We start from the raw sequence: 144179 nt of genomic DNA on the forward strand, positions 1-144179 counted from the left end.
CATTCCTCTCTCTCTCCCTCCATCACATCTCCCATTCCTCTCTCTCCCTCCACATCTCCCATTCCTCTCTCTGTCCCTCCATCACATCTCCCATTCCTCTCTCTCTCTCTCTCTCCCTCCACCACATCTCCCATTCCTCTCTCTCTCCATCACATCTCCCATTCCTCTCTCTCTCCATCACTTCTCCCATTCTCCTCTCCCTCCGCCACATCTCCCATTCCTCTCTCCCTCCCTCCACCATTTCTCCCATGCTTCTCTCTCTCTCCATCACTTCTCACATTCCCTTCTCCCTCCATCACATCTCCCATTCCTCTCTCTCCCAACATCACATCTCCCATTCCTCTCTCTCTCCCTCCATCACATTTCCCAATCCTCTCTCTGTCTCCATCACTTCTTCCATTCCTCTCCCTCTCCCTCTACCACATCTCCCATTCCTCTCTCTCCCTCCACCACATCTCCGGACCCCTCTCTCCCTCCACATCTCCCATTCCTCTCTCTCTCTCTCTCCATCACATCTCCCATTCTGCTCTCCCTCCATATATCTCCCATTCCTCTCTCTCTCCCCATCATTCTCCCATTCCTCTCGCTTTCCCTCCACATCTCCCATTCCTCTCTCTCCATCACATCTCCTCTTCCTCTCTCTCCCTCCGCCAAATCTCCCATTCCTCTCTCTCCCTCCACATCTCCCATTCCTCTCTCTCCCTCCGCCACATCTCCCATTCCTCTCTCTCCCTCCACATCTCCCATTCCACTCTCCCACCCTCCACCACATCTCCCATTCCTCTCTCTCCCTCCACATCTCCCATTCCACTCTCCCACCCTCCACATCTCCCATTCCTCTCTCTTTCTCCACCATATCTCTCATTTCTCTCTCCCACCCTCCGCCATATCTCCCATTCCACTCTCCCTCCCTCCACCACATCTCCCATTCCCCTCTCCCACCCTCCGCCACATCTCCCATTCCCCTCTCCCACCCTCCGCAACATCTCCCATTCCTCTCTCCCTCCCTCCACATCTCCCATTCTTCTGTCCCTCCAATACATCTCCCATTCTTCTCTCTCTCTCTCTCTCTCCCCCCATCACTTCTCCCATTCCTCTCTCTCCCTCCATCACGTCTCCCATTCCCCTCTCTCTCCCTGCACTACATCTCCTATTCCTCTCTCTCCTTCCATCACATCTCCCATTCCTCTCTCTCCATCACTTTTCCCATTCCTCTCTCCCTCCACATTTCCCATTCCTCTCTCTCCCTCCAGCCACATCTCCCATTCCCCTCTCTCCCTCCACATCTCCAATTCCTCACTCTCTTCCTCCATCACATCTCCCATTCCTCTCTCTCCCTCCACATCTCCCATTCCTCTCTCTCCCTCCATCACATCTTCCATTCCTCTCTCTCCCTCCATCACATCTCCCATTCCTCTCTCTCTCCATCACTTCTCCCATTCCTCTCTCTCTCCATCACTTCTCCCATTCCTCTCTCTCTCCATCACTTCTCCCATTTCTCTCACTCCACCACATCTCCCATTCCTCTCCCTCTCCCTCCACATCTCCCATTCCTCTCTCCCTCGACCACAGCTCCGATCCCCCTCTCTCCCTCCACATCTCCCATTTCTCTCTCTCCCCATCACTTCTCCCATTCCCCTCTCGCTCCATCACATCTCCTATTCCTCTCTCTCTCCCTCCATTACATCTCCCATTCCTCTCTCTCCATCACTTCTCCCATTCCTCCCTCACTCTCGATCACATCTCCCATTCCTCTCTCTCCCTCCATTACATTTCCCTTCCTCCCTCTTGCCCTCCACTACATCTCCCATTCGTCCCTCTCTCCCTCCACCACATCTCCCATTCCTCTCTCTCTCCATCACTTCTCCCATTCCTCTCTCCATCACTTTTCCCATTCCTCTCTCCATCACTCCATCCCATCTCCTATTCATATCCATCTCTCCATCAAATCTCCCATTCCTCTCTCTCTCTCCCTCCACCACATCTCCCATTTCACTCTCTCCCTCCATCACATCTCCTATTCCTCTCTCTTCCTCCGCCACATCTCCCATTCCCCTTTCCCACCCTCCGCCACATCTCCCATTCCTCTCTCCCTCCACATCTCCCATTCTTCTCTCTCTCTCCATCACTTCTCACATTCCCTTCTCCCTCCATCACCTCTCCCATTCCTATCTCTCCCTCCATCCCATCTCCTATTCCATCTATCTCTCCATCACATCTCCCATTCCCCACTCCCTCCATCATATCTCCCATTCCTCTCTCTCCCTCCATCCCGTCTCCTATTCTTATCTATCTCTCCATCACTTTTCCCATTCCTCTCTCTCTCCCTCCATCACTTTTCCCATTCCTCTCTCTCCCTCCCTCCACATCTCCCATTCCTCTCTCCCTCCCTCCACATCTCCCATTCTTCTCTCCCTCACTCCGCCACATCTCCCATTCCGCTCTCCCTCCCTCCACATTTCCCATTCTTTTCTCTCTCTCTCCATCACTTCTCACATTCCCTTCTTCCTCCATCACATCTCCCATTTCTCTCTCTCCCAACTTCAAATCTCCCATTTTTTTCTCTCTCTCTCTCTCTCCCTCCATCACATTTCCCAATCCCCTCTCTCTCCCTCCACCACATCTCCCAATCCCCTCTCTCTCCCTCCACCACATCTCCCAATCCCCTCTCTCTCCCTCCACCACATCTCCCAATCCCCTCTCTCTCCCTCCACATCTCCCAATCCCCTCTCTCTCCCTCCACATCTCCCAATCCCCTCTCTCTCCCTCCACATCTCCTATAATTCTCTCTCCTTCCATCACGTCTCCCATTCCTCTCTCCCCCTCCACATCTCCCATTCCTCTTTCTCTCCCTCTACCACATCTCCCACTTCTCTCTCTTCATCCAACACATCTCCCATTCCTGTCTCTCTCTTTCCACCATATCTCCCATTCCTCTCTCCCTCCATCACATCTCCCATTCCTCTCTCCCTTCATTACATCTCCAATTCCCCTCTCTCCCTCCTCATCTCCCATTCCTCTCGCTCTCCCTCCATCACATCTCCCAAATCCCCTCTCTCCCTCCATATCTCCTATTCCCCTCTCTCCTTCCACCACATCTCCCATTCCTCTCTCTCTCCATCACTTCTCCTATTTCTCTCCCTCCACCACATCTCCCCCTCTCCCTCCCTCCATCACATCTTCTATCTCTCTATGTCCTGCCCCTTTCTCTGTGGCCCTAAGAGACCGCCCTTCTCCTTATACAGTTGAAGGATCCTGGAGTAATTTCGAGGTTCTGTATTATTTTTGGGGATTGGGGGTATTACCTGGAGAGCTCTAATTGGCTGTTCCCCTGGGCTCTGAGGCCTTTATTCCCTACTAAGTGCCTCACTCCCTCTGTCTCTATCTTGCCGGTGCCATGTCCCAAGGCCACGGGGCCCAGGCTGGAGCTGAGCGGCTCTAAAAGGCGACAGATTCCCGGGAGAGTGTTCTCCGCCCCCTGTCCGCGGGGCCGGAACCCAAGAGAGGACCCTGAACGATCCTCCGGAGCTGCTTTACCGGCGGACACCGACCGGAACCTGAAAGCGTGTGACGACCGGAAATCAGGGCCTGAGGTGGGAGCGCGAGCGGAGCAATACCCCATAGCAACCGCAGAGACCCCCCAACAACCAGGAATCCCCATAGCAACCGCAGAGACCCCCCAACAACCAGGAATCCCCATAGCAACCGCAGAGACCCCCCAACAACCAGGAATCCCCATAGCAACCGCAGAGACCCCCCAACAACCAGGAATCCCCATAGCAACCGCAGAGACCCCCCCCAACAACCGGGAATCCCCATAGCAATTAGAAAGACCCTGTTAACAACTCGGAATTCCAATAGCAATGACAGAGACCCCCTTAAGGGCCAGGAATCCCCATAGCAACCATAGAGACCTCCTTAAATGGAATTCCCTTCAGCAACTTCAGAAACCCCCTTAACAATTGGCAACCCTTATAGCAACCATACATACCTGCATAACAACTAGGAATCCCCATAGCAACTGCAGAGACCCCCTAAACAACCGGGAATCCCCATAGCAACTGCAGAGACCCCGTTACCAACCAGGAATCCCCATAGCAACTGCAGAGACCCCGTTACCAACCAGGAATCCCCATAGCAACTGCAGAGACCCCATTAATGACCGGGAATTCCCATAGCAACTGCGGAGACCCACCTAACAACAGGGAATCTCCATAGCAACTGCAGAGACCTGCTTAACACATGGGAATCCCTATAGCCACTCGAAAGACCCTGTTAACAACTCAGAATTCTAATAGCAATGACAGAGACCCCCTTAAGGGCCAGGAATCCCCATAGCAACCGTAGAGACCCCCTTAAATGGAATTCCCTATAGCAACTGCACAAACCCCCTTAACAATTGGCAACCCTTAAAGCAACCATACATACCTGCATAACAACTAGGAATCCCCATAGCAACTGCAGAGACCCCCTTAACAACCAAAATCCCCATAGCAACAGCAGAGACCCCCTTAACTGTGAATTCCCACAGCAACTAATGTGACCTCCTTAGCAGCTGGGGATCTCCATAGCAACTGGAGAGACCCTTTTAACAGCTGGAGAGATCCCCTTATCAATCAGGGAGTCTCCCTAGCAACCAGACAGCCCATTTGGAGCTGAGGAATCCCTTCGCAACCAAAATGGCCCCCTTAGCAACTGGAGAGACCTTTTAGCAAATGAACAACCCACCTATCAACCAGGGTGATCCCTTCCCCACACCTGGCAACCTGTCTCACCCCATTAGCAACCGGGTGAAATCCCCCTGAGCAAACTAGGGTGGGCCTACCCTACACGCGGCAAACTGTCAACTTGTTAACCACCAGGGAAATCCCCTTTACCAGAGAGACCTGTGAACTACTGGGAGAATCGCGAAGGAAACCTTCGAGACTCCAGGGAATCTATTGCAAACAGACAAACCACTTTAGAAACTGTGAGAATTGCAGAGAGATCCCCTTTGTTCCTGGGGAACCCCCATAGCAACCAGGCAGACCTACATAATAGCTGGCTGGATGCTCAAAACAACCAGAGAGATCCCCCTCCTCAATTGGAGAGATTCCTTTTGCAACCAGATAATCTCGCTTAGCAACTGGAGAGACTCCCTTAAAAGCTGGAGAGATCCCCTTAACAACCAGGGAATCACCCTTAGCAACTGCCTTGGAGCGGCATGATGGCTCAGTGGTTAGCACTGTGCCCTCACAGCACCAGGGACCCGGGGTCAATTTCTGTTTGTCTGTGTGGAGTTTGCACATTATCCTGTGTCTGCGTGGTTTTCCTCCAGGTGCTCCAGTTTCCTCCCACAGTCCAAAGATGTGCAGGTTAGGTTAATTGACCGTGCTAAATTACTCATACTGTTCAGGGATGTCTAGGTTAAGTGCATTAGTCGGGGTATACGTACAGTAGTAGGGTAGGGGAATGGGTATGGGTGGGTTACTGTTTGAAGGGTCGGTGTGGACTTGTTGGGCCAAATGGCCTGTTTCCACCCTGTAGGGATTCTGTGAGAATCAGAGAAATGTTCTTGACAACTATGGTAATCCCTTCTTGACCAGAGAGCCCATCTGCAACTGAGCAATTCCTGAGCAGCTGGAGTGTCCCATAGCAACAGAATAACCAGGGTGGTGCCCCACTCCCAGCAACCTGTCAGAAAAATATAGAATTCCTCCAGAGAACAAGGAGGCCATTTTGCCCATTGAGTCAGCACATCCTTGGCCTCAGCACTGCCACAAACTCGATTCACCAGCTGCTGCCTCAGGCTGACTCAGTCTGTTGGAGCCCAAGCTGGTGAGTCGATGTAAAAAAAAATTCCACAGCACTATTTTCCATAAGAGGAATGTTGTGCACGGTGCCCTGTTTGATATTTGTCCCTCATTCACCATCATGAAAACAGATCGTCTGGACCTTATCTTCTAGTTGTTTGAAGGACTTGCAGTGTGAGAATTGCCTGTGGTGTTTCCTGCATGACAACATGATGTCCTCTCAGTGAAAGTACTTGATTGTGAAGCACTTTAAGACTTGTAGTGATAAAAAGTGCTATATAAATGCAAGTCTTCCATTGATACTGGCCCTTGTTATGTTAAACCATGTTCCCTTATGCCACACACATGAATGTAGACAATCATATGGGACTACTTGAAAAATGATATTCAAGTCAACATCAAACTGAAATCAGATCATTACATTATTAATTTGTGTTTTATTTCTGGATTCCCATTGCATGCAAATTGTCTAACCCATTTGCTTCACTAACAATAATGTGTTCCTGACGTAATGTTCTTGGCTGCTAAGCACCTTGGAAGACCCTGAACATAAAATGACCCATTTTAACACACATTTTTCTGTTTTCTATGAAAGCTTATCTTCAATAGATGTGTCCAGCCACAAATGGTGCACTTATGGCCCTGAGACCCAAGATCCAAATTGAATGATTTCATCCTGTTCCTCTGAACACAGTAAAATATCCTTTATCTTGGTGTACTGCATAAGCAATACTTGTTGCCTGTGTGACAGGCTGCAGGAGGTCCTGTTGTTAAGAACACTCCTTAAGAAAGATCCCTTGTTCTTTAGCTGTTGTTTATTGCAGAGTAAACACACAACTGCTGATCCATTCAGTTTTCAAAGTCTGGAAAATAAACTTAGTGTTAACCAGTGTAGAGACCAATTTTAGTAGATTTTCATGACGAGGATTTTAGGAAACCTTGCCATGAAAATCTACTGGGTGCAAAAAAGCTGTACTTCAGTTGGATTATCATCGCACAAAGGAAACTTTTTCCAATCTATGGAATCAATAGACAATAGGTGCAGGAGTAGGCCATTCTGCCCTTTGAGCCAGCACCACCATTCAATATGATAATGGCTGATCATCCTTAATCAGTATCCTGTTCCTGCCTTATCCCCATAACCCTTGATTCCACTATCCTTGAGAGCTCTATCCAACTCTTTCTTAAATGAATCCAGAGACTGGGCCTCCACTGCCCTCTGGGGCAGAGCATTCCACACAGCCACCACTCTTTGGGTGAAGAGGTTTCTCCTCATCTCTGTCCTAAATGGTCTACCCTGAATCAGATCCTTGTGTTTGGCATTCATCTGTTCTTTGGGGCGGCATGATGGCTCAGTGGTTAGCACTGCTGCCTCACAGCACCAGGGAACCGGGTTCAATTTCTGCCTCGGGCAACTGTCTGTGGAGTTTGCACATTCTCCCTGTGTCTGTGTGGGTTTCCTCCAGGTGCTCCAGTTTCCTCCTACAAACCAAAGACGTGCAGGTCAGGTGAATTGGCCATGCTAAATTGCCCATAGTGTTAAGTGCATTAGTCAGGGGTAAATGTAGGGGAATGGGTGTTGGGGGGGTTACTCTTCAGAGGGTCAGTGTGGAGTTGTTGGGCCAAATGGCCTGTTTCCATACTGTAGGGAATCTAAACATTTATAAGCAAAGGTTCAACATTTGAAAGTCTTTCACTTTTTGGATTTTCTTGCAAGTAAAATGGAATCATTTAATCCCCTATTCCATTTTGTAATTCAGAGCCATTTTCTGCCATACCTCTGTTAAATTTTATGCTTGATAGAAGTCAGGTCCTAATTAACTTCCACAGTGAGATGTAATATCAATGATGAACGTGTGGAAAAATGGATAGTGGATTGCAGACTGGTCACTGCATATTGTTTTCAGTGCGTGCCATAAACTGTTCCTTCATCACCAACTGTATCTCTCAATCTAGCTACTCTTTGATGCTGTTTGTGACTTGGTCTCCTGTTTGGCCTTGATGAGTATCCAACAACAATATCCTCTATGTAGCCAGGACCACCTATTTTCACCCTCATACCATCGTCTAGTTCCATCCCTGGCTCATGCCTGATTTCAATTATAGTTGTAAACCTTGTCTAGACCTTAATTCCTCCAGGCTTTAACATTTCCAGTGCTAGATTGTCCACCTTCAAAGTTCCATAAATTTGAAATTATTCCAAAACTGTTGCCCATATCCTGGATTGTACAAAGTCCCATTCACTAATTACCCCGTGCTCACTGATGGGCACTACCACTGATTTGACACAACTTCATTTCTACAATTTTCCTTCAGGTATTCTTCTCTGATGGTGACTCTCTACATTCCTGTAACTACCTGTAGTCCTGCAATCCTCAAAGAACTTTTCACTTCTCCTTTTCTAGCCTCTTGTTCAGTCCTGATTTTAGACACTCCAGCAGTGGTAGATTGGAACCTGTCCTAAATTTTTTTGTGGTTTGATATCAAATTGTCTTTGAAATGCAGTGGGATATTTCACTAGAGTGATGCAGCTATGTAATTGTAGGTTGTTGGCCTGAAGCCTGAACTCAAGTTCTTTTTTCTTTTCAGTGTGTTATGGCAGTGAAGAAGTGAGATTTACAAGAATCATGGCAGACAAAAGACAACGGGCAAGGGTGCAAGGTGCATGGGCAAACCACAGTAAGACCACAGTAAGATCACTTCAAGGTACAGAACTTTAAAACTAATCATCATCTATTTTAGAGATGATGGGTTTATTTCTGATGCAAAATTACCACAGTCATGGGGAAATCTAAAAATGTGTTTACATCTTTAGAATAAAATACCTATGGTTTACCAACATAAACTGGAGAGTGCAAGTTTTACCTAGTGTTTTGCTTGTTTCAATGGCAAAAAGAAAATTTGCCCAGAGGGTAGTGAGCCTGTGGAATTCTCTGCCACAGAAAGCAGTTGAGGCAACAACATTGAATGTTTTCAAGAAGAAGTTAAATATGGTTCTTTGGCCTAAAGTGATCAAGAGACATGGGGAGAAAGTGGGAGCAGGTACTGACTTGGGTGATCATATTGAAGGTGGAGCAGGCTCAAAGGTCCAAATGGCCTATTGTTGATCCTGTTTTCTGTTTTCTATGTTTATGAAACCACCCCATCCCACTGTTCTTATCTGCTCATATACTCCATGAGATGGTGTTTCGTCAGTTCATTTTAATGTTTTAAAATGACAGATATGGAACAATAATAATAATATACGTTTTGAGCTGCTGCTTTGGAAACTTAGGTTCACAGTGCTTGAGGATTGTGATACAGCTGTTTACTGTGGGTTATGCAGCCTGGCAGTACAGTGCTAGTGTAACAAATTCTGAATTAGATCATCCAAAATTGCATCTCATTGTCAAATAGCATTGGAATTGTGCTTTATCGATTGAGTTTACTAGTCTTGCTTGGATCACCAGAGAAACAGGAGTCCACTTCCTTTCCACTTCTCTCCACAATTCTCTCTTTGCTTGAGGGCAGAACTTGCTCAGAATGATTGAGGCATTGATGTGTCACAATATGCACAGGATGGAACATACAGCCTTCCTGATCAAAGATAAAAGATAAGAACTGAGGGGGCGAAAGAATAACTGAAGCAAATTTGCGACTAAAATTCCCAATTTATGACAAGTGATGGGACCTTTCCCTTGCACAAGTTGCTCAGAAAACGTACTGTATATACTCAAGTAATAGTTAAATTCTTTTGACTACTTTTTAAGGTTAAATTTATGGGGTCAACTATTACATGGATATTACTTTTGAGGGGCTGAAATTCATGCCTGTCAAAATGCATACCATATTATTAGCACAGCCCAACTGATCTCTTTAAAAAACAATGAATTGTGGTAATTCTGAACACCCAGAGTGGAACACAACAGCCAGCGGACTGGAAGACTGGGTGTAGAGCAGAATAACTGGCAGACTGGCAGACTGGAAAGCTGGAATGGAACATGACGGCCAGCACACTGACTCATAAGTATTGATCTGTTATCTGTGAAGAACTAGGGTCAACGTTTACACAATTTCAGATTGTTTAGCCAAAATTAGGGTGTTGACTATTCCTCTAGTATGTATGGTATATAGAGTCATAGAGACGTACGGCACGGGAACAGACCCTTCGGTCCAACCTGTCCATGTCGACAAGATATCCCAACCCAATCTAGTCCCACCTGCCAGCACCTGGCCCATATCCCTCCAAACTCTTCCTATTCATATATCCATCCAAATGCCTCTTAAATGTTGCAATTGTACCAGCCTCCATCACTTCCTTTGGCAGCTCATTCCATACACATACCACCCCCTATGTGAAAAAGTTTCCCCTTAGATCTCTTTTATATGTTTTGATGGGTTTTATTACTCAAATAATTAATGATTTTACCAAAGTTTTGATATTAGTATCATTTTACATGGTTTGTACTGTCGCAACTAGTTTTTTTGTTGCTTTTTGGACCATATAAATGCTATCAAATGTCTTGTTTCGCGAAAATTGACATGAAAGCAGCATTCACAGGTCCAAATGACACATCAACAAATCTCCTGCAGAGTCAATAGAATTTCTGCAACATAAGGAAAATAGAACATTTTATCAAAAGAGTATACTTAGTTTCTCAATTTTCAAGCATGCTTGAAATTATTCAGCACAACAATTGTATGTCAAATCATCGTGTTTTGAAGATTTTGTTTCCCTCTTTCTTGAGCCTCCCACAAAAGTGATCTTTTCCAGCTCTCTGACAGAATGTAGTCTGGAATAAATCACTTTTAATTTTTCCATAGAGAGATAGTTGACCATAGTTTTGTATTCTTTCTCCCATTTAAGTTTGGTATTGGAAATGTGAACATTTATCCTGTAGTTTCAAGGTTTTTTTTTCATTCGTTGACAGGGTGTGAGTGTTGCTGGAAAAAGCGAGCATTTATTGTCAATTCCAAATTGCCCTTAAGAAGGTGTTGGTGAGCCACCTTCTTGAACTACTGCAGTTCATGTGGTGAAAGTGCACCCAGAGTGCTGTTAGAGAGGGAGTTCCAGTATTTTGACCCAGTGACAATGAAAGTTCAGTGATACGCTTCCAAGTTAAGATGGTGTGTGGCTTGGAAATGAACTTACAGGAGGTGGTGTTCCTGTGTATCTGCTGCCCTTGTGGACATATTGGGTAATTTTCAACATTTCTGGGTAGATGCCTGTGCTGTAGCTATTACTAGAACAGCTTGGCTAAGGGAATGGCTAGTTGTGAAGTACAGTCTGCGGTACTATTGTCAAAATGTTGTCAGGATTCCAGCTTTTACACCTAGATCAAGTATCCAGTGCCTTCTGCCTTTTAACGTGGTATGAATTGAATTGGCTGAAGCATGGCTCCTTTAATGCTGGGGTTGGATTGTTTACTTGGCATCTCTGGCTGAAGGCAGGACTTTGTCTCCCAAGGAATGTGCAGTGGTCACTGCTACTAGTGCTGTTATACTTCAAGCCTTTTACACTATGACAGTCCCAGTCAGTATTTGGAAAATTAAAACCCCTACGATAACAACCCTATTATTTTTAAATATTTGCTCCTCAATTTCTCTCTGGCTATTGGGGGACCTGTAGTACAATCCCATCAAGGTGATCATCCCTTTCTTGTTTCTAACTTTTACTACCTATATAATTTCACCAGATGATCCCTCAGAAATATTCTTTTTAATTACAGTAGTAATGTTTTCCTTATTCAAAAACGCCACTCCCCTCCTCTTTAGCAGCCTTTTCTATCCTTCCTATAGCAACTACAACGTGGTGCTGGTGACATAATGGTAACCTCCCTGAGTGAGTAACCTAGAGACCCAGGCTAATGGATCACAGGCCAATAGGGAAATGTGAAATTCAGTTAATAAATCTTGAAAGGCATGTTGGTGATGATGATACCATTATCTATTCTGGTCTGGTTCACTGATGTATTTTAGAAAGGAGAATCTGCCATCCTCACCTTCCACCTTGAATCCAACACCACAGCAATGTGGTTGATTCTTAACTGTTTTCTGAAGTGGTCCACCAAAACACGAACCACCTAATCATCACAAGATCTGTGAAAAGGAATGATAGCGGATGGATCATCAATCATCTACCTAGGCATTGGAAAAAGCAATGGCACACTCAATTCTGTTGACCTGGGGCAGTACAGTAACTCCGTGGTTAGCACTGCTCCCTCACAGAGACAGGAACCTAGGTTTGACTCCACCCTCAGGCAACTGTCTGTGTGGAGTTTGCACATTCTCCTCCTATCTGCCTGGGTTTTCACCGGCTGCTCTGGTCTTCTCCCAAAATCCACAGTTATGCACAGTTAAGTGGATTGGCCATGCTGAAATAATCAATAGTGTTTTGTGATGTCTAGGCAAGGTGGATTAGCTATGGTAAATGTTGGGTGACTGGATATGGCAGAGAACTGGGTCTGGGTGGAGTGCTCCTTGGAAGGTTGGAATGGCCTCTTTCTGCATTGTAAGGATTCTATGACACTGCAAAGACCTCCCTCAACATCTGGGGGCTTGTGCCAAAATTGGGAGTGCTGTCTCACAAAAGCTTGACATAACCATACTTGTGGAGGCATACATTACAATGTCCTAGACACCATGAACACCATCCGTAGGTATTTCCAGTCCCACTGTTAGGACAGATCCACCAGAGGTAGCAGCATACTGGTTTACAGTTAACAGGGAGTTGTCTTGGGAGCCCTCAACATTGGCTGAGAAGTCCATAAAGTCTAATGGTATCAGGTCAAACATGGGCAAGGAAACCTCCTGCTAAATGCATCAATTCTCCTCACCACTTTGTGAAAACACTGAAGATGACCAGACTGCAGAATATACTCTGGGTGAAGGACTTTAGTATCCATCATCATGAGCAGTTGGAAGACCAAGCTGGCAAGACCTAGACATTGCTTTTGGACAGGGTCTGCAGTTGGTAGTGAAGGAACCAACAAGAGGGAAAAATGTTTTAGACCACATCCTCATTAATCTGAGTTTGTTAAATGTGTTCAAGAAAATTTTCTTTATCAATATGTAAAGCTGCAACATTAAAAAGACATTTGGATAATACATGAATATCCAATGCCTAGGATATGGACCAAATGCAGACAAGTGGGACTAGTTTAGTTTGGGAAGATGATCGGCGTGGACTATTTGGACTGAAAGATCTGTTTCCATGCTGTATGATTCTATGATGCTTCCATCTCAGACCATAAGATGTTGCAGCAGAAGGTGCCATTCAATGAGACCATGGCTAATCTGATAATCTTCAACTCCACTTTAACATAACCCTTAAATCCCTTCTTAAAAATCTGTCTATCTCAACCTTGTATGTCCTTTCTGACAGCCTCTACTGCTCTGTGTGGTAAGGAATTCCACAAGTTGACCATACTGTGAAAGAAGAAATTCCTCCTTATCTCTGTCTTAAATGGGTGACTCCTTACTTTGAGATTATGGCCTCTAGTCCTAGACTCTTTCATGAAGAAAAACCTTTCAACATCTATTCTGTCAAGCTTTCTAATAATGTTGTGCATTCTGATAATAGCGCTTCTCATTCTTCCAAACTCCAGTGAGTACAGGCCCAACCTTCTCAAGCTGTCTTCTCTGGAGTGCCTCTAATGACAGTATATCTTTCCTTGAGTATTGCACTGATCCCTTTGGCACTCCTTTAGTCACAAGTTGACAATCTGAAAATGACCCCTTTCTCACAACTGTCTGTCTTCTAATCATTAACCAATCCTCAATACAATATATTTTCCCTAAGATATTTGGCTCTTATTATATAACTGAATATGTGGAACCTTTATCAGATATCTTCCAAAAATCCAAATATATTACATCCCCTGCTTCCCTTTTATCTCTCCTGCTTGTTACATCCTCAAACTTTCTAATACATTTGTAAAGCATGATTTCCCTTTCAATAATCCATGCTGACTGTGCTTGACTATAATATGTATTGCTAAATGCTTTGCCATTAATCTTTTATAATAGACTCTAGCAACTTCCCAGAATCTAAATATTCTTGGAGATTACTATCAGTGCATCCACTGTCTCTGTAGCTAATTTATTTACTATCCTAGGATGCATCAGGTCGAGAGGACATGTTGGTCTTTAGCCAGATTAGTTTCCCTAATACCTTTTCCACTAGTGGTAGTTTTATTTCTTTGCTCCATTTTGCCTTTGATCTTTTAGTACTTTAGAAGGCACCTGTGTTTTCTACTATAAGGTCTGAGGCAAAGTATTTATTCAACTCCTCTGCCATTTCCTGGTTCCCCATTATTATTTACCCAGCCTCATTTTCTAATGTTTACTTTGGCCTTTTTTTTTTCATCCATTTAAAGAAGCTCTTGTTGTCCATTTTGATCTTATTTTATTTTCTCCCTCTTGTTTAGGCCTTCTTCCATGGATTTTGAAAAAATTCCCAAATCGTCTGGCTTATCATTAATTTGTGCCATATTTTTAAAAATATTTTAATTTGATGTTATAATTAACTTCCCTGATAAATCATGGTTGGCTTATTCCTTACCTAGAATCCTTCTTTCTCACAGAGATAGAACTTTGCTATGGGTCATCAAGTATTTTCTTAAATGTCTGCCATTGTTCCTCAACTTGGCTGCTAAACTCCTTCCCAATAACCTCCAGCCAGCTCTGCCCTCATCCTTTGAAATTACCTTTAATTATTTTTAGGGCAGTTGTTTCTGACCCAAGTTTCTCCTGCTCAAATTGAATGCAAATTCTACCATGTTGTGGTCATTGTTTGCTAGGGGGTACTTTAACCTGAGATAATTTATTGAAACCTGCCTCATTGCACACAACCAGATCTAAATTAGCCTGATCCACAGTGTAATGTTTTTAGGAATGTTGTTCCATCTTGCCCAATCACTCAACCATTTGCTAGCAATATTTTATCAGTTCGGACAATGTCTAAGGCTGAATTTCTGACCCATCACTTCAGGTGGTGATGAACATGCTGTATATTTTCAACATTATGTTTCACGTATCCTACTTCCAGTTTTGAAATTTCAGCTATTTTGTGATTTTGTTTTGTGTCAATGTTAAGTATTTGAAAAACTAAAAGTTGCAATACATATTCTACTATAGCTTGTGAGTATGTGCTTATATTATTTAACAGAATCATAAAAGGTCAACTACTTATGAGGTAGATCATCAGCTGACACAGCATTATGTGATGTTTCTTCTGTTAGTGTGGGACTTTCATAAAACATATGTTTTGATTTTAAAAGGCACTATATAATTGCGAACTGTCATTTATTCAAGGCTCGTTTAAGAAAGAGAAAATGATGCATTAATTACTTGTTTCTTTCTAGAACCTATAATAATCCCTGTACCATCTTGGTGGTCGCAGTGATTAAAGCTATAAATGTTCCTCATATTTACTCCGTTGCATGGTTACAATACATGCCCAGATGAGGGCGCCAAGTCCTTAGCAACACCAATGACAGACTTGGCAAATCAAATTTTTGGAACAGTTGTTGCTGCTCATTGTTTGTGTCTACGAACCAAACACCATTGTGTCTGAAACAGTCATTTTTGCTTTGATTCATGAATTAGTGTCAGGAGTTGCGAGATCTGACATCCTATCCAAAGAAGCACACATTTCTTTTGTCGCTTTTTGAGAGAATTATCTTTTTTTAAAAAAAATGTTTTCTTTCCTCAGTGGATTTGGTGGTGTGGATGGTTTGTGGGTAAGAGGTCACTTGAGGAAGATGTCACAAAATTATTTTGACTGATTATGTTCTGCTACAGAAGAAGTAGTTGAATATGTCTATTGAGATAAGAACAAGTTATTGATATCAAAATAGTTGGCTTGATGCCCTTTTTGAAGAAAAATATTCATGTTAGAAACTTTAATATGAGACTGGGTGAAAATAGATCAATTTCCTAAATGGAAATGTAATCTTGTTAGAACATACATCTTCTTGGGTGAGTATGTGCAAACATTTGATATTTGATATGTTGCATTGATGTGACTCCCTTGTATCTTTGGTGTACTTAGAATAGACAATGCTGATTTAGAATGTAAAGGAGCATTTTGTGTTTGTAATATTTGCATTTTTAAATGTAGTGTGACATTTACTTCTAGTTCACAGGAATTCTTCAGCAAATGTTGCTGGAACACACTGGCTACCAAATGAACAAGCTGCAGCTGATGGAAGATTTGTCTTTCAAAATCCAACAGAGGTAATATAACAAATGAAATATGTTTTTAAGTGCATGATCCTATCTTGTTCAGTACATTCTGTCCAATGTTTCAGGCATTATATGACAAAGTCTACTGACGTACAGTACATACCACAAATAACCAAAGTTGAAGGGAATCAAATGTGCCTTTCATGAAAAGAGATCAACCTTTTATTTTGCTTGGTGCAGAACAGCAATAGGCTTATCAGGCAGATCCCTGCATTCATTCCACAGCTAACCCATGTAAGAATGAAAACAGGGGAAGTACTTACTTTTGTACTTTAGTTCTAAAGACCTGAAATGTTAATATTGCTTTCTCGCCACAGATGCTGCCAGAACTGCTGAGTTTTTCCAGCCATTTCTGTTTGTGTTTCTAATAAAAACTGCAGCTGTAGTTCTTTGATTTTTTTTTAAAGTATTTACTTCCTGATGTAGACAGGTCTTTGCAAGTGTAGTCACACTTTTCTCATGAGGAAAGAAAATTCAGACATGTTCTGTTTTGGATATTGTTTGATGCAATAGGAACATTTTAGAAATGTATTTCATGCAATCACGTCTCAGTCCTGCAGCATATTAATATTTTAATTCTGAGGCAAGTCAATTCAATTAATTTAATAGCATATTCACCAGTGACATTGATGTATGACAAAACTATTTAATGGTATAATTTATTGATGTATATTAGCAATTTTTCTGTTTCCAACAAATAGCAACTGTAAATCCCACCCAAGTAACACTTCTGCCAATGTATTTACAGAGTTTAAGGTACACATCCTCAATAAGTGAATGCTTTGTGTGTAGATTTGCTCATCACAGTATGCCTTAACAGTTCATTCACTCCTGAAAAGGAAGTATTCCAGACTGATACAGAATGTTTGATTCTAGCTGTGTTTCTTTTCAAAACACTAAAAATTGCTGGCTAGAATTGCCTGCAAGAAAACATAAATGTGACTTATTAGAACTATTGCAGAGGGTAGATTCTTGATTTTGAAATTCTTCTGTAGCATGGAATTTTTCCTGGAAACCATTCTGATCTTTAGAATTTTTGTCTCTTGGACGTAAAAAAAAACACAACATCCACGTGTTTTAAATTTTTACAATCTTTGCCTTGGCCTTTGATACTGAAACCAAAGGCAAAAGCTTTACAGTTATGCTTTTGATATTCAGTAAGCCAGTCTGAAGGCTTCTCGAAGTTGAAGAAAACAAAACCAACACATTAACATAGATGAAACAAATAAAATAAATGGGTTGATTTGTTGTTGGTATAAAAGGACTGTAACAGTATGTTCTGGATAATTTTATTGACTTAAAATCAAGAAGTAATTATGGCCTATATTCACAATAGGAATATTGAAAATAGTTAAGCAAAAACCTTCTTGGATTGCTATCTTCTTTTTTGTATTTTTCTTCTTAAATAGTGACTATACAGTGATGAACGACTAACATAAATATGTGAGTGATGGGGATAATTAATGTTTAAGTACATTGTGTGATTGGGTGAGTTCGGGCATAGGTACCTTCAAGTGAGTAACAATGTTGTGTGGGTGTGTGACAGTGTGAGTGATCATGATGCATTGGAGAGGTAACTGTGTCGGTGGCAGACTGTGTGTGACTTATGATTCAGAATAGAGAGAATACAGTTGTCTGGAGGACTGAGAGACCAGGACACAGAGTTTTTTCAGTTACTTATCCTGTGAATATGTTTGATTTTCTTTTTTATTCCTCATGTTTCTGTAAAAATACAGGATTTAAAAGAAAATCCTCCCTGCGCCAATTTAACCAGCAAAACTGATCATTTTCCTCCTCTTGCTTCGAGGGTGTACAAATAATGCTTTGCTGGTGCCAATGTTGAAATTGATTTCTTTTGCAACTCACCCTTCCTCCTTATTTAGGAAGCATTTGTATAGCAGAAGGAATTGTCATTGTAAATCTATATCCTGACCAATGTGACTTGCCTGCTGAGCCTGTCACTGTGTGGTAGTTCTTAGCGATCCTAGATTTAATGTTTGTTTTTCAATTTTACTTCTCAGTCCTCTTGTATTTTCCCCTAGTTTTTAGAAAATGCATGTGTGGCTTGAGATGATATGGTGTCTAAGACCCTTCATTTCCGTGAGGAAGCACCTGGCTGCCACTTGGCTTCATTCCTGAGAACTGACCAGAACTGAGACTTTGATATGTAAACAAGTGCACAATTAGTCAATTTAAAAGCACGATTGGAATTAGTCCTTTTCATAGAGAAATGATGCACAGAGTGGAAAGATTCTAAAAAGGATCATTTAAAGCTAGAGTTGGATTTGAGTATATAAATGCACATTATTCTTAATCTGATATCATTTAATTGAAATTCTGACTTTTAAAACCTTATGCTACTAATTTCCTTTTACTTAGCTGTGTATTTAGGGTTGTTAATTATCTTTTTTCAATGTTCTTACTGTACAAATTTAAGCTAAATTATTTGTAGATTACCTTTTGGAATTTAGGCATTCTTCTAGTTATGAACTTTTTATGACCTTCACCTTGAAAATATAGCCAGAAATTTAACCCAAAAATAACCCAGAGAAACAAATCTTCTTGGAAGAGTAATGATGTATTAAAGAAAAAAATTACCAAAATCTGTGAATCTAAAACTTGCTGATCAATTTAGGCCATTGTACTTCTCACACATAACTTGCTAAATTTATGCATTAAATTGCCCAATAAACTCACCACAAAAAGTTAGGGCTCATAATTAACATTGTAAGAACCCTTTTAGCAACACAATAATTGTTAAAACTATGTCAATTCTGGCCCATAAAGTGAATAATTCAGTTGCATCTCGTGGTTGTGCATAATAAGTTTGTTGTAAAGGTTTTTAGATTTAAAATTTTAGATCATTTCTTACTATGAATTTCTGCCCCTTTTCTTTCCTTTCTCTCAATCCATTTTTCTTTTACTCCCTTTCTTTCTGACTGTGTAATTGATAATTCTATTTCATTCTGCTTTGTCTTGCTTGCTGTTTCTTTCTCAGTTCTTAATCTCACTGGTTAAGGTTAAGTGTCTCAAAATTAACAACCTTGGAATTAAGGCAGTGTCAGATTTTGGATCCTGCTGGATTTTGGATTGGGTGCTCAGCACAGGATTAAGAGATGCTCAGCACAGGATTAGACCAGCACACCAGTGGTGTAGCAAATAGCTAGTTTTGATCTATACCATACCATTATAACACTAAGCTAAATTGTCCAGGGAGATCTTTCTTCCCTATTTTACTCAATTAAAATTGACTATCATATTCTAAATTGGCACCTTCTAAAAATGTCTGTATTTTTGGACAACTTGTGTAATGCTTAAAACAAAATTAGCTGGGTAGGCTTCACGGAATATGAGTTCCCTGGATTGAGGCTGTTAATCTGTTAACCAGTGTCTGACATCCTGTTTACTCTGAGAGCTGGCTCTGAGGGAGCTGGATCAGTGTCAAGGACTCTACACATTTAAATAAAGGATGACTTGGTGATGGGGTACCAGCCTCTGTGAAGTTATTTTAACTTGGTTTTTGGACAACTGGATTTGAGACACTGTATCTGTGTACCATTGATCCATTGTTCACTAGGACTCACTGCATCATTGTCAGTCAATGATTCCAGCAAGTGTGCCACAAATGATATCTGCGCTCAAGAGGCAGGAAAAGTTCTAATTAATGACATCCCACACCAGCAAGGTTTACCTTTATTGCGGCTTTATATAAAAATAGCTCAGCTTTTCCCAGAGAATAACTGACCGAAACAGGTCAACAAGGTTGCATCTTAGAATCGCAGAATCCCTGCAGTGCAAAAAGAAGCCATTCAGCCCATCAAGTCTGTACTCACCCTCTGAAGAGCTCCTGCCCAGACCCCCTCCCCGCATCTCTATTCCCATAACTTTGCATGGGGTTTTTACCATGCCTAACTCATATAACTTGCACACTATAGGACAATTTTTAGCATGATCAATCCATCTCACCTGCACATCTTTTAATTGTGGGAGGAAACTGAAGCACTCATTGGACACCCATGCAGACACAGGGAGTACATGCAAATTCCACACAGACAGCAACCCAAAACTGGGATCGAACTTGTGTCCCTGGCACTGAGACAGCAATGCTAACCACTGTGCCGGTATGCCATAGTACCTCACGTTGAGGTAGCTAATCCAAGCCAGGGCATTACAATTTGGCTTCTGTGCCATGAATTCAGGGAGAGTAAAATTCCTACCCCCGACTGTTCTCTGTTAGCCATCTCGAGAATTGCTTTGTAGATGTTCATTAAGACAGACCTAGATTTGCTTGTAACAGTACAATCTGTCAAGATCCATGTGACTCTTAACAAGATATTGGCTGGTGCCGATAGAACCATATAAAACCAAGTTATAATTTGTATCTTTTTTCAATATTTCTGGAGTTTCGATTATTGTATTTTCATTCCAGTTTCTCTTGCATCTGCGGTCAGGAGGCAGTGTCCATTGGTCACTTTTCATGACTCTAGCAATCTTAATCTGAGGTTGAGGCTACCTTATTGAATGTTTTTAAGGCAAAGATAGGTGGATTTTTGGAACAGTAAAGGACTTAAGGGTTATGATGAGTGGGTGGGTAGGTGGAGCTGAGTCCATGAAAAGATCAGCCATGATTGTATCGAATGGTAAAACAGGCTCGACAGGCCAGATGGCCTACTCCTGTTCTTGTTACATTCTTATGTAACCAGTAACAACAGATATTTGTCGCTATGAGAAGTGCTAGATGCGAATAGAGTGGATAATGGACCAAGGGAGTTGGCATCGAAGCATTGGTCAGCAAGAAGGATGTGGGAGCTGTGTTGTGACTGCATGGAATTAGGTGGCATGGATGAGGCATAGATAAGGTATGGAGAGGGAAGAATGTTTTATGTTTGAGTCTTTACACTAAAACTTAAGACACAGCACTTGAGTCTTTAGTCAAGCCTTGGAAGCCATCGCCTGCTCTTCCCAAGCCACCAGTCTGACTTTCAATCCAGTCTGGAAACTGTATAGCAGAAATGGGAAGTGTTTGCTAGCATTTTAAAGTCCAGGTTTTTGAATTTCACCTGTCTCTGTGCACCTGACCTGGGAATGAAAATCAGATTCTATGAATATTCAGGTCTGAAGGTAGCAAGAGCATAGATACTATTCTGCTGCAGAAGAGCTATGCAAGAGCAGAGTTGGGCAAAGTTACAGGAATGGGAAAAGATGATATTGATGACAGCATGGATATATGGCTGATAACTTATCTTCAGCTCAATTATGACATTGAGGTTGAGGACAAAATAGTTTTATCTCAGAAGGTCACAAGCCTAGTCTTTCAGCTCCTCCTACCCACCCAACCAACTGATCATTGCTGTTATGATAATATTTGTGTAATAAGTTAATAAATGTACATTAAAATGCTTGGAAATGATTTTTATATATTCTCCTTTAGACAAAGGGTTTTCCTGATGCTTAACATCAGATTAATGGTCTGAGTTTTTTTTTTAATCAATCAAATGTGCAGTGCCTTCAGTTCTTTTGTGTAACTTTTATTTCTTCTTAAGGTTCAACGTAAAATTCCAGAAGAAAAGACCATTGAGTAAGTACGTGAGATGGCATTCTGTATCAGTCCGTAAAAGTGAAAAGACGAAGTGCTGCACTATAATGTCTTTCATCCTGATGCAGAATGCTATCATGACTGTGATTGTTTTGTTTATGCTGTAAAAGAAGTGAGTGAAAGTTGTTCTGAGAAGACCTAAAGCAACATGTGTCTTGCCTCATCAGCAACTTGCAACTCATTTTCCAAAAAACTAAATGCTCAATCTTTGTTGTAGCTAATTTATCTCCTGTAGGGAAAATAACAAGGAAATCACAGGTATAAACTTCTAGTTTGATAATAATCCCAGGGTTTTCAATTGTAAACATCTTAAAAAGTAACTTGAGGTGTCATCTGTGTTCCAAGTTGATTTTGTTGCTTGTGGAGTCATTTACTTTCTCATCGACCCTAGTCTCTCCGTCAAGTCTTTGACTTTCCCATAGATACATATAGACTTTAAAAATTCTTGCATCTATAGGCATGAGGCAGACAAATCATAAGCTTTATTTTGGTTTTCTATCGTTGGAGCATGTTGCCAGTCTGAAGCCAGGGATTAAATCATGAGAGGTGCCATTCTGCATCAAGCATGGTTGATTAGCGATCTCTCCTGCTACTACTGCTTGCCAAAGACATGTTAAAAGGATTTGCAGCTTGATTTCAACTTCTCTGACTATGTTATAAAGGCTCATTAAAATCCCAGAGTGGAACTAGAATTCTGGCTCTGAGATAGGGCCATTACACACTGTGCTACAAGATCTTCAGAGATACACGTACCTAAACTGTGTTTTAAATGCATATATTACATATTACTAAGGACTCCTACTAACGATCACTGTTTTTAGTGCTGTGCAAATACACCTGACGCAATGGAAGGAGCTATATTAAAATAACCTTATTTCATCTGTGTGTAGATTTCACAATGGCAGCTTGCTTTCTTTTAGGATAATACCAGATGTTCTAGGTAGACGAGGGTTTGTAATTAACCTGACAAGTGGTCACATGAATGCAGGTACAAAAGTCTGAAATTGAGAATCCCCATTATATCAGGAAACATTTGGGCTAATGAATGCCCTCCCCTCTCAAGGAGTGTTTGGTGACAGAGTTTAGGATGGGGTGTGGTGGCAGTTAATCAGGCGGGAAAGGACCTATATGGGTTGCTTGTGGGCTTCCACTGAAAGTCCATCTTCAAAGTCACTCCGTGTCTTATTGAGAGACTCAGCAAGTGGTGGGGGGTGCTGCCTGATGGTCATTCCCCTTCCTGTGCGGCTGAGCCCCATTATCCCCCACCCCATAATCCCCCCCAATCATTCACTTGTGAACTGGAATCTAACAACAATATTGAGTCTTACTGGTGGTAACCACCCCATTCCCTGATCTTGCAGCTCTTCAGAAGGACTGCTGACCTCTGACTTGCAGTCAGTCAGATTCTCTTGGGGTCTTTGATAGGGACATTAGGAATGGGAGTAGGCTGTTCAGCCTTTCAAGCTTGCTTCACCATTTAATACAATTATTGCTGATCATTCACTTCAGGGCATTTTCCCCTTAACCCTTTTTGTTCTTGGCATTTAGAAATCTATCAATCTCTTTCTATTTTTAACATACTCAGTGACTGAACTTCTTCAACCCTTCGAGAATTCCTCAGATTCACAACCCTCTGAGTAAAAACAGATTCGCTTCATCTTGGCCTTAAGTCGCTTCACCCTTATTTTAAACTGTGTTCCCAGTCAGAGAAACTCTCTTACCTGCATCAACCCTGTCTATCCCTTGGAGTATTTTTTAGCTTTGGAGAATACTGCCTCACTTTGCCCAATTTCTCCTCACTCTCTGAGAAAACTCTGGAGATGGTCTGGTAGGTGATTTAGGGGCTTTTCTTAAAGCGATGTCATGAATCTCACTAATTTTCCATCCAGCGGGCGGGATTCCTATTACCCCTATGAAATACTATTGTTCATTCATTGAGAAGGTTATGTGTGGTAAATTTAATTTTGATTGTAGAAAGGGGGCCCTTGAGCAAGGTGCTCCCTTCTTTTCCCCCTTGCTTGCTCCTCCAAAGGCCCAAAGCCCTCCCTCCCTCCCAAGGGCCAAGCAAAATGATCTGCTGGGTATTTTCCCTGCCCCGAACTCTTCCCACCAACCTCAAAATTGACATAATGTGTGTAGCCTATCCATGCATATTTCCAATATGCAGCTGATACGTTTGCTACATTTGAATATGTAGTTACACGCTTCATGCTGGATTCAAATTCAGGTTTGAAATGGAGCTCCCTTGCCTTGATTCCTAGTTGAGAAACCAACTGGGTGTTCTCTACTAGTGTTTACCACCAATCTTTGCACTGGGATACTACAATTCCACTCATTTAAGATGTACCTATTGGCAACCTTGTAAATTGGGTTCAAGCCATTTGTTTAGCATATCACATCGTTTTTATTTTTTTCTCTCTCACATCTCAACCCAGTCTTAAATGTGTGACTCTTTATTCTGAGACTATGCCCTCTGGCCTTCCACTCTCCTAAAAACGGAAACATCCTTTTCACATTTGCCTCATCCAGACCCTAAGAATTTCATATGTCTCAATAAAGTCATAAAATCATTGAGTTGTACAGCACAGAAACAGACTTTTTGGTCCAACCAGTCCATGCCGAACATAATCCCAAACAAAAGAAGTCCCACCTGCTTCATCCTGGCCCATATCCTTCCAAACGTATCCAATCCATGTTCTTATCCAAATGCCTTTTAAACATTGTAATTGTACCCACATCCACCAATTCCTCAGGATGTTCACTCACCTCTCATTTTTTCTATATTCCAACGAGCAAAATCCCAATCTACTCGAGCTGTCCTTGTAAGATAGTCCTTCCATGCCTGATATCAACTGGTGAACTTTTCTCTGGACTGCCTCCAATGCCAATCTATCTTTCCTTAGGTAAGGGGCTGAAAACTCTTCACAGCATTCAAGCCATGCTTTGACGCTGCCTTGTCCAGTTTTAGCAAAATCCCCTTATTCATTCCTTTTGAAATAAACAATAATATTCTATTTCCCTTTCCTAATACCTACTGAACTTGATTGCAAACTTTTTGTGATTCACAGAAGCAGACTCCATTCCTTTACAAATAGAGACATTACTTTGGCATTTTTTCATTCCTCTAAGTCTCTTCCAAAATTTGAGGTTCCTTGAAGATTTCTACCAGTGCACTCATATCTCTGTTGCTACTTCCTTTAATATCCTAGTGTGTTTCCCACCAGGTACCGGGGACTTATCTTTAGCCCTATTAATTTTCCAAGCACTTTTTCTCCAGTGATAGTTATTGTATTTATTTCCTTTCCTCCTTTTGCTCCTTGAATATTTAGTAATTTTAGAATGCTGCTACTTTCTTCTACTGTGAAGGTTGATAAGATGTCTTTATTCAACTCCTTTGCCATTTCCTGATTTACAAAGTGGAATGTTTGTTGGAACTTGTGAGGAAGATCATTGGACTTGTTGGCATTGCAAGAATGAGTCCTCAAAGGGAATTTAAGGAAAATGTCACAAATCAAATTGGGACTTTAGCTACAACTAAGAGTCCCCATGGAGAAGAAATGAATTGGGTAGAATGACCCATTATTCTTCAAATGAAGCACACAAACCTATAACTATATCAATGGATAAAGGAATTACTGAAACACTCTTGCTGAAAAGAGATTTAATTTAAATGAAAGCCTAAGTGTTAGTAAATGGAATATGTGGAGAGTACTGTATATCCAGATTCCATTGTATCAATGTCTAATTGGCATGTGACTTGTCATATGGACTAGTGGTAGTCAGGGAAGTTTAGAAATTACCTGTGGAGGAAATTGATTTATTTCTGGGGAACAAATTAGTTGGAGTGGAAGTTGTAGCTTCACCGACAATCATGGATAATCCAAACAGAAGCTAAAGAGACAGGAAATTGCAAGAACAACTTCCAGGTATTTTTCCATTTTGTGTGGTGACCAGAGCAATGGCTAAACAAAGTGCAACACCAGAGGTCAAAGTAATACCTCAGATGGATGGTAGGGTGGCCAAAACTCTTGTTAACAATAAGGATAATTCAAAAGAAGTGCTCGGCAGATCCCACATTAAGTAAGTTAGCTGTAGGCAGTGAATGGACAGGAGAAAGTGGGGACTGGAGATCAGAGTTGAAAAGTGTGGTGTTGGAAAAACACAGCAGGTCAGGCACCATCCAAGGAGCATGCGAAATTGATGTTTTGATAATAAGCTGATGAAGGGCTCCTGCTCCTTGGATGCTGCCTGATCTGCTGTGCTTTTCCAGTGCCACACTTTCGACAGTGAATGGACAGTTTGTCAAATATTGGTACTGCCCAATATCATATGAGGGTATGGAGAGTAATAGTTTTTTTTATTCAGTTGTGGGATGTGGGCATTGTTGACTGGCCAGCATATATTACCCATCCCTGGTTGTCCTTGAGAAGGTGAGCAGCCTTGTTGAACCACTGCAGTCCATGTGATGTAGGTACAATCACGATGCTGCTGGGAATGGTATTCCGGAATTTTGGACCAGCCACACTGAAGGAACAGCAGTATATTTCAAAGTCAGGATGAAGTTGTTATTATAGGGCATGTAGCAATAGCAATGACCAGATATTTCACCTGGAGATGACCTCATTGTATTGAAAAGGATGATGTCTTGACATTCATGGGTGGACAGGAGCCTAATGCTAAAATGTCTTAAACGATTGGAGGAAATAGTGCAATTCTGTAAAATGTGATATTCATGTCAGATAGTAGGAGAACCTCCGTATGCAATTAAACCAGTACCTTTAATACTCATACCAGTCTTTGAAGAATCATTCAGTCAAGTGTCAGTTCATTGTGTGGGACCACTATGAAAAATAAAATCAGTTTGGAGCTATGCCCTTACAATTATATATGTTATTGATTCATATCCTTACAATTATATATGCTATTAATATGGTATGAATTCTAGAAACTATTCCTTTAAGGGCCATTACAATTGATGTAGTAGTAGAAAGTTAACTCTGTTCTTTGCTCACTATAGCCTACCAATTGAAATACAACTTTATCAAGGTTCTAACTTATGTCTAATATTTTCCAGGACATCATTAGCAAGTTGGACATAAAACAATTGAAGTAAACTGCAAATCATTCTCATAAGTATGATCAAAGCATACTGTCATGAATATCCACAGGACAGGAACAAAGCATTATATTTCTTACTATTTGCTATCAGCATTTCCCCAAGTTTATCTACTCAGTTGAGTCCGTTTGAATTGACCTATGTTCATGGGATTAGTGGCTCATTAAAACTGATTAAGGAAAAGCTCTTGAGACTAAAAGATAACTCCTCAATGTTGAAGTAGGGGTTCATGTTTTTAGAAGGACTCACAGGAGCAGGTAGGACAAGATAATTTAAACGTTTCACAGGCAAAAATAAAACAATTGGGCTGATAAACATTTAGCACCTAGAACATTTCGGGCAGTAAATGTAGTGTTGCCTTTGCAGTTTGAACTTGTCTCAACTAACATACTATCAAAGCAAACAAGGAATAAAAGTAAAATCCTCACACCCTTACCCCTCCATCTATTACCTTGCCTCTCAAATTTAGCAGCTCCAATCCTTTTAAGCCATTTTAGCATTAGGCCCCTGTCCACCCATGAATGTCAAGACTTCATCCTTTTCCAGGAAAGACGATGTAATTAATCCTCACTTAAGGCTAATGATTGTTTCAATTACATTTGATTTTATTTCACTCCTGGCAGGTGTAGGCTGCACAGACTGGTAGTTATTGACAGATATGGAAATATCTGCAAGTTTTCACTTTTGTTTCCTTCACCAAAAGATGACATCAAATATTAAAATGTTGAAGGCAGAAATGGATGTCAAAACTAAAAGTATTGCATAATTATACTGCAAAGACTGTTATAAAGACTAATTGTAATACTGACTTTAATTTTGTTCTTTACTTTTCAACTATTGGTTTCTTAGTCACAGACTGTTCTGCAGAAAGGTCACTGAACTCAGAACAAGATGCGACCAAACCTGCTGATATTTCTGTTTTTTTGCCTATAGATTAATCTTTAATTTATACTTTAAGTGAAATACTAATGTGAAAAGCAGTAGATTACTAAAAATGGATGATGATGGTGATGTTCCTAAATTATGCATTTAATGCTATTGATGTATTTTCTGCATTGTATCCAACTCATCCTGGAGATTTCTTTCCCAGATTTTAAAGCTTTCTTTATCTTTGTTCTGAAGCAAAGAAGGTTTTTATGAAATTAGCAGTGGGCCAACAGGAGTTTCCAGGTAAGAGTTAAAGATTTTTCCTGCTGTTCTTCATGTGAAAAATCAACATAGATGATTCATTTGGTGATTTTAAAAAAATTTTTATCCATATTTCTTTGTGATGAAAAATTCTGTAATCAGTGCTGAATCGTGCCATTCAAATTAAAGCAAATATTTTTTTCTTCTGAAAGGCATGCCTCAAATTGAGATGTAATTTCAGTGGAACTAGGAGCCCGTAGATCCATTATTTTTATTGCTTTATAATATCTAATTAAATTGTTCAATCATGATGAACCACAGTCCTGTCCAGTTCTTCACAACTAAGGAGAGTTTCCGAGAAGAAATAGGAACTATGACTTTTATTGGCCTGAACAGGAGTTTCTTCTTTCATAGGGTTGTGAATCTGTGGAAATCTTTCCCATAGGAACACTGCTGAGACTGTGTTATTAAATATATAAATGAGACAGATTTTTTAATCGTGTTAGGCATGAAGAGCTTATACTGGAAACGTCGACTCTCCTGCTCCTTAGATGCTGCCTGACAGGCTGTGCTTTTCCAGCACCACACTGTTCGACTCAGATTTTTAACCAGGAAGCGAATCAAGGATTATGGAGAAAGGGAAGGAAAGTGGTGTTGCGGATTATCAGATCAGCCATAATCTCATTAAATGGCAGCCAAATCGATGGATGGAATGCCCTGTTTCAGTTCCAATGTCTTATGGTCTTATTTAGGTTCTCTTGTTCCGGCCACGATGACCACTTGTAACAGCATCCATACTACAGTTTAGATTTGGGGTTAGCTAATTCTGCACAAATGTTGCAGCTTCCGAACTGATATGGTCCAGTGCTATTATCAGTAGTTGACAGATCCCATGAGCAATCAAAGTGGGTGTTTTTTGTCCAAAATTAAAGTGGTCATTGTGATATAGGATTTATCTTGCTAAATGACGGTTAATTATTATTAGACCCTTACAGATTGAAGGGGTGATATATTTTTTAGAAAATATCTATTTTTAGAAACATAAATCTTAAAATATAAAACTACAGTTCAATTGATTTGCAATGTTTAAGGTTCAGGAACTGTACACCTATAATACTGAAGTCAACTGCTACAATGGTTTCAGTTTTCTTTAGTCTTGCAGGAAAAGCTAAACTTGATTTTGATTTTGATGTGGCATTCCTTGATGTCATTTTGGTGATTTTCTTTGTTCTTTGATGCCATGTTGGTGTTGCTGACAAGGCCAGCATTTATTGGCCATCCCTGATACTGAGTGTCTTAATCGGCCATTTCAGAGGGCATATAACAGACAACCACATTACTGTGTAACTGGAATCAAACCTAGGTCAGACCAGGTAAAGAAATTTCCTTCCCTAAAGAACATTAGTGAACCAAATTATTACAAAACCAGCAGTTTCATGATCACCATTCCAGTTTAATTAGTTGAATTTACTTGAACCCAAAGCATTAACCTTGGTCTCTGGATTAGTAGTTCACTGACATTACTATTGTGCCAGCGTCTTCCCCATTAGTGGTGTTTTATATGATAACACTGTGCACAAAGATATGATTACCAAAACTTTTTAATCTAGAAATCTAGCAGCAAATGTATTTACAGGTAGTCCCGGGGTTGCATACAGGTGCTTTTCTTGACTACATTCACAAGTCAATTTGAATTCATGTTGGAACACAATGTAGGACAATATAAAATAGCCACTTGTAAGTATATCTATGTAAGGGATTGCATTTGTAAGTTGTAGAGTCATAGAGATGTACAGCATGGAAACGGACCTTGCGGTCCAACCCGTCCATGCCAACCAGATATCCCGTTGTCTATTTATCCTATCCATGCCCCTCATAATTTTATAAGCCTCTATAAGGTCACCCCTCAGCCTCCGACGCTCCAGGGGATAAAGCTCCAGCCTGTTCAGTCTCTCCCTATAACTCCCCTCCACATTGCACAATATTCATGCATTCTATTCTACAAACCCTGAGCATTATCTGGATTGTATAGTTTAATTTTCTGCTGCAATGTTTCTAGTGAACAGTACATATGTGTGGAATTTTCCACTCCCTTGAGCACTAGTGAGAAAGTTGGGAAAATGTGGAGAGAATTGGAACCTCAATGTCAGAAATTATTTTCCCCTTATGTTTTAAACAGCAACTGCAGAATCTCACTCTTGAGCAGTGATGATCTGATTTTCATCTATTTGCATCACATTATTAATTCAATTTGCCTTATTCATATGTCACTTCCAGCTCTCTCTTTGGCCATGAAATCAGTTGCTACCAATTCCTGACATGAAGGACAGAGCAGTAAGCTGACAGCAGCAGCTTGCCATTTGTATTTCTGGACTTTCATCCAACTTACGGCTGTATAGGACATTCGTTAGGCCACTGTTGAAATATTGCGTGCAATTCTGGTCTCTTTCCTATTGGAAGGATGTTGTGAAACTTGAAAGGGTTCAGAAAAGATTTACAATGATGTTGCCAGGGTTGGAGGATTTGAGCTATAGGGAGAGGCTAAATAGGTTAGGGCTGTTTTCCCTGGAGCGTTGGAGGCTGAGGGGTGACCTTATAGAGGTTTATAAAATCATGAGGCGTGTGGATAGAATAGTTAGACAAAATCTCTTCCCTGGGGTCAGGGAGTCCAGAACTAGAGGACATAGGTTTAGGGTGAGAGGGGAAAGATATAAAAGAGACCTAAGGGGCAACGTTTTCACGCAGAGGGTGGTACGTGTATGGAATGATCTGTCAGAGGAAGTGGTGGAGGCTGGTACAATTGTAACATTTAAAAGTTACCTGGATGGGTATATGAATAGGAAGGGTTTGAAGGGATATGGGTCGGGTGCTGGCAGGTGGGACTAGATTGGGATGGGATATCTGGTCGGCATGGACAAGTTGGACCGAAGGGTCTGTTTCCATGCTGTACATCTCTGACTCTCTGAAATCTCTCTGTCACATGCTCCATGCTCCATGTTCCTCCACCCTTTGTTGATGCAAGTCAACATTGGCACCTACCAGCTTCACCACCTCATCACGCTTGCTTTCTGTCTAATTCATAAACCACCTCAACCCTTCAGGACGTCACTTTGGAGCTCAAGGGTACCTATGCCTTGCATTCTTCTGCCAGATCACTTTGGACAGAGGGACATACAGTCATAGAAATGTACAGCATGGAAACAGACCCTTTGGTCCAACCCGTCCATGCCGACCAGATATCCCAACCCAATCTAGTCCCACCTGCCAGCACCCGGCCCATATCCCTCCAAACCCTTCCTATTCATAAACCCATCCAAATGCCTCTTAAATGTTACAATTGTACCAGCCTTCACCACATCCTCTGGCAGCTCAATCCATGCACGTACCACCCTCTGCGTGAAAAAAGTTGTCCCTTAGGTCTCTTTTATATCTTTCCCCTCTCACCCTAAACCTATGTCCTCTAGTTCTGGACTCCCCGACCCCAGGGAAAAGATCTTGTCTATTTACCCTATCCATGCCCCTCATAATTTTGTAAACCTCTATAAGGTCACCCCTCAGCCTCCGACGCTCAAGGGAAAACAGCCCAGCTTGTTCAGCCTCTCCCTGTAGCTCAGATCCTCCAACCCTGGCAACATCCTTGTAAATCTTTTCTCTTCACATGATGCTTCTTAGCTTAGTTTGATTTCTTCGTGCTCACTTGCTATGCATTTGCTTGGGGGCTGCCAGCTTCTCTGGCTAGCATTGCTCTTTACCACAGTGGGAGAGGCAGGTAGCTTATCCACAGTAGGGAGCATTGCACCGTCAAGAGAATGGTCATGTTGCTATATGGCACTGTGCTACATCAATGTTACACCTACACTTTTTGCCAACAGCTTACCTGGGAAACACACTGCGTGTGCTTCAAGCAAATGGCCATACATGGAAGTCAAAAGGAAGTAGCTCTTGGGGTTAAGGGGAATTATAACCATGATCCACTCAAGGGCCTAGTATGATTCCAATCCAGGATTGAGGCCATGGTAAGTCAGGTGCTTGGTTTTCGTAGTTCAGGAATAGGACCACAGTCAGTCCTACTGAAGAAGTCCAACCAGACCAGGGATTACAGAAATGTCATTTGGTGTGGTATGAAGACATTCAGTCCAGAGCAAGGCAAGTCTTTCCTGCATTGCGATAAAAGGATGGACTTGATACGATTGATGAAGAGGAGCTTTTCGTGGTGATATAGGAGCAGGAAGGTGGTAAGCTGTTCCCAGTGACTGAATAGAAAATGCACAAAGGTAGGGATGGTTAGTAATTTGGGAGGATGAGGCAGGTGAGAGCCAATGAGTGAATATGATGTATGTAGTAGTGAGAGTTGTGGTCCATAAGCCTTAATGAGATGTGTGTGCAGTGACAAAGGTGGAGTGGGTTATGGCGCTCTGAGTGTGTGAAGAGCAAACCTTCTCCATACAATGCTGTGAATTATATTTTGCTTTGGTCACAGCACTGACCTTGTTGGCTATTGGGATGTAGGCTGGCTCAGACCCTTGACAGTCAGCAGGACACAACACCCTCCTGTCCACTATCCAGTTCACCAGCACATCCCAGACCCTATTGGCGAAACCAGAAGCTAACTTCCCTTTCCGGCCCCATGTAGAGGCTTAAGCACCACAATGTGAGGACCAGTTCTCTAGCTTGCAGCATATGAAGTGGTGTGCAGCTGTGGCATATGGCATCAGTAAGCACTTGCTCGTCTCAGTTCAATGAGATAGATGCCATAGAGCTTGTATGTACAATTAATAAGGTGAAAGGTGGGAAATCTGCATGACAAAAGTTACCAAGAGCCATAGCTGACTGGGTGCCATTAATCTTATAAAATCACTGACTGAAAATAGGAAAATCCAGATCAATCCGGTTTCCTCCCACAGTCCAAAGATGTGCAGGTTAGGTGAATTGGCCATGCTAAATTGCCCCTAGTGTTAGGTAAGGGGTAAATGTAGGGATATGGGTGGGTTGCGCTTCGGCGGGGCGGTGTGGACTTGTTGGGCCGAAGGGACTGTTTCCACACTGTAAGTAATCTAATCTAATCTAATATCTGTACCATTCAGTTTGACATTGTTTTCAGTCTACACTACTAAGCTCATGTCACACTGTCCTGCCAACTAATTTAGAGCAATATAGAGGGGAAATGGATGGTAACCCTCTCTTTCTATTTTGGTTTTTATAGCACTGCAATTTATCTCATGTTCTGAAGAGAATAAATTCCTCTGCCCTTAAACTTGCTTTCATATCACTGGGTGTACTTCAGGGACAGATTGTTTTTCTGGAAAACAATCAAGCAACAGATTCTAGAGCTGTCATTTAGATACCATTTGTCTGAAGGAAGAAAAGTCTTTACTTTTAGCTTTTTGAATGAAAAATAGTTTTGGCACTTTTATATAACAGTTTACACCTTGTGATGAAGACTGTGTTTAAAAACTATCAAGCAATCCAAAAATAATGGTTGATTTGACAGGTGCTTTAACTAGCTTTGTGCGGACTCCGAGGAACATGGGAAACAGCTGAGAGTGTAATGAAGACAATATCCCCCACCTACTTTTTTATTGACTTATTTGGGTGAAGCAGCCAAGTCATTTGCCTCGCTATTTCCTGAGCACAGGTCTCTACTTAGAAACTAAGCCTGTGGAGAAGTCTGTGTGCTCAGTTCTTTGGTCCAGCTGACTGTACCTCTGGTGTGTTTCTGACTGTTTAAGCCGAGGAGTTTTTTTGCAAAAAATTGACTCATGGGACACTAGGTGTCACTGGCCGATCAGCATTTATTGCTCATTCTTAGTTACCCTTGAAAAGGTAGCAGTGAGTTGCCTTCTTGAACTGCTGCAGTCCGTGTGCTGTAAGTAGACCCACAACATTGTCCGGGAGACAATTCCAGGATGTTAATTCAGCAACACTGAAGGAACAACAATGTATGGTTGAGGGCTGACATTATAGAGGTTCACAAAATTATGAGGGGCATGGATAGGATAAATAGACAAGGCTTTTTTCCCTGGGGTCGGGGAGTCCAGAACTAGAGGGCAAAGGTTTAGGGTGAGAGGGGAAAGATATAAAAGAGACCTAAGGGGCAACTTTTTCACGCAGAGGGTGGTACGTATATGGAATGAGCTGCCAGAGGATGTGGTGAAGGCTGGTACAATTGCAACATTTAAGAGGCATTTGGATGGGTATATGAATAGGAAGGGTTTGGAGGGATATGGGCCGGGTGCTGGCAGGTGGGACTGGATTGGGTTGGGATATCTGGTCGGCATGGACGGGTTGGACCGCACGGTCTGTTTCCATGCTGTACATCTCTGAGTCTATGGTGAATGGCTTGGAGGGAAGCTTACAGATGGTTGTGTTCCCAAGTAGTTGCTGCCATTGTCCTTCCAAATGGAAGTACACGATGGGCATTTGGTTTTATTGTTTTCCTGTTTCTATCTTTTAATCTTTCATTCTACGAAAACAACAAAAAAAATGGAACAGTTGTATCACCAAATGGATCATAGAGTGTCAGCATTCAAATAAATGTTTACAGTGGACTGAGTAGCTAGGATCGGTAATGGTCACCATAAAACTACTAGACAATCATAAAATTCCAACTGGTTCCCTAATGTCCTTCAGGGAAGGAAACCTGTCCTTAATTGCTTTGGTCTATATGTGACTACAGACCTAAGGCAATGTGTTTGACTCTTAACTGCCCTCTGGCTTACACTGCCACTCTTGTATCCAGGAATCTAAGTCACCATTTCCTTCTCAAGGGCAATAGTGATAAATAATACCAGTGAAACTCGATTCCCATGAATGAATAAATAACTATGAAAATTGAATCGTTAAAAAATCTACTTTTTACAGCCTGTTCAGAGAGAAGATTTTCCCTTTTGTTTTTATTCACTTCTTTTTCCATTATCAGACTATACCTAAAGCCTGGTTTTATTGATCCAAAAGAAGCTGATTGGATGTTTGAACAACTGTACGCAGAAATACCCTGGAAGCAAAAATCAAACATCAGAGAGGGTTTGTTTCATTTAAGAAATTTTGTAATTTTCTTAACATATTGTATTTGTGATTGAAATATTTAGTTTGACTCAGTGCCCCAACATTTAGAAAGTACAGGCATTTGGTTCACCACCTTGGATGTTTTTCACATTTTCTTTCCATTTGTAAGTCACCCATGCCCAATTTTCAGTCTATATGCTCGTGAACCAGCCAGCAGAAAGAGTTGGTGGTGTCAATTCTCACTTTTCTTTTTCTGGAGAACTCGCCATAGTTAGATGCACTTGTCAAGAGGTCTACCTTAGAATTTATAACCTCCGAACATTATCGTAGTCTATATCATTTCAAATCTTCGACGTTTTGCATGCCACCTGATCTCCATTTCAAAGATCCAAATTGATCCTAAAATTGATCCTGGGGTCACTGTGTCACAAGAAAAGGTAATCAGCCCTCTTCCACGGGGTCAGGTATGTTTTGGCGCCGATCATTTGGCCCCACTGTTTTGGCTCTAAACTGTTTTGGCACTCATTAGTTTGGCGCTGAGCTGTTTTGGCGCCAATTCAGAATTTTAAAAAAAGTCTTCGTTAAAGAAGAGAGGATGACTAACGATCGAGGTAATTTTCTCAACTTGCAAGAGCTGATAGTCAAAGCTGTAATGACCTGCTATTGATTCAAATCTCATTTTGTAATCATTTTCTGATTTAACAATTGTTAATAGTCATCTACTTAAGCCCTTCTGTCTTCACATTGGAAAGCTGAAATACAATTTTCTTTCTATTTTCTTGTAGAGCCCATACCAGAAATGGCTGAAAACATTCTAAGCAAGAGAGACAAACCAACATTTTCACACTATGGTTATCTATATGTGTTTGATAAATGTAGCAAAATGTAGAAATTTGTTTTTATAATGAATAGGTTAAAAATAATGAATAAACAAGAATTAGATTTATTTCTTACAATGGAATAAAAACAAATTTCTTATGGGCTCTACAAGACTTTTTTAAATTCTGAATTGGTGCCAAAGTAATGAGCGCCAAAATGGCAGGGCCAAATGATTGGCGTCAAAAGGGCGGCGCCAAATAGTCCCATTCCACTCCCATGCGTGCTCAGAAAATTCAGGTCTCAAATGGTATAGGTTCCAGAAAGACTTCTCAGAAACACAGAGATAAATTTCCATGAGTGGGTAGCAAGAGTAGGGAACCTTTCACCCAACTAGAATTCACAACTGGAATCTAAAAGGTCCCATTCGAAACAATCTGGAAACTCGTGCAACTGAGCTGATTCTTGACCAACTCAAAATTTTTCTGCTTGGATATCTGGATGAGGAGGGTATTTACAATATTGACTTTGCATTCATTGGGAAAACAAATGTGACTGGATGAGGACCAGCCTATAGAAACACGATACACTCTTATCAGATTCACAATCTTAAATTATAAAATCTGCACTCTAGCCACTGACACCTCCTGTGGGAGTAGTTGTAGTGAAAAATTATGCACATGTAAACAAAAGTAATCTTTAAGTTATTTTTATATCCCCAGGCTCGTTGATTTATGATAAATGATGAACTTGTACAAAATATGTCCAATTTGATCTGTGATATTCTGGAACCTTTAAAACTTAATGCAAATTCTTTTTAACTTGTGCAGCATCTCATTTGAATTTAAATTGGCACCTTATTTGCAGCAATTATTGGTGAAGTGATGATAAAATTCTAGGTTCTGAGAGAAAATGCCTGCTGAGTTAGTGTTAACAGTGCATCTATTATTTTTAAACTGTCAAGAACAGAAACTACGCGTTCTGAGCAAAAAGGCTGAGTAGCGATTTTAATAGTCACTGGAACTTTTCTTAATTTTAGTAATTTCTACAAATTCATAGTTGATCAAATTGCTTACACTTAATACCTGGTTCATAACGTGCACTGACTGGTTCTGCAGTTATTAATTTTTATTGTTCAAAGTTATTTATAAATTTATTTCAAATGAACAGATAGCTGAGGTGTTTGCTGGAGCATTAACACTGAGGTTAAACCTCTGCAAGATTGTCCAAGATTTTACGGTTGCTAGTCAGTTGTTCTCTTATAGAAGGACTGAACCTCCATAAAATTGATTGTTTCTTTTGGAGCAGTATTTCAGTATTGTGTCTTTACTCAGATATACCTTTTGCTGCAGTTAACGAATGAAACAATATTTCCAAGCTAATTCTGCCAACTTCCTGATCATTCAGAACACCAAACACTTGTGGTTCTGTGACGTGTATTTTTTTCAACCTGCAAACTTGGATGCATGCATTAATAATCCCTGTCCTGTAGTGTTATGGTGTAAATTATTCTATAAATGTAGTTTTATTGTTTCTCTATTACTTTGTTTTGGTTGCAAACCTCTCATTCCAATCCCAATTCTCATTTGATTTTAATGTAATGTAGTGCGATCTGATTTAATGCTATTTCTAATCACACCATAAGCCAACTTTTGCTTTACATTGGTAAACCTTTACCTGATCAAAAAGATGAACGGCCCTTGGTATATAACGCATGTACATTAATTATGTTTTCTTCCTTCTGCTACATATGCAATGAGCAAACAAAAACATTCTCATTGTTTCTTAATAAATTGACCACATCTTCTGATAAAAGAACACCCAACACACATAAATGATAAACTTCCAATGGGGGAATGTATTTGCAGCCTGGAACTCTACAAAGATGCCATCAACACTGGTCCTATCATTGTAGATTTGGGCTAGATATTTTGATGTTATCCAGAAATTTACATGATTCTGCCTGGAATTTTTAATCACGTGTAAGAACAGGATGAGAAGTAATTTTCACCAAAGCTGTACTGAGCAGGCTCTCTTCTTATGCAAATGATTTTTAAAAGTAGACTTGTTGAAAAATTCCTGACTAGTACCCATTTCGAAGATGGTGCCATTGCCTTAATGCTATCGGAGAGGAGGAGTGAACCAAATTAAACTTTCTTACAGATCAGTTCTTTATATGATTGTTTTGTGGTGTGATACTAGTATGTTTAAAAAAACAATAATGCCTAAAATGATAAAAGAGTAATGCAGATTTCTCTATCAGATTTCAGTCTACCTGAGGGGACTTGTATTGATTTCATGGTCATTGCTGGCTTCTGGTACCTTTGTTGTGTCTGAAGAGTGTTTGATTGTGGCGGGGGGTACTTCACAACCAAATTTAATCCTGGCCCTGATGGGCACCCTGTTAATATACTTTATGGCAGTCATAGAGTGATCTTGAGTGAAAATTGTAGTTGATTCTCTTTATGACTTACTCCTACTCATTATAGTGAACGTCAAGTTTTAAGTGTCAGTACAAAAAAAACCATGGTGTGGTATATTTGGAGCTACTCGTGAAAGGACTAATTTTTGTCTGTGAATATTTTGTATGCTACAGGTAGATCATATCAAGAGCCGCGGCTCACAGCCTGGTATGGAGATCTTCCTTACACATACTCCCACACAGCTATGAAATCAAACCCTCATGTATGTTATTTCACCCTCTTTAAAACTAACTATCAATCTGTAATGCTATCCTTGGTACATCAGGGTTTGGTGGTAATGCTAAGCTTTTGTGTTCCATTTAGTGGCATCCTCTGCTGATTATGCTGAAAGATCACACTGAGAAAGTAACTGGATACACCTTTAATTCTCTTCTTTGCAATTTGTACCGAAATGGCAAAGACAGCATTGATTGGCACAGTGATGATGAACCGTCACTGGGGCAAAAACCTATCATTGCATCACTTAGCTTTGGAGACACCAGGATCTTCGAAATGAGAAAAAAGCCACCACCAGTAAGTATGACTATTTTTTAAAAAGTGCTTTAGAGTCATAGTAAGACTTTGTAACTGTATTGCTTTGTTTCACATCGGGAAAGTTAGATGTTCATCATATGGATGTAATGTAGTGTCAGTTATTACCTGTAAAAGAGCAAAAAATCCACCAGATTTTTTTCTTTATTTATTCATGGATGAGAACATTGCTGGTTAGGCAGCATTTATTGTCCATCCCAAATTGCTGAGAGGACAGTTAAGAGTCAACCACATTGCTGTGGGTCTTGAGTCACATGTGAGTCAAACAGGTAAGGATGGTAGTTTCCTTCTCTAAAGGACATTAGTGAACCAGACTGGTTTTTTTTCCAACTATCGACAATTGATTCATGGTCATCATTAGACTGAAATTTCCAGATTTAAAAAAAATTGAATTAAAATCCACCATCTATCATAGTGGTATTTGAACCCAGATCCCCAGAACATTATCTGGGTCACTAAATTAACAGTCCAACAATAAAACCACTAGGCCATTGCATCACCCACTGTTAATGGTAATTTAAGGAGAAAGATAAGTTGGTCTTTGAAGTATGATAAAACAATCCTGTAGACAATGCAATGAAAACGAAGCATTATGTTTGTCTATTAAAAGAGGATAAGCTAAAAATAATTGAAGGAACATTAGTTATTTGTTTAAACTAAAGTGTTTCATGTATGATTTTGTCTGGCAAATATTCTCAGATAATTAGTAGTCAAACAATTAGAATGTAAATGATAGACATTCAATTCGTTAGAGAACAAAACCGTTTCTATTATTTATAATACTGGTGGATTGCCATAAGACTATAATGTGTAAGAACAGAAGTAAGCCATTCAGTTGATTGAGTCTGCTTCATTATTCAAAGTGATCATAACTGATCTGATAATCCTCATCTCAACTTTCCTGCCTTTTCCATACAACCTTTGATAATCTTACTGATTAAAAATCTGACTATCTCAATCTTGAATATGCAGCCCAGCCTTAACAGCCCTCTGCAGTAAAGAATTCTACAGGTTCACTAAACTCTGAGAGAAGAAATTCCACCTCATCTCTGTCTTAATGTGTCACCTATTACTTGAGATTATGTTCTCTCATCCTAGACTCTTGGCAAGGGCAAACAAAATCTCTATATCTTCTCTGTCAAGCCCCTCAAGAATCTTGTATGTCTAGTGGCATTGTTCAAGATACGGAAAAAGGTCATGGTCAAATATGTGAATGGGGAGAAGGTGTACATCACCACGGTACAAATTAGAGGAGAAGGTTGAGACTTGCTTAGCTTGTGAGACATGTGCTGGATTTTCAAACTGAAGTCCAGGACAGGACACATGGGTGAATTCCAGGTCCCAACATCACTTCTGAATCACCCTAACCCTATTTTCAAATTCAACAGGACTAATTGAGCAGGGGGAGAACTCAACATCCCATTAGTGGTGCCAAGCTTCTGGACTCAGGGACACAAACATCAAAGGCAGGCAGCAACCATGTTGGATTCAAGTGGGCAGCCCGTGGAGATAGGACCTGGAGAAAGAGATGGTGAATGAGAAGAGAAGGAGAAGTGCTTATGCTGGTTCTTACTACAAGAGAAAATTTTATAACTTTTCATGTAAAGCAATTTACCAGGACACCAGATGTGCAGCACACAGAAAGCTAAGTGGGTTCACTGTCAAAACATTTCAAACTATCAGGCTTCTTAGAGGGCACCATAATAAACTCAAGAACTGTGAAAAGGCAGCGATTGCATTTCGTTCTCCCTCCATCTGCTCACCCACTGGACCTTTTGAAAATCTAAAACTGTCCTGAATGCACAAATTCCTGAAATGACCCCTGAGACTGATTATTAGTTTCTGTCCACACTACATCCTAACAATGTCTGTGGCCCAAGGACAAAGGGGTACATCAGAACCTAATAGCAGGGACACTGTGCACCAGGGGGTGCCTCTGTACTCGGGTCAGGCAGGGTCAGGAGCCTGAACTAAGAGTAACATTGTGGCCCATGGTTTCTGTCCCTGCCCTAGCCTGCCCCTCTGTTTTCCTTCCAGTTGCAAGCAGTTAAAGATTTGTTTATTTTTGTGCAATATATGAAACATCTACTCAAAAGTAAATCAGCATTAGATGTACTGCTAATACTGGAGAACTAGTGGCTGATCGTTTCTCTGAGGTGGGACTCTCTGCTCTTCAATCCTATCTCCAGTCTATTCATTTGCCAATCGACCTAGGGACCACAGCATCAGATGAGATCTAGCATTGTAGTCTGCTCCCTTATTTGGGCTTCCATTTGATAATCATGAAAGATCTGGGAAGTCCCAAGACTTCAAACATGATATTAGAGATATTTCAGACACAAAGACAATGTGGAGTTATATTCTGTAATTTTTTTTTGTTTTTACAAATCTTGTTTCGAGAAGGAAGTATGGAGCTTAATGGAGAAGCCTACATGGTGGCTGACAAAACTTGCATTGGTTCAGTTTCTTATATCTCGTGCCCATTATTTTTGTTTGCAATTTCACTGTGATGTTTTGATAAACTATCCTCTTCTACTATCTGCTAATGTGGAAGTGGATTTGTGTACATCAACACCTCTTTACATGAAAATAGTTAGCACATCTCCAGAAACAGTTTTTCCTCTTGATTCCAGATTATAAGATTTTTCAGTAATTGCATCTTTCCTACATTTAAATTCTTCCTTGTTAATATTGTTCATAGTAAGTGTTAGTTCCTGCAAATATATTAAGATTAGATTATATTACAGTGTGGAAACAGGCCCTTCGGCCCAACAAGTCCACACCGACCCGCCAAAGCGTAACCCCCCATGCCCCTACATTTACCCCTTACCTAACACTACGGGCAATTTAGCATGGCCAATTCACCTGACCTGCAGATCTTTGGACTGTGGGAGGAAACCGGAGCACCCGGAGGAAACCCACACAGACACGGGGAGAACATGCAAACTCCACACAGTCAGTTGCCTGAGGCGGGAATTGAACCCAGGTCTCTGGCACTGTGAGGCAGCAGTGCTAACCACTGTGCCACCATGCCACCCACAAATTAACAACACTCCATTTCTGTATTGTCAGAATGACTGCGCCATTTGGCTCAGGTGAGTAACAACATTGTCCAGTCAAACATCATGAAGACCTGATCCATTCAGTCACAGCTGAGATTCAGACCTCCACCCTATTTCTCAACAAGGCAACCTTTTTCCATCTCACCATCTCCAGCACTAAATCCTACTTTCACTTTTACCTTGATTTCTCTAATGATCGCCTTCATAGCCACCATTCCATAGCATACAAATTGCAACTGCATATGTCCTGTTCCACACTCAAATCCAGCTTACTTTTCAGCCCATTCTTCCTAACTATCAAATGGCTCCCTGACACCCACCCCCCCACCTATGTATTGAATTTAAAATCCTCAACATTGTCTGCTTCTTGCAGCTTCATATTCAACTTGCAGCTTTTTGTCTTATGGTTCTTGCTCTTGTGGCCATCTAATGAATTCACTATTGTATTGACAACAGAATCTTAAACTGTATGGGTACCTCCCTAGAATTTCTACATTGAACTCTTGTATCTTTTCATTTCTTCCGTTATGAGCTTTCTTTGCATCTTTTTTGATTAAGCTTCTGTTCATCTAAATTAAACTTGTTCCTATAGATAAGAATCTATTCCTCTGCTCTTATAATTGAGAAGAGCAATCTTTTAAATGCTATATAAATGTATGCTGTCATTATTAGTTTATTGTTGAAAAGTCAATTTCATATACAGTATTTTCAAAATTCTTCAGCAATTTTATTTACTTGCTTTTCCCGTATTGGGTTAGTATTTGTGTTGTAGTAAATACTGTTTAAAATTAATCAAAAACTCTATATTAACTGTTGTGGCGATGCTGCTGCTGCTGCTGCTGCTGCTGCTGCTGCTGCTTTAACAAGGTTTTGCTGTCCTTGGCATTGTTTTTCAGAGAGGTCGTAAAAGACATAGACTCTGAAAGGTTTGGGGTTGAAGGGTTTTAGGGCCAATTTGATTATAGCTAACAAATACTGCCTCATGCAACAGGCTTTTAAATGTTTTAAAAACACTTGTACAATGAAAGAGGAGTGGCCAGTTCTGTCAACTCAGCTTTTCTCTGGTTTAGTTTGGTTTTTAGCAGTTGTGTTGTAAAAGCTGCTGAACCCAAAGAAGCAGGTCCAAGGTGATACTCCTACCTCTGACTTTTCTCCTGTAAGAACCTGTTTTGATTTTTCCTGTTGTGCCAAGGGGTGTTTATGGGAATTGTTGAACGTATTTGGAACACCATCATTAAGTTGGTATAGTCTGTTGGGTTCTCGGATAGGTTAATTTATTCGGTACTCTGTTCTCTTTTGTTTGTGTTTCATTTGGTTCTTGTAAATAAATTCTGTTTTGTTTGAAACCAAGTGGTTTGACCAGCTGCATCTCTCCTGCAATATATGTGTTACACCTGCTTAAACCAACTAGCAAAGTTAGGGTCTGGGCTACTTCCTTTGAAATGTTTTGAGGGGGTCTGTCCTAGTCCATAACACTGTAACTCAGCCAGGTGGGCGTCATAGAATATGAGTTCCCTGATTGGGACTGTTAACCTGGTCCAATCAGGGAGCGCTAGCTGATAGATATAAGCAGGAATGTCAGATATTCTGTTCACACTGAGAGCAGGCTCTGAGAGAGCTGAATTAATGTTGAGAACTCTCCACATGTAAATAAAGGATAAATGGTATCGGGATAACAGGCTCTCTGGAGTTATTTCATTAACATAAGGCCCCACTTGCCTCAGCTGGGTCACATGCGCAGATGTAAGGAAATTCCTGGCTCCAGAAACCAAATATCTTAAGTATGACCCCCACACTCCCGATTTGTAATTGCTGGATAGGAAGTCCGTCTGAATGGCTTGCGAAGAGCTATGGACTCTGCTAGTTGATGAGATGGGCTGTGAAGATTGCTTGCATTGGGACTGCATTGTGTTCAAAAATTAAAGTCAAAGAATAAAATATAGAATGTTGTCCCACTCCTGACACTTTGCACCACCCTTGACCTGCACACGTGCTGCATCCATGCCAACCCATGCAACCTAATGCCCTCAACCCACCCCTGTAGTCACTTTATTCCCATACAACTTAATGCTCCTTTATCTATCTCAGTAGCTCCTCATACCCCCTGCACCAACTTAGTGCTACCTCCTGCCATCCTATGTTCAAATTTTCCAAGCACACAAGAAAAAGGCAACCTTCTATAATTTAAAATTTTATATTGCAAAGTATACTTTATTGTGAGAACCACTCCCATTCATTAAAAGAAAAGACAAACATTCATAGGTTTGATAATTCTTGACATTGATGACAGTTCTTGGCAAGCTTCAGGCTTCTTTTACAGCCTCACAGTTTCAAGGGGTTATGTACCTTTTAAGCACGATCTTTCCTACTATTAACAAATTCAAAGGTCACGTGACCCAGCCAACAATCCTGACCAACCTGACAAAGGGTACTTGATCCCACCCTTCCAAACTGTCTCCAGATCATATCTAAAGAGGTATGTTGACTCTCAACAAAGGCGTAGCCTGGCTATCCAATTGAATCCACAAAGTTCAGACCTGCGCTAAGGATGTCTAGTGTGTATACGCTGAGTTCAGTGTTTCAGAGAGGCCAAAATGCTGCTTCAGTGAAGGTGATTTAAATGGTTAGCTGCTTCCTTAAAAAAGTGCATATGCAAAATCCAGCCTGACATAACTCCCAGGATTGTTGGTTGCGCTGAAAATTCGGGGCCTAATTGGCCGAAAAGTTAGCCTTTGGAGCTGTTATCCAGACATAGTGGCAGTTTTGACAATTTGTTTTTATTGTAGTCACACAGCATAGAAATAGATCCTTCAGCCCACCATGGTCAGCATGGACAACATGAGCCGAATGGCCCTCTTCTCAGCTGTTCTATTTCCATGGTTCTATGTCTGTGCTGACCAACAAACACCAAATTATACTAATCCCATTTACCTACACTTGGTCCAGAGCCTCCTGTGCACTGGAATTTTAAGTGCTCAGCCAGCTGTTTCTTAAATGTTACAAGAGTACCTGCCTCCATTATCCTCTCAGGCAGTGCGTTTCATATTTCTACGTCCGCTGATGTTCCTTCAGTTTTCAAAATGATGAAAACAGTGAGTCCAAAATGCAAAACAAAGAGCATATCTTTAACCTGATGTTATTTTAAAGGCTGAAATATTTTGAAGAGCTTGAATAGATTACACTAGAAAAACCTAGAAGCAGAAGGGTGATGGAAGAAAATAAAAAGCTGAATTATTTCATACTTCCTTGTGGTTAATTTTAGAAAGATACCAAGCAAGACCTACAATTGGTTTGCATGCCAAGTAAACTAAGATAAAGAGGCATGTTTAAAATATGTTATAATATTGGGGATGAGGAAGAAAAATTCCTTCCACAGCCATTATAATGAGCTTCTGACTCGAGTTATTCAAAAACAGAAAATGCACAGATCCATCATCATCTGAAAAATAAACTTCAGTCTGAGTCTTCATAAATCCATGCAGTGTGAAAGTAGGCCATTCGGCCCATTGAGTCCACATTGACCCTCGGAAGAGCATCTCACCCAGATCAATCCCCTCACTCTATCCTCTTAACCCTATATTTCCCATGGCTAATCCACCTAGCCTGCACATTCATGGACACTATGGGCAGTTTAGCATAGCCAATCTGTCTAATCTGCACATTTTTGGACTGTGGGAGGAAACCCATACAGACACAGGGAGAATGTGCAAACTCACATAGATAGTAACCCAAGGGTGGAATTGAACCTGGGTTCCTGATGTTATGAGGCAGTGCTGCTAACCACTGAGCCACTGTGCTGCCCTGTTTCTTGTCTTTTAGCTGATAGAAAACTTGGAAAATAAAAAAGTCTGTTTTTCACTTTTTTGTATGTTTTTTCATCAATGATTCATAGCAATGATTCATTGTGAGTGCCACAGAATAGCAACATAAATATTAATAACCTCTACTCCATATATTAAGAGGGAAACCCTGTCATCAAAATTCCATCCAGAGTTTAAGCACATAATCTGGGCAGACACTTCAAAGAAAATGGTGCAGACAGTGATGTAATATTGAACCAATAACTTGTTTGCCTATTCTAGTGGAAATACAAATAAGTCCATGGAACTATTCAGACAGAAATTTGGTTTTCTCCTGATATCCTGGCCAACATTATTCCCTCAACCTGCAATATCAAAAATATATTGCTAGTAATCGTTTGGAAGTACAAGTCTGCAATATGCCACAGTTGAAAAAAACCCCACAGTTTATTGAAGCATTTTGTATTGCACTCATCAGGATGACATGTGCATGTTCATTCTATTTGTGAAGAATAGAGCCCTGTGTCTTAATATATGTAGCTTGCAATATATGCAAATAGAACACACTTCATACCTGACTGAAAATCTGAAATTGGTCATCAGCATAATTTTTTGCATGTACACATTACTACAGTATATCTATTTCAACTCAACAAAATAGTTGTCAGCCATTTTCTGGTTCATTTCTCAGAGAAATGCCTTGAGAAATCAGTGTCAACCTACTTAGTATAAAATTTCAACAAAGCTTGGCAATTAACTGTCAGTCATCACCTCATTGCTGTATTTTCCTCAGTAATGCCTCTGTCAATCAGAGCCACTTGCCAATCAATCTTTTCTCTCATACAATAAAAATGTTGTCTTCCTTTCACTGCTGTATTTCTTGCAAATTGTCCTGAGTGCAAGGCAAAGAGCTTCAACGAAATGTGTTTTTTTTTCAGCATTACTCAAATATGGATTCGTTGTTAATTTGTTTTGTTTGTTATCAGGAGGATATTGTTGTCTTTATTGCTCAATTTATGCACAAAATGGTGCCAACCTTCAATCTGAGATGAAGTAAGGGCATGGTTAGGAATACGGGACTGGGATATCATAGCAATTACAGAAACATGGCTCAGAGATGAATAGGACTGGCACTGTAATGTTCCAGGATACAAATGCTACAGGAAGGGCAGAAAGGGAGGCAAGAGACGGGCGGGGGGGGAGTGGATTTTTTGATAAGGGATAGCATTACAGCTGTACTGAGGGAGGATATTCCCGGAAATACATCCAGGGATGTTATTTGGGTGTAACTGAGAAATAAGAAAGGGATGATCACCTTATTGGGATTTTATTATAGACTCCCTAATAGTCAGAGGGAAATTGAGAAACAAATTTGTAAGGAGATCTCTGTTATCTGTAAGAATAACAGGGTGGTTATGGAAGGGAATTTTAATTTTCCAAACATAGACTTGGGACTGCCATAGTGTTAAGGGTTTAGATGGAGAGGAACTTGTTAAATGTGTACAAGGAAATTTTCTGATTTGGTATGTGGATGTGCCTACTAGAGAAGGTGCAAAACTTGACCTACTCTTTGGAAATAAGGTAGGGCAGGTGACTGAGATGTCAGTGGGGGAGCACTTTGGGGCCAGTGACCATAATTCTATTAGTTTTAAAATAGTGATGGAAAAGGATAGACAGCATCTAAAAGTTGAAGTTCCAAATTGGAAGAAGGCTAATTTTGACAGTATTAGGCAAGTACTTTCAAAAGCTGATTGGGGACAGATATTCGCAGGTAAAGGGACGGCTGGAAAATGGGAAGCCTTCAGAAATGAGATAACAAGAATCCAGAGACAGTATATTCCTGTTAGGGTGAAAGGAAAGGCTGGTGGGTATAGGGAATGTTGGATGACTAAAGAAATTGAGGGTTTGGTTAAGAAAAAGAAGGAAGCATATGTCAGGTATAGACAGGATAGATCGAGTGAATCCTTAGAAGTGTATAAAGGCAGTAAGAGTATACTTAAGACGGAAATCAGGAGGGCAAAAAAGGGACATGAGATAGCTTTGGCAAATAGAATTAAAGAGAATCCAGTGGGTTTTTACAAATGCATTAAGGACAGAAGGTAACTAAGGAGACAATAGGGCCCCTCAAATATCAGCAAGGTGGCCTTTGTGTGGAGCCGCAGGAGATGGGGGAGATACTAAGCTAGTATTTTGCATCAGTGCTTACTGTGGAAAAGAACATGGAAGATATAGAATGTACGGAAATAGATGGTGACATCTTGAAAGGAGTCCATATTACAGAGGAGGAAGTGCTGGATGTCTTGAAAAGCATAAAATTAGATACGATACCCAGGACCTGATCAGGTGTACTCTAGAACTCTGTGAGAAGCTAAGGAAGTGATTACTGGATCCTTGAAGATATTGTTGGAGATAGTTGTATCATTGATAATCACAGTTGAGGTGCCGGAAGTTTGGAGGTTGGCTAACATGGTGGAAGATTGATGAGGGCAGAATGGTGGAGGTGATCTATAGGACTGAAGTAAGGCATTCGACAAGGTTCCCCATGGGAGACTGGTTAGCAAGGTTAGATCTCATGGAATACAGGGAGAACTAGCCATTTGGATACAGAACTGGCTCAAAGGTAGAAGACAGAGGGTGGAGGGTTGTTTTTCAGACTGGAGGCCTGTGACCAGTGGAGTGCCACAAGGATCGGTGCTGGATCCACTACTTTTTGTCATTTTACATAAATGATTTGGATATGAGCAGAAGAGGTGTAGTTAGTAAGTTTGCAAATGACACCAAAACTGGAGATGTAGTAGGCAGCGAAGAAGATTACCTCAGATTGCAATGGGACCGTGATCAGATGGGCCAATGGGCTGAGGAATGTCAGATGGAGTTTAATTCAGATAAATGTGAGATGCTGCATTTTGGGAAATCTTAGCAGGGCTAATACACTTATTGCTAAGGTCCTCAGGAGTGTTGCTGAACAAAGAGACCTTGGAGTGCAGGTTCATAGCTCCCTGAAAGTAGAGTCACAGGTAGATAGGATAGTGAAGAAGGTGTTTGATATGCTTTCCTTTATTGGTCAGAGTATTGAGTACAGGAGTTGGGAGGTCATGCTGTGGCTGTACAGGACATTGGTTAGGCCACTTTTGGAATTTTGCGTGCAATTCTGGTCTCCTTCCTATCAGAAGGATGTTGCAAAAATTGAAAGAGTTCAGAAATGATTTACAAGGATGTTGCCAGGGTTGGAGGATTTGAGCTATAGGGAGAGGTTGAAAAGGCTGGAGCTTTTATCCCGGAATGTCGGAGGCTGAGGGGTGACCTCGTGGAGGTTTATAAAATTATGAGGGGTATGGATAGGATAAACCAACAAAGTCTCTTCCCTGGGGTGGGGGAGTCCAGAATTAGAGGGCATAGGGTTAGAGTGAAAATTTCAAGTGTAGGATTTTGATTTTGGCTTTTAAACTACTTTGTAAAAAATCTTGAAATATTTACAAAATAATAAATAACTTCCAATTAATACCATTTACTTGTATAAAGTAGAAGCTCCGAACCCTAACATCTAATTCGATTCCACTTCCCGGTTATATGTTTAAGTTGAACCCAGTGATCCACAGTCTTGGTCTCCTTAGGGAAGAGTTTCATTCCCATACTCCACCACGAATTCCCAAGAGTTCAAAACTCAATTGTCTATACCATGTTGCTAATTGCTGATACAGTTGATTTTACATTTCTCATCCTTTTCATGGGCAAGTTGTTCAGCTCAGTTGGCTAGATGATGTGAGTGTGATGCAGTATGAAGGCAACAGTATAGATTCATTCCCTACTGGCTATGGTTGTTCATAAAGCCCTCCTGTCTCACCTTAGCCCACACCTGGTTACCCTAAAACTAGACATAATTGTCTCTTAGTAATGGACAGAGATGTCTATGGTCTTATGTGGACTTTGGCACCTTATCATAGTGATAAACACATACCTTCATTCTAATTTGTCTCTGCAAATTTTTCAGATTGCTATTGGTTTTTGACACTGTTGCTCTCTATGACCTTTTGTTCAGTTGAAAGCAGAGTTATTCATTATTGCTTGATCCTGGAATTTCCTTTCCCTAAATGTACACATACACTTTCTCCAGTTTTGTTCTTTATCACCTCTGTTACTTAAGGTATTCAAGGTCAATTTTTTGACCCTGTTCATTACTCTGTTTGTTTGTAATCAATACATTTTTAAAAAGAATGGACAAATTTCAACAAGACTTGGTGCACCAATAAGGTCTAGATTAACAAAAAAAAATTGTATTTGACAAAGATGCAGATCTGAATCCGGATTCCAGAATTCTTTTAAAGATCTGTTAATATTGAGAAATGGGGTGAAGCAATTTTTTTTAGAATGTTGATTGTTTTAGAATGTTGTGGATTAACTCCGCTGCTGCACTGCAATTTGCCACAGCTGTAAAAATATGAGCAAGCTGTTGGATGTGAACACTCCTCAGTGAGATGGGATCTCAGACTAAAATTATTTATTTTTCTGAATTTATTATGTGATATTAACCAGACAGGGAGAAACGTCAAGGAAAAGCTGCATAATTGCAATATTGTTGTGTTAACACAGCATGATAGAGGGATGCACTGTACCGAATGCTCTCTTCGCTTGCTTTCTTGCCTGTTTTACTTAGCTTAGAGTCATAGAGGTGTACAGCATGGAAACAGACCCTTCGGTCCAACCCGTCCATGCCGACCAGATATCCCAACCCAATCTAGTCCCACCTGCCAGCACCCAGCCCATATCCCTCCATACCCATCCAAATGCCTCTTAACTATTGCAATTGTACCAGCCTCCACCACATCCTCTGGCAGCTCATTCCATACACGTACCACCCTCTGCGTGAAAAAGTTGCCCCTTAGGTCTCTTTTATATGTTTCCCCTCTCACCCTAAACCGATGCCCTCTAGTTCTGGACTCCCCAACCCCAGGGAAAAGACTTTGTCTATTTATCCTATCCTTGCCCCTCATAATTTTGTAAACCTCTATAAGGTCACCCCTCAGCCTCTGACGCTCCAGGGAAAATAGCCCCAGCTCTCCCTGTAGCTCAGATCCTCCAACCCTGTCAACATCCTTGTAAATCTTTTCTGAACCCTTTCAAGTTTCACAACATCTTTCCGATAGGAAGGAGACCAGAATTGCACGCAATATTCCAACAGTGGCCTAACCAATGTCCTGTACAGCCGCAACATGACCTCCCAACCCCTGTACTCAATACTCTGACCAATAAAGGAAAGCATACCAAAAGCCTTCTTCACTATCCTATCTTTCTGTGACTCCACTTTCAAGGAGGTATGAACCTGCATTCCAAGGTCTCTTTGTTCAGCAACACTCCCTAGGACCTTACCATTAAGTGTATAAGTCCTGCTAAGATTTGCTTTCCCAAAATGCAGCACCTCAAATTTATATGAATTAAACTCCATCTGCCACTTCTCAGTCCGTTGGCCCATCTGGTCAAGATCCTGTTGTAATCTGAGGTAACCCTCTTCGCTGTCCACTACATCTCCAACTTTGGTGTCATCTGCAAACTTACTAACTGTACCTCTTATGCTTGCATCCAAATCATTTATGTAAATGACAAAAAGTAGAGGGCCCAGCACCGATCCTTGTGGCACTCCACTGGTCACAGGCCTTCAGTCTGAAAAATAACCCTCCACCACCACCCTCTGTCTTCTACATTTGAGCCAGTTCTGTATCCAAATAGCTAGTTCTCCCTGTATTCCATGAGATCTAACCTTGCTAATCAGTCTCCCATGGGGAACCTTGTTGAACGCCTTACTGAAGTCCATATAGATCATATCTACTGCTCTGCCCTCATCAATCTTCTTTGTTACTTCTTCAAAAAACTCAATCAAATTTGTGAGTCATGATTTCCCAAGCACAAAGCCATGTTGACTATCCCTAATCAGTCCTTGCCTTTCCAAGTACATGTACATCCTGTCCCTCAGGATTCCCTCCAACAACTTGCCCACCACCGAGGTCAGGCTCACCGGTCTATAGTTCCCTGGCTTGTCTTTACCGCCCTTCTTAAACAGTGGCACCACATTTGCCAACCTCCAGTCTTCCGGCACCTCACCTGTGACTATTGATGATCCATATATCTCAGCAAGAGGCCCACTTCTCTAGCTTCCCACAGAGTTCTTGGGTACACCTGATCAGGTCCTGGGGATTTATCCACTTTTAACCGTTTCAAGACATCCAACACTTCCTCCTTTGTAATCTGGACATTTCCCTACAGTCTATATCTTCTATATCCTTTTCCACAGTAAATACTGATGCAAAATATTCATTTAGTATCTCCCCCATTTTCTGTGGCTCCACACAAAGGCAGCCTTGCTGATCTTTGAGGGGCCCTATTCTCTCCCTAGTTACCCTTTTGTCCTTAATATATTTGTAAAAACCCTTTGGATTCTCCTTAATTCTGTTTGCCAAAGCTATCTCATGTCCCCATTTTGCCCTCCTGATTTCCCTCTCAAGTCTACTCCTACTTTCTTTCTACTCTTCTCAGGATTCACTCGATCTATCCTGTTTATACCTGACATATGCTTCCTTCCTTTTTCTTAACCAAACCTCAATTTCTTTAGTCATCCAGCATTCCCTATACCTACCAGCCTTTCCTTTCACTCTGACAGGAATATACTTTCTCTGGATTCTCGTTATCTCATTTCTGAAGGCTTCTCATTTTCCAGCCATCCCTTTACCTGCGAACATCTGCCTCCAATCAGTTTTCAAAAGTTCTTGCCTAATACCGTCGAAATTGGCCTTTCTCCAATTTAGAACTTCAACTTTTTGATCTGGTCTATCCTTTTCCATCACTATTTTAAAACAAATAGAATTATGGTTGCTGGCCCCAAAGTGCTCCCCCAATGACACCTCAGTCACCTGCCCTGCCTTATTTCCCAAGAGTAGGTCAAGTACATCCACACACTGAATCAGAACATTGTCTTGTACACACTTAACAAATTCCTCTCCATCTAAACCTTTAACACTATGGCAGTCCCAGTTGATGTTTGGAAAGTTAAAATCCCCTACCATAACTGCCCTATTTTCTTACAGATAGCGGAGATCTCCTTACAAGTTTGTTTCTCAATTTCCCTCTGACTATTAGGGGGGGTCTATAATACAATCTCAAAAAGGTGATCATCCCTTTCTTATTTCTCAGTTCCACTCAAATAACTTCCCTGGATGTAATTCCGGGAATATCCTCCCCCAGCACAGCTGTAATGCTATCCCTAATCAAAAATGCCGCTCCCCCTCCTCTCTTGCCTCCCTTTCTATCCTTCCTGTAGCATTTGTATCCTGGAACATTAAGCTGCCCGTCCTGCCCATCCCTGAGCCATGTTTCCGTAATTGCTATGATATCCCAGTCCCATGTTCCTAACCATGCCCTGGGTTCGTCTGCCTTCCCTGTTAGGCCCCTTGCATTGAAATAAATGCAGTTTAATTTATTAGTTCTACCTTGTCCCTGCCTACCATGACTGTTTGACTCACTTCTGTTCTCAGCTGTACCTGTCTCAGATTGAACTCTTTCCTCATTATCTCCCTGGGTCCCAACCTCTCTCCCCCCCTCCCCTCCACCACCACTACCTTACTAGTTTAAATCCTCCTAAGCCGTTCTTGCAAATGTCCCTGCCAGTATATTCGTTCCCTTCCAACTTGGGTGCATCCGTTCTTCTTGTACAGGTCTCTTCTACCCCAAAAGAGATTCCAATGATCCAAAAATGTGAATCCTTCTCCCATACACCAGCTCCTCAGCCACGCATTCATCTGCTCTATCCTCCTATTCCTGCCCTCACTAGCTCGTAGCACCAGGAGTAATCCAGATATTACTACGCTTGAGGACCACCTTTTTAAATTTCTGCCTAACTCTCTGTAATCTCCCTTCAGAGTCTCAACCTTTTCCCTTCCGATATCATTGGTTCCAATGTGGACAATGACCTGCTGGCCCCTCTCCCCTGTGAGAACATTCTGCACCCTCTCTGAGACATCCTTGATCCTGGCACCAGGGAAACAACACACCATTCTGCTTTTTCTCTGCTGGCCACAGAAACGTCTGTGTGTACATCTGACTACAGAATTCCCTAACACAATTGATCTCTTGGAAGCTGACGTACCCCTCGTTGCATTAGAGCCAGTCTCAATACCACTTCTTTTCTGTTTCTTTTCCCATGTTATTCCACAAGTATTTTCATTTTTAATATTCTATTTTTTGGCCTTCCCTCTCTCCAAAGAAATTTTGTAAATCTATTTCTGCAACAATGCTTTCAGGACCCTCCTGGTTTCCATGTAAAATCAATTTCTTCTTTTATCACACTCTTCCTTCTCCTCCACCTCCTCGACTTCCCAACTGTAGCGCCCTTGGCGAATTTAGATATGCTGGAAAGTCGTAAGTTCAAGTTTTCTGCTTTTTCAAGAAGTAATTATATATAGATAACTGTAGGACTAGATAATAAAGCAAATAATGCTTAGTTGTGTTGTACATGAGTAGATTTTTTTTATTCACTCACGGAAGGAGGGCGGTGTGGTTGGGCCAGCATTTATTGTCCTTGAAAAGGTGGTGATGAGCTGCCTTCTTGTGCTGCTGCTGTCCACATGCTGTAGGGAGGTAATTCCCCATGATTTTAACCTAGCAACACCAAATGGTATATTTTCAAGTCAGTATGGTGAGTGAATTGGAGGGGAACTTGCAGGTTTGTTTTTTAGATTAGATTACTTACAGTGTCGAAACAGGGCCTTCGGCCCAGCAAGTCCACACTGACCCACCGAAGCGTAACCCTCCAAACCCATTCTCCTACCTTTACCCCTTCATCTAACACTACGGGCAAGTTAGCATGGTCAATTCACCTAACCTGCACATTTTTGGATTGTGGGAGGAAACCAGAGCACCCGGAGGAAACCCACGCAGACACAGGGAGAATGTGCAAACTCCACACACAGTCGCCTGAGGAGGGAATTGAACCCGGGTCTCTTGGCGCTGCAAGGCAGCAGTGCTAACCACTGTGCCACCGTGCCGTCCAAAATGAATGAAGAAAAATGAATCAGAGCACAAACTGGCAAGCAGGATAGAAAGATAGGAATTGTGGGCTATTGCTGAGAAAAGGGAATAATACATTTTGAACTTAGAAATGTACATACGCCTCATTTGATAAGACTGGAGAACAAACTGGCGTGCACAGAAATCAAAACTGGAAGTATAGTTTCATGTCATAGAGGTTAAACAGAATCCTTTAAAATATAGCTAGAGGAAAGAAAACAAAACAAATAAAATGTTCCGATGTATCTCCTGCCCTCGTACTTGTAGTAGTCATGGATTTGGAAAGTGCTTTCTAAGGATCTTGGTGAATTTCTGCAGTGCATCTTGTAGTACACAGATCACTCCACACTGCTGCTGCTAATCATCCCTGCTGGAAGGAGTGGGTGCTTGTGGATGTGGTGCCAATCAAATGTGTTGCTTTGTCCTGGGTGGTGTCAAGCTTCTTTGGTGTTGTTGGAGCCGCATCCATCCAGGCAGGTGGTGAGTATTCCATCATACTCCAGACATATGTCTTGTAGATGGTGGACAGGCTTTATGGAGTTAGAAGGAAAGCTACATATTGCAGTATTCCTAGCCTCTCATTCGGTCATGTAGCCACTGTGTTTATTTGGTGAGTGAAGTTAAGTTTCTGGTTAATGGTAATCCCAAGAATGTTGATAGTGGGGTATTCAGTGAGAGTAACACCATTGAATGTCTCTAATTGGAGATGGTCTTTGCCTGGCATTTGTGTGGTGTGAGTCGAGAGTGTGGTACTGAAAGAGCACAGCAGGTCAGGCAGCATCCGAGGAGCAGAAGAATTGACGTTTTGGGCATAAGCCCTTCATCAGGAAATTTGTGTGGTGTGAGTGTTCTTTATCAGTTGTCAGCCCAAGCCTGGATATTGTCCAGATCTTGGTGTATTTAAACATGGACTGCTCTGTATCCAAGGAATTGTGAACGGTGCTGAACATTGTGCAGTAATAGGTGAACATCCCCACTTCTGTCAATATGATGGAGGGAAGTTCATATGGAGCTGAAGATGGTTGGGTCTAGGACATTAACCTGAAAAATTCCTGCAGGGATGGCTTGGAATGAGATGACTGACCTTTAACAACCACAACCATCTTCACTAGTGCCAGGTTACAACCAGGGGAGATTTTGTTTCTTGAAACCCATTGATTTCCGTCTTGCCAAGGTTCCTTGATGCCACACTTGGTTGATTGCGGTGTTGATATCAAGGGCTATCACTCTCACCTCATCTCTGGAATTCAGCTCTTTTGTCCATGTTTGAACCAAAGCTGTAATGAGGTCAGGAGTTGAATGACCTTGGTGGAACCAAAACTGGGCATCATTGAGCAGGTTATTGCTGAGCAGGTGCAGGTTCTTGAGCACAAGTCTTCAGTACTATTGCTGGAATGTTGTCAGGCCCCATAGCCCCCCAAACGTTTCTAAGTATTACATAAAGTGAATGTAGTTCACTCATCCACTCAGCAATTTTCAGGTAGAATTGTTGCGAATGCTTCAGCCTTATCTTTTGTACTGATGCTGATGGCCCACAGTGCTTCATGGATGCCCAGACTTGAGTTGCTAGATCTGTTCAAAGTCTGTCCCATTTAGCACAGTGATAGTGCCACACAGCATGTTGGAGGGTGTTGACATTATGAAGGCCAGACTTCGTCTCCACAATGACTGTGTAGTGGTCACTCTTACTGATATTGTCATGATGCATCTGCAGCCAGCAGATTAATGAAGATGAGGTTGAGTAAGATTTTTCTGTCTTTTTTTTAATTCTCTCACCACCTGCCACAGACCTAATCTAGCAGCTATGCTGCTTAGAACCCGACAAGCTCAATCAGAAGTGCTGCTGCCAAGCCACTCTTGATAGTGGACATTGAAATCTCCCATCCACAGTACTTCTGTCTTTTCTGGAGCGATTCAGCGGCTTGCTAGACCATATTAGAGAGCAGTTAAGAGTCAACTACATTGTTGTGGCTCTGGTGTCCCACGTAGGCCAGACCATGTGAGGATGACAAATTTCCTTCTTTGAAGGACATTCGTGGACCAGATGGCTTTTTCTGACAATGGTTTCATGGGCATAAGGTGATTCTTAATGCCAGATCTTTTACATTGAATTCAAATTCCACCTTCTGCTATAGTGGCATTCAAACCCACGTCCCCAGAACATTGTCTGAGTTTCAGTTCCACTAAGATATTGCCTCCCATGAGATTACGCTTCAAATGAGAAATTCAAGTATCCAACTTTGGAATGATGTTGAGATGGACCAGAAGGCAAACACTTCTGTCAGAGTATTGAATTTTGAAAAGCTTCAACTTCTTCAGCATTGAAAACAATAAATAGGAGGGTACTGAGTGGAAGAGAAAGCACGAATCTTGCACACTATTTCAAGTTAAGTCATGATTAAGATGACCAAAAGTGAGGTTTAAACTGCTCTGAGGGAAGTTTAAAACTTAAGTGTTGTGGCTTTTCTCGCAAAATATGATCAACTATCAATATTTTTTCAGGAAAGATACTGGAGACAAAACTTTAGATTCACTAAAGAGAGAATTTGATGGTATCAGGAAGAATGAGTATAGGTCGATTAAATGGCTTCCCTGCACTTTTCCTTATGAACGTCGAAGGACAGGAATTATTGAGATCCGGTTCCTTGAACCTGTCAGTATGGCATCAAAGTCTCAGTGCCACTAGGTAGTTATTACTTATGAAGCTTGAATCAATGTACTTTTTTGATTAGATTAGATTCCCTACAGTATTGGCACAAAAAGTCCACACCGACCCTCTGAAGAGTAACCCACCCAGACCCATTCCCCTATCCTATATTTATCCCTGACTAATGCACCTAACCTACACATCCCTGAACACTACGGGACAATTTAGCATGGCCAATTCACCCAACCTGTACATCTTTGGATGGGGAGGAAACTGACACAGACACAGGGAGAATGTGCAAACTCCACCAGGTCCCTGGTGCTGTGAGGCAGCAGTGCTAACCACTGAGCTACCGTGTCACCACAAACTGCCAACTCAGTTTTGGCCAACAAACTTATTTTAACAAAGGTGAATAGGAAGGGTTCAGAGGGATGTGGGCCTAGTGCTGGCAAATGGGACTAGATTAGGTTAGGATATCTGGTCGGCATGGACGAGTTGGACTGAAGGATCTGTTTCTACTTTGTACAACTCTATGACAAAACGGAAGTATTAACAGCAGACATCCCAGGTGCACTGCGTTATTTAGGTAACGCAAAATAACTGTAGTGTGTGACTTTTACCTGTTTCTCTCATTTAATCATCAGGAATGTCTGCTGAAGAGCTTATGCTTGAAACGTCGACTCTCCTGCTCCCCGGATGCTGCTTGACTGGCTGTGCTTTTCCAGCACCACACTTTTTGACCCTAGTCTCCAGCATCCGCACTCCTCACTTTCTCCCACCAGTTGTTGGAACTCAATGCCATCGGACTACTTGCAATCAGAAACACAACTCCCTCACCTTCACCTGATAGCCTTAGCATTGTTTTTAAATGAAATCAATTAACAATTTAAAGTACACCAAAGGCATGAATGTTGCTTGAATGCCACATCCTTGGTATCAACTAATTGTTCCAATGTTATGGGATATCTTTATAAAATCAAAAGTGAGCATTAACTCAATTTACATAGTCTCAGAGTCCATATTTACAACCCATTATTTAAAATCTAAATGGATCAAAATCTGAAACTTGCATTTTCATGACAAAGCTGCTTTAAAAACAATCTGAAAAATCTATAGTTTTTTTAAACGCCTGCCAGTGGAAAGCAATGCGGCTGCTGAAAATTGTGTGGGTGGCATTACATAACAGGGAAAATCTAACTTGTGGTGCTGAAGGTTCCCATAGCAACTGCATTAAAGTGCTGGTTTAAAATATATGTATTAGACATCTCTGAATAGCCTTTTTGAAGGAAGAAATAAGAATATGTTCCTTCCCATAGATAACTAAATAACAGTAATCTGCCTAAGAACTTAAGTATTTCATTACAAATAGCATTTGTTTAGTTGTTCAATTACAATAGCCCCCCAACCTAGTTTAAAGAAAATTTACAAGGATTCTTGTGGTAAAATTTCGTATTCACAGTTTTGCAAAGGAACATGACGTTCAAATATTTATTTTTGTTATTTTAATGTGTTTCATAATGCTGTTCATTATTTGATTTGAGTGGCTCTGTGAACTGGGTTCAAATACGGAAGTATTAACTACTTTCTGTCCTAACATCCATAATTGGAAAACGAATTACTTTGCACTGGCTATACTGCACGATCCAGTACAGAAATTGATCCATGAAAGGGGATGTAGGAGTGGTACAGGGGTAGGGATTCTTGGGCACGTTGTAGCTGTTCACAGACTCATTAAAGACAGAGCACACCCTTGTTACTGAATGGCTCCTCTGTCCTTGGTGGTGCAAAATTAGTTTTGGTAGTGAGCCATGTCCACCTGACACCTAAAACTTTTTGAATGTTTGATATACATTTACTTTTTGGGAACTTGTTAAACCAGTTTGTTTTTCTCAGGGTGGTGAGCTAAAGTTTCTTTTTAGTTCATTCATCGGATGTGGCTGTCACTGATTGGGCCAGTAATTATTTTCTGTCCAAACTAAAGATGTTTGGGCCCAGGTCACTGCACCTGATGAAATCTTGAAATGGCAGACCTCTAACAATCACAACCTTCTTCCTTTGTGCGAGAAAGAACTCCAACCAGTTCTCCCAGTTCTCATTGACCCTAGATTTGCTAGGGTTCCTTGATACTATACTCTTGTCAAACTTGATATCACAAACACTGCCTTGGCGTCAAAGCTATAGTTCAAGCTGGTACCTTTCTGGTCATGTAGAAACACTGATATTTTTAATGCTAGATCTAATTTAATTGATCCACTTGTTTGTTCAGCAGTAAGTGCATAAGCACTTATGATCAAGGACATAACATATTTTGACTGGCAATGCTATGAGAAAGAGCTTTCTTTTCTAAATTTAATATGATATTGAGTTAGATGCCTTGTTTGGTATATATGATATCGAAGGGGATAAAAATTTTGCCACAATCCCATTCATCATTCAAATTATTTTCCATTATATATATATATAGTATCTCTATCCCAAGTGCACACTACTTTTCTACTGTGGGTGAAAAGCTTTATTCTAGGTTTGTGAAATTACTGCTGGAAAGAATAATCATGTAGCATATTTCACATTTCTGGAAGGTTCCTTCCACTATTACAGATAATTGTCATGTTTGCAAGTAAGGCCAGACAAACAGCAATTTTAGTTTTGTTTGAAGGATAAATAAGGCCACCACTACAGGTGCCCATCTGCTCTTCAAACTGTGTCAGTGGCTTTTGAATCCAGCTAATCAAGCTGTATTACTGAGCTGTGCTATATTGTCAGTGGATCATGTTTAAAAGCAGAAATTAAGACATTGAATTGTCAGCTGATGTTAGGTCATGTGTTAGGACTTGAACTCATTGATTTATGAGTAAGATTGTTGCCAACTGAACCAAATTTGTTTGTGTGATTAGTTCTCTAATATTTCCATCCCTTTCTTGGTAAAGACTTATTTCTCATTTTCTCGTCCAATCAAGTCCATGAAGAGAGGCAATTTCATCAGTAATGTTAAAATGCAGTCCAATTTTTCATAGAATACTCAAATGTGAAATGATGAAAACTTTGAAGTATGCCATTTAAAAACTGTAAATTCATTATTATGTTTATGAAATTGTGTTAACGTGTTTTATTTTGAGTGAGTTAATATTTCTGTTAAATAGGAAAAAGGAATTTTATTTGGTGTATTTGTATGGTAGCAATTTAACAGTGATCTCCAGGCTTAGCTCAGCCTTCCTTTTGAAGAAGCCCGTGCCTGTTAGTAGTTATAATTGTGTATGTTATATTTATTAAAAGATATGTTTAATATTAGTAGATTAAAAATACCAGTCTTTTACTGTAAGAAGTTAGTGGTTAGAAGAAGCACTGGTGCTAAATATAGATTTTTGTTAATAATTTCAATATATAAAATTTGGAGATGATACTGGAAATATAATAGAAAATTTTTAATTCTTCAGAATTTAACATACTTCTATACTTGCAAACTTCTAATTTGTTTAGGTTGGTACGCCTTCAATTTTTTTCTGTATTTTCTTGGGTCTCCTACATTATGCACCATCTGTCTTCGAGGCAGGTTCCTGTTCTTAAACCTTCCCACTGTAATTTTGAAGCATCTGTTGAAAAATCACATGAGCAACCAACCAATGGATCTCTCTGTATTTTAACTCACCTCCCTTTTGAAGAACTATCAGTCTTTCCCCTTATTCTCAGCAGAAGAACTGAGTCTTTTTTTTCATTAGGTGTGGTTGTTGCTGGCTAGACCAGCATTTGTTGCCCATCCCGAATGACCCAGAGGACAATAAAGAGTCAACCATATTGCTGTAGTTCTGCATATAGGTCAGATAGGGGAGAAGACAGCAGACTTTCTTCCATAAAGGACATTAATGAACAACATTGGTTTACAACAACAAAAGGCTAGCTTTTTATTACAAATTTTTTAAAACTAAATTCAAATTTCACGATTTAATGTGATGGGATTCAAGCCCATGTCCCCAGAGTATTAGCCAGGAGTTATGGACTACGACTTCAGTGGCATTGCCATTATACCACTATCCCCTTATGGAGACATGTATGTGGAGATTAAGGGTACAAAACCATGCATAGTACCACTACAATACATAATTATCTTCAAATATTTTGGTTATGGGCCAGCATTATCATTTTCATTTTATTTTTAAAGGGATGATTTGCATCAGTGGAAGAGATTGGAATTGATTTTTATATAACTTTAAACATGTATTATAATTTTGGCTTCTTACCCAAATGACTTGACAACTGCCAACTGAATGCACTGAAAGCTACATTTTTTTTATTGTTATCTATACTAACAGTTACCAGTAACACTGTGAATTATAATATAACTGGTATAGCTCCTGTTGAAATGAAGCCAGAAAATATTGAATGAAAATCCCATTTCAAACAGACTAAAACAACAGAATGACTGTTTTAATTCATACAATTGAAGATATTGATACTATAAAGTGTAAGTTGTAATTTACAGTTCTATTTCTATTCAGAAAAATCCACTGTTCCTCTAGTTAAACATTTCAGCCTCTTGTAACGCTTAAGCCACTGCTCAGCATTTGATGCACCTGATTGCCTGTCAGGAAATTCACCCATTGAAAAAAGAATCATTGGGAGAGATGAACATTAAGACTGACAAGTCGCCAGGCCCGGACCAGATTTGTCCTCGGCTGCTTTGGGAAACGAGAAATGCAATTGCTTCGCCACTTGCGAAGATCTTTGCGTCCTCGCTCTCCACCGGAGTCGTACCTGAGGACTGGAGAGAGGCAAATGTAATTCCTCTCTTCAAGAAAGGAAATAGGGAAATCCCCGGCAATTACAGACCAATAAGTCTCACGTCTGTCGTCTGCAAGGTGTGAGAAAGGATTCTGAGGGCTAGGATTTATGACCATCTGGATTTTTAACCATCTTGATTAAATGCAGTCAACACGGCTTTGTGAGGGGCAGGTCATGCCTCACAAACCTTATCGAGTTCTTTGAGGATGTGACTAGGAAAGTTGATGAGGGTCGAGCTGTGGATGTGGTGTATATGGACTTCAGCAAGGCATTTGATAAGGTTCCACATGGTAGGCTCATTCAGAAGGTTAGGAGGAATGGGATACAGGGGAACTTAGCTGTCTGGATACAGAATTGGCTGGCCAACAGAAGACAGCGAGTGGTAGTAGAAGGAAAATATTCTGTCTGGAAGTCTGTGGTGAGTGGTGTTCCACAGGGCTCTGTCTGTACAGGGTCTCTACTGTTTGTAATTTTTATTAATGACTTGGATGAGGGGATTGAAGGATGGGTCAGCAAGTTTGCAGACGACACAAAGGTTGGAGGTGTTGTTGACAGTATAGAGGGCTGTTGTAGGCTTCAGCGGGACATTGACAGGATGCAGAGATAGGCTGAGAGGTGGCAGATGGAGTTCAACCTGGATAAATGTGAGGTGATGCATTTTGGAAGGTTGAATTTGAAAGCTGAGTACAGGATTAAGGATAGGATTCTTGGCAGTGTGGAGGAACAGAGGGATCTTGGTGTGCAGGTACATAGATCCCTTAAAATGGCCACCCAAGTGGACAGGGTTGTTAAGAAAGCATATGGTATTTTAGCTTTCATTAACAGGGGGATTGAGGTTAAGAGTCGTGAGATCTTGTTGTAGCTCTATAAAACTTTGGTTAGACCGCAATTGGAATACTGCATCCAGTTCTGGTCGCCCTATTATAGGAAAGATGTGGATGCTTTGGAGAGGGTTCAGAGGAGGTTTACCAGGATGCTGCCTGGACTGGAGGGCTTGTCTTATGAAGAGAGGTTGACTGAGCTCGGACTTTTTTCATTGGAGAAAAGGAGGAGGAGAGGGGACCTAATTGAGGTGTACAAGATTATGAGAGGCATAGATAGAGTTGATAGCCAGAGACTATTTCCCAGGGCAGAAATGACTAACATAGTTTTAAGCTGGTTGGAGGAAAGTATAGAGGGGGATGTCAAAGGCGGGTTCTTTACACAGAGAGTTGTGTAAAGGTTCCACATAGTAGGCTCATTCAGAAGCATGGAATGCGTTGCCAGCAGCAGTTGTGGAAGCAAGGTCACTGGGGACATTTAAGAGACTACTGGACATGCATATGGTCACAGAAATTTGAGGGTACATACATGAGGATCAGTAGTTGGCACAACATCGTGGGCTGAAGGGACTGTTCTGTGCTGTACTGTTCTATGTTCACCATTCCAGGGAGATATCCCAATGGTGTAAGTAATGCTGTGGGCTGTTAGCTGCATGACCCACGTAGTAAACTTGAGTGATATAATTGAAGAATACCTCACTCAGCCACTAGCATTACCTATCCCTGGGAATAGAGGGAGCTCTACATAACCATGTGACCAAATTTCTACCTCATTAGCTTAACTAATCATGGTTCCAAGAAAGCTGTTCTCATGTGGCAAACTGATGTTTTAATCTTGCTTTTCAACAAATTGAGAAGTATTTAACTCAGGTGATGGGGTTTCATCCTCTGCCTGAAGAGCAGGCAAGGTTCCTTCACTGCTTCCTACAGGGAAGGCCCACCATAATTTTGGCAGAACAGTATTTCCCAGGATTGATAATTGACTGGGGGGCCTTTTTCCTCCCTTGTAGGAACACTAGCAGTCACCAGCAATGCACTCACCAGGTTCATCAAGAGATCCCAGGCCATATGTAAGTAATAAAATCAGAAATTACTGGAAAAACACAGCAGGTCTGGCAGCATCTGTAGAGAGAAAACACTGTTAACATTCAGAGTCCAATGACTCTTCTTCAGAACATTCTCCACAGATGCTGCCAGACCTCCTGAGTATTTTCAGCTATTTCTGGTTTTGTTTCTTTTATCCAGCGTCCACAGTCCTTTAGCTTTGTGCAAAAATGAGTAACCATGAGATAAGAATCACAGGTTTGGAATTATAGTGGGGCTTTCAGACTGTAGCGAGGACAGAGAATGGTTCTCAGTACATGAAACCCTGTCACTCAACCATCCAGGAATGTGCAAGCAGAACGACAATGTTTGGCTTTTTCGCCTTCCTACATGAATACTTCCCCACCTGCTACTGATTGGCTCACTTTTGGGGTTAATTATTTAAGGAGCTTCATTGGCAGGGCAGGAAGACCATCCACAAGCCTTTCATCCTGGATTTTAACAGGCCAGAGGCAGGAAGGCAGCCATGCTCTTACTTGCCACCATCTTGCTCAATTAATCCCTTCTTGCCTCCTAACCCATCTTAGGGGAAAGCATTAAAATCCAACAGTTTTGTGCAGCTCATAAAACCTGAGTCACTAAAACTTTTAAGAGATATATTAATGAATCTTGTGTAGCTTTGCACACCATATGTCTGATGTGTCTGTCATTCTTGTATCATTTTCATGTTGATCTGTTCCCTCTTTGTCCCACCTTCTACCTCTTTTCTGCATTGTTTGGCCTTTCTGATTCAGTGACATAGACTCCTCAGTGGACAGACATACTCTTTAGCGAGTGATTGCTGGTGGCAACTCTTTTCTGCATTTTCTTTACATGTTTGGTTAGTTTCAGTTGGCTGGATGGCTGGTTTGGGATGCAGAGTGACACCAGCAACACAGTTGCAATTCCCACATAGGCAGAGGTAACCATGAAGGACCCTCCTTCTCACCCTCTACCCTTGCCTGAGGCATGATGACTCTCCAGTTAAACCACCACCAATCATAACCCAAATCAGTCTCTCTCTAATGACAGAGTAACCCTATAATCTGGTAGAGCCATGGCAACTTTACCTTTACCTTTCATGCATTGTCTCCCCTTTCTGTTCTATTGCCTGTTCTTTCACTCTTTAGTCAGCTGTAGGTGCTGAGAATAGACATCTTGTCAATGTAGTGTGCATGCTGTTCTGGCTGTCGCTGGCTATAGGAAGACACCATTTTGGCATGGAAAGATTGAGGTCTGACTGCAGGTTTACGCCTTTGTCAAGAACGGATGCAATGTCTGTGGGGGGGGAATTGCTCCTGGTGAGAAAAGAAACTGAAGCTAGTGGTGAATCAGATCATAGTATTCCTGGCTTACAAACACCAATGTTTGAGTTTGGAAAATAAATAGTAAAGTAATTTAGTATAAAGGCAATGCAGTATCCTTTTTTCTTTATTTACATTACAAACTACCTATTTTTCTGGCAGGATCTGTGGAGAAACAGAGTTAACCTTTCAAGGCTACTTTGTCTCTTTTCCATAGATGCTGCCAGACCTACTGAGTTTCTCCAGCACTTTCTGTTTTCTGTCTTTTCCGTCTTCGTTTCCCATTGATTTTATCATTTTGAGGTAACTTTAATGTTTATTTCTCATCCTCACTGTTTATATTTTTTAGTTTCACTGTTTCTCCATTTTTTCCACCATCCTAATCCATCCTGATTTGTGTGAAGTCTATGGAGTTCATGTCTTCCACAAACATTGGCATTCTGATAGCTTCATAGGCTCATGAGTGGATGGGCAGTTTTTACATTTGTCATACTGTCACCATAGTGAAAGTGTTTATTGCCATTATTTTGGTTGGTTCCAGAAAGCATGTGTGACAATAGCATTAACTCTCTGTGTCATCGTGTGTACAGTATCCTGTTGCTTGCTGACAGTGGGATTTGGTACAGTGAGCAGGAAGCTGTGATGGAGCAAGCTAAAGAGTCTACTTCTCTGTTTGCCTTAGGTGAGGTAAATAATAAATTCTACTTAGAGGGATATGATTGTGGGCTGAGAAATTCAGGGCTGGGTGGTAGCATCAATCTTGTATTGCTTTGGAGTCTCCAAAAGTTTCCAAAAAGTTGGGACTAAGTTTACCAAACTTCTGGAATTGTCCCGGAGTGTCAATGAATTGGCAATCCAGGAGAACACGGGCATTGAGAAAAGTTAGTATTTTCAATTTTTACTTCTAATATTAGAAACAGTGAAAAGTGACTTTTGGCCTGTGGTTGGAGGTATCTGGTCATTAAGTGAAACAGTAATTTATATTCCTGAATGCTTATGATACATCATCTTTTCCTTTGTTCCACACAGGAGGATAAAGGAGATTACACATATGTAGAAAGAATCCGGATCCCACTGAGCCACGGGTGTTTGTTGGTAATGGAAGGAGAAACTCAGAAGGAGTGGCAGGTGAGAAAAATACTTAGAATTTCAAAGTGATGCAACAGATGTTCCAGTTGAGAATGTTCCTCAACAAAAAAATAATATTTTCCACCACGAGACTTCGTGTTTGCTAGCACAAGACTGCCTATCAAAATTGTGTTGCTATTTTTTCATATGCATAAAGAGAGATATTTGCATTTACATAGTGTCCTTCATAACCTTATGTTGCTAAAAAGTACTTTATAACCAGTAAGAAGTAAAGCCACGTTTTAAGGAAGGAAATATGGGGGCCATAATGGTGCACAAGCCCCCACAAACAGCAACTAAGGAAATGTGCATGGAAAACTGCAGTTCCAGATGCTTCTCTGATGCACCTTTAATTAACCTTGTGCCTGTAACATAATATAATTAAGGTGTACTTACCATTTGCCTGGAAGTATATAGCTTGAACAACACTCAATAAACTGCACATCAACCAGAACAAGGTAATCCATGCTTTTTGGCAACAGATCACAAGCATTTACTCCCTCTGCCACTGATGAACAGTAAGAACAGTGTTTATCCAAATGCACTGCAGCAACTCAGCAATGTTCCTTCGATAGCACCTTCCAAACCTGACGTCTAGAAGGACAGGGGCAGCAGATGCATGGGGGCACCAGCGAGCTCCTTGCCAAGCCCATACACTATCCTGACTTGGCATCTCTTCCCTAACAGCTTTGTGGCTGTACCTGCACTACATGGACTGCATTGGTTCAGGAAAGTAGCTCACCATTGCTCTCTAGAGCAATTAAGGATGAGCATTAAATGCTGTCGTAGTCAACAAGGCCCAACATCCTACGAAAGACTAGAAACAGAAAAGTGAGTGAGGAATTCATCTTGGCCCTTACACAGGTTTTATTTCAAATTCTGTGATCACATTTTTCGCATTAATTGTAGTGTTATTTATAGCTGTTAATACATGCTGTGCTCCAGCAACAAGATTCATGTCATTTGGTTTTAATTTATATGTATATCAACTATCTATCTGCAAAGTTAGTATAAAACATATTATGGATTATGTGAATGATAGCATTCTCAATGAGTTTAATACCAAACAAGCTTCATCGAATAATAGTTAATATTCCTCATTATCATTATTCCACTGATTGATTGATTTAAGAGTATGTGTATGTGAGTAAGTGAGATTTATATGGCCAGTTCTTAGGCTGAGAAACTTTTTTGAATGTTACATTTCAAAACATATGACCATGTGAAGCAACTCAAATGTACTTTGCCGGATCCTAAAGGATACATGAAATCCCATTCAAATAACTCACCTTCATAACTAAACAACAGCTTGCATTTGAATTAGGATTGCCAATTAATCGCAACTAACTTCAGTGATTAATGCGGTAAATTTTGCTTTGTTAAAATTTTTCATATGCATTAAGTGCAGAAATTCTGCTGTGAATATCTCAGGATTGCCAGCAACTTTCAGTACAACTCCCCCTAAGCTTCTGGGCATGTCTGAAGTTTACCTTCTGCGAATGTAAGCTGGTTGCCAGGGAGATAGCTGTGAGTTAGTGCAGCGGTGTTTGTCAGTGGCGATGATTATTGATCCTGAGGCCAGCTGCAGACTATCCCTCTGTTTGTCTTGGGGCCCCAGCAGACCTGCTGCTTCATGGATCCCTCATTTTGCCTTGCAAAGTAGATTATTGCTGCAGTTAAAACCCATGAATAATTGTGATTAAAAATTTTAATTCCAAGGTTAATCACAATAAATTTTTAATACATTGACAACTGTAATTTATACTGAACCATTAAGATAGAAAAATATCATAGAAGCATGATCAATTGATAATGAACCGAAGAAAAGTATAAATTAAAGCTTAATCAAAGAAGTCATTTTAAGAAGGATCCTAAAGGAGAAGGAGGTGACTCTTTAGGGAAGGAATTGTAGCACTTGGCTTTTAGTGGTGAGGCAGAGGTAGTATGGGATAGTTGAGGTCCAATTTGGCACAACCTCGTTAGCTTGTGTGGCTTATTTCTATGCTGTACTAATCTGTATGTGCAACAAAAGAGACTCAAACCATCTCTCCCTGACATGCAATTACATTAATTTTGCTGAATACCCTGCCAGCTGTAGTGATTGTAACGAGGTCAGCCAGGTGGACCTCACAGAATATGAGTTCTCTGATTGGGGCTGTTAATCTGATCCAAATAGGGAGCCTTGGCTGACAGATAAACAGAAGTGTCAGAGATTCTTGCACTCTGAAGAGATAGTACTAGAGTCAAGGACTCTCCATGTGTAAATAAAGAGTGACTTGGTGACAGGATCCTGGCCTCTCTGGAGCTATTTCGCCAGCAACATCCGAGGGAGTCACCATTGACCAGAAACCTAGTTGGACCAGCTAATTTGGAAACAAAAGCAGGTTGGCAATTGGAATATTTCTTGGATGTGTGTGGCTCTGACAACTCTTAAGAAGCTCAACATTACCCTGGACAAAACATTCTGTGTGTTCAGCATTCCATTTGCATCCTTCAGCTTTCATTTGCTTCATCACTCATATGACATAAGTGCAGTGTGAATCAAATGTAAGATGCTTTGCAGCAAATCACTAAGGCACCTTCAAATGTACTTTCCAAATCTCTTACTTCTACTTGAAGGAGAAGTTCATTAGGCACATGGGGAAGACCATCATCTGCAATGTCTTTTCCAATTTACTCATTATTTTGCCCAATCAACTTCCTGTAACTTCCTTCTCACCCGCAGTGCAGGAGTCTCCATTCCATATGGACTATTTCAGTTTAAGAATGCAGCTCATTATCATCTCATCATAGAATCCCTACAGTGTGGAAGCAGGTCATTTGGCCCAACAAGTCCACACTGACCCTCCGAAGAGCAACCCACCCAGACCCATTTCCCCCTCACTAATGCACCTAACCTACACACCCCTGAACATTATGGACATTTTAGCATGGCTAATTCACCTAACCTGCACAGGTTTAGATTGTAGGAGGAAAACAGAGCACCCAGAGGAAACCCATGTAGATACTGGGAGAACATGCAAAGTCCACACAGGCAGTCTTCAAAGGCTGGAATTGATCCTGGGTCACTGGCGCTGTGAGGCAGCAATGCTAACCACTGGGCCACTGTGCCTCTCTCAAAATCAATGTGTTTGTTAATAGAGTTCTGTTTGGAATGCCATGTTTCTAGGAATTCTCATGCACATTGATTTGGATTCCTTCTATCACCCTCTGAGAAAAAGAATGGGAAATAACATCACCAACACAGGAATGGCATCACCACAGGAAATAACATAATCAGCCCAAGGAAACCTAAACACATAAATAGAAAGCAGGCCATAACACTAGTGTTTCACCGGAGGCTAACTGATGCTGTTACCTAGTATGGTGACGTCTGAAAATGAACATTTTTTTTTCGAATGAGACGGCAAAGTGTAGGGAGTTTCAAATTATAATTGTAAATAATTTCTCGGGAGAGGGGTGGGCGTGAGAAGAGATTTATTTTCCATGGTAGAGATTCTGCGATGTTTGTCTTACTAACTTTGCTTCTTAATTCTCAGACCTTTGGTTGTACGGTGTATGGCTGTAAAGTAACTCTTTTTTTTCTTCATTTCTCCTTTCTGTAACTAAGGATTATACCTAGTGTTATGGGCTAGGCCAGACCGCCTCAAAACACTTCAAGAAGGCAGACCAGACCCTAACTTTGCAGGTTGTTTTAAGTGTAGTTGTATAGTGGATATTCCAGAAGTGATGCAGCTAGCCAAATGATGCAGTTATTAATAAAACAGAATTTATTTACAGACTATTGAATGAAGCACGAACAAAAAAGAATCGAATTTAGAATAACTTAACCTATCCGAAAACCCAATCAACTCTATTGCAACTTAATGATGCTGTTCCAAGTATTTGCAACATTCCCTTAAACGTGCCTTTAGCAAAAATAAGGTAAAATCAAACACATGTTTTTACAGGAGAGAGACTGCAGAGAGAGAGAGAGAGAGAGAGAGAGAGAGAGAGAGGATCAGTATGGAGCTGTTTCTTTGGATACAGCAGCTTCTCTGGGTTCCTAGCTAAAATGTGACCAGCAGCTTCAAACAGACTGCTTGCTGAAGCCATACCAAACCGAACCAGGAAAATAAAACTGAACTGGGAGAACTGGTCATTCCCTTTTTCATTGTAAAGCGTTTTTGAAAAAAAACAACCTAAAAGCTTTTTCAAGTAGATATTTCCACACAAATTGGAACTGCTGCCTTTACGACCCCTCTCAAAAAAACCAAGGGCAAAATAACCATGTTAGAGGAGCAGCATCTTCATGCTAGGTACCTTTGTACCTATGGTGGCTGTTAGTGGCAACTTATAAACTTCTCACCGTACTCATTTGAATACATGTGATAATAAAGCTAATTCAATTCAATTTGATTCTGCCTCTGAAATGATCCTAACAAGCCATTGAGTTGAAGGCCAATTAGCAATGGACAACAAGTACTGCCCTTGCCAGTGATACCTGCTTTCTGAAGAATACATTCTGCAAAGGTGCAGAAGGAAGTGGGTTAAAGAGAAATGAATTGTGATGGATGCAAACATGAAAGATGACCTGTTGGTCTTGTCAAAGTTGGGAATAGAATGGCCAGAAGATCAAGGGTGTGGGCATGAATATGATTAAGTGAGCTTGTGTACAGAGAGAAGAGATGGAAAGTGACATTATCATTTGGTAATACAGAACTTGAATATTGCTGAGAAAAGATGCATTTTGTGAAACTGTTGCACTCATCTGGATAATTCATAAGAATATCAATGAAATGGAAAGCCAACATTTATACTGTGTGAGAAGAGTGCACCATTCAGTTGCTAAATTAGCTCTGTTTAGTAGAGGCATTGCCATAGAGAATGCACTAGTTAATGATGAATGACTGACAAGTAACTGCCAGGCTTTGCGTAAATTGTAACTCAGTCAGGTTAACTTTAATTGGTAAAGGCATTGCCCTGAGAAAAGAACCAGCAAATATTTGTGCCCGTAGTTTATTCTGAGCATTCTTGGGAATTATCCTGATGAGTGCATGATTTAATCTTTGTCAAAATGTGTCTTTTTCCTGCAGTATGAAAGTAAGATTATTGAAGAGCATGTAAGGTGAATTGAGATAGACATTGAAATCAAGGATAAATAGTTACTTAAGTGCAAAAGCTGAGGGCAGAAAAGAATAAGGGTATCTTGATGATAAGTTTGTGGTGGGACTTAGCAATTCATTATGTAGGAACCATTAAAGAGTGGGAGGGGATGAGGGTGTTGTTAGAACTTATTTATGAAGACAGTACAGTGACTATTTGAATGCACCTTATTAATATTATTTACAGCATCGAGTGCCAAAAGAATACCATGACAGAAATCCACGAATAAACCTGACATTTCGAACAATTTACCCTGAGACACAAAGGAACTGAAGATGAAATGAACACAGAGGATGACAATGTGCAAATAAGTGAAGAACAAAAGACCTCAAATAGGCTTTGTTAGTTTTTGTTTGAAAGTTGAACATTTGAATTGTACGGTTAAAATAACAAAAAACTGTTAGGCCAGCGTTTCAATTGAAGACATTGCCAAAAGAAAACTAAACAAATGTGTTTAGACTGTATTTGTTAATAACACAATACAACAATTTTAATGCTTGGACTTTAAGTTAAAGTTGAATATCTAGATAATTTAACTTTGACAAATTTAAGAAAATCTTGTTTTGGATCTGCTGTACTTTATCTAAACAGGAAGCTGATTTCTAGAAAATGGGTACAAAGTTGTGAGTGATGTTGGAAAACATTTGTCACATTATATTGTTTATTAATTCACAAAAAGTTGCTTGCCTGGTAATATACATTGGAGTGTTTGATTCACATCCCTATTGTTTTAAGGCTGAGGAATTTGTTCTTAATAAGAATCAAAGATAAAAGAGGCAAAATGTTGAGTGTTTGATAAAGAGTTGAAAATATGAATCAAAGATTGATTTTTTTGTTTCATACAATATAAGCAATAGTTAGCAGTGAGTTAACTTGCCAAGAATACATTTGCTCAACTTCAAAATGCATACTGAATTTTTAACAAAACAAAATCAGAATTCAGCTGTAGGTCCTAGTGGCAAACATTATTACATTGGATAAACCCAAAAGAAATGTGCTATTTAAAACAGGTTGCTGAAGTTTCGTATATAGACCAATGTCAAGCTTGGTTAAAAACTGCATACTATTGATTCATTGCTGCATTTGAAAAGACTCAAACTTTATTGATTTAATTTAGACTTCTAAAGGTGGTAGATTTGGCAGCCAGAAACTGGCAGCAAATACCCAAGTTTTGAACACTCCTTCATCTCATTTTCTAATGTACTTTCAAAGTTTAAAAAAAATGCATCAGACCATAAGAAAACACATTAAGGGATACAGTGCAGTCACTTATTGGAGGTTTAACTTGAGTGTTCTTTTTTATTCAAGAGCTTATTTATTGAATCCTGCAGTAATTACTTCTTAAAACGTATTGCTGAGCAAACTACAACTTTTCTTGTTGGAGATGACTTTTGTACATAACATTTTGTTTGAAAATGATAAATTATTTTAGTTATCATCAGGTGACTCAGTGAGTACCTGCACCATGCAATCCAAAAACGATTTGGCTCCTGATTTGTGTTGAGTTTGCTAATCTTAGCTGGGATACAGTAGAGAAATTACAAATGACCTTGGATTTTCTGGATTAGAAAGAGAAATATTTGCTGGGACTCTAAATTACTGTGCAGCCCCCCAGTGGAAATTACGCCTGTGGACAGTGAGGGACGAGACTGGTTTAATAGTGATGTCCATGTTGAAGCGCTTGTTTCCAGCTAGTGTAGAGAGTTGCACATGTAGAATCATAACTTGAGTCAGAATGGGAGCAGAGATATTGTTGAAAAGAAATGCTGGCTCCAGATTAAGATTGGTAGAAATTGTGATATAAAGGTATGCAATTGATGTACACTAAATAAATAGAAGGACTGTGTTAATCCAAATCTGGTTAACTGCGATTATTTTCAGTCGACAGGTACTGGTCTGTACTCTGTCCAATGCTAATCAGCATTTTTTTTAAACAGCAGTGATTTTTTTTTGTGCTTGTTGCCAAAGAACAGGGCTGTTCTATTTGATTTCAGTAGATTTTCTGTATTCAGAAACAGTGAAATATGTTTGTTAATAAAATGGGTGTAAAATTTCAACTCTGTGGTCTTTAGCTTTCAGTATGTATAAAAGAGGGCTGACCTATAATGAAAGGCTGAGCAAACCTGGCTAAATTCTTTGGGCTTTAGCAGAATGTGAGATGATCTCATTGAAAATTAGAAGGTTCTGTAAGAGCTTGACAGCTGAACACAGAGAATGTTTCTTTCAGGCTGGGAAATTCAAAACATGGGGCACAGTCCCAGGAAGAGCAGGTCACCATTTAGGATTGGGTTGAAAAAATACTTCTATTCATATTATTGTGAATCTTTGGAATTCTCTCCCAGACGAACATGAATGTTCTATCATTGTCTTTTCCAGCCTTAAATATATTCAGAGTTTTGCTCTCTCGTGGAATCAAGATTTATGGGAAGTAGGCATGAAATCGGAGTTGAAACTGAGGATTAGCAATGGTCGCGTTGAATGGTGGAGCAGGTTTGACAGGCCATGTGGTATACCACTATTTCTGATGGTGTTAAACCGTGAGAGAAGATTTAGTTGCTCCCTGTATATTTCAGTGACAGTAAACCAGCGCAGATGAACATATGAATTATGACAGGAGTAGGCTATTGAACCCTTCAGTCCTGCTCTGCCATTTGATAGGATCTGATTATGGCCTAAACTATAATTTCATGTACACTCCCTATACTATTGAACTACCTTTTTAATCAGGAATCTATCTACCTCTGCCTCGTAAATATGATTTGGAGATGCCAATGTTGGATTGGGGTGGACAAAGTTAAAAAATCACACAACACCAGGTTATAGTCCAACAGGTTTATTTGGAAGTGTAAGCTTTCAGAGTGCTGTTCCTTCATCAGGTAGCTAGTGGGGTAAGATCATAGGACACACAATTTATAGTAAAAGATCACAGTGTCATAAAGCTGGTGTGCTGTATTCAATGGCCTTGTAACCACCATTTTCTAGGGAAGAAAATTCCACAGTCTCTCAGCTCTCTGAGGGAATTAAAATCCCCTAATTTCCAACCTATTTTGACAGATCACTCATTTTTAATCATTCTCTCCTAGTTCTTTTTTTTTTCTCCTGCATGGAGAAATGTCTTTTCAGTATCCAACTGTCAAATCCCGTCAGGATCACAAGTTATTAATAAGATCATCTCTCATGCTTCTAAACCCCAATTGGTTACAAGCCCAACTGATCAAACTTTTTGTCATAAGATAGCACCTTCATCACAGGAATTAGTTGAATGAATCTTTTCTGATCTGTTCCTAATATATTTATATCATTCCTTAAATAAGGAGACCAAAACTGGAAGGAGTACTCCAGATGTGGCTTCACCAATGCTCTGAACAACTGAGACAAAGCATTTCTACTTGTCTATTCTATTTCCCTTGGAATAAATAATAACATTCAATTTGCGTTCCTAAATTCTTGATGGAAAAATAGAAAATAGGTGAAGGAGTAGGCTGTTTGGCCCTTTGAGCCTGCCCTACCATTCAATATGATCATGGCTGTTCATACAATTTCAGTATCCCATGTGTACTAACCTTTTCTGAATATACAGTCTTTATGCGTCTACACATTCAATATTTCTCCATTTATTTGATACTTTAACCATTCAGGCAATAGGAGAAAGGCTAGTGACGTAACTTCAGTGGATGTTTATTAAGTAACAAGTGTAAAACTTAAGGCTAGGTCATGATTTTACTGAATACTGGATTAGTGGTGCTGGAAGAGCACAGCAGTTCAGGCAGCATCCAACGAGCAGCGAAATCGACGTTTCGGGCAAAAGCCCTTCATCAGGAATAATGGCAGTGAGCCTGAAGCGTGGAGAGATAAGCTAGAGGAGGGTGGGGGTGGGGAGAGAGTAGCATAGAGTCCAATGGGTGAGTGGGGGAGGAGATGAAGGTGATAGGTCAAGGAGGAGAGGGTGGCGTGGATAGGTGGAAAAGGAGATAGGCAGGTCGGACAAGTCCGGACAAGTCAAGGATACAGTGCTGAGCTGGAAGTTTGAAACTAGGATGAGGTGGGGGAAGGGGAAATGAGGAAACTGTTGAAGTCCACATTGATGCCCTGGGATTGAAGTGTTCCGAGGCGGAAGATGAGGCGTTCTTCCTCCAGGCGTCTGGTGGTGAGGGAGCGGCGGTGAAGGAGGCCCAGGACCTCCATGTCCTCGGCAGAGTGGGAGGGGGAGTTGAAATGTTGGGCCACGGGGCAGTTTGGTTGATTGGTGCGGGTGTCTCGGGGATGTTCCCTAAAGCGCTCGGCTAGGAGGCACCCAGTCTCCCGAATGTAGAGGAGACCACATCGGGAGCAATGGATACAATAAATGATATTAGTGGATGTGCAGGTAAATCCTTGATGGATGTGGAAGGCTCCTTTCGGGCCTTGGATAGAGGTGAGGGAGGAGGTGTGGGCACAGGTTTTACAGTTCCTGCGGTGGCAGGGGAAAGTGCCAGAATGGGAGGGTGGGTCGTTAGGGGGGTGTGGACCTGACCAGGTAGTCACGGAGGGAACGGTCTTTGCGGAAGGCGGAAAGGGGTGGGGAGGGAAATATATCCCTGGTGGTGGGGTCTTTTTGGAGGTGGCGGAAATGTCGGCGGATGATTTGGTTTATGTGAAGGTTTGTAGGGTGGAAGGTGAGCACCAGGGGCGTTCTGTCCTTGTTACGGTTGGAGGGGTGGGGTCTGAGGGCGGAGGTGCGGGATGTGGACGAGATGCATTGGAGGGCATCTTTAACCACGTGGGAAGGGAAATTGCGGTCTCTAAAGAAGGAGGCCATCTGGTGTGTTCTATGGTGGAACTGGTCCTCCTGGGAGCAGATACGGCGGAGGCGGAGAAATTGGGAATACGGGATGGCATTTTTGCAAGAGATAGAGTGGGAAGAGGTGTAATCCAGGTAGCTATGGGAGTCGGTGGGTTTGTAAAAAATGTCAGTGTCAAGTCGGTCGTCACTAATGGAGATGGAGAGGTCCAGGAAGGGGAGGGAGGTGTCAGAGATGGTCCAGGTAAATTTAAGGTCGGGGTGGAATGTGCTGGTGAAGTTGATGAATTGCTCAACCTCCTCGCGGGAGCACGAGGTGGCGCCAATGCAGTCATCAATGTAGCGGAGGAAGAGGTGGGGAGCGGTGCCGGTGTAATTACGGAAGATCAACTGTTCTACATAGCCAACAAAGAGACAGGCATAGCTGGGGCCCATACGTGTGCCCATGGCTGCGCCTTTGGTCTGGAGGAAGTGGGAGGATTCAAAGGAGAAATTGTTAAGGGTGAGGACCAGTTCGGCCAAACGAATGAGTGTGTCAGTGGAAGGGTACTGTTGGGGAAGTCTGGAGAGGAAAAAACGGAGGGCTTGGAGGCCCTGGTCATGGCGGATGGAGGTGTAGAGGGATTGGATATCCATGGTGAAGATGAGGCGTAGGGGGCCGGGGAAACGGAAGTCTTGGAGGAGGTGGAGGGCGTGGGTGGTGTCTCGAATGTACGTGGGGAGTTCCTGGACTAGGGGGGATAGGACAGTGTCAAGGTAGGTAGAGATGAGTTCAGTGGGGCAGGAGCATGCTGAGACAATGGGTCGGCCAGTGTGGTCAGGCTTGTGGATCTTGGGAAGGAGGTAGAACCGGGCAGTGCGGGGTTCCCGGACTATGAGGTTGGAAGCTGTGGGTGGGAGATCTCCTGAGGTGATGAGGTTCTGTATGGTCTGGGAGATGATGGTTGGTGATGGGGGGTGGGGTCATGGTCGAGGGAGCAGTAGGAAGAGGTGTCCTCGAGTTGGCGTTTGGCTTCAGCGGTGTAGAGGTCAGTGCGCCAGACTACCACTGCGCCCCCTTTATCCGCTGGCTTAATGGCGAGGTTGGGATTGGAGGGCTGCGCGTTGTGAGGGTGACAGGTTGGAGTGGGGACGACAGGTTGAGGCGTTTCGGCGGCAGTTGGAAATGAAGAGGTCGAGGGCAGGTAATAGGCCAGCGCGGGGTGTCCAGGTGGATGCAGTGTGTTGGAGGTGGGCAAAGGGGTGCTCAGAAGGTGGGCGGGAGTCCGAATCAATGCAGGTCTTGCTTCCTGATTTTGGCCTAGGGTGTAGGCAATATCATTCTTTCTCTCTGCCACTGTGTTTTTCTGTTTCTGACCAGAGAACAGTCTTGTCTTCAATTTCAAACTCAACATGCACTTTGACTACTGAGAGCTGGTACTTATTAATTCTTGGAACAAGCTTAATTAAAAATTGACAACATAGCTAAGTTACACACAACCTTAAAACTGATGCAGAAATTATAAGTTGCTAATGCATAAAAACCTATACAGAGTATGTATAAAAATGAGTAAAGAGAATTATCTGTTAGATCTATGGCATGGTGGCTCAGTGGTTAGCACTGCTGCCTCACAGTACGAGGGACCTAGGTTCGATTCCAGCCTCGGGCAATTGTCTGTGTGGAGTTTGCATGTTCTCCCCATATCTGCATGGGTTTCCTTTGAGTGCTCTGGTTTCCTCCCACAATCTAAAGGTGTGAAAGTCAGGTGAATTGGCTATGCTAAATTGCTCATTATTCAGAGGGAAATGGGTCTGGATGGGTTACTCTTGTGGACTTATGGGGCTGAAGGGTCTGTTTCCACACTGAAGGAAATCTTAAAAAAAAATACACACAAGACTATGTATGCACTGAAGGTTTAAGTAATACAAGTCAAAAAGAAAAGAGGTTGACACCTACAAAAACTGACACAAATCTACCACAGAACTTTGTTCTGAATCAAAAGCTATATAATGCAATGTGATTGCTTTTGTCTAAAACATTACAAAATGTTAAACTAACCTAATGTAGAACTCAAATATATATATATAATGGATTTTTGTTTACTGATATGTCATGATTTGATCAGGTTTTTTTAATGGTGTGGAATATTGCTTGGGCTAAAGTATTCAACTGTGACAGGATGCACTCTGTAAAGAACTGGTAAAGTCTAGAGGAGGCTCTCAATTGTCAGCTACAGATCGAGTCAGTCACGTGGTACTAGTGTCCTAAATTGCTTATAATTAAGCATAATGATGTGAGGTTAATTGCTTAATACACTTCAACTACTTGATCTCTTAACTAAAACTACATATTAAAAATGAACTTCCCTAAACCCTAGGTGTCCAATATCTCAAGATGGTAGCCTAGAAAATGTTTTTAAAAGCAAAAGATTGAATTATTGGATTAATTTAAGTTATGTCTCTTCAGCAGCTTTGTTTAGTATTTCTTTAATATTAAAACAAATTGTTGTGTGGGTTATGATGAGTTTCACATGTGAAATATACCAGGTCTGATGAAAGGTCATCAATCTGAAACCTTTCCTGAAGAGGGGCTTATGCCCGAAACGTCGATTTTCCTGCTCTCGGATGCTGCCTGGCCTGCTGTGTTTTTCCAGCATGACATTTTTCAACTCTGGTACTCCAGCATCTGCACTCCTCACTTTCTCCCATCAACCTGAAATGTCAACTCTTGAGTTTTGCCAAAGTGCTACCAATCCTGTAGATTTTTCCAAGCATTTTCTGTTTTTATTTCAGATTTCTAGCACTCTGTAACATTTTACTTTTGCATCACTTAAGTGTTCAATGATAGACTAGAATGGTGGCTCAGTAGTTAGCACTGCTGCCTCACAGCACCAAGGAGCTGGGTTCGATTCCTGCCTCGGGCGACTCTGTGTGGAGTTTGCACATTCTCCCCGTGTCTGAGTGGGTTTCCTCTGGGTGTTCGGGTTTCCTCCCACAATCCAAAGATGTGCAGGTCAGGTGAATTGGCCAAGCTAAATTGCCCATAGTGTTAGGTGCATTAGGCAGGGGTAAATATAGGTTAGGGGAATGGGTCTGGTGGGTTACTCTTCAGAGGGTCAGTGTGGACTTGTTGGGCTGAAGGCCCTGTTTCTATACTGTAGGGAATCGAATCATTATAGGTGAACATTCAATTTATCATCCAGGGCTTAAATCCCATTTTTCCTGGGATTCCATTTTGTGCATTGATTACTCTTTTTTTTGTTGAATTGTTGATTTGTTTACAGCGGCATATTGCTATCATAGCTGAACTGTTAATCCAGAGACCCAGATAATGTTCTGCGGACCTGGTTTCAAATCCTGGCACGGCAGATAGTGAATTCAACTTTAAAAAAAAACTGAAATGATGAGTCCTATGATGACCATGAATCTATTGCCAATTGTGGGAAAAACACATCTGGTTCACTAATGTCCTTTAATTGGTAATACATAAAATCTATGCATAGTATGTATTAAAAATGCATAAAGGGAATCTATCTGTTAAAATCCTTACCTGGTCTGGCCTACAGGTGACTCCAGACCCACAGCAATGTGGTTGACTCTTAACTACCCTCTGAGCAATTAGGGATGGGCAATAAATGCTGACCTAGCCAGCGACACCCTCATCTATGAATGAATAAAAACAGTTTTTAGGAAATCACATTTCACTTTTAACACAATGTAGCTTCATTCAAAAATTGTGTGTAAGGACAGCTGGATGAAGCCCTAGCATGTAACAACTCAAAGTAGTGGTTTCCAAGTTCGTACTTGTTCTTCTTGGATTACAGCTGTGGCAGAGTGAAGTAGTTCTGGATAGTTGATGGGCTATTTCTTCTGATGGCACAACTTGACTTGGGTGCTTTCACGTTGGGAACCAGTAACCACAAGATTCTTTTGAAAATGTAAAGGCTGGTAGCAGGCATGCAGCCAAATATGTAGACCACGATGAAAAGAAACTGAATTGAGAACTAATCTTTTTTTTTGTTCTGATGTCAGTTGAGGAGTAAATGTTGGCTAAGGTACCAGGATATCCTCCCCAAACCCTCTGACAGTTTTTGTATAAGTTAGTGGTTCTAGAAAAAAAAGTTAGTGGTTCAGCACGGTGGCTCAGTGGTTAGCACTGCTGCCTCGCAGACCAGGGACCAGGGTTCATTTCCTGCCTTGGGCAACTGTCTGTGTGGAATTTGCACTTTCTCCCCGTGTCTGCGTGGGTTTCCTCCGGGTGCTCCGGTTTCCTCCCACAGTCCAAAGATCTGCAGGTTAGGTGAATTGGTTATGCTAAATTGCCCATAGAGTTAGGTTCATTAGTCAGGAGGGGAATGGGTGGGTTGATCTTTGGAGAGTCGGTGTGGACTTGTTGGGCCGAAGGGCCTGCTTCCACACTGTAGGGAATCTCATCATAATGTTGAAGTTGCCTTAAGCTTCACCCAGTTGTTATGCTTGTGTTTTAAAAGCTGCGTTGCTTTAAGAGTTTGATGTATGAATGAGCCATGTCCCAGATCATAGAGCATGACTAATTGCAGGCTAGCAAGAAGTATACTTGAGGAAGCTTGTATAGGTATCTGTAACTACAAGCTGTAGTCTAGGCTGTTAATAATCCTTTATGAGCTCAATTTTATGAGAGGTGATTTGAACTTCTGACTTGTGAAGAGTAGTTCTCACTACAATTTAGTCACCCCATTTCTGATGCTAACAGCAAGGAACTTGTTTCAATCGTTAAGTGACTTCCTAGCAATATTCCTTATTTCAACTATAAAGCTATCTGCATGTAGCTAGTGAGAAATTCAATATCAGTCAAGGCAAATAAGGAATAATTCGATATCCATCTAAGTACAAAGCAATAATGATAATTTTGAGTGCCCAGTCTTTATAAAAAATCCAATATGTTAATATTTAATTTTCAAAACTAGGTGTTTTAAACAGAAATTAATGCATGCGCTTGTTTTTTTTCCCATTGATTGATTTGTTTTGGAAAATATACAATTAGGAATAGCTAGATATTCACATTTCCATTGAGTAACATAATATCCAAGTCCTCAGCAATCATTTCTTGTATAAGTACAGCCTTAAAAATGTCTGGATGAAGTCTCAGTAGTGCTATTGTGATGACTGAAGTTGGAGAGGTGCACTGTCTCTCCCTCTAGTCCCACTGCTGCTTCACTGTCACTAGATACATTTTAAATGTTTTAACCAATGACCAATATGGGCAATTATGTAGTTTCTCTATAAATTGCTCAGAATGAAAAAGGTTCATCAACTAGTTTCCTCAATATCCAACAATATTAATAATTCCTTATAACAAAATTTATTTGATTGAAGTATGGAAGTATAAATAATTACCACTTGGGGTGTGGGTATGCATGCACACACTTCAGTTGAAGAAAAATAAGGAAATGTTTTCTGCAGAAATTAACTTGGTGAAAAACAGCACTTTGGCAAAATAGTTGTTCATTCTTGTGAATAACATGAAATGAAATATTCCGATAGCTTTTGGTTCGGTGTCCTTATCCATATCAATGGGACACTAGACACATGCCATTGTGCCTCTGGAATCCCTTCAGACCCAGTTTGTCCAGGATGCTAGGAGCAAATCTTCTACAAGCCTTTCAATATTTCAGCTCTCTCTCAGGAGAAAAAGAAAGCAGTTTCTGATAGTCCTGAGATAATTTGTCAGAAAGGTGGCAAAGGTGAAGTTAGGGGTCTTGTCTCTGCACACAGTACACCCCAACTGAACTGCAAACAATATCAAAATAGCCAAAACTTCTGACAGCCATCAATCCAGATATGTGACTAAGAAAGACCAAGCAGTTAACTGAAGATGTTACTTTCAGTAAATAGGGTCAACCAGTTAGTTTAAGTTATGTGACTTCCAGTAAGAGTCTTTAAAAGGAAGTGCCCCATGGTGTCCTTTTAATGACCCCTTTTAAAAAATATATGTCACAATATCTTCTAAGTCTTCCAAACTTCATCACAACAAATAGAGGTGACTTTTATAGGTAATGAAGGGGTTAATTGTAACCTCAGAGAAGAGTGCACTAGCTGAAACTTTAGTTAGTGAAAAGACTGGACATAATATTATCATAAACATTGGTACAAGGTAACTGTCATTGCCTAAAGCAGTTAAGACACTAGCAGATACATTATCAACAATGGTACTGGATCACTGCCATTGTATAACTTAATTAAGAAATTGAGAATGTTATTATCAAAACAAATGGCCATTGTCTTGCATAATTAACTTCTGCCTGGAAGAAAATAGCATTCACATCCATCAGTATTAGAGCCCAGTGTCCCTTATCATGGGGTAGGGTCTGTATTGTTTTCTATTATGAATACAACATTACGTCCCAGTTAGATCTTGGTGTGGAATGAACTAAGGATTAAAAGGGTGTTAAATACCGGGTAATTCAGCAGGATGGCAACATGAGATGTGTGTTGTGATATTGTGGTATGAGTCATCATAAAAAGAGGACAACAGCAGAGTGTGGTTACTGCAGTTGGGTTCAATCAGGTTGAAAACTGGTCATTTCTAGATCCAGGCCGACAATCATCATTGGTAATGACTAGGTGTGTGTGGTTGTATGTTTCAGTCAAATCACAGAGGGGTTTGAACTGTGGTACTTCATGAATGTTCCAATCAACCTCGTGTATTGGTTTTGTCTTGTGGGTTTTATGTAAACTCTAGACAGGTCACAGGAGGACTTATACTGGGAAGGGAACTTTGTGAGTTAAATAGATGAATGATTATGAGGTTGAGCTAAACCCTACGTCATTTATATCTTGTTCTTGTAACTCTTCAAGTCCAAGAGCTATCATAAAGTAGGACAGGAATGGAAATACTAACAATGGTGACCAGTTTACTATTATCAATCAAAAGGGAAGGCAGCAATGCAGTGGTTATGTCACTAGACTGGTAAGCCAGAACTCCAGACTAATGTTCTGAGGACATGCATTTGAAGCCCACCATGGTAGATGGTGAAATTCGAATTCAATAAAAATTAAAAAGTTAGCCTAGTGGCAACCATGTATCTATCATCAATTGTCATAAAATACCCCTCTAGTTCACTAATGTCCTTTGGGTGGCACGGTGGAACAGTGGTTAGCACTGCTGCCTCACAGTGCCAGAGACCCGGGTTCAATTCCCACCTCAAGCGACTGACTGTGTGGAGTTTGCATATTCTCCCCGTGTGACCATGGGTTTCCTCCGGGTGCTCTGGTTTCCTTCCACAGTCCAAAGATGTGCAGGTTAGGTGAATTGGCCATGCTAAATCGCTTGTAGTGTTAGGTGCAGGGGTAACTGTAGGGGAATGGGAATGGGTCTGGGTCGGTGCGCTTTGGCGGGTCGGTGTGGACCTGTCGGGCTGAAGGGCCTGTTTCCAAACTGTAAGTAATCTAAGAAATCTTCCTTTCATAGCTGCTCTGGCATACATGTGACTCCAGATCCACCAGTAATTGACTGACTCATCAGAAATGTCCATACTAAGTCACTCCGATTAAGGGATACTTACGGATGGACCATAAATGCAAGTCCAGCAAGTGATACCCACATCCCATGAATAAATAAACGAAAATGCATTTGGTCTTTCAGGAAAATAAATCTGTCTTTGTTTAGTCTGGCCTAATGAGACTCCAGACCCATTCCAATGTTGACGTCTAAACATTTCTGAAGAAGGGCTCATGCCCGAAGCGTCGACTCTCCTGCTCCTTGGATGCTGCCTGACCTGCTGCGCTTTTCCAGCAACACATTTTCAGCTCTGATCTCCAGCATCTGCAGTCCTCACTTTTTCCCGTCTAAACTGTCCTCTGAAATGACCCAGCAATCCAGTCAATTCAAGAGCAATCAGAGATGTAAATATTTCACTTGAAAGAATAAAAGGAAAATTATTGACAAGAGAGGTTTGTATCATGGAGGGGCTGTTTGACCTTTTGCCCGAAATGTCAATTTTTCTACTCCTTGGATGCTGCCTGAGCTGCTGTGCTTTTCCAGCACCACTCTAATCTTGACTCTAATCTCCAGCATCTGCAGTACCCACTTTTGTCTATTTGGCCTACTTGCCTGTGCTTTATATTTGTAGCAAGTCAAAATTGTGCCCACTGCCCTGCTTTTTCCTTGTAGCATTATATGTCCTGGTGCTTCAAGAAGATGTTAAATGCTTCAAAGGATGAAAAAGAGAAATATTGTGTTTAACTTATAGATTGTTTAACTCTAACACAGAAGAACAGATGATTTTCAAAACCAGGTATAATAAACATCTCACAATCTTAAGAACTATTGTTTTAAAAGTTTGGCAAATCCTATGCTGCAAAATCCATCCTACATACAGAAAAAGTCCTAGAGTGGTTGTTACATCATTAGAAATGTAGCAGAATGAGCCTGTCAGCAATGTTCTTATTTCAAACTCTGGTCAGTCCAGTGTCCTGCTAGAAAGCTGCCTTCCTTGTGCATTTCGGAGAGCTATTTTGTCTGCATAAAGGATAAAATGGAAACAGTTCTATTGGCCAAAGACTACTCACATAAATATTTTAATCCTGAAGTATTTTCTTTTGTGGATCAGTGTTGTATTTTTAAATAGTTTATCCCGCAGATAAAATATTTACTGACATTGAGACAGTGATGTGAGTAACTAAGAAAGCCATAGTGGTTTTTTTGTTGTAAGAGTATTAATTTTAGATGCTGTATTTTAGATACTGTATTTGAGTGATCTCCTTGGGTAATATGATGCCTATCTGGGTTTGGAAGTAGGTTTACTAAACTGGGCAAATCTCTGGCACAACCATATTTGAGCTGCACATTCCTCCTCTCTGATGGATGGCTGTATTAAGACAAAATCCTAATAGGAAATTAATGTTCCTGATTCAAGCTTATTAATAATCATTGTGTACCACAGAAAATTGTCTCTGTCAACATCAAGAACTAATAGAAAATTATATGAATGAAATAAATGCAAATTTAAAAGCTCTGATGAATTTATTTTACAGAAGCTGCAGATAAATGTGCATTTCTTAAAAGGTCTGAAGACTCTTTCAAGCAAGACCCCATGTGAGGAGCAAACTCTACTTTTTAACCAAACTTTTTACAAATGAAGTTTTAGTTTCAGCCAGTGAAGCTTCGTGTTCTGACATGTTGCTTGGATACAAAGCCAGAAAGCTTCAGAATTAATTGCAATCACAAATGGGTTACTGACAAATTCTCAAGATGATTTTTGTAACGCTCGCAGCCAGAACATGATTGAGCACTCGTTTTCAGAATTAATCTTTTTTTCATACTCTTCTTGAAAAAACACTTTTATTTTAAAATAGTAAATTTATTACATTATAAAATTTAGAGATCAGCAACTTGTATTTAGTATGTGCAGATTGACTGCCTTGTTTGGTGTTCCAGGGAGTTCTCCTTGTAACAGCAGATTGCTTGAAAGGAACTTGTAGATGAAATAGTGACCTTTTATGCCATAGACAGTACTTTACTGTTGGTGAAGTTTGTTATAGATCACATTTCTGTATACAACTCAAGTCTTGTTACATCCTGATCGGTGAATTCCAGCATTTGAAGAGAGATTTCCTCTCTTGAATCAGGGTGAGTACATCTCTGCAGTCTGGAGGTGGGCATAGACCTACTGTGATGCAGTTTCAAACCCGGCATTCCTTCATTTCTCTAAATGTTCCACATTGTGTAACTATAAATGGAATATGCCCTAGTAGGCAGAATGTCTGACTACCCAGGTTTTTGCATTTGACTAGAATACAACATTAGTCCTCCCTTCTTTGTCCACAGTCTAATCGCATTCAACCAGGGTCTCCTGATGGGCAGGTAGGTAGGAACCACATTTCCTCATGCAAACAAAAGAGACAGAGTGCAATCAGAGTGCAATTTGCTGGACGTAAAATAAGTGAAAACATTTTCATACAGGTCCAGCCACAGTGGAGGATATATGTCCCAGACAACATTATCTCCATCCCTGTCTCACTGACATGATTGCCACCACTACCTCTGCTAGGTCTCAGTGATATACAGTAAGGAAGGAGTTGCCCTGGCAATCCTCAACATAACTTTGGACTGCACGAGGTCTCATGGCATCTGTGAAGCACGGGCAAGGAAACCACCTGCTGATTGCCACCTACCACACACTCTCAAATGAATGAATCAGTATTCCTCCATGTTGAAAACCACTTGGAGGAAACACTGAGGACACAATGTTCTCTGGGAGAAGGACTTCAATGTTTGTCAACAAGAATGTCTCAGTAACACTGCTGAAAGCACTGGATACTGCAAAAGCTTCAGGTCCAAACAACATTACGTCAAAAGAACTAAAGACTTGTCCTCCAGAACTTACTATGCCATTAGCCAAGTTGTACCACTAAAACTCCAACACTGGCATCTACCTGATAATGGGGAAAATTGTCCAGGTATATCCTGACCACAACAGATCCAACCTGGCCCCTGAACACTATGGGACAATTTAGCATGGCCAATTCACCTCATCCACACGTCCCTGGACACTATGGGACAATTTAGCATGGCCAATTCACCTAATCCACACATCCCTGAACACTATGGGACAATTTAGCATGGCCAATTCACCTAACCTGCACATCTTTGGACGGGGAGGAAACTGACACAGACACAGGGAGAATGTGCAAATGCCACCAGGTCCCTGGTGCCGTGAGGCAGCAGTGCTAACCACTGAGCTACCATGTCACCACAAACTTCCAACTCAGTTTTGGCAAACAAACCTATTTTATCAAAGATGAATAGGAAGGGTTAAGAGGGATGTGGGCCCAGTGCTGGCAAATGGGACGAGATTAGATTAGGATATCTGGTCAGCATGGACGAGTTGGACTGAAGGGTCTGTTTCCATGGACATCTCTGGGACTAAGACAAAAAGGAAACACAAACGGCAGATGTCCCGGGTGCACTGCCTTAAGGGAGCGGAAATTCAACATCAGAAATCACAATTAAAATTGACCTGACTTGCATAAGAACGAAAAAAAAAGCCTCTCGTTTGGAAAAGCCCGATTAATTCAAGTGGCATTCGAGACAGCCGGGTTGGCAAGGACTGTGACTTCCTCAGTAAGTATGCTGCAGTTTAAAAGGTGAAAGTGTTCCGGGCAGTTCTGGGACAGCGAGCTATCTGGCCTATAGCGCTTGGACATGGATCTGCTGATACACAAATAAACATTCCCCCGAAGTGAAATCATTCTGTGACCCAGTGATGTTCCTGTCATTCCAATCGGGGACCGGGAACCCACCACCTTCCTACTAGTGGTAAATACACCGGAAACCACAACCTCGGCGAGAAAATAATTCACAGTATAGAAATAAAAGCGAAATACGCTGCGGATGCTAGAGATCGGAATGTTTTTTTAAAAAAAGAGACACAAAATGCTGGAAGTCCGCCTGGCAGCATCTGTGGAGAGAGAAACAGAGTTGACATTTTCCAGTCCCCTCTGACTCTTCTGCAGCATTTTGTGTATCGGTTAAAGATTTCTAGCGCCCATAGATTTTGGTTTTAAATTTTTAATTTTAACCGATATAGCCCCCTTTTTGTACAATCGCCAACCAGACAAGGGTTTACCCAGTATCCTCTATTTAATGATGATCTTTCTGTGTGTGTTCCTGCCTTGATTACAACACTTCACAATGTCAGTGTCCAAGTAGAAAACCATTTCCAGATGAGGCTGGGGGTTAATCGAATGCTAATTAGCATCTGTCCAGATCAAATTAAAGACCAAGTTGTCCTACTTTAAATACAATCTAGTAAAATAAAACGGGGTTTGTAATAGAAGAGTTACCGGATATCTTATTCTGACCAGTGATAAAGCACACTATTAATGAAATAACGTCAGCTCAGAGAGAGAGAGAAAAAAACCGCGCAGGATTCCTTTAAATGGCAACTGGTGTCATGAGAGGCTGAGCCCACGTGGCCCACAGTTGTCTATATAAATTGCTTCTGCAGCACTCACACAGACACAAGAGTCGAAGTTGTATCAAGTTGAGTGGTAGGATTTGTGTTTCTCTCTCTCTCTCTCTCTCTCTCTGGAAGAGCGAGGGGACCCCCGGAGGAGAAGAACGAAACAGATGGCAGCGGGCAAACAGGGCGAGGTGGTGGGTATCTGCACCAGTTACCAGGCGGTGATGCCCAGCTACGCGGGGATCACTGAGGAGTACCCGCAGTCACTGCGCCGTCAGCTGCAGAAGAGCAAGCTGAAGCCGCGGAGAGCCAGGGAGGCCCGCTTCAAGACCCAGCCGGTCACCTTCGACGAGATCCAGGAGGTGGAGGAGGAAGGGGTCTCGGCGCTGGAGGAGGAGAAAGCCAAGAAGTCGTTCTTGCAGTCGCTGGAGTGTCTCCGGAGGAGTGCGCAGAACTCGCGGGTGCACAAGTCGAGCCTGAGCAACTCCAAGCTGCGGTATAGCCTGGACTCCAGTGACTCCGATTCCGCCCATTGATGGTTCACCATCTCTTCCCACCCCCCCCAGCTTTACCCCCCACCCCCCCATCCCCTCCCATCCCCTCCCCTCCCCCAGCCAGCTCCATAAACCCCCACCAGGACAGAAGTAACTGTGCTTCATAATGAAGTTTTCTTAAAGCTGACTTTTTTTGGAAAAAAAATCTATTTTCAACTTTGACTTGTGCAAGGACAACAAAATCGAACAGCCAGGAGTAAGTTCTGATGTGAGATGTCGTTTTGTGCTTGAATTTTTGCAAGTCGTGGAATGAACGCTCTGTGCAGAACCTCTTGCTCGGTCTCTCTCTCTCGTACATACACACAAATTGGAGAGCGAGATGTTGCAAAGCGAACTGGCGTTTTATGCCTTTTTTTGAAAAAAAAACAGCTGTGGACGTCACTGAATTTGGGACACGGATTATAAATGCAACTTTTAATCTTTTAGCAAAATAAAGCAAAGAAGAATGGTTTTTTTTTCTACGCTGCTCTCAGAATAATTGAATTGCGAAATGTAATTTAAATGTCCTTCCTACTCTCCTCTGAGTGGGACCCGCAGATACTGAATACTCGAGGATTTTAAGAATTTGCTTGGAGTCTTGCCAAAATGTACAATGCTTTTAATACTTTTAAAAAATGGTAATTTATATGTTTGTAATTTTTGTGATAGTTGCAAAAATTAATATTGTAATGGCTTATTAATAAAATCAATGTAAGTTTAAACCTTTTTTTTTAATTTCTACTTCTTGGACCTTTTTGTGTTAGTATCGTACTGTCTGCCTGCTAAACGTCCTAATTTGCTCTTTTTAAAAAAAAATGTATTGCTTCTCCCCTAATCTTTTGGATTCGGTTTCATGTTTATCTAGTCACGAGAGTATTTTTTTTCTGTCTCCCGGGTTCTGCCGTTAAGATCATGTTGTGCCGCATTAGCGTTTTCCATGCGGCTCCAATGTATAATATTAGAATTAATACACGTGCTTTTCCTTTCTCGTCAGCTCTGCGCGAATTCTGTGTAATCAATCTCTCCCCTTTTTTTTTGAAAAAAAATCCAGAGTTGAATTTTTTTTGTTGTTTTGCATTGAGCATGTGAGCAAAAAATGCGATCTTGGTTTCAATCCAATCCTAACAGCCTGTCCCTCCCCACCCCCAAAATGTTCCTACTGTGAATCTCCACGCTGCTGTCGCTGGAGTATGGGCGCGCAGCTGGCTTGAGGGCTGAATGGCCGGGGTGTGTAAATAGTGCAGCCTGAAGGAGACGCGCTTGTCACTAGCCTGTGTTTTTCAAAGCGACAGCGCCGTTCCGTAACTGACATTTTTTTAGCTTTTTCTTATCTATCTACTTTTTTCTTTTTTTTTTTTCCCCCCACCCCGTTTGTTCCCCTTCCCTCCCTCCCAATGTGTTAAATTCAGCTCCCACTCTCCGGTTAACCAGTCAGGCAGCTGTGGGTTCCTGCTGTGTTTTAGTTGAAGTAACACACACTCCACCCTCTTGCTACCACTCTTCTTCTTGATGCCATCTCTATTCCATATCTATAATAGGTACTAGCTATGCCCATGTACTTTTAATTTGGCTGCATACTTTTCAGCTTCCTAGTGTTAAGGTGCCAGGGGATGCCAAATGAAATGTATTGCACGTGTCTGACAGGCTATACCCATGGCTGGCTGGTTTATCATTTCCAGTACTTAAGCACTGCTGTAGGAATCCAGCTCACCTTTCAAGTTTGATTTTATTTAGAAAGTGGTGTTTTTAACTGGGGGGAGGAAAGGTGAATAATGCAAGTGCAATCAGGTATATCAGGGGCTCGGCGCATTTATGGGCATGACTTGCTGTCTGTGTGTGCTTGCAGCTTTGCTTTAAGAAAAAGCATTCTTGGCAAATGGTTATTGCTGACTGGGCCAGCATTGATTGCCCATGCCCAGATGCCCTTGAGAAGGCAAAAGTGCGCTGCTGCCTTAAACTGATGCTGTCCACTCGGTAAAGAGACATCCCCAGTGCTGTATTTCAGGGTTTTTGACCCAATCGCACTGAAGGAATGGCAATATATTTCCAAGTTGGATTGGTGAGGGGCTTGGAGAAGAGTCTGCAGATAGTGTCGTAATGGTGTGTCTGCTGCCCTTGTCCTTCCCCCATTCTACTGGCTGTGGCTTTGAAAATTCTTAGATTAGTTCAAGCAGTCACTTTTGAAACATTATCCATTGGGTTGTTATTGTACTTTGGATCTTGCTTTGCACAAATAGCCTGTTACATTTCATCACTGTGGCAAACTCTTCAGAAGCTATAGAGTTCTTTGGACTTCACTCTGTGGTCCTGAATGGTGCTGCATAAATGCAAGATTTGACTTATGGTTCAAACCTCTTGATGTACTGCTGCCTTTGGAATGCTGTCCTCATGTGAGATTTAAGGAATTTATTATGTCTGCGCAGGCTTTCAAACCAAACATGCAGTGTGGAATAATGGTTCTCTTTCAATTTATGTAAAAGTCCTCTCAATCCAATCATGCAATTTAAGACCGAGTCACTGTGTAAACCACTGTTGTCTGCTGCTATTAAGGCTCTGCTAGAAGTGGGGAAGCCAAATGGAGCTGATCCCATCTATGCCTCGTAAACAAATTGGTAATGGGCTGAGTTGTTGGGCTGTGATCCTAAGCTCATACACAAAGTAAGCATATGTGCTTCAATGAATTTTCTGCACATTTAAGGTTTAAAAGAAAGGTGAGTGTTCTTTGATCATTGTGCCTTGCTTCCTCCATTTGCTGCTGCCAAAACTATGTGGCAAGAGTGTATACACTGCTCCTTTATTCATTCAGGAGATGAGGGTGTCATTGGCTAGGCCAGTATTTTTTGCCCATCCCTAATTACTCAGAGATTCAAGTGTTAAACACATTGCTGTGGGTCTGGAGTCCTATGTATGCTAGACCCAGATAAGGGCTGTCAAATTTCCCTTCCCTAAAGGACATTAGTGAACCAGACAGGTTGTTCCAACAATTGACAATGGTTTTCTGGTCATAATTAGATTTTTATTTCCAAATTCAAAAAAAAAGTTGAATTTGAATTCCACCATCTGCCATGGGGCCTTTGAAAACTTGCCCCAGAACATAAGCTGGATCTCTGGATGACTGGTCTAACAAAATACCACTAGGCCATCGTCTCCCCTCTAGATACAGCGCATTGGCACTGTTTAAAAAAACATCCACAATCTTCTATAGTCCTTGTGTTACCAACTAAGTAACCACTCCAGCCTGTCAAAATCAAACAGCCCAGTCTAAACTGAGAAACTTCAGCATGTTCGGCAAAGGGCAAGCTATATCCAAGTGCAACTAGGTCAGAGAGCAGGAGTGGCTCAAGGGATGCCTCTCATTACATGCACCAATATTCTCTATCACGGATGGGTCACCCTATTGTTTGCAACTCCTGGAAAAGGTTTGAGTGCTGCACTGTGATGTGTGGGGCCTGACACATGCTTATCACAATTCAAAAGTTTGGTGCAAGAGAAAGATTGTTATTTTGCACTGAGTAGTGGGAAATATTCCTCAAGTCAGTATCCACACATGTGGGTTACCTGTAGTATGAGTCAGAAGTTACTGATGAAATTCGAAAGTGGGACTACGATAATGATTGTGAACCAATGCAGTCCTGTGGTGTAAGGAAACCCACAATGCCGTTTGAGGATTTTGACCCAGCGACACTAAAGGCATGGCAATCTACCTCTGTGAATACTGGGAGACCTGGATAGGTTGGACATGGAGAGACTAGGACCCAAGGCCTAGTTTCAATTTATGTAAAAGTCCTCTCAATCCAATCATGCAATTCATCCAAAGAGTGGTGAATCCATGGTTCTCATTGCCACAGAAGACTATAGAGGCCAAGTCACTGAGTGTCTTTAAGACAGGCTGTTGCTTAGTAAGGGGGTCAGAGATTATGGGGAGAAGGCAACCAAATGGGATGAGAAACGTACCAGCTATGAGCAGACTTGATGGGCTTAGTGGCTGAATTCTGTTCCTTTGTCTGACCGTCTTACAGAGTCAGGATGGTGACTGGCCTGGAGGGAAATTTGCAGGCAGAAGTGTTCCCATATATCAGTTGCCTTTGTCCTCTTGTTTCGAAGTGGTCATGTGTTTTGGAAGGTGTTGCCTAAGGAGCTTTGGTGAATTTCTGCTGTGCATTTTGCAGTGCTGACCCCGTGGTTAGTCACTGACTGTCATTGTGCAACATTCATGTAATCAATAACAGTTGAGTTTTATTTCAGGAGCTGTGCCTATTATTTAAGAGCAATAAACAAAATAAGCTCATAAGGTAATTTACTGTTAGTAAAAAAATAAGAAAAACACTATGATCTCAGCCAGTCAAACACTTACAAGCGATATTTTGTAGTCAGCTGGGCAATTATGCATACTCCCACATGCTAGGTGGAGCAGATTACTTTTCAGTGACTTAGAAATCTGTTATATCACAAGGTTACTCTGTGTTTCTATTCATAGTATTTTTTTCACATACTCTGAACATTAAACACATTTTAAAAAGTAATTTCTGAGCACAAACATGTCTGCTGTGAAATATCATTTTGTCACTGAGGTGTTCCTTGTGAAATATAATTGCTCTCTGCGTTATTTCTGAGCATGAGTGTCGTAAGTCAGGCTAGTCTCAGGACTAATGACACCACGCAGTAAACTTCATAGATGGCATCACCTTAATAACTCACAAGTCACAAATAAGTCATGGCTGGTTTGAGAAACTATTCACTAAGTGTCACAGTGTGTCATATACTTATGTTGTTTTAATGACTGAAAATACAATTTAGGAATTTGTCTAAAAAAATCTCTCAATCAGCTTTGTTTGGATGTGAAATATAACTGTTTCAATGAGGTATTTCCAAAACAAGTGGTTTTGACAAAAGGAAATATTTGGAGATTTGCTTGATCATCAAACAAGTGTACCTGACTGATGTTCAGGCCATCTCTTCAAGTTGTTTCTCAACTTGTTTCATTAAAGGATATAGAATTTTCCAAGGTGCGTAGGGATATTTTAAAAATTAATTTATGGGAAGTAGGTCTCAACTTGTTTCATTAAAGGATATAGAATTTTCCAAGGTGCGTAGGGATATTTTAAAAATTAATTTATGGGAAGTATGGCCCATCCCAATGCCCTGGAAAAGGTGATAGTAACCTATCTTCACGAACAGCTGCAGAGCATTGGTCGAAGGACACCCACAATACCATGACAATGAGTGTCGCAGGTGTTTCAGTGACACTAAATGAATGGCAAATTATTTCCGAGTCTGGCTGGTGATTTACTTGGAAGTGAATTTGCACGTGGTCATTGAAAAGGTTTGGTCCAAGGAGTCTTGGTGAATTTCTGCAGTACATCTTGTAGACCAAAAGATCATGAGACATAGGAGTGGAAGTAAGGCCATTCGACCCATCAAGTCCACTCTGCCATTTAATCATGGTTGATGGGCATTTCAACTCCGTTTACCCGCACTCTCCCCTTTTTCCCTTAATTCCTTGCAAGATCAAGAATTTATCAATCTCTGCCTTGAAGACATTTAATGTTCCAGCCTCCACTGCACTCCGTAGCAATGAATTCCACAGGCCTACCACTCTCTGGCTGAAGAAATGTCTCCTCATTACTGTTCTGAATTGACCCCCTCTAATTCTAAGGTTGTGCCACGGGTCCTACTCTCCCTCCCTAACAGAAACAACTTCCCAGCGTCCACTCTTTCTAAGCCATGCATTATCTTGTCAGTTTCTATTAGATCTCCCCTCAACCTTCTAAACTCTAATGAATACAATCCCAGGATCCTCAGCCTTTCATCATATGTTAGGCCGACCATTCCAGGGATCATCCGTGTGAATCTCCGCTGGACACGCTCCAGTGCCCGTATGTCCTTCCTGAGGTGTGGGGCCCAAAATTGGACATAGTATTCTAACTGGAGCCTGACTAGAGCTTTACAAAATCTCAGAAGCACATCACTGCTTTTATATTCCAACCTTCTTGAGATAAATGATAACATTATATTCGCTTTCTTAATTACGGACTCAACCTGCAAGTTAACCTTTAGAGAATCCTGGACTAACACTCCCAGATCCCTTTGTACGTCAGCTTTATGAATTTTCTCACTGTTTAGAAAATAGTCCATGCCTGTATTTCTTTTCCATAGTGCAAGACCTCGCATTTGCTCACATTGAATGTCATCAGCCATTTCCTGGAACACTCTCCTAAACTGTCTAAATCTTTCAGCAGCCTCTCTACCTCCTCAGTACTACCTTCCTGTCCACCTAGCTTTGTATCATCGGCAAACTTTGCTAGAATGCCCCCAGCCCCTTCATCCAGATCATTAATATATAAAGTGAACAGCTGTGGCCCCAACACTGAACCTTGTGGGACACCACTTGTCACCTGCTACCATTCTGAAAAAGAACCTTTTATCCCAACTCTCTGCCTTCTGTCAGACAGCTAATCCTCAATCCATGCCAGTAGCTCACCTCGAACACCATGGGCCCTCACCTCACTCAGCAGCCTCCCTTGAGACACCTTATCAAAGGCCTTTTAGAAGTCTAGATAGATAACATTCACTGGGTTTCCCTGGTCTAACCTACTTGTTCCCTCTTCAAAGAATTCTAACAGGTTTGTCAGGTACGACCTCCTCTTACTAAGTCCACGCTGACTTAATCTAATCTGACCCTGCACTTCCAAGAATTTAGAAATCTCATCCTTAACGATGGATTCTAGAATTTTACCAACAATCGAGGTTAGGCTAATTGGCCTATAATTTTCTATCTTTTGTCTTGATCCTTTCTTGAACAAGGGGGTTACAACAGCGATTTTCCATCATCTGGGACTTTCCCTGACTCCAGTGACTTTTGAAAGATCACAACCAACGCCTCCGCTATTTCCTCAGCCACCTCTCTCAGAACTCTAGGATGTAGGCCATCGGGGCCAGGAAATTTACCAATGTTTAGACCTTTTAACTTTTCCAGGACTTGCTCTTTTGTAATGACTACCATACTCAACTCTGCCCCCTGACTCTCCTTAATTATTGGGATATTTGGAAGATGGTACACATTGCTGATACTGAGCATCAGTGGAGGCATTGGTGGGTATGATGTCAGTGGGAATCTGGGATAAACTCTTTGCTAATTTTGTATCCAATTGGTTAGCCCTCCCTGGATCCCATATAACTAGTCAACCATATGCTGCCTTGTCAAAGGCCTTATTAAAGTCCATGTAGACAATGTCTACTGCTCTGCCTTCATCTATCTTCTCGGTCACCTCTTCAAAAATCTCAATCAAATTTGTGAGACTCAATTTCCTAATTTTAAGTGACATATACCCTGGACCATGCAATTGCAGTGCAGTAGGCTGGAAAGATTAGTTCTCCAATTATCCAATAATGTAGTGACACTCAAACTGTGTCAAAATTAGAATTATTAAAATACCCTTTGATATAAATATCACCTTCACAAAAAGCTACATCTAGATCACCAATTAACCCTAGGAAAGCCTTTTGCTTATTTTCAAATGTTGTAGCCTGCTCCAGATCATTAATATATTTGTGTGAGGAGCTATCTGACTTCTTGTTGCTTCGTGGCTTCATCCTACTTTGGAGCATTAGCTGAAAATGCCATATTGTTTATACAAAGCATTCTTATTTTTAATAACAGAGTGCTCCTTGTGTCCATAAGGTGATTTCTCCACAGTACTGATGATGTATGTGATGTCTGTCCTACTCTCTGTACTGGCATTTCGTGTGTGTCTTTAAGGGGTTTTGTACCTTAAGACTTACCATTGATCAGAAACTGAAGTGGACGAATCATGTGAGTCATAATCATAATGGCTCCAAGATCAAGTCAGAGGCAAGGAATCCTGCAGTGAGTAACTTACCACCTGACTCCCCAAAGGCTGTCCATCATCTACAAGGCTTAAGTCAGGATAGTGAAGGAATGCTCCCCACTTGCCTGGATAAGTGCATCTCCAACAACACTCAACAAGCTTGGCACCAACCAGGACAAAGCATCCTGATTGATTGGTACCGCATCCACATTCAGTCACCTTACCACTGTAGAGCTGTAGCTACCATCTACAAGATGCACTGCAGGAATTCATCAAAGCTCCTTAGACTATACCTTCAAAACCTGAAACTATTTCATGATTTGGATGCGAGCGTAAGAGGTACAGTTAGTAAGTTTGCAGATGACACCAAAATTGGAGGTGTAGTGGACAGTGAAGAGGGTGACCTCTGATTAAAACAAGATCTGGACCAGATGGGTCAATGTGCTGAGAAGTGGCAGACGGAGTTTAATTCAGATAAGTGCGAGTTGCTGCATTTTGGGAAAGCAAATCTGAGCAGAACTTATACACTTAATGGTAAGGTCCCAGGGAATGTTGCTGAACAAAGAGACGTTGGAGTGCAGGTCCATAGCTCCTTGAAAGTGGAATTGCAGGTAGATAGGATAGTGAAGAAGGCGTTTGTTATGCTTTCCTTTATTGGTCAGAGTATTGAGTACAGGAGTTGGGAGGTCATGTCACGGCTGTACAGGACATTGGTTAGGCTACTGTTGGAATATTGAGTGCAATTCTGGTCTCCTTCCTATCGGAAAGATGTTGTGAAACTTGAAGGGGTTCAGAAAAGATTTACAAGGATGTTGCCAGGGTTGGAGGATTTGAGCTACAGGGAGAGGCTGAACAGGCTGGGGCTGTTTTCCCTGGAGCATCGGAGGCTGAGGGGTGACCTTATAGAGGTTTACAAAATTATGAGGGGCATGGATAGGATAAATACACCAAGTCTTTTCCCTGGGGCCAGGGAGTCCAGGACTAGAGGGTATTGGTTTAGGGTGAGAGGGGAAAGATATAAAAGAGACCTAAGGGGCAACTTTTTCATGCAGAGGGTGGTATGTGTATGGAATGAGCTGCCAGAGGATGTGGTGGAAGCTGATACAATTGCAACATTTAAGAGGCATTTGGATGGGTATATGACAAGGAAGGGTTTGGAGTGATATGGGCCGGGTGCTGGCAGGTGGGACTAGATTGTATTGGGATATCTGGTTGGCGTGGATGAGTTGGACCGAATGTTTCCATGCTGTACATCTCTATGACTCTATGACTCTGTGATCTCAAAGGGCAAGGGCAGCAGATACATGGGAACACCACCACCTGCAAGTTCCCTTCCAAGCCACTCACCATCCTGACTTGGAAATATATCATCATTCCAATGGTGTTGTTGGAGTCTGAGAACTCTCTCCCTGATGATATTGTGGAACTACTTACAACACATGGACCATAGCAACTCAAGATGGCAGTTCATCCCATTTTTCTCAAGGGTAACTACAGGTGGTCTATAAATGCTGGCTCATCCAGCAACACCCACACCCATGAATGAATTTGAAAAATGAATTAATTCCATTGCTCTCATGTGATAGGCTGATTCATGTTATTTCCAGGCTTTAGCATCACTCAACATCTGAATGGCTTTCTCTGAGAGCAAATCTTCTTTGGACTGTATTAAATCTAACACAAAGGCTCATGAACCCAATTCCAACAATTCTGGTTCTAATGAATTCTCACTTTAAACATCTATTGTCCACTAACCTGCAGACATAATTCATGAAATGATTGGTGGCTCTCTCTGGATGCTTCTGTTCAACCCTTTTCTTAAATCTTGGTCTTTCAAGAATTTTATTTGTTCTCAGGATAAAATAATTGTCAAACACTCTCAGAAGCTCATCAAAAACACCTGGTGCTTATTTCACGATTTGGCAAACTTCAACATCATCAGCTATATTTCCAATTGCATACAAAAGTGTATTGATTCGTTCAGTTTCTAATTTAGTATCTAGTTTGAAAGCAATTCTGAATCTGAAGAATTGTTTGCTCCAAAATGTTTAGTTCTGTGTGTTTCTCAGTCCATCTCTGAAAGTAACCCTTTCTGACAATGTTTTTAGAAATTGCCTTCCTAATGTGATGAGTTATTTTCCTTACTGTAAAGGCTGTACTTTGCAGGGTAGCCATGCTGCTACTGTATTGTTGTACTGACAGTTTTTGACATCTTTCTGCAATCATAATGGAGCATTTCTGCCTCCTGCAAGTAAAATGGATATTTCCTTCCTTTTGTGGGTGAAATGAATGATTCCCAGCTTTATAATGGATGCTCTAAATGAATCCTGCTAACCATGGCCTTCATAAACAATTCCCATTTTCTTAATGGCTTTACAGAATGAATATCATTCTTCATTACTCTTTGAGATGAATCCCATTCCATGAACAGTTATTCCAGATGCTTCCTACTTCCTGTGACTCGAACTAATAATCCCTGTTGCTTTCACTGCTTTTCCCAGACGAGTCCTGTGGTGTGAGGGTTAAAAAAATGCTTCCTGCCTTTAACGTGGTTTAAGTATTGGATCTCTTGCCATTTCTGCAATCTGAATAGTCCCCCAACTTTCTTCTTTAAATTGGAATTTGTTTGCCTATGCTTCTAATTTGCCCCTTTTTTGTTTTAATTCTGACTCGGTGATGTTGCTGGATCTATGACCTCACTTTAAGTTGCTTGTAGTTGTGTTTTGTAGTGCCCACTTGCTCATTCAGAGCTGCACTGCATTCCTCCACTTTTCCAGTTTATAATCTGCACCGTGTTTTTAAAAATGATTTTCCCATGCCCACAGAAATTCTAACCCTACTCATGGAATCTCTGATATCAATTTGCACTCCAGATGAATCTTGGCTCAGGAATACCCGTGAAGTTCTGTATCAGGCTCAGTGGGATTTGTGGTCCCGCTCCATGGAGTTCTGAGCTCACACTTGCTGCTGTGAATCTCTTACCAGGTCTGAAATGCTTCTTTACCATTCGCTGCAAATTCTGCCTTGTTAAATGTTGTGAGGTTCTTCTCTGCAGCATTCTTCAATGTTCAGTTCCTCTAGGCTGCTGACTATCTGCAGATCTGCTTTCTTACAATCATGTCTGAAGAAACTTCCAGATCTCCACTGCTGCCAGCATGTAGGAGGCAGCTAAATGGAGTTCCCACCATTTACCCATGCTATAGATAAACCCTCACCACTGCCTATCATGTCACATGAGCACTCCAAAATCCTGGAACATCCTCCCTAATGGTGTTGTGGCTGCACCAACATCAAATGGACTGCAGCAGTTCAAGAAGGCAGCTCACCACCACCTTCTCAAGGGCAAATTGGGATGAGCAATATATGCTGACCAGCCAGCGACGTCCCTGTCAAATTATAATCAATTAATCAAAGTCTGGTAGATTTGTTGCTACTATCCTTTTTCCTGGTAGGGATTTTTGGGACCAATTTGGTTTATGTGAGAGAGGAAAATCACCTGGTAGTCTAATGAGAAAAGACTCATGTTGAAATGAGATGTAGTTAATTGCCTGATAGTGATTACGTGCAAATTATATGATTTATTTTTGTTCACTCATGGGATGTGGGCGTCATTGGCTGGCCAAGATTTTGATCCAATGTCAGTGAAGGAATGATGATATATTCTCAAGTCAGGATGGTGAGTAGCTTGGGGGGGAATTGGCAGGTGGTGGTGTTCCCATGTATCTACTGCCTTGTCCTTCAAGATAAAATTGGTTGTGGGCTTGGAATGTGCTATCTGAGGATCAGTGGTGAATTTCTGCAGTGCATCTTGTAATGGTACAATCTGCTGCTACTGACCGTCGGTGGTAGGGGGAGTAGATGCTTGTGGATGTGGTGCCAATCAAGTGGCTGCTTTGTCCGGGAGGGTGTCAAGCTTCTTTTGTGTTGTTGGAGCTGCACTCATCCAGGCAGGTGGGGAGTATTCCATTATACTCCTGACTCGTGTGTTGTAAATAAATGGACAAACCTTTGGGAATCAGGAGATGAATTACTCTCGGCAGTATTCCTAGCTCTAACCTGCTGTTGTAGGCACTGTGTTTATGTAGTGAGTCCAGTTGAGTTTCTGGTCAATGGTAACCCCAGGGATGTTGATAATGGGACATTCACTAATGCTAACAGCAGTGGTTAGCTTGTCTCTTATTGGAGATGGTCATTGCCTGTCTGACATTGTGTGGAGTGAATGTTACTTGCCACTTGTCAGCCCAAGCCTGGATATTGTCCAGATCTTGTTGCATTTGAACATGGACTGCTATCAAAGGAGCCACAAATGGGGCTGAACATTGTGCAATCATCAGCAAACATCCCCACTTCTGAGCTTATGATGGAGGGTTGGTCACTGATGAAGTAGCTGAAGTTGGTTGGGCCTAGGAGACTATCCTGAGGAACTCCTGTAGGGATATCCTGAAGCTGAGATGACAGACCTCCAACAACAATAATCATTTTCCTTTTGCTCAGTATGACTCCAACCAGCGGAGACTTTGTACCCTGAAACCCATTGGTTCCAGTTTTGCTAGGGTTCCTACATACCGCACTCAGTCCAATGCAGACTCGATAACAAGACCTGTCACTCTCACCTCCATTCTGGAATTCAGTTCTTTTGTCCATATTTGAACCAAGGCTGTAATGAGGTCAGGAGCTGAGTGGTCCTGACTGTACACAAACTGGGTGTCACCAAGCAGGTTATTGCCAAACCTGCATTGTTTGATAGCTCTGTTGATGGTTTCCATCACATTTCTGATGGTCGAGAGTAGACTGATGGTCAGGTTGACACCTCATCTTCAGGTATGCCTGGTGCTGCTCCTGGCATGTCCTCTTGAACTCTCCATAGGACCAGGGTTGATCCTTTGGCTTGATGGCACGGTTGAGAGAGGGATAGACCAGGCCATGAGATTGCAGATTCACTCACTCACTCCTAAAGGGCTTACCCCATACCGTTAGACTGTGACTGCACAGGCTTGGGCTGACAAGTGGCAAATAGAATTCACTCCACACAATGTCAGGCAGGCAATGACCATCTCCAGTAAGAGACAATCTAACCACTGCTGTTAGCATTAGTGAATGACCCACTATCAACATCCCTGGGGTTACCATTGACCAGAAACTCAACTGGAATCACCACATAAACACAGTGGCTACAAGAGCAGGTCAGAGCTAGGAATACTGCAAAGAGTAATTCATCTCCCATTTCCCCAAAGCTTGTTCATTTATTTACAACACACGAGTCAGGAGTATAATGGAATACTCCCCACTTGCCAGGATGAGGGCAGCTCTAGCAACACCAAAGAATGATGAAGAACCTAAGCTCTTCTCCCAGTGAGTCTTCATCACATCATCACAGTGAGTGTATTCCTCAGTATTGACCTTTTCAGACTGTTACACCCTTATACAACAGCAGATAACCCAAAGATAGACATAAGAATGGACAGAGCATTGACTAATTATTGGCTTGCTCAGTTGGCTGGGCAGGTTTGTGATACGGAGTGATGCTGAGAGCATGTGTTCAATTCTCGCTGCCACCTGAGGTTGCCATGAAGGATTTTCTTTCTCAATCCTGCCCCTTTCCTGAGGTATGGAGACCTTCAGGTTCAACTGCCACCAGTTACCTCTAATAACAGAACAGTCCTATGGTCTGGTAGGAATGTGGCAACATTGCTGTTTTTAATCTTATTAAAATGCAAAAAGTGAAATAACGGATTAGATGCTAACATGAATTTTGAACTTTCATTATAATGCAAAACAAGCAAATTGTTGCTTTCAGTAAAATGAAAAATCTTGTCGGTTGTATAATAACCAGTCAAACTGAGGTCACCCATTTTACATTGCTGTAGAAAATTAAAATGATCTCTCTTGTGTAGTCTGATTTTAAAACTGTACTTTATCACCTTTGGGAGCTTGAATTGGATCCAACCCTGTTTAATAGGATAATAGTCTTTGCTGACTGTGTCTATCGGGGACATAGATTACATCAATTTTGAGAGTCCAGCTAAGGCACACACAACTCCTTCCTAATTTGAAACAAATTGCCCGAGTTGTCAGTCTAGCTGAGGAATGCCCACTGGATAGATGGAAGGGAGAAAGCAGGTATTACTTTAGTGTAATCAAAATGAAACTGCAGAATATACTTGGGTCAAAGTAAAAGATTTGATGTATTTGATGTACCATAAAAGATTTTAAGAAATATATTTCAGGGCATTTTTATTCTTCACCTCAAACTACATAAAATTCACAGAAAACAAAATTAAAAAAGAAACGAGCACCACATGAAATTTAAGGTTTTTTTATTTATTTGCTGAGCTTGCTTTGTTGTGAAGTTATAAACTACAGTGTGAAAAACTGAAAGGCGGATTAAGTAGTGATCTATTGGGAAATGTGAACATACAAAATGATTTGGGTGTTCTTGTGCGCCAGTCAATGAAGGTAAACAGGCAAGTAATAGGGCAATAATATGTTAGCCTTCATTGCAAGATGATCTGAGATCAGAAGGAGGAATGTCTTCCTGCAGCTAGATAGGGCCTTGGTGAGAGTACGCCTGGAGTATGATTTGTACAGTTTTGCTTTCCCTACCAAGAGCAAACATATTACCATAAAGGTCATGCAGCAGAGGTTCACGAGGCTGATGCAAGAGTTGCCAGCACTGTCTTATGTGGAGATGTTGGTGAGACTGATCCTAAATTAACTTCAGTTAGAGGAAAGAAAGTGGAGCTGATTGAAAGATATAAAATTCTAACAGGATTACTCAATCTAAATGCAGGAAGGGTGTTTCCCTTTGTTCGGGCAATGTAGAATCTGGGCTCCCAGTCTCAGGATATAGAGTAGACCATTTAGGACAGAGGTAAGGAAACATTTTCTCATTCAAGGTGGTCAACCCATGGAATTCACTACCATAAAGGGTATGAAGCTGGATCACTGAGAAAGCAAGATATCGCATTGAGATAGAAGGTCAGTTATGATCATATTAAATGGTGGAGCACACTCGAAAGGCTGAATAGAACATAGAGCATAGAACAATACAGTGCAGAACAGGCCCTTCAGCCCTCAATGTTGCACCGACTTGTGAACTATTCACAGCTCGTCCCCTACACTATCCCAAAATCATCCATGTGCTTATCTATGGATTGTTTAAATCTCCCTAATGTGGCTGAGTCGACTAAATTAGCAGGTAGTGCATTCCACACCCTTACCACACTCTGTCTTAAATCTATCACCCCTCAATTTGTAGTTATGCCCCCTCCTACACCCTGACATCATCATCCTAGGAAAAAGACTTTCACTGTCTACCCTATCTAATCCTCTGTTCATCTTGTATGTCTCTTAGCCTTCTTAGCCCTCTTAGCCTTCTTCTTTCCAATGAGAACAGGTTCAAGTCTCTTAGCCTTTCCTCATAAGACCTTCCCTCCAGACCGGGCAACATCCTGGTAAATCTCCTCTGTACCTTTTCCCATGCTTCCACATCCTTCCCAAAATATGGGGACCAGAACTGCACACAATATTCCAAGTGTGGCCACACCAGCATTTTGTATAGTTGCAGCATGATATTGCAGCTCCGGAACTCAATCCCTCTATGAATGAAACCTAACACACTGTATGTCTTCTTAACAGCACTATTCACCTGGGTGGCAACTTTCAGGGATCTATGTACATATTCTCCAAAGTCCCTCTGCATATCCACACTACCAAGAGCCTTTTCATTGACCCAGTAATCTGCCTTCCTGTTATTCTTCCCAAAATGAATCACCTCACATTTAGCTGCATTGAATTCCATTTGCCACCTCTCAGCCCAATTCTGCAGTTTATCCAAGTCCCCCTGCAACCTGTAACATTCTTCCACACTGTCCACTACTCCACTGACTTTAGTGTCGTCTGCAAATTTACTAATCCATCCACCTTTGCCTGCGTCTAAGTCATTTATAAAAATGACAAACAGCATTGGTCCCAAAACAGATCCTTGTGGCACACCACTAGTAACCGGACTCCAGACTGAATATTTTCCATCAATCACCACTCGTTGCCTTCTTACAGAAAGCCAGTTTCTAATGCAAACTGCTAAATCACTCTCAATTCCATGTGTCTACATTTTCTCCAATGGTCTACTCCTGCTCCTCTTTTTTTAATTTATGTGAAGGGATTTGGCGAATGAATCAAGACACAAATGCAACTTTCAGCATATTCGACCATAAATTGATTTAAGAATTTAGACATTTGCCTAGGCAGAGGTTTACATGAGACAAGAATTGGACACAATCAAAAGAAGAGCTTTTGGAACAAGCTCAGATAAATAGGTGGGTTTTAATAGAGCAAGTTAAAAATGGGAAGCAGTTGAAAGTCTGAATTTTTGAAAAGGAAACCCTGGAGGTGGAGGTCTAGATAGCTGGAGGTGCAGTTCATAATAAGTTAAAACAAGTGTGGGACTATCTTTTCATAAAGCTACGTGGACATGTTAATGGGCTAATAATCCATTTTCTTAATGGTTGGCTAAGCTAAGAATTACAATAACGTTAGGAAGATTTCGATTTGCAATAGGACGCAGGCTGTGCAACTGAAGGTACTCCACACGGCTCATTTGTGAAATTTAAGACAGGAGTGTCCCCAATGTGCCCCAAATGTGAAACAGATGTTGGCACTCTTACTCATTGCTTCTGGTCATGCCACAAGCTTCGTAGGTATTGGGGTGCTGTAGTGAGTGTTTTGGAAGGGGTCTTGGGAATTGAGGTCAAGGTGGATTCGGTGCCCCTCCACTTGGGTTTGCTGAATCTCCCTTCTTTGGACGCACATGGGAACATTTTGTGTGAGGAAGAACATTCTAATGAACTGAGTGTCGGAGAATCCTTTGGGACTCTTGGGTGGCCTAGATTAGTTATGGAGCACATCCCCCAGACTTCTTTATGAGTATGGTACACCAGAAAACAGAACTGTTTTATAGAATGTGGCGGCCCTTTCTGAACTATATAGATGCAGACATGTCGGCTACATTGGTCAGGGCCTTTGTGTGGTCATGAGGGCAATGTCTGGTGGTCCGGGGGCATCTGGCAGGAAGAATTCTGAATAAATACAGGTTTACCTACTGATGCTCCCGGTGTTGGGGAGCTTTGGCGGGATTGCGCTGAGTGCGGTAACAACATAATGTAATTTGATTTGTCTTGGTTCAACTCAGTTTAATTTAATTTTTTAAAGTTATTTATTGAATTGCAGTTTGCATAGGTTCTTTTTCTCTTGCCTCAGTGGTTTGTGGAGTACAGTATTAGTTTACTGTTTTTGTTGTCATATTATAAGATTGATATACTGTTTTGTAGTGATTTTATAATTTTGTAAAAGATGTAAAATGTTTTTCTCAATAAAAATATTTACAAAAGAAAGAATTGTAGTAACAAGTAATTGAGACTATTGGCTCACTCAAAATGTGGCTCATTTCCACTTGTCACAGGCTATCTACATTCATACACAGGGGCCTGTTCTCTACAGGGAAAATGGCATTAAGTCTTCTAGAATTAAACAAAAGCTTGGGGTCAATAGTTCCTTGGTTATTCGGAGTGGCAGTGCCTTGACAAATCAGAGCTGACTTGCCAATAGTCAGCACTATTTTCTCACATAGTATAATTGTTGCTCGTTTTGAAAATTGCTATTTTTGCGTCTGATCTGATGGATGGAGGACAAAACCTTTCTACAGTTTTCTCTTTTTGTTACCAATATCCTTTATGTGATTACATTTTCAGTATGACAGGTTCTGTTCTAAGCAACCTCCTAAAAACTTCTATCTCACTGTGAGAAAGCTCTCTGTGAACAAACTCCAACGTTCAGGTAAACTATAGTAGAATCTATTCTCAGCAAATAAATAAAATCTCAAAACTTACAGTTAAAGATAAGGTAGGATCATTTCAATTCACCTCAATCTAGCATCCACTACATTTTGAGTCCTGCTTTCAATTGTGCAACTTTATCTGATAGATCATTTCAAATTTGTATCTTCTACTGAATGAATGAAGATTTGTTTTAAAATAACTTTCCATTAAGTTCGATGTGTGTCTTGTTATCTTTAGGTCTGGACAGGTTTTGACGAATGTTTCTGGTGTTCTTTTATCAATGATGTTTAATACGCCACGGAGCAGATTTTGCAAATTTTGAAGATCAGCATACCGATACACAAAGGTTTGTTATGTATGGAAAATTTGGCAGGTCTGGTGACCACGGCATCCCAAATATTAAAAGGTATTCACATCGTGCATAGGTTTGCACCAGTGTTGCTAATTTGTAACGTTGCCTCACACATATCTCAATGAGACCTTAACATTTTTTTGTCTGAATGAGAGGGTTGACTGATCATGGCTGAGCATGGTTTTTGTTGTGCCATAAAAGGTCAGGCACTGATCAATGCTACTTCAAAAGATCTAGTTTGAAATAGAACTGGGTGTTTAAATAATGGAGCCTTTGTGGACGAGCTGTGAGGAACTGCTGTGAGAATGTTTTGGAAAATTTACAGTGTGTTTTTCTCTGTCTTATAACTGAGTTCCATTCTTAAGCGTTGAACAAAGCTGACTTGCAAGATGAGAAAGGATTGATGGCGTTGGAGAAATGTTCCCAGTGAAATTGCTGCTTCAGATGCACGTATGTCTTTATTTTGATAAGTGAGGTATCTTTAAGCCGAGATGAACAATGGGGCCATTCTTCCCATCTACACCTGTATAAACCAGCAACACCTGAGTGATACTGACAGAAGAAAAAAAATACAGGAATATATAATGTTGTATTTTTGCTCAGTTTGTGCAGAATAAAACAGATAGCTTGAAACAGACAGGAGGCTTTAAATGAGATAGAAATAGCCAATGTTCTCATGCATTCTGTATAATCCTCCTGCTGTAATGCTGTGGGTACCTCTTATAGTGCTAGGCTGCACTTTGAGATCAAAAGGCCTTGAATAGGGCAGCCGACAACTTCCAGTTGAAAACATATTTCATGTTTGACCTTAGTTTCAGTGACTTACAACAAATTATTACTATGCCGTGTAAAGTATTAACTGTGGAATATATGGGATTTATGAAATCTGTGTTAATCCAATTGCAAACCAGTTGAAGAAGTATGGAACTAGACATTACTATCTTTCTTGATAGTGTGTCTATTCACAGAGTGTAGCTTTACATCTGTCTGCTTCTTATCTATTAATGCAGCTTCCCAACAGTCTGTCTCTTTATAAGTACTGTAAGTGCTAAATAAACAATGCCTTTCATCACTGTCTCTTAACAATATAATTAACATATCACTAACAGGATGTAGCTTTACGTTTTTCAATTTCCACCCTTTATGTTTGCTTGTACTCATCCTTCAGAGATCCATTGATGTTGGAAGAAAAAAACCTAAAAGACCAGCTCTTGGCAAAGGAAAACTGTATCTTGGAATCATAGGATCCCTACAGCATGGAAGCAGGCCATTCAGCTCATCGAGTCCACACCAACCCTCCAAAGAACAGCCCACCCCTGCCCCGTAACCCTGTATTTCCCATGGCTAACCGACCTAGCCTGCACATCGCTGGACACTATAGGCAATGTAGCCTGGCCAATCCACCCAAACTGCACATCTGGGGAGGAAATTAGAGCACCCGGAGGAAACCCTCACAGACACGGGGAGACCCCACACAGACAGTCACCCCAGGGTGGAACTAAACCCGGGTCCCTGGCATTGTGAGCCACCGAGTTGCCCACAGGGGCATGGGCCATAGTCACTGTTATCCTGTTGGCCAAATACAGCCAATAGTCCCATCAGTTCAATATATCAGCTGAATCTGACAGAAGAGAAAACTGATTTACTGGGGTGAGTAGTGCACTGATTGATAAGGATAATGACTGACAGCCAATTGTTTGCAAGGACAGTTTCAGCAACAAGAAAAACAGCAAGTCAAATCTTGAGCACTTTTTCCAAATGGTACGATTTCCAAACGTTCACCGCGTTGCTGGAGATCAAATAAACTTCTGTGTGCTTCTGTACTCTTTAGTTGACCCAGTTCTGGAAACAAGAAGCCTCTCCTGAGCTATACAGTGCATCAACATTTCATCTGCTTACTCTCCAAAGGTAAGGCTGTGCTTCGTCATTGCCATATTTGCTGTAGACCTTGTCTTCAGCTGTTGTATCTGCCATTACCTGCTGCAAGTTCCCAATGTGTGTTTAACTTGCTGGAGGTCGTTAAGAATTACACCAACCCATGAATTCCATCAGTTTGCTGGGTGTACACTAAGGTCAGGTGTGTGTCTCTACTTGGTTCTTGTCCATGGCCATTAAATCTGCTGAACCTAGAAATAGTGTCAAGTTCAGCATAGTTACTCTGGGGAGAGAAGCAAAGCCAGTACATGTATTAAAAAACAGAAAAGATGTTTTTAACTTCTACTATTGAGATGCTTAGTTGGCAATGATCTACATGTGACCCTGGACACATAGCAATGTGGTTAACTCTTAACTATCCTGTGGGCAGTTTACGGATGGGCAATAAATGCTGGCTCTCTCAGTGACACCTGCATCAAATGAAAAAGCTGGGCTCTTGTGATAGTGACCCTACCCTGAACCAGGAGGGCCAGGTTCAAGTCCCAACTACTCCAGAAATGTCTGAGCAGGTTGGTTATAAATTGTTGGAGATAAGAGAGAAAAGTGCATGGAGAGTATGTTCTTTTTCAATATAATGTGAGACGATAAAAATGATCTACCCCAGACCCAACTCATATAGATCCTCTGCTGATAAGAGTCACATTATGAAGCACTTGCACCTATCATCCAATTTTGTAGGGAGTTTTTTCAATGCCTTCTGATGTGATTATAGGACATTAAAAGTCATATTTTTAGCTGCAGTGCAATATTTTCCAGTTACTTTTGTCAACAGCACTTCAAATTGCAAAACTTGAATTGAAGGTGCTTTGTAATTGCTTAATTTAGTTACCCATTGTTTACATATAGTTAATACATTTTGTTCAGAAATGATGAAGTAATGGATTGAGACCAGGTTATGTTTTGCAATGAGGAACATAATATCTTATGAGAAGCTATTAGTTAATGCTGTACAAATGTGAATATGACAGCAGATCTGCTTCTCCTCACTCTTGCTGAGTTTGTGATATGGAGGGAATTCACAATCTTTAATTGTCTTCAGACATATTTTCTAATTTTATATTAATTCAATGTCATATTTCTAACTGCTAACTTATTGGGAATTTGCTGAAATTTCTTACAGTTATTTAATGTAACTTACCTGAGCAAGCATGGGAATAATGAATCCACCTGTTTAAATCATAAGTGAAGATTCTTGAAGTATTTGTCTTAATCTGTATCTTTCAGCCGGCCAGCAGAAATATTTAAAACAAAAAGATTTGTAAAGGTTGATGCTGTGCTTACTTCTGCTGAGGCAGTGTTAGGATAAAAGGTTGGATAAAGGACAGTGTATAATAAATTGACAAGAACTTATACAGAGCCTTTCAAGTTTGTGGGACATCCCAAAATGCTTCAGAGTTACCCCAACAAATTACTTTGCAACTGTATTCATTTTTGTTTTGTAGTCAGAGGTAGCAATTTGTACTCAGCACGATCCTGCAGACAGTAAGTAAAAGAACTAAACAGACAAAGGATTTTATTTGGTGGCTTTGGCTGAGGGATCTGTGTTGGCCCCTTCTTTGAGTAGTCAGGGAACCACTCATGTTCAATAGAGCACGTTGACAGGGCTGCAGTTTAAACAGTGATGCTTCTAATATTTCAGCATCTCCATAGTATTGCACTGAAAATTCCTCCTAGTTTATATGCTCAAATCCAAAAATGAATCCTGAACTATTGACATTCCAACTCAGTGTCACTTTATCCAATTGAAATAAACTGACTCCTTTATGTGTAAGTTATAGTACAACTGAGGCTACAAGTGTGAACTGTCTAGTTCCACTGCAGGTCACAGCATAAAATGAAAAAAAATCTTCCAATTACTTATTTACTGAAAACACACACACACACACACACGCATTCTTGAGGTAAAGAGGGAAAAAATGTTTTACTCTCTGCAGAGGCTCACTTTAGGCAAGAAAAGAAAAACATTTTATGGGCATGAAGATTATTCTTGAAGGCAAAAAGGACACGGCTAGAGTGTTCCGATGTCTAGGCGAAAGTGGGTACTGCACATGCTGGAGATTAGAGTCAAGATTAGAGTAGTGCTGGAAAAACACAGCAGGTCAGGCAGCATCAGAGCAGCAGGAAAATGACATTTCAGGCAAAAGCCCTTCATCAGGAATCTATTCTGAAGTCTGCTGATCTAATGTTCTGGTAAGTGCAATCAAAACATGTGTGGTCATGCATGGTTTTCTCTGGAGTCTTGGGAGACACTGCTTACTCAGGAAATCCAATATCAGCAAGTTTCTTCATTATTCTTTCAGAAAATATAAGCAGGTTTTACCATAAACCCAACAAAAGGGTTTCACTCAGAAACAGACAAAGACAGTCTGGCAGCCCTTCCTCACAGATTTCTTGTTCATGAAATAATTAAAGATACCACAGTACTCTCCATGCAGTCACTATTCAAACAGCTCTAGCAAAGCTCAACAGCAGAACAAATAGTTATCACTAGAACTAACCAGTGACTTATGTAACGCTGTGCTAAGAAAAACTCCAATATCCACAGTGATATTTCATGTTGTTAAAAAAAGTGATCAGAAGTCAAAGCCTTTTGTCTTATCACATACTGTCCTCCCTGAGCAGAAGAATTGATACTCGTCCATGTTGAACAACACTTAGAGGAAGCACTGAGGATAGCAAAGTCACAAAATTATTTCTGGGTGGGGGATTTCAATGTCCACCACCAAGAGTGACTTGGCAACAGCACTACTGAAAAAGCTGGTCAGGTCCTAAAAGACATAGTTGCCAGACCGGGTCTGCGACAGGTGGTAAGGGAGCCAAAAAAAGAGAAAAACATACTTGAGGCAGTAATTGGCTGGGCTGGATTTGTCCTGCTTTTCATGTACAAGACCGATCTGGACAATTTTCCACATTGTCGGTCGATGCCAGTGTTGTAACTGTACTGGAACAGCTTGGCCAGGGGAGCGACAAGTTCTGGAGCACAAATCTTGAGTACTATTGCGGAATGTTGTCAGGGCCCATAGTACCTCCAGTACCTCTGACCGTTTCTTGATATCATGTGGAATGAATTGAATTGGCTGAAGACTGGTATCTGTGATGCTGGGGGCCACTGGAGGAGGCCAAGATGGATCAACCACTTGGCAATTCGATTCACTTCACATGATATCAAGAAACAATTGGAGGCTCTGGACACTGCAAAGGCAATGGGCCCTGATAACATTCCGGCAATAGTACTGAAGATTTGTGCTCCAGAACTGCCGCTCCCCTAGCCAAGCTGTTCCAGTACAGTTACAACACTGGCTTCGATCGACAATTTAGAATTGTCAGTCTACTCGCGATCATCAGCAAAGTGATGGAAGGGATCATCACCAATGCTGTCAAGCAGCACCTGCTCAGCAATAACCTGCTCACTGAAGCCCAGTTTGGCTTCCACCAGGGCCATTCAGTTTCTGACCTTATCATAGCCATGGTCCAAACATGGACGCAAAGCTGAATTCCAGAGGTGACATGAAAGTGACAGCCCTTGACATTAAGGCTGCATTCGACTGAATGTGGCATTAAGGTGGCCTAGCAAAACTGGAATCAATGGGTATCAGGGGACAAAATCTCTGTGGCTGGAGTCATACCTGACACATAGGAAGATGGTTGTGATTGTTGGAGGTCAGTCATCTCAGGTCCAGGCCAACCCTGCAGGAGTTCTTCAGGGTAGTATCCTAAGCTCAACCATCTTCAGCTGCTTCATCAATGACCTTCCCTCCATCATAAGCTCAGGAGTGGGGATGTTCGCCAATGATTGCACAGTGTTCAGCACCATTTGTGACTCCTCAGACACTGAAGCAGTCCATGTCCATATGTGACAAGATCTGGCCAATATCGAGGCTTGGGCTGACAAGTGGCAAGTAACATTTGCACCACACAAATGCCAGGCAATAACCATCACGAACAAGAGACAATCTAATTACTGCCTCTTGACATTCAATGGTGTTACCATCACTGAATCCCCTACTATCAACATCCTGGGAGCTATCTTTGACCAGAAACTCAACTGGACTCACCACATAAATGCAATGGCTACAACAGCAGATCAGTTACTTGCAGGAAGTAACTCACCTCCTGACTCCTGAAAGCCTGTCCATCCACAAGGCACAAGTCAAGAATGTGATGGAATACTCCCCATTTGCCTGATGGGTGCAGCCCAACAACACTCAAGATGCTTGACACCATCCAGCACAAAGCAGCCCACCTGATTGGCACTGCATCCATAAGCATCTACTCCCTCCACCACCAAACCTCAGTAGCAACAGTGTGCACTGCAGAAATTTACCAAAGATCCTCAGACAGCACCTTCCAAACCCACAACCACTTCCATCTAGAAGGACATGGATAGCACATACACAGGAACATCATCACCTTCAAGTTTCCCTCCAAGCCACTCACCATCCTGGCTTGGAAATATATTGCAGTTCCTTCACTCTCACTGGGTCAAAATCTTGGAATTCCCTCCCTAAGTAACATTCACTGACACAATACCAGGTAGTGACCATCTCCACTGAAAGAATATTTTACCATTGCCCCTTAACATTCATTGGTATCACCATCATTGAATCCACTATCAACATCCTGGTGGTTATTATTGACCATAAACTGAACTGAAACTAACCGTACTGTGGCTGATTTTCCTAACTCCCCAAATCTGTCCACAACTCCAGACTGTGATGGAATACGATAAAGCTATTTCAATTCAATTCAATTCACTTGCTTGGATGAATGCAGCTCCAACAACTCTAAAATGCTTCACACAACCCAGGACAAATTAGCCCTTTTGCCTGGCACGCATCCACACACATCGATGCAGCATGAAGCTGATTCATTTGCTCTAAGCCCCTGTTCGGAAAACCCTAAGCATGTGGCATAGTAATATGGAGATTACTGCCTTTGAGATTCTGCTTATTAATATCTTCCCTAGTTCCCTAACCCCTGTCTTCAGGATCTCATCCCTGTTTCTAATGTTGTCATGGTGATGTAGAGCACGTCTGTTTATCCTTCCACCTGAAGGTTCTGTAAGTCTCACTGTCCTTCTGGCATGGCCTTCACTTTCCATCAGGGAGGTAACGTTGTCATCCTCGAGCAATTTTTAGGCCTAGTCTATTTCCCCAACTATACAATGGCCCATCACTATTGTTTTCCACATCTCTTCCCCTCACACAGCTGAGTCAATCATTGTGCATGGACTTGGTTCCGGCTGCAGGTCCCTAGAAGGGCCAGCATTCTCACCAGTATTCAGAACCTTCAGGGGATTCCTACTCTATCTGCCTTGTCTTCTTTGACTGGCTGGCAGTCACTCATCTCCTCTTTACCTTTCTCACTCTTAAGCTGCAAAAAAGCATGATTCACCTAAACTCAGCCTCACTGTAATGTATCCCAGTGACACCAACTTCTGTTAAAGCACCAAAATCATAAGACCACAAAAAGCAGAAATTAGGCCATTCAGCCCATTGAGTCAACTCCGCCATTCAATCATGGTTGATAAGTCTCTCAACCCCATTCTCCCGCTTTCTCCCCATAACCCTTGATCCTCCTCAGTACTCATGAACTTATCTATCTCAGTCTTAAATATATTCAATGACCTGACCTCTACAGACTTCTGCGGCAAAATTGTTGACAATGACTGTACGCGTGATTTTTAAGGGGAGACGAGAATCATCGTGAAGTTCCCATATGAAACAGGATGTGCATTCAGTGGGACCAAGATGACCTTTTATACCTCTGTTCATAAAGTTATTCACTGAAGTAAGAGAATTATATTTCAGACTTATGCTTACCATGTAACTACATCCCTTGTGCTACCATCACTTAATTGTATCTATCAATTAACTTAAAAGAAATCATTTAACTCTTACGATCCAAATATCTCAAATGTTAACTTAAGGCAAATTAGATCCATAGTTCTGCTGGGTTGTCTGTTACCTTTTCGTTGTTTTGGAAAATATTTTTCCTTTCCCTGTCTGAGCCATTTACCACGAAAGATGACACACGATAATTTATTACTCTGGAACAACTTTTTTAGGTGGCCCTCATTAGCTAAGGTCTGTCTCATGCGGTTTATTAGACATTGTGTGATCTCCTGCAATTCTTCTCTCTGTCCCTAAGATGTAAAGTTTTTAATTTCTGAGATTAGAGGCAATCAGGACTTCACATGACCATATTATGAGTTCTCATGCCTTGTCGACACGAAGACATAACTTCGTAGGATAAGACTTTACTTCATCAAATCCTGTTTCTGTGGACCTGACTTGAAGTTCGATTAAGCTGTGAATTTCCAGCAATATTCCTCATTGGTTTATTCATCAAATTAATTGCTCTATCTCTCAAACAGATTTGCACTTTGAGCCTCTGTCTTTTCAAAACCCATGAGGATTAGTTCTGGAAAAAAGTAACAGACTTTGCCTATTCACAACAACAAAAAGCAACATCACAAAGAAAAGGTGAAACCTAATGCAAATAACTCTTTTACACAAATCGCTAACTCGATTTATTTTCATATCTATGGCTGTTTAATAAAGGCACGACAAAGGTCTTGTTTTACAAAATGCAGTTTCTGAGTTAAAACAGGACTTCAGAGCATCGTGTATCTTTGTTCATCTCTATAAACCAATCAGGTTTTCACATTGCAGTTTATAATCTCAACAGAACCAATCAAGTCAATTGTTACTTGGTAACCCACTGACAGCCAACTCTTTTCTTTAAAAATAGCAATTTGGGCTTGAGCCAATCCCAACTTGATATAGAAATATTAACTTGCAGGCTTTCCGAATAATAATTTCTCACTGACGAGTAACAATATATAGCCAATTAGTTCCATAACCAACTTTGAAAGTAGTGGTGCTGTGACTCTAGAATGCAAGAGGCTGTAGATAGTTTTAATCTACATGTTATGACAAGCCTCTGGAGCAGATCAGACTTGAGCCTGAAGCCTTGGTATGGACCTCATCACTGTGCCACAAGACCTTTATTATCAGTGTGTAAAGGTATCATTTAGTTATATTGTAGTTTCTCTGCTTAATTAGGCTTTCACCATGTTGCTAAAAGACTCCTGTGCCTGTGCTTCCTATGCCTCCTGAGTTAATGAACATTGCAGATGACAGAACTCAAGTCTGTCATAATGTGCTTCCATTAATTTGAATAATAGCTTAATTTGCCTGCTATTGTATTCCCATCTGGCTTGGTTCATGGCTGTTTTCCCCTGTGCTTTTGGACACTTGCCATTCAGCACCCTGCTGCAAAAAGGAAAAGGCTAGTACTTTTGTTCTTCCCACAATTCAATTAACTTCCTTTAACTTTCAGATTCTGCTTGTGAACATACCATCGTTTCCCTTAAAAATACAGGGCGAAACAAAAGGATCAGTGAATCCCAGATGGGTTGGACTGTGCTAAACATGTTCTCAAATATTTAATCAAAGATGCGCCTGAAACAATGTTCAAAAGCAATTAGAATACAAATCAGCACTGTTTGTGTTCTAACAAAGCTGCCATTTATTGTGGGGGAAAATGTGTTGTCTGTTTGGCTCCAGTTTCGCAACTCTAATAGAACACAGCAGCAAAAATAACCAGCAAGGAAGACAAGCATTTATTAGTTGAATTGTTTGGGTGGTTTGAAAGACAGGAATATTTCCTTTGGCAGTGCTCACTCTGTTATATTATTTCAGACTGGTAAATATTTTCTGTGAATCAAGGACAGAGAAATAAGTAATGTTATTTCTGAAAACTTTATTAAAATTGTTCAATTGCAGTTCCTATGCAAGGTAAATTTAATATGATCATATTCGCTGTGATATCTCCCATGCTAATATATTGAAAATGATCCAGAGAATAATAATTAATATGTTTCTGGTGTCTTAGTCACAAAGAATGAAATGGCTTTCTAAAAGGAGACAAAATCCTGTTTATTAAAAGGGTGTGTTCAGTTTTAAGTTGTGTTTATAAAGGTTGTGAAATCAACAAGTATCAAGTGACACCAAACGATGGAACTTTATAGAGGTCTGAAAGACACGGACGATGCAAGATTTGTGGCGGAGATAGATGAACCCACCTCATGTCTGGACAATTTGCTCCATTTTACTAACCTTTTGTTTAACAGTAAGGTGAGTTGCCGATTAAATGGGTTTATTGCTTGCTAATTCCCTTTTTTAACAACCTACCTCATTCCATTGATATTCAGGTTTCTATCTTACCAAATGCACCAAACAAACTAGATGTTGTGAGTTCCAAGCTAGATGTGGAAGTCAGAGTGGCTACCTGACAATGTCAGCTCACCACTTGGTTCAAAGGACCTCTGTGTTGAACACTAGGCACCACCATCTCAGCACTGTGGGCATTGGCCATATGGATGGGCACCTGTCATTGGCATCCAACATGTGCAGCCTCTAAGAACTCTCATGGCACATCTCGGATCCACTCGCTGGGCACTTCTGCACTTTAATACTACACTCAGGGTTAGCACTGGTAACTCTTATTGTACAGCTGCAGGAAGGATACTGTGTGCTCATGGACTGGACCCCAGGCTGCATCTCTGGGCTTTTGGCTTGCACTCATAGTGGTCTCTCACTTGAGCCTACCTGGGTGCTTATAGCATCCCTGCCTTGGATTGTCATAGAGTCACAGAGTCATAGAGTCCTACAGCACCGAGACAGGCCCTATGGCCCAAACTGGCCATGCTGACCAAAATGTCCGTCCACTCTAACTCCATTTCCCTACACCTTGGTCCAATGCATCGCCTTCCCTTACCTTGTATTCCTTCAGCCAGAGATATTGGGGTCATTATAACATCTGTCTCATTTTGCTGTTTAGCACAGAAATAAGGGCAGGAAGCTTGTCATGGTTGTCAGCAGGACTCTGTCAAGTCAAGGGAGGTAACCTTTAGTCAGGGATTCCCAGGCTAATAACACAAGGACAACATCCTATACCAGTCTAAGGACATGGATATGGCCAGTTAGTCACTTGTTCTAGTCAGAGTCAGGACAATCTCTACATAAGGGGTGGGGAGCTGATGATCAGGAACCCACTACCCTTCTGAACTCTTTCTTCCCCATTGGGTGGGTACTGTTGTCTTTCCAGAATGAGAGACAGAGGCAGGTAATAAGGGAGCTGATTGTAGGTGCCACAGCTATTACTTTTGGTGCAGTTGAGGAGGTATCCTGACTAGACAATGCAGATGGCAGATGGGGTTAGTGGTGTCAGTGGGTAAGATGAGATGGTGAAGGTGGTGAAGGCAATAGTGACATTGGTAGAGCATGAGACTTGGTAGGTGGTGGGTACAGTGAGTGATAGATTGAGTTTGGGGTAATGTCCCATTCAGCAGGATCTCCAGGACCCTGCCTGAAAAACCAGGTGACAGTCTCCCCTCTGCACCATGTCCAGGGCAAATGTCTCGAATCATGAAGGGCAGGTCCACATTGACTGCTTGTCTGGGTCTTGCAGGCTTTCAAAGATGGCGCAGCATCAAGGAATGCAAGAAAATTCTGGGCGATCCGCTAAGTGGTAATGATACAACTAAGACTCAGACAGAAAAAGTAGGCATCAGCTGAAAATGTTTGAGGTGCTACAAGTTAATAGCCATGTGGCGTAAAGACCAAGAATATATCAATGTACAAAATAGGAGAAGGAGTAGGCCACTTAGCCCTTTGAGCCCATTTGGTAAGATCATGTCTGACATGATTGTTGTGATGTCAATCAAATCCTATAAAACAGAGCTGACGCAGAAGTGGAGAAGTTGGAAAGATCATAAGAATGAATAGTATACAAAATTTACAGTTTGTCCATATGCAGTAAATGATGTTTGGGTAATGGAACATTAGTCATGGCTCAGTTGGCAGCACTCTCCCTTCTGAATCTCAAGGCCCAATCAAAGATGGCGGTGCAGGCAAGGTAGGCAGCAGATTGTGGCGACAGGTGAAGCTATTCATTGTATTTTACCGTGTTGTTCATTGTAGAGCACAAGTGACAATAAATCATCATTCATTCATTCAAAGTTTGGAGCACAGAAGCCAATGTGGGTACTTCAGTGCAGTACTAAAGAGAGTGCTGTGCATTTTGATATGACACTGCACTTTCACCACAGGTAACCTGAGAGTAATTTGAAGTTGACACTGGGCGGCAAACGGCTCTGTGCTCCAGCAATGGCAAACATAGAAATAATGATAATGAAAATATCAGTGATTAGCATGGATAATCGGCCTCTGTGGCCATTTAGCAAATAAAAGCTGAGTGCACTGTTTTTTGTGCTCCTGTCTGCCCTATTCCACTTGGATGCATTGTCTATAAGACAGTGATCGTAAAATTATAGGCATTAAAATACTTCTGCTCCAACTAATCTGGAGGGAAACAGCGCCAGCTGAGTGAAGTCTAAAGCAGCTTAACGAAAGTAAAAGCTTTTATTAGAAGCAACCTCAGAGAAATAAATGGGAAAACGATAAGCTCATTTCAAATAAAAATATAATAACGTGAAACAAAGAATGAGATTCCCTCAATATTATTTGTGTGGTTTTTAAAAAAAAATCCAAAGTCTTAAATTTCCCGAAGGTTTATTGGGCAAAATGTGTTGGCCCTGAAATATATGAAGCTTCACTGTGATGAATTTAGGGGAGCTACAGAGGTAGGGCTGGAGATTGGGACCAGCTGGGTAGCTCTTTCGGGATCCAGTACAGACACAGAAGGCTGAATGGCCTTCTTCTGTGCTGTAAAATTCTATTAAAGTCCCAGGCTATATCCCTCATGCTTGTGATTTAGTTGATGTTAGCTAGTGTCACTAACAGAGATACCAGCCTTACTTTCAGTCATCAATTCATGGCATTACAGAAGGAATTAATTTGGCCCATCAGATCCATCCTGGTTTCCTGTTGAGCAGTAGTCAGGCCTATTCTTGATTGACAATGTCAAGTACATTACAGAACAGACAGAAAAGTGGATTTGAGTTCACAATCAGATCAGCCATGCATGATCCTGCTAGTCTGCACTGAGTAACATATTCCCTGTCTCCCCATGGTCTGTCCACCATCTACAAGGCAGAAGTCACAAGTGTGATAGAATATACTCCATTTGTCTATACGAAAAGCAGCTCCAACGACACTCAAGAATCTTGACACCATCCAAATCAAATCATCCTGTTTGATTGGCTGATTTCCATAACTAAGGCTATGAAGACTACCAATTTGCCATGTTCACATCCATTTCCTTCATTACTGACAAGCAGCAGTGTGTACCATTGACAAGATGCACTTCAGTAACTCACCAAAGCTCGTCCAACAGCACTTCGTAAATCCGTGATCTCTATTACCAAGAAGGACAAGAACATCAAATGCATGAAAACACCACAACATCCACATTGCCCTCTAAAACCACACCCCAATCTGACTTGGTTGACTTTCCTTCACTGTACCTGGTTTCAAATCCTGGAACTGCCTTTCTAATAGCACTATGGTCACCTTACATGTGAAGGACTGCAGTAGTTCAAGAAGACAGCTCACCAGCAATGTCTCCAATTAGAGATGGGTGATAAGTGCTGGACTAGCCGGTCATATCCACAAACCATGAATGAATTAAAAATAAGCAGGAAGGAGCTTATAAAGCTGAATGACCTACTCCAGCTCCTAATTTAGATGTTCCTTTGTTCATTCCCCCTATCATTACCCCTGTAGCTCTATAAGTTTATTTCACTCGTGTCCATTTATTTTCCTGTTGAAGTCATTCATTGTCTCCACTGCTACTATCCTCACAGGCATTGTATTTCAGAATATTACCACTTGCTGTGTAAAAAGGTTTTCCTTGGTTATGGAAACTCAACTCTGATTCCTAACTGCAAGCCACTGCTTCACGATGGAAGATTGCACATATGAAGACAGGGCCAGGGGGAACGGTCCTGTTTCCTCAGAGATGATTAGGAGAAAGTGAGGCCTGCAGATGCTGGAGATCAGATTTGAAGAGTGACTTTGCAGGCCTGGGAGAATGTGGGTCTGAGCTGTTGCAGGGCTGAGCAGCTGTGCTTTTCCATCACCACACTCTTTGACCCCCAGAAATCATTGCCAAAATATATGCATAACAAGGGATAGTTATTCGGGTGAGATATCACAAGACAGTGTGTCCCCAGGAAACCATGTTCATAAACACTGTTTTCAGAAAAAAATGAGCTAAGGAAATTTCAAAAAGAAGAAAATTCAGGGAAGGGTTAGTGTTAGGAATTCATCAGGGGACATTATTAATGGTTTTGCTTGTGTAGAATTCAGATGGTGCCTGGTCCAAATGAATTAGCACAATAAACATGACATTTTAATTCAATGAAACCTTAGAGTTGTATGTATGAGTGTGTATGAAAAATATAGTGGAACTACTGCTTTAAAGATGTGAGGAGATTAAAAGAGAGCTTCAGAATCTGTATTTCCAAGTCAACTTTCATGCTTTCAGTATATGGAGAAGTTTACATACTGCAACCTGTCAAACTCACTTCACCCTTCATCTTCCCTTTTATGTCTTTTGTTGCTTCATATCACAATGCATGGGTTTTTCTTCTGACTTCGTGCAAAATATTAGCCAGTCAACATTTTAGAAACTTTGGCACATGTGTCAAGGTAATAATTTAGAGGCATAAACAGAACATTTAATCATGAAATCAAGTTTGTTCTCTGCAAGGTACATATTTCTGAAAATGGGAAAACACCGGATGTATTGGGACTATGTCTGCTGGCTCTGCTTTTGAATATGAATTTATGATCTAATGTTCTCTTCAATTTTTTTTGACTGGTAACATAATTATCTCAGAAGTTTCCATTGAGCTCTCCTAAATATCTGTAGCACTCATTTTCTCCTAATTGGAGCAAATGTTAACATATTCTGCATAAATATTGTACTGATTGTTTGAAAATTTAAAGAGAAAATTTCCTAAACTGATGATTTTGCAAGTGAGTTCAAATCACTTTGAAAGCTATAGTGCAAAATGTTTAAGTATTCTATGAGGCGCTGTTCTCTTTGTTTTGATGAATAATCATCATGTTAAATTATTTTTCAGAAGTTCCTTTTGGACTGTGGACAGTTACGTGGATAGGTTATACAAACCTTTGGTTTTGAAAGAATGTGAAAACAAAATACATACAGACATAAGAATATGGAGCAGGAGGAGGACATTTGGCTCATCAAGACTGTGCTGCCATTTAATAATGTCATGCTGTTCTTATGATATAATAACCTCAAATCCACATGCCCACCCTTGGCAATCTTTCAACCCGTTGCTTATCAAGTCTATCCACCCTTGTCTCAAAAATATTCAAAGACTCTACTTCGCCCCATCTCTTCAGGAAGAAAGTTCTAATAGCTCACTCACTTCCGAGACCAGAAAAGTCACATTGTCTCCATTTTAAATGGGTGACCTCTTATTCTTAAACAGTGACGACACTGAATCCTAAACTCTACCATAAGAAGTATATCCTTGCTTACTATAATCTGCCTGTACTGCTCACAAACCAAGCTTTTCACTGTACTCAGGTACACGTGACAATAAATCAAATCAAATCAAAGAAGAAACATCCTCTACGTATCCGCCCTGTCAAGACCCCCAGGATCTTATATGTTTCAGAAATATATGCAACAGAAATAAAAGTATATATAACTAACCACTCTACCCTCGCTAGAATAGCTCAATAAGGCTAATTCTTTCCTAATCATTTCAATTTCGAGAATAATCTTTCCCTTTCTCTGACATACATTGTAATAATGTGGCTCTCTTTGTTTTTGTGACCAGATACTTCCTTTGAAAACACTGATTTGAAGCTACCCATCTCTGACAGCATTATCTCTCAAATGTCTCATAGTGCAGGCTTAAAACACTGAGTTAATGGTCTGTTCAACATCTGCTTTGAACTGTTTATATTGGGAGATTATAGCTTTGACGCAGTTGTGATGAAGATCGTAGGTCAGTCCCACCATACATGTTATTATTGGCAGAAGCTGTTCATGGGAAATGACCGTCAGCGGGAGCTGGGTCAGGGAGTTTTGCTCATTCTCCCCTTACAAAACACACAGTTCTGTTAAGGCTTTCTGGATTATTGTCTGTGTTGGTGTGTAGTCTGACTGTAATTTGAAAGGTAAGAACATTCACTGAAAAGAAAGTGAACTTTTTCACGATCGTGGCTGCTTGGAAAATATGCGCCAGTCTGAAACTCCCCAGGATTCACACTAACCCTTTTGAGGAGCGAACATCTTTAACAAGCTTATAAGTTTATAGAGGGAATTATCTGGGTAGGTTATGCAATGGGGAGTTCTGATGCAATCTGAGACCTGTCAACAAAACATAAGTCATCAGATCGTTGTGGCTATAGGTAAGCTCTTGGCATATTATAGCATACAAATGGTATATTATAATGTACATATTGTCACAACCAGGTGAGGAAGGGGAAATCACCTCCTCTATTTTTAACCCTTCCCAGTCAATTGTAATAAACATTTGTTATTTGTTTTTAGAAAGTAGCTATGGTACTCCATAGCTCACTGGAAAATGGAGGAGCCTATTCATAGCATTTTCTTGAGTACAAGGAAGAGTTACATTTTACTCACTATCTCTGAGAAAAATTAAAGTTGTTACATAAAACACATATGCACAAGCACAAATAATAAGTTTAAAAAGGAAGAGTGTCTGGATCAGTGGGGAGTATAAAGGCAATGCAGTCAAACTTCCATCAGAGTCCTTGAGGTTATATTCTTACCTTGAGAACACAATGACACACAGGTTGACATGTATTGTGAGCAGAATCGGGGCAGCTTTAAATTCTGGTGGATGGTTGTTTTCCCAATGTGTTTTTTTACCAGGAGCTGTATTTCCAAATGCTGACAGAAACTAACATACAGAAAGAGAGACTTCCAATTCTTTGTATCACAATTTATTTTCACCTGAGCGATTCTTAAAATATAGTTCACTGTGTATTCCAGACTCTAGCTCTACTGTCTTTCCAAGCTGGCTAACTGACTGTCCTGGCCTGTCCATAACACTTGTCACCTTTTCATCTCTGGATATATGAGTTTATCCCATAAGTGAATCAAACAGGAGATGTGAATTTCTTGATTTTGCCTATTTTCAAAGTTTTTAGATAAAAATGGTAATTTCAGTGCAAATGGCTTTGTGTGTTCGGGATATACGGTTCTCCCAAAGGTTGCCTCAATCTGTGGTCAGGTGACTACTGCAGCCATGATCGGTCAATGAATCTTTCTGTGGTCAGGTGGTCAGTAGTAGAAATGGCTACTGAATTGTTTAAGAGCCACAATCAGGCATGCTGGCAACTTTAGTCAAGCTGGTTGAGACTCTGACCTTGGTTAAAACTGCAGCCAGAACATGTTGTAACCTGTCCTGTAAGCTGTTACCTGCAGTTTCCTATGTTGACCAAATAAGACTGGGTTTTATAATTGCCTCTAGACATACTCACCCCGTATTACCTTATATGCAGTATGGTATATGGCTGTATATGACTTAGTGTAAAAATTTGGGAGTTGTTTACCAGTAAACTCCATTGCCTGGGATTGAACGGTGTGACCACGGTTTGGTCAATTTATTGACTGAGTGCCAGGGAAGTTTCCAGAATGATGTGACTTTTTGGGTAAAAGTTAGCAGATCAAAGAATTCCTTGGGAGTGAGCCTTCAAGACAACATTTGAGAAGCATGTGCCCTGAAGTCATCTTCAGAGAAGACAAAGAACAATGAGGGCAAGACCTACGCCGAGAGCAAAGCTGGCCATTTCACTTGAGTCAGTGTAGTATTTGTTTGAAGCCAAACTTATAAAGCTAAAGTTAGAGTTAGGGTTAAATTAAGTTAAAGTTAATGTAAAGCAAGTGAAAGTTGAAGTTAAGTTAAATGAAGTAAGAAGTAAAATTTGAAATAAGAAGTAAATGTATGTTTTATATTGAGTGTTGGCACCTGAACGGATAAATATTTTATAAAGAAAGGCTTTTTAAATTAAATTCTGAGTCAGTTCCCAGTCTTTGTCTGACACAAGGGAAGAACATCTGAGTAAAAGGTTTGAGTACTCCTCCCTGGCAACACAGCTAAATGGGATGGCCCTTGCTTGTTCCACTGTTACTGATAAAGCATGGCCAGAATATCTTCAGCAATGGCCATCCTACATGACAACTACACTTCATTGTTTATGAAGTACTTTGGGATGTTTTGAGCTGGTAAAAAATCCCTCCTCTCCTTCCTCCCTCTCCCTCCTTCCTGACCTTCTTGTCTCCTTTTCTCTCCTTCTCTTCAGTTGTATCATTCTTTCTGTCTTTTCCTTTTTGTGTTCCTATCTTTAGTGCTCATTTCTGAAAGTGAGTGTCTGTTTCAATTCAGTTCTGCTAGCATGACAGCCATCATGATGAAAGTGATCTCATTTCCACAAACGTGTCTCCCCTTCCATGTGAATTCCTTCCAGCCGGAAGACCACGTGGGCGGCACGGTGGCACAGTGGTTAGCACTGCTGCCTCACAGCACCAGAGACCTGGGTTCAATTCCTGCCTCAGGCGACTGACTGTGTGGAGTTTGCACATTCTCCCCGTGTCTGCGTGGGTTTCCTCCGGGTGCTCTGGTTTCCTCCCACAGTCCAAAGACCTGCAGGTCAGGTGAATTGGCCATGCTAAATTGCCCGTAGTGTTAGGTAAGGGGTAGATGTAGGGGTATGGATGGGTTACGCTTCGGCGGGGCGGTGTGGACTTGTTGGGCCAAAGGGCCTGTTTCCACACTGTAAGTAATCTAATCTAACCAGGGGTTGGAAATGTGGTGGTGCAGGTTGTTAGAAGGGAGCCTGGCATCTTTGTATTGCCACAGAACGTTGCCAGCTGCAGGAACCTTGACATCACAGCTACCCACTGGGGGCTCAATTAAGAGTGACCTCCCACCAATTGGCATTTTAGAGGCATTAAGAAGGGTCTCTACAGTGTGGGGCAGTTAATCTCTGACAGCCTCCTATCAGCCTTCCAGCACTGTTGGTGGTTAAGGGAATGGGGGAGGCTGTGTCTTTTCCATTATGGCACTCCGTAATCCACAGAGATATTCCCCTCAGGTCTGCCTGTGTCAGTGGATTCTTTTGAGCCCAGGGCACTGCTGATGGGAGGTTGCCACCCTTGATTAGCGAGGCCTACCTGTGTAGTTCCAGACATCCTAAATCTCACCTTAGTTCCTTGACAAGAAGGTGCCCTCTTCTTTCTCCACCATGACCACCCCCGATGATGGCACTGCCAAGCTGATGGTTCTCTTATTGGTCTGGCACTTAGAGTGGTCAGCCTTTATCCTTGACTTGGGTGACAGACCAGGTGGCATTGACTCAACTGCCCCTTCCTGTTTAACACCACCGCTGGGTCTTGGCTCATAGTGCTGGTAACAGTACTTCTAATCTATTTGCAAAATTCAGTTCCAAGGAGTCAAAGAGCATATTCGATTTGTTATGAATCAAATGTCATAACTAAGTGTGAAAATGATTTCCAAAATACATTAATTGACAAGAGGTTAAAAACCAATTTGCCTTGAGGGTCTAGTTAATGGAATGTTGTGTATGTGGCAATTCCCCCCTAAACCAGTGCCTGACATCAGAACCAGGACTGCAGTTCATTAGTTAATTGTGGTTGTAGACTGGGTGCCTGTGGCAAGTCATCGGCTTAGCAGCCAGACTTTCAGGCTCCACAGAGAAGCCTCTAGCTCCTCAAGAAGATAATCACTGAGAATCACAGAATTACTATGGTGCAGGAGGAGACCATTCGGCCCGTTGTCCCAACACCAGATCGTCAAACAAGTATTGTTAGCTAGTGCCAATCTCCTGCTTTACCCGATACACTTGCAGGTTATTTCTATCCAAATATTCATCCTTTAAATGCTCAATTGAATTGTTTCACCACCTTTCCAGGCAGTGTATTCCATAAGGAGAAACGTCTTCAGTCAGAGGGTGGTGAATCTATGGAATTCATTGCCACAGAAGGCTGTGGAAGTTGAATCATTCAAATATGTTTAAAGCTGAGAAAGATAGTTTCTCGAGTATCAAGGGTTACAGGGAGAAGGTGGGAGAACGAGGTTGAGAAACTTATCAGCCATGATTGAATGGCACAGCAGACTCGATGGGCTGAATGGCCTAATTTCTGCTCCTATTTCTTATGATCTTATGGTATCCTAACTACTCACTGACTGAAAAAGTTCTTTTCTCTCATATCACCCTTACTTCTTTCACACATTGCTTTCAGACTATGCCCTCTTGTTTTTGTTCCTTTTACACCTGGGAACAGCTTCTTCCTATCTCCTGTATTCAGCCCGCTCATGATTTTGACAACCTCTATCTGATTTTGTTGTCTTCTCTTCAAGGAGGGCAGTCCTAACGTCTTCAATCCACTCCTCATAACTGAAGTTTACCAATCTTGGAGCAATTCCTATGTCAGTCGCTTCTGCACTATCTCCAAAGCATTCACACCTTTCCTATAGTATGGTGCCCACAACTGTATTTGTTACTGTAGAAAGTAGGGGGAGGGTTTATAATATCTGAATGGGTGTAGCAGAGGGGAAAGCAAGTGCGGTGAAACCTATAGGAAATCTCCAATAATTATAAAGCTGGATATTTCCCCCTTTCACCTCCTCTTCAGTCCAGATTTTAGTTAATACCACCTCAAGCAAACTCTGCCTAATGTCATTGATTACTCATCGCATCATAAATATTTCAATCAGCTCTAGCCCCCTCACTCTGAACAGTCCGTCATTGAATAAATAACGCAGTATAACTGCTCTCCCAGACTACAATATAAATCCTCTTTGTCAGCTGCATGATGACATACTCTGCCAGAGATCACATCACCAAGGCAACATAACATCTTAGAAATTAATAAATGTAAACTACATTGCCTGTTCTAAATGAAAGTTGAAATCAGTTGTCTAAACTCAAGATTCAGATAATGATTAGGAAGCACTTGAATTCTGATCCACTCTAATCCCTTAATCAGGTTGTAGGCTCTTCTTTACTCCCAGGTATCTATCATTATCTACTTTAGTCAGAGCAGCGCTAAGGTGAGGTGATGGCCTCGAGATAATATTGCTGTACTTTTAATCTAGAGACCCAGGTTCAGATACTGTTGTAGCAGATGGTGGAAACAGAAATTTGATAACAACCCCTGCACAATTGTTGCTGGAAAATCCTATTCGGTTCACTAATGTCCTTCCCTTCAGGGAAGGGAACTGCTGGCCTTAACCTGGGCTGGCCTATACGTGACTCCAGACCCACAGCCATGTGGCTGACTCTTAACTGCCCTCTGTGCAATAAATGCTGACCTAGCTAGCAATGCCCACATCCCATGAATGGTGAAAAAGTAGCGCATCCCCATTTCAATGGAAGATTCTTCTCCTGAGGTACAGGAGGGTGTATCTCTGCTGTGTACATTGTAACCTTCTTGAACAATCATTTATTTTCTTGAATTAATATTATAATTTTGCAGTCAAACATCCTCAAGTACACCATTGCAAAAATTCATTTGTTAATTTTGCGTTTCTCTATGAAGTCTTGCCAGTACAAATGACAAGTTCTCTGTCATTCAAGCCATTCTAACATTGATGTTGTTATAAATACAAACATATATTTTTGCCAAGTAAATTGGAATTTTAATGACTGTTTGTTTTATATTTACTCAGCTCAGTATTCCCTATAATTAATGCTCTTTAGTCCATGACAAGTTACGAGAAATGAATTGACAGATCATATATGGAATCTTAAACATATTTAAAATAACTAGTGTGTATCTGCAGCTTAATGTAATACAGAGATGCACATTGGGTTGATGTAGGCAGTGCATCAGGAACAATGTTTGGCATGGGTGGCACAGTGGTTAACACCACTGCCTCACATTGCCAGGGATCTGGGTTCAATTCCACCCTCAGGTGACTGTGTCGGGTTTGCACAAAATTTCCTTATGTTGATGTGAATTTCCTCTGGGTGCTCTGGTTTCCTCCCACATTCCAAAGATGCACAGGTTAGGTGGATTGGCCATGGCAAACGCAGGGTTACAGGGATACGTTTGGGTAGGATGCTCTTAGGAAGGTTGGTGTGGATTCAATAGGTTCAATTGCTTCCACACTGTAGGGATTCTGTGGTGGTAAACCAGCGCTACAGGCTAATTCTCTGGGGATACTATAGCACCAGTTAATTGTATTAAAAATTATCTAGTGTTCATAATGATGACTATGAAACCCCTGAGGGCAATTGAGGATTGGCAACAGTTGGTGGCCTCGGCAGCAATGCTGTCATCCATAAAGGAAGATAAAGAAACACTTTCGTGTATTACTCACACACAGAACACAACAATTGTGGTTTGCTCAAATTGCCACTTACCTTTTAATATACTGACAATTTTTCCAATTGACCAATCATTCATACATTAGAGTTGACATAAAGCTGAAGACTAAGACTCCAGCACCTGCAAACTCACCCCTAATCTATTGCCACCTCTTCAAAATTTGATCCCCACTACATGGATTTTAAGAGTCAAGACCTGTCTAAAATAACCATAGACCACCAACATATTAAAAGTGAAATGCTGGGAATCTGAAATACAAATGTCAGCAGCTCTGGCAACATCTGTGGAAAGAGAAACACAGTCCGATAGGACTGTTTGTCACATTATGATCGTAACACCCAGTGGCTAAACTTGGATGGAGTCTTTTGCATGCAGTCGAAAAGTGTGGTGCTGGAAAAGCACAGCAGGTCAGGCAGCCTCTGAGGATCAGGAGGGTTGACATTTCGGGCATAAACCCTTCATCAAGGATGTCTTTTGCATGGAGTCAGGAGAGGCTGTGTGGGGGCAGATGACTCAGATAGTTAGCCAACACATCAGACTAGCAGCAACCGCAATATCCTCCTTCCAGCTAACGTAGACTCAGTGCCTAGACATCAGACATTCCTGATGAAGGGCTTATGCTCGAAATGTCGACTCTCCTGCCCCTCGGATGCTGCCTGACTGGCTGTGCCTTTCCAGAGACACACTCTTCAATTCTGATCTCCAGCATCTTCAGTCCTCACTTTCTCCATAGACTCAGTGCCTGCCTTCTCCCCCTATTCATAGATTTTGCTGTGGTTCAGCAAACAATGAAGACCTGCTCTCAAGCAGAGAACCAAAGTAGGCTTTTGTTTGCAACAATTGATCTAAGACAGGCAGTCTGCAACAGGAAATAATATTTTTTTTCTTGGCGGTCTGAACACAGACACTATTTCCCTTCTTTGCTCAGGTCAGTTTATACAGCAAGGAATAACATTTATCGTAAATGCTAGCACTAATGCAATTCTGCAAATCAAATCTCTAAAGAAGTGAAAAGACAAGGGGGCAGCCAATGATTGGCACACTAGGAAGCTCAGAGGAGCAGAGGGATCTTGGGCTACTTGACTCTGAAGGCTGCAGGGCAGGTTAGAATTAGAGCTGAATTAGCTTTATTGTCGCATGTACTGACTTGAGTGCAGTGAAAGGTTTATAAGTCACCATTTACATCGACATTATAGCTACAAAGGTACCTAGGTACAGAATCTTTAGTACAAATTCTAACAGAGAAAGCATTTAGAAAAATAAATAAATATAGCCATCATTATACATCATAAGAACAAATTAGAAAAACAAAGAAATACAAAGTTCAGAATAACAATCCTTCCAACCCAGTCCACGCTATGCCTTGATTCCAGACTGCACTAGGCTTCACCTTGAGGCTCTCAAGAATGAGACACCACTCTGGAATTACCTTGAGGCCAGAGGTCCGCTGACCCCACACCAGGCCCCTTGCTGGGCCAAGTGATCATCATGCCAGGCCGAGTGATCACCACACCAGGCCCAGAGATCACCAGAGGGTAGTTACAAAGGCTTACAGGATACTTGCCTTTATCAGCCGTGGCGTATACTCTATGAGCAGGGAGGTTAAATTGGAGCGGTACAAATCTTGGGTCCTGTGTGCAGTTCAGGTTGCCTCAATCTAGGAAGGATCTGACTGCATTGGAGGGGGTGAGAGGAGATTCACCAGGATTTGCCTGTGTTGGAGCATTATGAAATGAAATGAAGCTGGATAGGCTTGTGTTGTTTTCTTGAGAACAGGGTGACTGAGCGGGGACCTAATAGAGGTGCATAAGATTATGTGGGGTCTGGACAGGGTGGATAGGAAGCAATTATTCCCCTTTGTTGAAGGGTCAGTAATGAATAAGCATAACTTTAAGGTGAAGGATAAGAGGGAATTGGAGGAAATTTCTTTTTTTTGCCTGGAGGGTGGGTGGGAGTCTAGAATGCACTGTCTGGGATGGTAGGAGAGGTGATAGCATTCAAGGCTATGGCCAAGGGCTGGTAGTAGATCTATGTAGATAGGTCAGTACAGACTCCATGGGCCGAAGGACCACTTCTGTGCTGTATGATTCTATGACTCTGTTACCAAACCAGTCACAAAATGACTGCAAGAAATTTCACTGACGCAGCCCTGGAATCAGACTCAAGACTGAGATGGCTCCCCAATGTAGGATGCTGAAATTTTGATGTAAGTTCATTGACCTGAAATGTCAACTCCTACATTCTTCTTTCTGCAGATGCTGCCTGACCTGCTGCATGTTTCCAGTATTTCCTGTTTTTATTTCAGATTTACAGCATCTGTGGTATTTCATCTTCTGCTGATTCCCAGCTGCTGATAAGGAATTTCCTGTGTGTGACAGAGATGTGAGTTGTAGCTTTCACTCGGAATCTTACAATACTCAAACTGGGGTGATATTTTCACCTTGATTCAGTCCCTGATTGACTGTTCTGATAGCTTTGTTGCACAATGACAATAAATTATTGACTGCTGTGATAAAGCTCTTGTAGGTTTGTAACATCAGAAACTACCCTTGAGATGTGGGAGAATCCTTGAACAATGCCACAGGAAATCTACTAGTTGCGTGTAGTTTTACATAATTGTGATTACAAACAGAAATTTGTGCTATGGCGATTGTTTATGCTTTTCATAAATCACCTTTGAATTTAAATCTATTTATCCTAGAAATATGTGATCCCTGACAGCTCATTATATGTACCAATGACAAACAACGGGATATAGTACAGTGGATACTGGCAAAGATCACTGAGGTTGAAAATTGCAGTTTGAGCATTCAGTCTGTGAACTTAACTAATACTCTCGTATGTTAAGTCTTGGTTTATAGGAACACTGTCTTTATATTTGAAAGATCTCTATTTCTTCAATTTTCATAAATAGCTGGGTGACTTCTGTGTGTGATCGCACATATGAGTTATGACAGACTGTCCTTGGAGAGAGTTGTGTCCCTCACCCTTCCCCAGGATGTCATTTGTGGTCTTGGTTACTTCCTTCAAACAATGTCCAACTAGTCTTCATTTATCTTCTTCCTTCTGGCTGAACTCTTTTAACTTTGCTTACTTTTTGAGATAAAAGGGTTGTCATGGAAACCTGCACAGTAACCGGCTATGCCTGTGCTGTTATAGAATGAATAAAGCATAGTTGTTCCAGTATTTCTCAGGCCTTCTGTCTAATGTCTCTTCTCTTTGCACCTACGTCAATTTGGAGAATACCATTCACACACTTCCAGTTCACCCCATGCTTCACCTAAACTGACTCCATCTCTAACATTGTCTTTTCTTCTGGATGTTTCCAGCGCTGACGACAGACCCTGCAGTCACACTCTCCCCTACGCTGCCTTCTAGCTCGATGTTGGCATGATGGAGCACATTGAAACCCTGCTTTTTCGAAGATCTTGTGAATCTGTTCGGCTCAGCTAGAAGGCCAGATTTCAAACCCCACCTCAGAATGTGATGGCCATGGAGAAGGGGCTAAACCAGTCCTGCTCTATCTGGGCTCAGTCAGTAATGTACAAGGGATGAAAATGCAAGACTCACACCACCCAACCCTTAAAAACTCTGGAGGTTTCTGGGGCCCCAGCTTTCCAGTAGCTGTGTGGAGAATAGACAGTGGCTGCTCAGTACATACAGATATCTGAAGAGTTATTTAGAGTCATAGAGTCATAGAGATGCACAGCATGGAAACAGACCCTTCGGTCCAACCTGTCCATGCCGACCAGATATCCCAACCCAATCTAGTCCCACCTGCCAGCACCCAGCCCATATCCCTCCAAACCCTTCCTATTCGTATACCCATCCAAATGCCTCTTAAATGTTGCAATTGTACCAGCCTCCACCACATCCTCTGGCAGCTCATTCCATACACGTACCACCCTCTGCGTGTAAAAGTTGCCCCTTAGGTCTCTTTTATATCTTTCCCCTCTCACCCTAAACCAATGCCCTCTAGTTCTGGACTCCCCAACCCCAGGGAAAAGACTTTGTCTATTTATCCTATCCATGCCCCTCATAATTTTGTAAACCTCTATAAGGTCACCCCTCAGCCTCCGACGCTCCAGGGAAAACAGCCCCAGCCTGTTCAGCCTCTCCTTCTAACTCAAATCAAGACCATAGGCAGCAGAGTTTTGGCTGGCCTCAAATATACAGGAGGCTGAACATGGGAGATCAGACAGGAAATCATTGCAAATTTCAAGGCTACAGGTAACACAAGCCTGGATGAGGATTTTAGCAGCAGATGAGCTGAGACTGGGAAGAGGTGGAATGATTTCTGGCCTTGTTTTTAAGAGGTCGCACAATATTAGAGAGGTGGAAATAGGTAGTTCAGTTAGGTGGGAAGCTCATCATGAGATTAAATGTGTCACCAAGTTGGTGAACAGAAAGCTTTAATCTCAGACTAATCTCCAAAATAGTGAACAGTAGCGTGCTGCATGCCGATATTCTGAGCTACATTGGTACTGCAAAAGGTAATGGCCAGGACAACATTTCAGCTGTAACACTGAAGACTCGAGCTTCAGAATCAGCTGCATTCCTCGCCAAGCTGTTCAACAGTGCCTACATCCCATAGGAAATTTAAAAAATTCAGTTGTACTCGCATCCAAAAGAGATTTGAAACAGCCAAAATCACTTTTTTTATATATCTGCAAGTAAAGAGCTTCATTGCTTGCTTTTATCAAATAGTTTGTCATTGAAGGCAACATGTTCTGAAGAAGACCAGCTCTATATAAGGCCTGACCATCTGCCTGAATGGGCACTGCTCATGTTGCCCCCCAGAACCCTAAGTTTTTTATAAATCTCATATATTGAATCTGGTGCTAGGACATGCGGGAATTTTTTTGTGCTAAAGGTTCTGTGGTGCGCTGCTCACACAATCAGACCCAGATCCCAATTGCTGTCTACTCCTGAAGTGGACATGGGTGTAGTGATAATGTCGATGGGTTAGTATTTGAGATGCCTTATCTTATACTCTGGGGATAAGGGTTCAAGTCCCACCAAACATTTAGCTGAATTGAAATTCTACAAATACTCCGGAATTAAAAGTTAGTCTAATTCATTCATGACAATTGTCATTTTGTTTTGTTGTTAAAACCCCATCTGGTTCGTTAATGTCCTTTAGTGAAGGAAATCTGCCATCCTTACCTGGTCTGGCTACAAGTGGTTCCAGAGCCGCAGCAAGGTGGTTGACTTTCAAGAACCCTCCAAAATAGTTTAGCAGGGCACTCAGTTCAAGGGCAATTAGGAATGGGCAACAAAAAAACCAGCCTTTATACCAGCTTGGATACCCACATCCCCTGAAAGAATAAATAAGAAAAACCATCCCGCTGATTGGATTATACCACAAGTGCAGTTGTTGGTGAGTAATAACCTTCATTGATGCAGGTTAAATTCAAATAAATAGGTGTATTTTTGGAATTAAGCTTTAACATGTTGATTCGATGTTGCAAAGAGAATTTTCAAGTTATTGCCGAGTTAAGTCATTTAGTTAGATTAGATTAGACTAGATTCCCTACAGTGTGGAAACAGGCCCTTCAACCCAACAAGTCCACACCGACCCTCCGAAGAGTAACCCACCCAGACCCATTTCCCTCTGATTAATGCACCTAACACATTGGACAATTTAGCATGGCCAATTCACCTGACCTGGTTACTGGTTAATATATTTGTATAGTGCTGGGGAGACATTGCTAGTGAATATGGAAGTGGGGATATATTTATGTCTTATCATCTATTTTGGGACTTTTAAATTTACTTTCTGTGTTATCTTTGATTCTGATCAATCCCTCATGGATAACCAGTTCTCAAAATTCAGATTTGGACATCAGATTATGCTTTTGCTTAAAAATGTACAAATGAAAAAAGGAAAAATGATGGGAACAGTCCTCAGGTCTGGCTGCAACTAAAGGATTAACGGCCAGATTTTTACAGTTCACCAATGGAGTGTTTCCAGGTAGTTTGGGGGCTGGGGGTGGGGTGGGGTGAAGGGCTGTAAAATTCCCAGCAGCCTTTCCCACCCTCCTCTGACCTGGAGGGAGGGGTGAAGGGGGAGTTTGGCGGGTGGAGGAGGAGGGGAACGTCAAGATCAATCAACCCAATGAAGCTTGAAAGTGACCAAGTATTAGCTGCTTCCTGAATGGTCTCAATTTTGAGGCTGGTAGGAAGGGTTCAGAGGCTGGGTGGGTGGTTGGGGGGAGAGGTCAGCAGGTCGCCCCCTGATCAGGGGTCAGGATTAAGAGGACTCTTTTCTCTAGAGCCCAAACTCTAAATCATGCAACCCCCACCCACCTACACACATAGCTAGTTGATCTGCAGGTCTTCCCTCCCACTCTAGGCTCTCCATCAAGATGCTGACTTTTTCCTTGCCCAAAATGTTCCTGATTTCCCTTCTCTTCTCCAAGCCCCCAGCACCATTCCAGCACTCACCTGGTCCTGGTCTCTGAGTCTGACAATCTGGGGACTGCTTGTACTCCCAGTCCTGACCACTGCTGGCCATTGATGCTACTGGCAACGACAAAGCTACCAGCGAACCATTTATTGTAGCTTAGAAATTATTGTTTACAGAAAATATTCAATTGTATGCTTTAATAAATCTGTGAACAAGCATAGATTTTTAAAATGCTTTTAATTTACATTTGTCTTCCAACTGAAAGTCAAACAGTTGTTTAACTTCATTGTCTTTTCTTTTATTAGAAATTTTAACAATGTCTAACCAATGGACAGAGATATGAACTACATCTGCCAAACATATTTTATACTTGGAAACGAGCCAGTCTGGATGAACGTTGGCAATTTGAAGAAGTTGTTGTTCAGTTCATTGAATTGTCAACTCTGGAGCCCAACCAAATTCTTTCCAACCCCAAATCAGCAAAAACAATAAAATTAAAAACTCAGGACATATGTTGTGTTATGACCTCAGTAGAGACCAGTAACAATTTTTTTGAAAATAGGAGATGGGTTTTAAAATCCTATTTATTTTGCAAAAGAATATGGCCACAAAGTTTTCCTGTTCTTAAGGCAGCAAAGTCAATATGACATATTTTCGATTTAGATTTAATTGATTAACTTTTTTCCTTTTTTTAATTAATATTAGGAAGGACTTTAATGTTAGCCATTATCTTATTGATTTATTTTTCTACTTATTTAATAAAGGCGATGCTTAACTTTTAAAACTTTGTTTCTTTTACTACTTTGTAACTAAGTTTTTTATACCTAGGTAGCTTTGTACCTAAGATGGCGCTGTGTGTGGCAACATTATACACTTTTCACTACATTCCTGTACTTCTGTACTTGAGTACATGTGACCATAAAATCTAAATGCAATTTATTCTATCCAATACCCTAAAATCCAAAAATAGTGAGTTAAAAATAAACTAACAAACAAATTGTGGTTGATTGTGAATTTTAAATTGCATGTTAAATGGCAGGTACAGGTACGATGAATTGGCTCAGCAGCCCACTTAGCAAGCACAATGAATTGAATTGAATTAGGTTTCTTGCCACTGGCACTCAAGTTACAAAAGAACAGGCAAACAGTGAAATGTGTACAACCTCGCCAGCACCTGGTGCCATCTTAGGTACAAACCTGAGGTACAAAAAAAAGAGAAAATAAAGAAAAAAATCTGCATTGCAATACAGGTATGTGTAAGTTAGGAAAATAAGAAAAAAAAGCTTAAAAGATAGACATTACAGTCACAGAGTCCTTCAAATTCAGTTTTCCTCACATGGAATTTCAGCTGTTCTCCAAGAAAGTACTCTCAGCTGACTCGAGACAAGAAAACTGCAGATGCAGTGGACAGGCAGAGACTGGAAGAACGCAACAAGCCAGGCAGCATCACCTCTTCTCCACCTCCTGATGCTGCCTGGCTTGTTGTGTTCTTCCAGCCTCCTGTTTGTCTTCTTTCAGCCCCAGTTGATAGCAGCACAGAACTAACCTGAAGTCCACAGGCATGTTCTTTAGTCTGGATGGTATAGGTCCACCTTCCTGATGAAGGGCTTCAGCCTGAAACGTTGATTTTTCCTGCTCCTCGGATGCTGCCTGACCTGCTGTGCTTTTCCAGCAACACATTGTCAACATAGGTCCATCAATGTTACCTTGATAGCTGCAGCAATGTATTCCCTTTGTTTATTCTCAGCTTCTGGATCTTACCTCTTTTTCTTTTGTCTTCTTCAGATTGTCTGTTTTTTGAAGTGAATTGAAATGAATAGTAGGAAATAGGAAACTTAGAACTGTGCGCAGGAGCTCACAAAGAGTCGAACATATCCAGTGCCATCTTGCTCCAGATTTTTGATACAGAGATGCTAGTGTTAGACTAGGGTGGACAAAGTCAGGAGTCACATGACACCAGGGTATAGTCCAACTGGTTTATTTGAAATCCCAAGCTTTCAAAGCGCAGTTCCTTTGTCCGTAACTGCTTGGACTGAACTGTGAGCTTCCATATTTCTTGACAAGGTTTCTGTTCCTATTTCCCAACCTCAGTTTGTTTTGATTTCCTCAAAAGGTGGGAAGTTCCATTTTATTCCTCAACTTACCTTTGCTGCTTCTCTTTCAGTTGAGATAGGGTCTGCCTCAAAAGCATACAAGTTAATTTTAAAAATAACAATTTCCTCTTGGGAGTTGTAGAAGTTAGACCTCAGTGGAAGTAAACATTTTGCCTGGAGACTGATTCAGCTGGAGTCACTTTGTTGCATTTTCTGCATGTGATTTGTAATTGGAATCTCATTGTCAATCGATGGGATAGCAATTGCTCAGTTTTAACACCCTTCTCTCTTTGTCAGAAGGTGCATGGTTTAATGCTGGGGCTTGATTCCAATAGTTAAGGGAGTGCAATATTGAGGGAGAGCCGTGCTATATTTTGGAAAAGAACTTACACTTATGTCCCATCTGCCTGCTCAACTGGAAGTAAGAGATCCCATAGCCAGAATTTTTAGGGTGTGTCCCTAACTGAAGAGTTGGTGATGAATCCATCGGCTCTAAGAAGTTGGCGATGAGATAGGTATCCCACCTCACACTCAGGATACTAGAAACTGCAGTGGACAGGGCTGAGACTGCAAGAGGATTTGGGAATGTAGAGATCTCAAGCCGGGACAAGGAAGGGAGATGGGATCAGCTGGGCTGGGGTGTTGATGAAGGGACTGAGAGGGAGACCTCGTGGGGTTTAGTTCAATGCTGAAAGGAGGCGACTGGTGGAGATGCCACCACTCTCCCATCCACCCTCTTTCCCACCCCAAGCCTGAACATTTTCTGGGAATTTTCCCTTGCTCTGGAACTCCTCCTGCTAGCCAGCTGAGTCTGGGCAGGGAATGGGCCTTAAGTGGTCACTGGCCGGCTAGTTAAAGGCCTCAACTTTAGCAAGGACAGGCCGACTCGCTTGGTCTTGATGTCCTCTTGTAAAACTTTGGCGAGGTTGGAACAATGAGAGTATGGTGGGAAGGTTGTCTGAGGAATTTTAAATCTCCTCTCCTCCTGTCACTGACTGCAAACTTCTACAATATATGAACATGAAGCTCTATCTTTGGCACTAATCTGAAGAAGAATTATCTCAGTGTCTGGGCCAATACTTAGCTTTCAGTCAATGCCAAGAATAGGGGATTCTTTGGCCATTAGCACATTGCTGCTTGTGGGAGCTTGCAGTATCTATATTGACTGCTGCATTTCCTATATTACAGCAGTGGCTGCATTCTTTAAAAAATGTATCCCAATGGCTGCAAAGCATTTTGAGAAATTCTGTTGTTATGAAAAGTGCTACATAATTTTTTTAGACAATAGACAATAGGTGCAGGAGTAGGCCATTCGGCCCTTCGAGCCAGCACCACCATTCATTATGATCATGGCAGATCATCCACAATCAGTATCCTGTTCCTACCTTATCTCCATAACCCTTGATTCCACTATCTTTAAGAGCTCTATCCAACTCTTTCTTGAAAGTATCCAGAGACTTGGCCTCCACTGCCCTCTGGGACAGAGCATTCCACACAGCCACCACTCTCTGGGTGAAGAAGTTTCTCCTCAACTCTGTTTTAAAAGGCCTATCCCTTATTTTTAAACTGTGGCCTCTGGTTCTGGACTCCCATCAGCGGAAACATGCTTCCTGCTTCCAGAGTGTCCAATCCTTTAATAACCTTATACGTCTCAATCAGATACCCTCTCATCCTTCTAAACTCAAATGTATACAAGCCCAGTCGCTCCAATCTTTCAACATAAGATAGTCCCGCCATTCCGGGAACTGACCTCATGAACCTATGCTGCACTCCCTCAATAGCCAGAGTGTCCTTCCTCAAGTTTGGAGACCAAAACCGCATACAATACTCCTAGTGCGGTCTCACCAGGGCCCTGTACAGCTGCAGAAGGACTTCTTTGCTCCTATACTCAATTTCTCTTGTAATGAAGGCCAGCATGCCATTAGCTTTCTTCCCTACCTGCTGTGCCTGCATGCTTGCTTTCATTGACTGATGCACAAGAACAACTAGATTTCGTTGTACTTCCCCTTTACCCAACCTGACTCCATTTAGATAGTAATCTGTTTTCCTGTTCTTGCCACCAAAGTAGATAACCACACGTTTATCCAGATTAAACTGCATCTGCCATGCATCCATCCACTCCCATAGCATGTCCAAGTCACCCTATATTTTGATAACATCCACCTCACATTTCACCCTGCCACCCAGCTTTGTGTCATCAGCAAATTTGCTAATATTACTTTTAACGCTTTCATCTATATCAATAATGTACATTGTAAAAAGCTGCTGTCCTAGCACTGAACCTTGTGGTACCCCACTGGTCATCATCTGCCATTCTGAAAAGGACCCGTTTATCACTACTCTTTGCTTCCTATCAGCCAGCCAATTTTCAATCCAAGTCAGTATTTTGCCCCCAATACCATGTTCTCTAATTTTGCTCACTAATCTTGTATGTGGGACTTTATCAACGTCCAGGTACACTACATCCACGGGCTGTCCCTTGTCCATCTTCATAGTTACATCCTCAAAAGATTCCAGAAGATGAGTCAAGCACGATTTCCCCTTCGTAAATCCATGCTGACTCTGACCTATCCTGTTACTGCTATTCAAATGAGTCGTGATTTCATCCTTTATAATTGACTCCAGCATCCCTCCCACCACTGGCGTCAGGCTAACCGGTCTATAATTCCCTGTTTTCTCTCTCCCTGCTTCTTGAAAAGTGGGACAACATTAGCCACCCTGTAATCCACAGGAACTGATCCTGAATCTATAGAACATTGGAAAATGATTACCAAGGCGTCCACAATTTCCACAGCCACCTCCTTAAGTACCCTGGGATACAGACCATCAGGTCCCGGGGACCTACCCGCCTTCAGACCTAACAGTTTATCCAATACCATTTCCTGCCTTATATAAATTCCCTGCAGTTCATCCATTACCTTAGGTCCTTCATCCACTATTATATCTGGGAGATTGCTTGTGTCTTCCACAGTGAAGACAGATCCAAAGTAGCTACTCATACAAATGGACTATTTGCTGGTTTATATGGCACACAAATCTTATCCTACATTTCTTCACCTAACTCCATCAATTTATCCTTATAGTCTTCTCCTCTCACATTTTAATCTCGTTGCCCCTTTAATGCATCTATGCTGTTTACCTTGACTCCTTCAGTTTGTTCCACATTTAGACCACTCATTGGGGAAGAAAGTTTCTCTTGAATTCCTTCTTAGACTTATTAGAATTATACGAATTTTACAGCCTCTTAGTTTTGGATTGTCCACAAATAGAAGCTTCTGTGCTGTATCTACCCCATTAAACATTTTTATTACCATGATGACCTCCTTCATGCCAGCTGTCAGACTTCCCATTTCGTAAGGAAAGAGCTCCAGCCTGTTCAGCCATTCCTGGTAAGTGTATGCTCTCGGTTCTAATATCCCCTTTGTGAATTACTTTTGGACCTTTCCCAAAACTTCTGCATCCTTTTTGTAATAGGGAAAATATTCCAAGAGTACACAAACCAAGATTCGGTATCAATTTAGATCTCTTTTTAGTTCTATCCCTCTAGAAATGAATCACAGTAATTTTTTTGTGTGAGCTACTTTTGAACAATACGTATGTGAACTCCTTGATATTTCACTCTTCCACTTAGACTCTTACTATTTAAGCAATTAGTGGCCTCTTTATTCTTGCAATCAAAATGTACCACCTCACACTTTCCTATATTTAAATTCTTTTGACAGCTGTGATGATGCTATGGTTTTAAGAGATGTATTTTGTCCTGGTTTTTTTTTAATGAAGAAAAGTTGAGACAGAGGTAACGAGAGGTCCACTCAAAGCCAATAAAGTTAATAAATTGTGAGAACTCGTTTTTTTTAAAAGTTGGAACAATAGAAGCATCCTGAAAGGGGGTGGGGGGGTGAGGGGGGGGGGGGGGAAATCAAGCTCCTACAGAACCAGGATTTTTAGTTTTAATTTTCTGCAGTTGCTGGGGTCTTGAAGCTGGATTTGGAAGTCCTTATTCCTCTCCCTGTTACAGCTAAATGCTGGGGTTCTCTTCCTGCTGCTAGAATTACATGTGAGTCAATCTATTTTACTGAACATGCCTTTGACAATGGTATGTTTATGGGATATTTATATATTAGAACAGTAAATAATAGTAGTTAATGTATATATTATTTTATGGAGCATTTCAATAGACTTACAGTTAAGCCAATTCTTTCCTTATATTTTTATCTGTGTTTTAACTGTCGTGTAAAACTAAAGTGTGTTTTGCTTAAAGTCAAGTATTATGACCAATCAACGTTTTACACCTAACTTTAAAATAAGGAAAGGTTAGGATCTAGGCTATCTTCTTAATATATCTTGATGGGATTTGATTTGGTCCAGAAAACAATTCATCTCTCACAATGCAAATTTATCAATGCCTTCTTGAATGTTCATCACGTTCATAGAAATGAAGAAACGTCGAAGATAGGAGCAGGAGGAGGCCATTCAACCCCTTAAATCTGCTCCGCCATTTAATATGATCACGGCTGATCATCGAGCTCAATATCCTGTGAGCCAATCCCTGTGGTACCCCACTAATCACTGCCTGCCATTCAGAAAAAGACTCATTTATTCCTATTCTTTGTTTCCTGTCTGCTAACCAATTTTCTAACCTTCTCACTAGAATGGGGGTGCAATGGCCTAGTGGTATTATTGCTGGTCTATTAACCATCTGAATCTTTTAACCACAGTCCCATGCCTATTAACTTTATACATTATTTGCTTATGGAGGACTTGGTTGAAAGCCTTCTAAAAGTCCAAATAAACCACATTCACTGGCTCCCCTGGGCAACTCTACCAGTTACATCCAAACAGCACATACTCATATATAAAAGTTGAACATGCAAACTAGGAGTCATGTGGCCATTCAGCCCCTCTAATCTATTCTTGCATTCCATAAGATCATGGTTGATCTAATTGTAGCCTGAACTCCATATTCCTGCCCCCCTGCAATAATAATTCACTCTCTTCTTAGTCAACGATACATCTACCTCTGGTTTAAAATTATTCATTGATTCTGCTTCCACTGTTCTGGAGTCAAGAGTTCCAAAGACTCATGACCCTCTGTAAGAAAACAACCCTTCTATCTCAATAAAAACTGAAAGAACTTTGGATGCTGTAAATCAGAAATTGCTAATAAAGCTCAGCTCTGAGGAAGGGTTACTCTCTCCACGGATGCTGCCAGGCCTGCTGAACTTTTCCAACAATTTCTGTTTTTGTTCCTTCTATCTCTCTCTGAAGTGGGAGCCCTCGTATTTTAAACTCGTGTTTCCTACTCTCTCCCACCATCCTTTCAGTATCCACCCTGTCAAGACCCCTCAGAATCTTTGGATAAATACTTGAATAGGAAAGGTTTGGAGGGTATGGGTCAGGTGGGACTAGTTTAGTTTGAGAAGATTGTTAGACTAGTTAGACAAAAAGGTCTGTTGTATGACTCTATGACTTCATCTAAACTCCAATGGATACAGGTCCAACCTGTCCTGAGACTACCTTCCTGTCTCCCAAATAGAGTGTTTTGGTAAATTATAAGCAACAGTGGTCCCAGTATTGGTCCCAATGAAATGTCAGCTCCCATTTACTGTTAGACTGGATAGCTACATTCAACTCTCAGTTGTTGTTTTCTGTTTTGCAGCTGGCTTGTAACTTTTTCTGATCTAGTTAGCTGACTCCACACAGCCTGACTTTAATCATGAGCCTATGAAACAAAGACTCTTGATGGTCTTTAGAAAAACCAATTTTTATCACATCAACGCAATAGCCTTCTGTAACAAAGAGTTCATTCAGGGATAAAGCACCTGATTGGGATGGATCATGTTCAGACATATTGAAAGTAATTGGGAAAGCTCCAGCACTATTACATGCAGAAGTATTAAGAAAGGGAATAACGTCAGACCACTGGCAGATGGCACATCTCATTCCAATACTTTATTTACTTAATACAAAGGGGCACCAATATCCTGGCAGGGAGGTTTGTTCATGTCACTCAGGAGGGGGTGGGAACCAGAACAATAAGTCAGCAAGTAAAATGACCAAGGAGGATTAAGAGACAAAGGCTAGTAAGGCTAAGTGGGAGAACACACAGGAAGAGGTTACCAAACATGGTGGGACTGGTGGTCTAAGGAAGTATTCGGTTTAATGTGAGGAGTTTGACAGGTAAGGTAGATGAACTTAAGAGTTTGGATCAGTATACTTAACAATGATATTGTAGCTATGACAGAGATTTGGTTGAGACAGGGACAAGACTGGCAGCTTAACATTCTTGGATTTAAATGTTTCAGGTGAGGTAAAGAGGGATGTAAAAGAGGTGGGGAAGTTGTGTTACTGATTTGGGAGAATTATCACAGCTGTACTGAGGGAGGATACTTTGGAGGCTCATCCAGCAAGGCCAGATGGGTACAGCTCAGCAACAGGAAAAGAGCAAACACCTTAATGGATTTGAACTACAGGCTTCCCAACAGCCAGTGGGAAATAGAGGAAGAGATCGGTCGACAGATTATGAATAAAGGTACAACAGGGTTGTTCTGGTGGGTGATTTTGATTTCCCTGATATTGGCTGACACTCAGTGCCAGAGACTTGGATGGGGGTGCAATGGCCTAGTGGTATTATCGCTGG

At 41.3% G+C, this 144179-nt stretch overlaps 2 protein-coding genes across 6 annotated transcripts; both read left to right on the top strand.

Moving 5' to 3' along the window:
* The first annotated feature begins 3437 nt into the window (after positions 1-3437).
* On the top strand, positions 3438-75359 carry alkbh3 (alkB homolog 3, alpha-ketoglutarate dependent dioxygenase). 5 transcript variants are annotated; one of them, XM_072592672.1, is made up of 10 exons: positions 3438-3593; positions 8382-8498; positions 15913-16010; positions 21563-21597; positions 27854-27901; positions 34779-34882; positions 38277-38365; positions 38467-38676; positions 66271-66369; positions 71701-75359. In XM_072592672.1, exons 2-10 carry the CDS (start codon positions 8420-8422, stop codon positions 71785-71787), a joined length of 849 nt encoding a protein of 282 aa, XP_072448773.1. In that variant the 5' UTR covers positions 3438-3593; positions 8382-8419; the 3' UTR covers positions 71788-75359. The 5 variants fall into 5 exon arrangements, with proteins under 5 accessions (XP_072448773.1, XP_072448772.1, XP_072448770.1 ...); XM_072592669.1 differs by lacking the exon at positions 3438-3593 and adding an exon at positions 3759-5354; XM_072592673.1 differs by lacking the exon at positions 3438-3593 and adding an exon at positions 5597-5817.
* A 12877-nt stretch (positions 75360-88236) lies between these two features.
* Positions 88237-89478, top strand: c22h11orf96 (chromosome 22 C11orf96 homolog). Its single transcript, XM_072592674.1, has one exon. The coding sequence runs from the start codon at positions 88386-88388 to the stop codon at positions 88752-88754; it is 369 nt and encodes a 122-aa protein (XP_072448775.1). The 5' UTR covers positions 88237-88385; the 3' UTR covers positions 88755-89478.
* Positions 89479-144179: the final 54701 nt, after the last annotated feature.

The sequence above is a fragment of the Chiloscyllium punctatum genome, chromosome 22 (assembly GCF_047496795.1).
Source record: "Chiloscyllium punctatum isolate Juve2018m chromosome 22, sChiPun1.3, whole genome shotgun sequence".
In the NCBI taxonomy this organism is placed as follows: domain Eukaryota; kingdom Metazoa; phylum Chordata; class Chondrichthyes; order Orectolobiformes; family Hemiscylliidae; genus Chiloscyllium; species Chiloscyllium punctatum.

What these genes read in the sequence shown, in the direction of transcription:
- c22h11orf96 (XM_072592674.1), top strand. Translation starts at nt 88,386, where the DNA reads ATGGCAGCGGGCAAACAGGGCGAGGTGGTGGGTATCTGCACCAGTTAC.
- alkbh3 (XM_072592669.1), top strand. Translation starts at nt 5,204, where the DNA reads ATGATGGCTCAGTGGTTAGCACTGTGCCCTCACAGCACCAGGGACCCG. An exon ending in GGGCCAACAGGAGTTTCCAG is followed by an intron (nt 27,902 to 34,778) that starts GTAAGAGTTAAA and finishes TTCCATTATCAG; the next exon opens with ACTATACCTAAAGCCTGGTT. An exon ending in TGAGAAAAAAGCCACCACCA is followed by an intron (nt 38,677 to 66,270) that starts GTAAGTATGACT and finishes TGTTCCACACAG; the next exon opens with GAGGATAAAGGAGATTACAC.